At 42.7% G+C, this 129,780-nt stretch overlaps 2 protein-coding genes and 1 pseudogene across 2 annotated transcripts; 1 reads left to right on the top strand and 2 right to left on the bottom strand.

Moving 5' to 3' along the window:
* Positions 1 to 10,183: 10,183 nt before the first annotated feature.
* Positions 10,184 to 111,017, bottom strand: SLC9A2 (solute carrier family 9 member A2). Its single transcript, XM_062208797.1, has 12 exons — positions 110,729 to 111,017; positions 74,483 to 74,946; positions 64,031 to 64,281; positions 45,619 to 45,836; positions 44,837 to 45,039; positions 31,915 to 32,004; positions 31,315 to 31,385; positions 24,779 to 24,940; positions 18,761 to 18,857; positions 16,183 to 16,314; positions 11,850 to 11,940; positions 10,184 to 10,545 (listed from the first exon to the last, which is right to left on the bottom strand). The coding sequence occupies exons 1-12, from the start codon at positions 111,015 to 111,017 to the stop codon at positions 10,184 to 10,186; spliced, it is 2,430 nt and encodes an 809-aa protein (XP_062064781.1).
* Positions 96,197 to 97,804, bottom strand: LOC133772265 (vacuole membrane protein 1-like). The gene is given in 3 exon segments (XM_062208796.1): positions 96,197 to 97,364; positions 97,367 to 97,548; positions 97,551 to 97,804. Coding segments are annotated over 3 exon segments (1,218 nt in total). The 5' UTR covers positions 97,729 to 97,804; the 3' UTR covers positions 96,197 to 96,506.
* A 5,354-nt stretch (positions 111,018 to 116,371) lies between the features above and the next one.
* On the top strand, positions 116,372 to 116,583 carry LOC133773114 (U2 spliceosomal RNA; annotated as a pseudogene).
* The last annotated feature ends 13,197 nt before the right edge of the window (positions 116,584 to 129,780 follow it).

Here is a 129,780-nt window from a genome sequence, read left to right as displayed (position 1 = left end):
AGCAGAGAAATGTTTCTAGTTTTAGAAGTCCTACGTGAAGTAAACACAAATATTTATGAAAACCACTAGGAGATAAGTTTTTGTTTGAAGATCGCCCTTTTATCCTATCTGGCAGCATGAGCAATACGAACTTTTCCTTAGGTGTTACAGTTAGGGACTTTTACACAAGCACTGAGCGCTTCTGAGGAGACCAAACTTGGATCCAGTGCAATAGCCTTGCCCTTCGAGAGTGTATTAGATGTCATGGTGATTAGATGCAAAAGGACAACAAATAACCAAGGGCTTATGCAATGGTGTATACTTTCAGAAGAATTCTCCAAAGAATGTCTTTTCCTCACTTTCAGAAATAGGCGCATTGTTTTAAAGCTTTTAAATATAGCCATGTGGTTATTGCTAAAATCACAGCAGTTTTCTTTTTGAAGTTAAAAGAAAGCCTATTAACTTAATGAGGCTTTATAATTGATGAAGATACATGGGAATATTGAAAACCAAAATTTCGTATTAGTATACAGGAAACAATTTTTCCATTTTTCCACTAGTGATTTTTTAATGTGATTTTTGTTTCCAGGAAAATATTTTCTTATGGTTTCTCTTACATAGCCTAAGGTTTGGCTACTCTGTGGTCTATGGCACCGGTGCCGCTTATAAGGCCTCCATCCCATATCAGAGTGTTTGGGTTCAAGTTCCAGCTCTGTTCTCTATTCCAGCTTTCTACTAACATGCACCCTGGAGGCAGTAGTGCTGGCTTGAGCAGTTGGGACCTTGCCGCTCATGTCAGAGACTGGATTGAGTTCCTGGCTCCCAGCTTCTGCCTGGCTGAACCCTAGCATTTGCTGGTATTTGGGGAGTCAACCATCAGATGGGAACTGCCTCTCTTTGTCTCAAACAAGTAGAAAAGTGTGGTCTGTGGACCAGCAGCCTCACCATCAACCAGGAGCTTGTCAGACATGGAGACATCAAACTCCACCCTAGATCTATCAGGGACCATTGCAACAAGGACACCTTGCTGATTCATTTGCACAATGATGTTTGAAAAACCACTGTTCTAATGGTAGTATTTGTATTCTTTATGAGCTCAGGGAAATTAAATTTGCTCAATTAACATTTGTGTTGCTGTAATTGTTTTTTCAAGTTTGCTTGAGTAGCTTCTGTAATGTTTTCCAAACCATAAGGTAACTAGCCTTGAGATCGCTATCGTGAAAAAATATCTTTACACACACACACACACACACACCCCTAGAGTTTTACTTTAGAGGAATTGGACCTTCCTGGAATGTTTATGAGGGAAATAGCACTCTTTCCAACATTATGCCAGCCATACACCAGTAGTGCTCGGGGTCCAGATGACATGGCTTTTTCCATGGAGCACATATCTGTGCTCATGTTGAAGTGTGTCAGCAGGAGTCATGCCTGGAGCCAATGGAGGTTGTCCAGCATCCCTGATCCCCTACGCCGGCTGCGTGCCCTGGACCATGGGAGTGCTGAGGCACCCCAGGTGTTTCTGGCATACCTAGAGTTGAGAATCACTCAGTTGATCAGGAAGGGGCTCATCTGCCGTGCTCAGGGCTTAGAGGAGGGGAACCACAGGGAATTCATGCCAGAGAGTGCTCTGAGGTCATTCATGTTTTAGAAAGTCCCTCTGGCTGCAGCAAGGATTCCTTGGAGACCGAGAGGAACACTCTGGACTCAGGGGCAGTAATCCAGATGAGCCATAAGGGAGAAGTGGTCTCAGTATGGGCAAGCAGGCAGGAAAGAAGGTGGAGACCCTGAGGGTAACTCAAGGAGAGTCTGTGCGTGCTGCCCAGGTGTCTGCTCTAGACCAAGCTCAAGGGGAGGTCAGAAAGGTTGATGCTGAATGTCCCTTCTGGCCTGTCCTGTGCTAACTGGCAGAGAAGCTCGTGTGGGCCTTCACAGGAGCCCTACTCAGCACCAAGGAGAAGCAGGGTACAAAGCGTGTTTGGACTCTTCTGTGAGATACTTAGAAGTCTATCAGGAGTGAGAGTCTAGGCTTCAGAGAACAGCTGTTTCTTCAGAATGTATAGGTGAAGCCATCAAAGTGTTCCTCATTGCCCTGCTCCCCACAGAGCTCACATCACAGCAGCCTTTAAGAAATCTCTGAGGGGGTGAGCAGTTGGCTTAGTAGTTAAGCTGCTGCTTGGGATGCCCACATCCCATATCAGGGGGCCTAGTTCTAGTCCTGGCTCCACTTCCAAGTCACCTCCCATCCTGGGAGGCAGAGGTAATGGCTCAAGTAACTGGGTCCCTGTCACCCACATGGGAGACCTAGATAGATTTCCTGGCTCCTGGCTTCTACCTGGCACATTGTAATGAAGTGTTACTCTAATAAATTGTATTTTGAGAAGTATTGTATTTGTATCCTGATGTGTCTTTAATTCAGGATCCTGAAGTACTTGAAAAATTTAATTCCAGTATGCTGGAACTCAAACAGTTAAAGCTAGCCTTTGGCTTTTAAAATCTTCAAGCCAGGGGCTAGCACTGTGGCACAGCAGGTTAAGCCACTGCCTACAATACAGGCATCCAATATGGGCGCTGGTTTTAGTTCCGGCTGCCCCACTTCAGATTCAGCTGTCTGCTAATGTTCCTGGGAAAGCAGCAGCAGATAGCCCGTGTGTTTAGGTCCCTGCTACCCCCATGGGAGACCAAGATAGTGTTCCAGGATTCTGGTTCCAGCTTAGCCCAGCCCCAGTCATTGCAGCCATTTGGAGAGTGAACCAGCAGATGCAAGATTCTCTCTAACTCTGCCTTTCAAATCTTCAAAAAATGAAAAAGTAATTAACATGCCTATTAGTGGCTATAATTTACAATATGGGTAGGAAATAACCTTCAGGTTTATCAAAGAATTTATTCCATTTAGAATAGTTGAGACTCAGACTCCTATCCAGGCTACAAATTATTTTTTGCTGTTAGAGCTCATCTACCTAAATCTCTCCCAAGTTTGCCTAATGAAATTGAAACCAGGTGAAATATCCAGTATAAAGCTAATGTAATAAATGTATCCTGTTGCTAACTTGGGTGCCTGGTCCTGGTGGGTCTGCATGCACATAACCAGGTGTGTGTTGACCTTGGATAATCTGCTCTGTGTGTTTGAAGCACGAACCTGAGCTTCTGACAGTGCCAGTCGATGATATCACTGACAAGAGTGAATGTTTTCTTTGCATCTCCTTCAAACTACTTTCACTGTGACTTCTCTTTGAAATGAATAGCATACCGGCTGGCACCGTGGCTCAACAGGCTAATCCTCTGCCTTGCGGCGCCGGCACACCAGGTTCTAGTCCCGGTTGGGGCACTGGATTCTGTCCCGGTTGCTCCTTTTCCAGGCCAGCTCTCTGCTATGGCCCGGGAGTGCAGTGGAGGATGGTCCAAGCACTTGGGCCCTGCACCCCATGGGAGACCAGGAGAAGCACCTGGCTCCTGGCTTTGGATCAGTGCGGTGCGCCGGCCACAGCATGCCAACCGCGGCAGCCATTGGAGGGTGAACCAACGGCAAAAGGAAGACCTTTCTCTCTGTCTCTCTCTCTCTCTCACTGTCCACTCTGCCTGTCAAAAAAAAAAAAAAAAAAAAAAAAAAAAGCTATAGCATACCAAAAGTATGCCAAGTTGTAACTGCCATGCAAAATGACTTATCTTCTACAGCTAAGAATCTAAACTGGATGTCCTACTTGAAGTTATAGAAGCAAATATAGTAAATTATTAGTTGGGTCCAAAAGTGATATATTAGTGAAAACCTAAAGTTTGATGATTTGATACCAAGCTCTGCAGAATTTTTAAAAGTAATTTGGCAAGACATTGAGTAGCATTACTTTTGTGGCTGGATTGACTTGGGAAGGAAGGCAGTATTTAATATAAGTACACTTCACAAAGTCCACGGGGAGCAGGCATTTGACCTAGTGGTTAGGACATCAGTTGGGATGCCTCTGTCCCATATCAGAGTGCCTAGGTTCAAGTCCTGATTGTGTTTCCTGAATATAACTTCCTGCTGAAATTGATTTTGCAAGATAGCAGGTGATGGTTCAATTGGTTGGGTTCCTGCTACATGTGTGGGAGACTTGGATTGAGTCCTGGCTCCCAACATTGGTTAGGCCTAACCCTAGCCATTATGGGAACCAAGTGATTGAAACTCATTCTCTCCCCTCTCTCCTCTGTCCTCTCTCTCTCCCCACCCCGCCCCTTCCTCAGTCACTCTGTTTCTTAAATAATTATTTAAAAGTTCATGGAAAATCGAGTTAAAAGATTATTTGGGTGCAAGTATTTTAACATGTATGCATATGAAATCTTCAAAGAGCATTTTTGTGGAGAATATGTCTTATGAAAGAAGTATGAATGAATTTTTGCACTAAATAAACTGATCTCATAACTCTTAATTTTTCCGTGATCTTTTTGAAGCACAATCCTATTTCAGAGCATGTTATCTTTGAACCCTTTACAAAGGTCTATTTGCATGTAGAAAATTAATTAAACAGCTAAAATATTCATTGCTTTGGCTGGCATTGTGTAGAGGATAAAACCATCACCTGATACTGGTATTCCATATGAGCCTGGTTTGTGTTCCAGCTGCTCCATTTCCAATCCAGCTCCCTGCTAATGGCCTGGGAAAAGCAGAAGATGGCTCAAGCCATGTGGGAGACCTGCGTGAAGCTACTGGGTCCTGATTTCAGCCTGGCTCAGCCCTGGCCATTACAGCCACTTGGGGGAGTAAACCAATAGATAGAAGATTCTCTCTCTTGGCCGGCGCCGTGCCTTAACAGGCTAATCCTCCGCCTTGCGGCGCCGGCACACCGGGTTCTAGTCCCGGTCGGGGCACCGATCCTGTCCCGGTTGCCCCTCTTCCAGGCCAGCTCTCTGCTGTGGCCAGGGAGTGCAGTGGAGGATGAACCAAGTTCTTGGGCCCTGCACCCCATGGGAGACCAGGATAAGCACCTGGCTCCTGCCATTGGAACAGCGCGGTGCGCCGGCCATTGGAGGGTGAACCAACGGCAAAAAGGAAGACCTTTCTCTCTATCTCCCTCTACTGTCCACTCTGCCTGTCAAAAATTAAAAAAAAAAAAAAAAAAAAAAAAAAAAAGATTCTCTCTCTCTCTCTCTCTGCAATTCTGACTTTCGAATAACGAAATCTTTAAAAAGTTGAAAAATTTAAAAAGCAAGATGTTCATTGATTCAATCACATTCTGTTAGGATAATATTGTTAGTATATATATATTAGAAACTAATAGAATTGAAATTCTTTCCTGTCATGCAATTCCAGCTATTATGATTCCATCTAATACAAATGAGACTGATTTGGTACACAAATGTGAAACTTGGGATTTCTGGGACTGCTCTGCATTGTTTTCTCCATGAGTGACTAGTACTTACATGTGATTTAATATGCCTGCTTTAGTATGACTTTTTCAGAAACAAAGGAAAATGTCCCTTGTCAATGTCCTTATTCAGAGTTTCTGTTTGGTGAGCAGAGTTCCCATAACTGGATGCAAAGAGCCTCATTTAGATGAGAAACTTACGAGTCATGCTTATGATGCAGCAATAGCCAGTGAAATAAACAAGGAGAAAAACACTGGAATGTATAATTCAGGGTACTGTTTACAGATGTGAAGAATCAGAAAAATTGCCACACTGTGTCCAGTGTTGTGTCTATGGATAGCTCATGTAGTGTCATTTCTACACCCTATAAAACCTCTGTGATACACTGGAACATCTTGAGGTAGGTTTAGAGCCATTGAAAATAACCCATATGCTGTGTGGATTGGGAATTGCTTAATCCATCTACCATGGATCAATGAAATCTACACCCAGAAAAGTTCATCCTTGACCTCTCAGGTAAGAGAACTGACCCACAGTTTATACTTAGAGGTAGTAAAATAGCATTTTATTTGCAAAATTGCAAAACCTAGAAAAGAAAGTGACTAGAAAATGATAGGCCAGTGCAACATTGACGAAGCTGTTGGAAAATGAAACACCTGAGTGATTCACCTGCACATCCCTGTGATGGCCCATCCCACCTGAGGGCATCAGCTGGATGCAGAGGGGATGAACTGGAGGTATTCTGAAGGAAAATAGCATCTCTCAGGGACAAGAGCTTTGGTTTGCCATTCAATCAGTACCCAAACAGGGCTCCTGCTTTCCTTGGAAGAGGTTTTAAAAAGTAGGATATCAGGTAAGACTGAGCTACACACTTTGCTCAAAAAGTGAAGAAAATAAAAACCCAGATCACCAGTCTATTCTGAATCATGAACTTCCTTGTTCAGGTTAATGAGACAAACAGCATACAGTTGGCTGCCTGTATCCATGGATTCAACCAACCAAGGATCAAAAGTATTCAGGAACAACATACCGTGTCTGTTCTGAAATCTACAGATTTTTTTCTTGTTATCACAAAACAATAGAGCATAATAATTATTTACATAGCATTTACATTGCATGAGGTGTTACAAATAGTGTGTATATGAGTTCATGTATGAGGGAATGATAAGTACAATGTGATTCTTAGGGACTTGAGCACCTGCTGATTTTATTATTCCTGGAAGTACTAGATCCCACAACCATATAGTATTCAGGCCTGAGCTGATAATACCAACAGCTACTTCATCTGGACAAAGTAATATTTTCAATCACTCATTATTGTTTATTTAAACTTATGTTTCTTTTTAAAAGTTCATTCATTGATGTACTTATTTTATCTAAAACTCAGAGTCCCAAGGAGACATACACAGAGAGAGATCTCCCACTGCTGTTGGACTTCTCAAATGGCTCCCAACAACTGAGGCTAGGCCAAGCTGACACTAGAAGCCATGAACTGAGTCCAGGTCTCCTACACAGGTGGCAAGAACTCAACCACTTGAGCCATCATCTGCTACCTACCAAGGTGCACATTAGCAGAAAACTAAAATTGGGAACAAAGCCAGGACTTGAACCCAGGTATGCTGATATAGGAGGCAGGTGTCCCAAGTGACATTTTAACCACTACACCAATCACCCACCCTTTCAACCACTCTTTAAAGTCCAGAGTACACTGAACTAATGACAGTATTGTCATTCTCATAACTGATTAAGATGAAACTCTGGTTTTCATGTAAATGTGATTTGCAGGTGGTAAAACAAATGCAAAATTTACTGAGACTTGTCTGTGTTTCTTTATGATTTTCACATCACTACCTGGCTCTCCAGGTAACATATTAAACCCCTCTCCACAAAACTCAGCAAAAGCTGAAATAAATTTCATGCCAAACAGTTTGGGGCATCTCTATATAAAACACATACTTTTAAATTAGCAGGTTTGGGGGCTAGTTTCTAAGTATTTGCAAATCAGCATAACTGTTCCCAGTGGCTCTTAGCATTATATATAAAGCAGTAATTCCGGCCGGCGCTGTGGCTTAACAGGTTAATCCTCCGCCTTGCGGCACCGGCACACCAGGTTCTAGTCCCGGTCGGGCGCCGGATTCTATCCCGGTGGCCCCTCTTCCAGGCCAGCTCTCTGCTGTGGCCCGGGAAGGCAGTGGAGGATGGCCCAAGTCCTTGGGCCCTGCACCAGCATGGGAGACCAGGAGAAGCACCTGGCTCCTGCCTTCGGATCAGCGCAATGCGCCGGCCGCAGCGGCCATTGGAGGGTGAACCAACGGCAAAAAGGAAGACCTTTCTCTCTGTCTCTCTCTCTCTCACTATCCACTCTGCCTGTCAAAAAAAAAAGCAGTAATTCCTGGCTTTTCACATATAGTGCAGCTAAAATCAAGTTTTGTTAAAACAAACAGCAAAGACTTGTCAACATTTTAGAACCACTTTGAGTCTTGGGTTGGATCAAGCATTATTTTAAATAGCAGAGTCATTTTCAAAGGACTGGGGCTTTTCCTATGCTGTTGATATTTAGACTGTGACCATATTTAATTACAGGGTTTCAGCTCCATACCCTCTGCTCTAGAGTAACTAGAATTTAATGCTTAGAGAAAAAATTATAGAAAAGAAGTTCAAGAAGGTCAAATTTATTTTTATTGCCTTTGTTATTCCACAAATAAAAAATTTAAACAGTAATTAAGATAAAATGAATTAATTATTCCATTTTGGAAATTTATACAATGTCATCCAAATTCTTGATGTAACTTATTTAGTGACAGCTTAATCTGATCTACCTAATGAAAATGCTATAAAAATTTCTATCTTGTCTCCTTTTATTGCAGAAAATTAAAATCTTTATAGTATTTATTCACATAGGGAGTCAGGAAAAATTAGGAAATTTATTTTTTAAGGTGATTTTCAATTTCTGCCTTTGTTTTCAGATTCCATAAACCCTATTCTGAAAAATGTGTTCTTAGCATGCTTAAAACGACACATTACATCTTGTCATGAATTCCTATAATAAAATTTCACATCACTTTTAATTTCTTTTCAGCATAAGAAACATATATGTAATATAAATATTTTTATTTTAAGTAGAAATTTTTTGGCACAGTCTTAGCTTATAGTTTTCAAATTGCATTCTACACTGTTTTGTACCAATCAATTTTGGAGAGTCTGGGAAAGAAATGGTTCCCCTACAAATGTATACCTTGTCCATCTATCCTTCTCCCTGTCTCACCCAACAGCCTAGCAACACTTGCAGATTTTAGAACACGAGAATAAAGGGTAGAAGATGTACTTCTTCACATTGCTGGGGTTGGAGCAAAAGTTGGAGAACAACTGGTGAGGACTGTGGATTGCTGTCTCTTCATGTTCTTTCTGCAATATTACCATACACACTTGTATCCTTTTCTGTATCTCTGATGTGAAACCTAGGGATTACATAAGTGACTTCATTTAATATCTAAATCCAGAAATGTAGAGTCTTGTTCTGGTCAAGTTTAAAGAGGAATTATTCAGAAGAAAAAAAAATGACAGACCAATGAAATTTACAGTTTAAGTGAGATTCAAAGGCCAATCTTTAATGATCATGTTCTACTTCTTTTCTTTTTGGTGTACTTTAAAAAAGTGCTCCCACGAGTAAAATCTAATTTTATTTCAAGAATGTGAGTCACTACATTATTGAACAAGAAGTGGCAAATAACAGTCAAGTGCAAAAAAAAAAAAAAAAAAAAAAAAGACTTGCACATTCTCCAAAGTGCTTCCTGAATTAAAGCCAAAAACTTGAAACCTCACCCATCTGTTAAGAATTGGAATATTGTTTATATAAACTCCCAACTTTGCTTTGAGCCTCTTATGGGGACTCAAAGGTCTAGAATGTTCTATGGAAAATTTCGGTTAAAGCTGGTGTTCATGGATGGACATGTTAGGAATCGCCTGTCTCCTCCCAGTGTTGCACCACATAAAACCCATCAAGAAGTGGTAAGCAGATGCACCACCTCTCTTTCCCCTCTCCTCTCACAAGGAGGCCCTCAAGGTGAGGGGGAAACCTCACCAAAAGCTGCCACCAAGTCTGAGTGGAACACCCCCAAGTTGGTTTTGCCTGGGCAGCTTTTCTCTTTGCACCATTTAAATAAGAAGGGGAGATAGGACTTAGAGCCACCCCCAAACACATGGTAGACAGTGGAACAAATTAAAAACCAGCCGACTGTCATGATTTCATAGGCACACAGGCACTTGTTATCTGTGCTCTGGAAGCCAGGCCACTCCATCTGCCTGGACATCTGACCCCTGAGACACCTGTGTGTGGGGGGCTGTGCTCTTCCATAATTACCAACTTCTCCATCAGCTCAGGACCAGGGAAGGCCCCAGCCCCTGCACTGGGGACCAACCCCTCCCGCCCGGGAAAGTCCTTTACCCCTTGGAAAGAAATTCAGTACATTTAGTGCCATTCACATAAAAACTACTACAGATAGACGTATTTTTTTCATAAATAAAATTTGAGACATATATATGTAATATATTAAAATTTTCACCAACAAAGTTGTCTTAAAAATTTCAAGTTCCATCGTTCGAGTTCAAAAAAGGCACACATTTGTTTTGTCTTCTGCAGGCCTGCAGAGAATTCGATTGCAACACATCACAAAAGACATTTCGTGGGACTTTTTTTGCTTCGATTTTCCTCCTCTGGGGATAAGCATTCGTTCCATTAATCAGCACAAGCAAGCATTTAGATGCACAGCGAGTTGTGAATGGATTTCATGGTTGCTTCAGGTTTGGGAGTGACACACACAGCCGTGCTGCGCAGGCCACCCCAGGTCTGCTTTGGCCGCTTCCATTAAGGCTTGTCACTCCCCAACCTCGACTTCCGGTTCCCAGGTTCCGACGCCCTCCGGACCAGCCGCGGAGGCGGCTTGGGTCTGCCACCTTCAGTCAAACTGTCCTCCCTCCCCTGGTCTTTGGAGAGAAGGGGCTGCCGTAGGACAGCCGGCGTCTGCGTGCCCCCCTCCTTGCTGCGGGGTGCAGCGGGCGGGCTGGGCTGCCCTTGGCCAGAGCCCACGTCCACCTCGTTCTTCCATTCCATTTTATAGGCCTGGGAAGCTTTCTTGGAGAATGGTTCTGGCAGGAAGCGTCTGGCTCGGGGCTGCAAATTGAGCACGGTGGTTCCAGCATCAGCATCAGAGTCACTGCTGTCACCATCTACCACAGGGCGAAGGAAGCACAGTGTGGGTGAAGGTGGCAGAGAACAAGGCTCTTTAGAAGTGACTTCAGTACTTTAGCGGGTCAGGCTGTCCCTGTGCCCTGGGTCTCTAGGGAGAAGGCAGGTGTGAGGCCGCTAACTCCAAGGGAGTGACCCCGGACAATCTGCACCAGCTCTGCGAGCCTTCCTGTCCGAAAGTGTGTATGCATGCTAACTGTGCAGAGATTACCGTGTCACTGCCCCAAGCACTATGGGTGCATTAAAATCACCCATTTTACAGATGGGGTAAGTACTGGAAGCGGTGGAGCTGGCATGCAAACAGAGGCCCTGTGGCAGCAGTGGCTGTGTCCTCACCTGCCCCATAAGAATGACCCGGGGAGGGCTCATCTCCAGGTCTGGCACACAGAAAGCAGCCTGCTCACTGCCTGTTGCTGGGAAGATTCTTGCCTGGATCTTACAGGGGTGGGGGCTGTGTAAATCCTGTGAAATGACTGGGTCTGGTCCCGCCAAGGCAATTTTAGGAGGGACTCGAAAATCCATAAATCTATGTAACAGGCCATTTTTTAAGTGGATAATTTTGTATGGCCTGCAAGTGATGTTTTAATACTTGCCCAGGACTTGAGACCCTTAAGAGCTGAGAGCAGTTTTTGCTGGACACGCGGGGTAACACAGTTCACTTTCTAGTACTCAGCGCTGCCTGGGCTCCCCAGTCTCACCCTGCCACCAACATCACCTGCCATCCTTAGATTTGCCTCTTTGGGGCTAATTAAATAAATTATCAAACCAAAAAAAAAAAAAAAAAAGAGGGAAAGTGATCCTTGTTACATTTCACATTTTCATGGAATCCTAACAGTTCATTTGGGGCTCACAGAAAGTGGCTTGAGCAGCTACATAGAGATTACCATCAAATAAAGAGAAATTAGGTGTTAGGACAAATTACACGCAGAAGTAAAATGTATGGTTGCCTATAAGAAAATATATTCGAATTATAATAAAAATGTAAACACACGTTTGCAGACCTAGAACTTTCTGTTTACTTGCTCCGTAGCTCCATGGTGACAATATTTGCTTTTGCTATATCAAAAAAATCATTCTGGAAAATGTCTGATTAGATTATTTATGGAGCTGCACAGAATGTCATTTAGCAAGGCTGCAATGCTAATAAAAGGTCACCCTGCTTTTATTTTAGATTTTCAAGCCACTGAACTTGTCCTTCATGAAGAAAAATAATAGGCAAACTTCTCTATTTTATAAGCCTCAGTAAATACATCGAAAGCTCTCCTGCTCCAAGTATATCCATTACCTGCATTAGAAATATTCTTTCTCTTCTGTAGCTTTTCTGGAAGCTTCGTATTTTTAGGTAATGATAAATATCGGGAGGTTGAAGTAGAAGCCTGTAAAGAAAATATAAAATCTTATTTAGACTACAGAAAGGGCATTTACTGTACAGTAAAAGTTGAACATTTTATCACAAACCTTGTTACAATTCAAACTTCAGTTCTTAAAAAATTTTTTTTTTCTTTTGACAGGCAGAGTGGACAGTGAGAGAGAGAGAGACAGAGAGAAAGGTCTTCCTTTTGCCATTGGTTCACCCTCCAATGGCTGCCGCGGCCAGCGTGCTGCGGCTAGCGCGCTGCGGCTAGCGCACCGCACTGATCCGATGGCAGGAGCCAGGTGCTTCTCCTGGTCTCCCATGGGGTGCAGGGCCCAAGCACTTGGGCCATCCTCCACTGCACTCCCAGGCCACAGCAGAGAGCTGGCCTGGAAAAGGAGCAACCGGGACAGAATCCGGCGCCCCGACCGGGACTAGAACCCGGTGTGCCGGCGCCGCAAGGCGAAGGATTAGCCTAGTGAGCTGCGGCGCCAGCTCAGTTCTTAAAATTTTTAAAAATTTATTTCATTTATTTGAAAGGTGGGGGAGAGAAAGAGAGACAGAAAAATACAGAGAGCTCTCATCTGCTGATTTAGGGCTGAGCCAGGCCAAAGCCAGGAGCCCAGAAATCAATCTGGGTTTATCACATGGGTGTCAAGGGTCTACATACTTGAGCCATCATGTGCTGCCCACCAGAATACACATTAGCAGGAAGCTGGAATAGGGAGCAGAGCCAGGACTTGAACTCAAGGCTGTGATATGGGATATGGGTGTCCCAAGTGAAACCTTAAATGCAGTACCAAATGGTTGCCCCGGAACTTTAGCTCTCAATTCCAAATATGGGGCTGATATTTGACCTGGTGTTTAAGCCACCATTTAGCATATCTTTATCCCACATCACACAGCCCGAGTTTCTGGCTCCACCACCAATTCCAGCTTCCTGCTAATAAAAACCCTGAGAGGCAGTGATAGCTCCTATGATTGGGTCCTTGCCATCCACATGGCACACCTAGATTGAGTTCCTGGCTCCTGGCTTCAGCCTGGCCCAGTCCAGGCAGTTAAGGAAATTTGGGGATTGAACCAGTAGATGGGAGCTCTGCTTGTCTCTCTAGCTCTAGTTCTATGCCTGTCAAGTCAATGAAAATATATTAAAAAAAAAATTAGGTCGGCGCCGTGGCTCAATAGGCTAATCTTCCGCCTAGTGGCGCCGGCACACTGGGTTCTAGTCCCGGTCGGGGCGCCGGATTCTGTCCCGGTTGCCCCTCTTCCAGGCCAGCTCTCTGCTATGGCCCGGGAGTGCAGTGGAGGATGGCCCAAGTCCTTGGGCCCTGCACCTGCATGGGAGACCGGGAGAAGCACCTGGCTCCTGGCTTCAGATCAGCGCCGTGTACCGGCCACGGCGGCCATTGGAGGGTGAATCAACGGCAAAGGAAGACCTTTCTCTCTGTCTCTCTCTCTCTCTCACTGTCCACTCTGCCTGTAAAAAAAAAAAAAAAAAAAAAATTAAAAACTACTCTGTGAAGGGTTTGTAGCTATTGTATTTGAAATAACTAAATATTTTCTAAAATCTATCAACTATCTATACTAAAGAAAATAGCACTAATTTGGACTGGTTGGGGCCAGTGCTGTGGAGTAGCAGGTAAAGTCATCGCCTGCAGTGCCGGCATCCCATATGGGCACCGGTTCATGTCCCGACTGCTCCATTTCCCATCCAGCTCCTTGACTAATGTGCCTGGGAAAGCAGCAGAAGATGACCCAAGTCCTTGGGAACCCTGTACCCGCGTGGGAGACCCGGAAGAAGGTCCTGGCTCCTGGCTTCAGATCAGCCCAGCTCCGGCCATTGCAGCTACATGGGGAGTGAACCAGCAGATGGAAGACCTCTCTGTCTTTTTGCCTCTGCCTCTCTAACTCTTTCAAATAAATAAATAAATCTTAAAATAAAATAATAAAGAAGTAGACAAGTAGTGAGTGAGTGACAAGGAGCTGAGAGATCGCCAGCAGCCTCTATGCCACAGCCTGGCACTGCCTAAAACCCCACCCCTTTCTGTGCCAATCCAACATGGCCACAGGCTCCACACACCCACTTCCACCCACTGTCAGCCTCGCTTTCCATCATGCACGAGTTGCCATGATGACCATGTGTATGCTGCAGCCCACACGGAGACACCATGAAGCTTTGGAAATTCCCAAAAAAGGGAATATAGAAGTCAGAGGTACTGAAGCCCCACCCAAACTCTGCCTCATTTGAATATTCGATGAGGGCACCACCCCCTGCCCTACAAGGGCCAACCCCCTCCTTTAGTAGGAGTGGCAGCTCTTCCTTTCTCATGTAGAGAGGTTGCCTGCATTCACATCTGAATATGTACTATCCCTTTAAAAAAAATTCCCCTTCTTCCTCTACATCTCTGCTTTGAATTCTTCTCTCACTTGGAGACAAGAACTTAGAATAACATCAGTCAGGAACCCCATTCCCCACCAACAGGACCATTAGAAGCAAGATGTGATAACCACTGGGTCTTCCTAAAGCAAAACACTAAAAGTCTTGCTCTAAAGAAAGACTTCGAACCTACAGGAATGAGGAAAATGATGCAGCATATTTATACTTTGTTACTTTCATCTTAAAAATGACAGAACAATGAAGTGTTACTCTAGCTAATGTACCAACATTCAAATGCCACAATCTCCAGTCTCTTTATTTTTTAAAAAATATTTATTTATTTAAAGGCAGAGTTACAGAGAGACAAAAGCAGAGGCAGAGAGAGAGAGAGAGAGAGAGAGAGGTCTTCCATCTTCTGGTTCACTCCCCAGATGGCTGCAACAGCCAGAGCTGGGCCATTCCAAAGCCAGGAGCCAGGAGTTTCTTCCGGGTCTCCCATGCGGGTGCAGGAGCCCAAGGACTTGGGCCATCTTCTACTGCTTTCAGTTGAGAGCTGAATTTAGAAGTGAACAGCTGGGACTTGAACAGGCACCCATATGGAATGCTGGTACTGCAGGCAGTGGCTTAACTTGCTACACCACAGCGCCAGCCCCAGTCTCTATTTTCTTTCATTTGTCTCTGACTCTGCTACATTTTGCATGTGAAAAACATAGTCTTGGTCACACATAATCATTTTGGTCTCTGATGACTGAAAACAGAATATTAGTAAAAATAAGATGCCATGCCTGCTATGGAAAATCAAGAAATCCTGATATCCTTTTAAATGGCTTTCCTTATCTGCTGGCAACACTCACCACCCCAGCATTTCCCCACTTAGGCCTTCCTGCACTTCCCCAGAGCACATGCTGGCTTAACCACCTTCTGGTCTTTGCCCCGGCTACAGACTCTCCTTGGAGAGCCCAGATATGGCCATGTGTCATTTCAGTCAACAACAGACTGTGTATCCAGTGGGGATCCCAATAAGATTATACAACTGCTCTGTTTGGCTAAGTACACTCTATCATGTTCGCCCAATCACCAATTTGCCCAATAATGCATTTCTGAGAATGCATCATTACAGGACACAAGGTTGTTTTACTTTTTTTTTTAAGGATTTATTTATTTTACTTGAAAGTCAGAGATACACAGAGAGAGAAGAGGCAGAGAGAGAGAGAGAGAGAGAGAGAGAGAGGTCTTCCATCTGCTGGTTCACTCTCCGATTGGCCACAACGGCTGGAGCTGCACCAATCCAAAGCCAGGAGCCAGGGCTTGGGCCATCTTCTGCTGCTTTCCCAGGCCATAGCAGAGAGCAGGATTGGAAGTAGAGCAGCTGGGACTCGAACCGGCACCCATATGGGATGCCGGCACTGCAGGTGGCAGCTTTATCCACTATGCCACAGAGCAAGCCCTGGTTGTTTTACTTTCTAAATGAAGCCTTCCCATACCATTCTGCTGGGAACATGACAGTCTCTTCCTTGTGGTCTCAGCCCTCTTCAGATTTATGTGGAGCTCTCATTGTCTTCAAACTTAACTTACAGTTTACTGACTCTGTATATGGCTGAGAGCCTTCGCCACCACTAGAACAGGAACCCTACAAATAGGTATAGAGATGTTCATCAACCTTGTTCACTAATGTATTCCAGTGCCTAGAACTAGCGGGCATTCAAGAAACATTGGAAAAGACTTTATAAATGACTGCACCCGAGAATGCCTGTTCATTGAGCCTCAGCAGCCATTGGATCAGCAAAGCAGGTGGTTCCATCAGCTGAGCTGATCCACACCAAAGCTCTCGGCCCGGCGGTAAGCAGCCTTCTGAGACCCAAACCCAGAGACCCAAACCCCAGTTACCCTGTGCTCCCGATTCAAGCTGTTGTCCTTTCTGATGCTTTCGCGCAAACTGTGCCGACGGCGGATCAGGATCTCCTTGGCTTGCCTCTCACTCGTGTCGGCTGTCAGATTGTGTCTGTTGTATGACAAAGTCTGGAACGAAAGCACGTTAAGTGGCATTTTAGACAAAATCTCAATTCACTCTACAATCACAGGCTAAACGCACCACTAGCCATAATGTTCAACAAGTACAAAGTAGGAAGACCACAGTTCCACAGGGGTATAAACAAAGGCTAAAAACAAACTTTGTGCCTGCAGAAATTAAAGGGAGAAAAGAAAGGAAAGAAGGAAGAAGAGAGGGAAGTATAATTATTTTCTTATAACTGTACCTATAAAATACATGAAATCTATTCTCTTTATATTAATAAAATTTTTTAAAAATTAAATAAGTGGCATTTTACAAAAAAACCAAAAAACAAAAAACCCTGACCATTTCCAGAGAAATTGCAAACCTTTGTCACATTTCTTTGGATTTGCCCCTCAACTAAGCAATGACAATTTCTGTGCAAAGAAAAAAGTAAAACTTTAAAAGTATTAAAGTTAATGCTTGGAAATTTTGAAATATTTCATCTTTTAATAAAAATCAATGAATAGGTTTTTTTCACTAAGATGTGTGATCTTTATGTAAATGAGGAAAACAATTGAATTTATCAGCTGCCTTTGTCTACCTTGAAATACCTTGTGTATATTTAGCATTATTAATAGCTGGGGGGGGGGAGACAAGTCATACTCATACATTTTCTATTGAATCCGAATTATTGATATGAAAACAAACCGCTTTGAGCCACTTGGTGGTGCCCTGTCCTTTTGTTTAACTTCTTCAGAGGTTCTCCTTTTTCAGCTGAACTGTCACATTGGAATGCTACTCCCACCAGCAAGGACCATACCCTGCTATTTGAATTGTAAGCTAAGTCTGTCCATTTTTAGTTTTATAAGCTACGCAGATACTTCCTAAAATAAATCATAATTAGTTGTTAAGTTCATTTTCTGATAGAACTGGCCCGGCACTTCTTGAAAGTATCCCTGTATCTAGAATGGTATGCATAAGGTTTGTAGAGAGATGCAATGATCACACAGAAGATTCTTGCCTTGAAGAAACAGTTCATTAACTAGTTGGTCATCTAAGGCTAGCCAAACAATATGGTCATGAAATTAAGTGCTGAAATCATGGGATACCATATAAGCCCCAAATGCTATCCCATTTAAGAGTAGGGCTGGGAATAATCTGGTGACCTTAGGGAAAGCATAGAAGCTGAATATATGGACTAGCAGGCATGCTTCCAGTGGCGAGAGAGGCATGGAGTGGTGAATAAAGACTGGGCCCATCCCTCCATAGGTGCCTGGGGTAGGTAGGGGAGGCAGATGTGGAAAAAAGGTTGGGTGCAATACAGCTTAGAAAAAGAGACCCTGGATTTGGGAAGAGTGGCTTATCCTGGAAGCCATAAATACTGTTTTGCTTCATTCTAAATAGGATAGTACTGCCATTAAAAAGGTGCTTTGGGGTGGGAGTTATGGTGCATTGAACTTAGCTGCCACTTTGGACTTCCGTATCCCATATGGGAGTCCCAGTTTGAATCTTGGCTGTTTTGCTTCTCGTCCAATTTCCTGCTAATACATCCTGCCAGGCACCAAATCATGGCTCAAGTGCTTGGATCTCTGACACCCATGTAGGAGAGCCAGATGGAGTTCTGGGCTCCTGGTTCTGGCCTAGCTCAGTCTTGGCTGTTGTAAGCATTTGGGGACTGAAAAAAACCAATAGGAGCTCTCTGTATGTGTCTGTTTCCCTCTCTCAGTCTCTCAACTAAATTTAAAAACAACATATAACTTTTTTTATGATATTTGAGAGAAAATGGTAGAGTAAGAGTAATATGAATGGAATGGGGATGGCCTGTGGTGAGAGCAGTTAAGAAGCTACAGAAATGGCCCCCATATGAGAGGCTAAGGTCCCTGTGGAACTTGTGTGCCACTTAACCTCCCTGTGCCTCGGTCCCTACACCTGTAAAATGGGACAACACTTGGAACAGTAAACAAGTTAATATATGCAATGCACCAAAATGGACCTCGCCATCCAGTACACATCTTCTAAAGGCACAGTGTATTATGAGCAAACTGAATGAATGTTAACAGTGGAAACGCAGTGGAAGAAGTGACTCAGAAGAGAGATTAAAGGAAGACACTGTAGCACTTTGTGGATAACATGGAGAATTAGAGATGTTTAAAAGGTCTAAGCTATAAAGTTATTTCCATTTAAAAAACTGTAATCAATTCATTTCTTCACCATTAGTCAACATGTATTTTATCTCCCCACCCCAAGAGTGGAACTTCTAGGGGACTCCACGGCTTTGGCCATAGCACCCACTAGGAGAGTGAGACCCTGACAAGTAGGAAACAAGGAAATAGGGTCTGAGAGATGAAGGTAGGTTCCCACTGAGGCTGGCATGAGGGTGGACATCCAAAAAGGGATGAGGGTAGACATCACAAAGCCAGAAAGCATAGCTTTAGCCAAAGGCAGATATTTTGCTAAATAAACGATTCTCACTCGTTGACGTATTTGGTAGAGATTTCTTGATAATATTTCTCGAATTTCATCCATTTCACCAGGAGTAAGCTTCCTTATTTTTTCTTCACGACAATCACTGTGAAAGTTTGCAAGAAGAATATTTTACTTTTTAACAAATACTAGAAACATCAATGTTCTTTGTTAGAAGTACAATATAGTTATTTAAGAAAAGAGAGCTTTAGTTTTAAAACAGCATTTCACAATGATTCAATATTTTCAGTAGTTTAACATAAAAGTTCTAAAACTTGGTGTTAAAATCATTATTGACAAGTTTAATCATGAAAACAATTTCAAATAATCTATTTATGCAATTATCTTTTTAAGGAAGAAAAACTATAATGGCTTACAATGCTATCACACTCTTAATGCTCCATAAATAAAATGACAAAGTTTTTTTTTTTTTTTTTTTTCCAACAGAAGCTTAATTAGCTATATGGAGCAGGAATCTTCAAAAAGTTCATAGAAACTGCATGTGATGATAAAACTATGCATGGGATTTCAAAAATTGTCACACCAAAGTAAGCATGTCTTTTAATTCGTTTTTCCATGGGTTTTTTTGAAGGCCCCTGGTATTTTTCAGTTAACGTTTTGTCTTTCCAATACCCATTAAGAGTAGTTGCAAACAATTTTTAGCATGTATGTATGTGCAGTCCGTCCTCTTTATTTGCAGATGCTGAATCTGTGAATTCACCTACTCGCTACAATTTGTCAGCCCAGTGCCAACACTTGTTTCACTTTTGCAGTCATTCACAGGCATGCACAGAGTGGAAACAGCCATTTCCAGATGGTGTGGAACCGGTGACACTCTGCTGTCTTGTTCCAGCTCTGGCACTATAACTAATATCCTTTTCACAGTCTAGTTGATGATGCACTTTTTACACTGTTGTAGGTGATCTCACTGTTTAAAATCATCTTTAGCATAGTGCTTAAGTGCTGTGCAGTGTCCTACCCATGAGAAGGCTGTGCTGTACCCTCCAGAACAATTTATATATTAGATAAGCTTTATTCACATCCAAGCTACCATGCAGTTGACCATGGGTTCAATGCCAAAGTACAAACATTACGTATTAAGTAACTTGTCTTCAACAAGGCTAGGTATTGATCAGCTGGTGACAATTCTGTGACCTGAGGCTCAGAGAAACCTAACCTTGTATGTATGTCCCCTTGGAGTGATGCTTTATAATGTGAAAATCAGCGTTAGAGGCTACTCTATAGAGAACTTCATTACCGCAAGTAACAAGAATTGGCTGTGTTTAATATATAACTATATATAGAGTTTCACTGTCCTCCTTCCTTTGTGATGAGTCTCTCTCCAGATTTAGGCGGCCCATTTTGGCTCCAATCCACCTTGGAGAAGCAGCACCTCCCTACATGGAGGCTGGTGTTTAGACACGCGCCCAGCTCTCTAGCCAGGTATCTTTGCAAAGGTAATTCACAGAATTTTAGAATTGGAAGGGACATAAAAGTTCATCAAGTAACAACTTTTTTTGATATCTGATTTTCTTGTATAATGCTCCCATCACCTTCTTGCCATCATCCATTTGAATACCTTTAGTGACGAGTGCACAATGCCCATCCCTCTCTTATTTTTACTTAAATCATTTTTATGGAATATAATATAAAGGAGAAAGGTACTTGAATCTTTGTTGGAGCACTCAATGAATTATCACAAAGTGGGCACACTTATATAACCACCACTTCGGTCAAGAAATGGCATACTGGGGCCAGTGTTCTGGTATAATGGGAAAAGTTAACGCCTGCAATGCCAGCATCCTACATGGGCACCAGTTCGAGTCCCAGCTGCTCCACTTCTGATCCAGCTCTCTGCTAATGGCCTAAGAAAGCACCAGAAGAGGCCCAAGTGTTTGGGTCCCTGACACCCACGTTGGCGACCTAGAAGATGCTCCTGGCTCCTGGCTCCTGGCTCCTGGCTTTGGTTTGGTCCAGCCCTGCCATTGCGGCCACCTGGGAAGTGAACCAGGGGATGAAGATCTCTCTCTCTCTCTCTCTCTCTCCCTCTCTTTCTGTGACTCTGACTTTCAAATAAATAAATAAACCTTAAAAAAAAAGTGGAACATTAACGATAAACCAGAAAATATTTCATGCCCCCAACATCAATCACTAACTCCTTCTCTCTTTATAAAAAAGGCAGTAATTGTCCTGACTTCTAGTAATATAGATGAATTGTGCCTGAATTTGAATGCTATTTAAAAGGAATAATACAGAATGTCGTATTTTACATTTTGTTTCTTTTGCTTAGTGTTATAGTTGAGATCCATCTCAATGAAATTGCATATGTAACTGCTGTTTGTTCATTTTCAGCCCTGTATATTTCATTATTAGAATGTACTGCAATTTATACAATTTGTTGTTGATGAATATTTGGCTTATTTCTAATTGTTGGATATTATAAATAATGCTTTGAGCACATATAATTATGGGTCATTTGGAAATATACTTTGTAAAGTATTTTACTGAGTCTTTTTTCAAGCTTCCTTTTTTTTTTTTTTTTTTTTTCTTTTTGACAGGCAGAGTTAGACAGTGAGAGAGAGAGAGACAGAGAAAAAGGTCTTCCTATTCCGTTGGTTCACCCCCCAAATGGCTGCTACGGCCGGTGCGCTGCGGCCAGCGCACTGCGCCAATCCAAAGCCAGGAGCCAGGTGCTTCCTCCTGGTCTCCCATGCGGGTGCAGGGACCCAAGCACTTGGGCCATCCTCCACTGCCTTCCCGGGCCATAGCAGAGAGCTGGCCTGGAAGAGGGGCAACAGGGACAGAATCCGGCGCCCCAACCGGGACTAGAACCCGGTGTTCCGGCGCCACAGGCAGAGGATCAGCCTAGTGAGCCGTGGCACCAGCCAAAGTTTTCCTTTTTTAAAAACTATCTTGGTTGATTTTGATCCTTTTCATTTCCACACACACAAACAGGGATTTGAATGGTATGATTTTTAGTCTACAGATCATATTGTGGAAAATTAAGAATTTTACATTATTGGATCTTTCTTATTAATATCACCTTTATTGGTTTTTCCCTCAATGCATAACTTTTTAAATGGAGATTTTGCACATTTTTCTAAATTTGATGTTAATACTTGATGTTGATGCATAATTTTTTCATGATACTATTATAAATAAAATATTTTGTAAAAAAAACCTTTTCATCTCCCATGTGTTAAAACTTACGTACACACCACTGAGTTTTTAGGTTTTATATTCAGAAACTTGGATAAATTTAGTTATTGTGTCTATTTATCTGGAGGTTCATTTGTATTTTCTATATAAATAATCGGATTCTAAGTAATGACAGTTTTATCTCTTCCTTGTTTATTCTTACTTTTTAATTTCTTTTTCTTGCTTAGTACTGGTAAATATTAAATAGAGGTGGTAATAATATGTATCTTTTTTTTTCTAGAATCTTAGGCTAAATCTTTGAGCATTTCAACATTAAAAATATTTTCCATAGGCTTTTTGTGCATCTATTTTTTGAGCTTAAAAAGGGACTCACCTATTTCTAGTTTGTTTAGATGTTTTACAATAAGAAATAGATATTGTGTTTCATCAAATAAATTTTCTAATCCTGTTGCAGGTAGATGACAATCTATTAATTTTTTCTTTCCTTTCATTGTTAAAATGATGAATAACTTTGATTCATTTTTGACTGTGAAACCAATCTTGTACACCTATTCCTGGAATAAGCCCCAAATGATTTTGATGAATATCTTTTAATATATGCCCCTAGATTTTGTTTGTTAATATTTTATTTGACATTTTTATGGAAGTACTATTACTGCAATTCATCTGTAAATTTTCTCTCTTGTAAATATCATTGTCAGATTTAGTATTGACTATTAAGGAAGTTTTCTTAGTATCTGTAAGAGTTCACATAAAATTGACCATATTTCTTTCTTAAATACTTGGTGGAATTTGCAAATGAAGTTCCATGATTTTGAGATGGGTTTCTATTAGATTTGTTTACTTAATACTTATGGGATTATCCAAAATGGTCCCAAATACCTTATCCATCTTATCTAGCCCCTTGGCCAAGTAATTCCTGCTTGCAGGGGTACTCTCCAGTTTTCATGAAGATTTTTAAAAAAACATTTTGTCCTTTTTTTTCTAATTGTCAGAAGATGGTTTGCTCTATATACTAAATCTGTTAATGCCATAAGTCCAATTTCTTATTACCTTCCTATTGCTTTTATTTTTCTCTAGAGAAAACATTTAAGGAGAGGTAGAATGGTCAATATTGCACCCAATTATCCAACTACACAGGTGGCCATTAATTTTGCTACCTACTTCTTCTATGCTAAACCTTCAGGTTTGCTCTGATTAATGTCAGCTTCAGGCAGAACTATAGAGAGTAAAATTGATAATTCGCTTATCTGGGATCACAAAGACAATGACTCTCCTGTGAGAAGCTGAACACTTGAGTTATCCACTGCTCCAGGTACAAACAAAATAGTTCATAACAAAGATCAGAAAATTTTAAAGCTAGGGGAAAGCATAAATATCAAGTCTAGCCCTATTCCCTAGTTGAAGAAACTCAAGCTCAGGGCAACAGATGAATCAGCTGAAGGTCACAGAGCAAAGCAGTTACAAAGCTGGGGCCATAAATCAGTCACTGTTCAACCCACTGCTGTTCCCAGTGAAATATAATGCCCTTACTTCTGAGCCACCCTGACCACTCCTTTTTATTCTGGACTGTGAAAACTCATGTGAGTTTTATAGGGGACTTAGAGTCCTAGTAAAAATCAAAGTTTATATGGTTGGGTATAATGTGGAGTTCCCTTCTCTCACTTCAACCTTCTCAAATGGCTAACATTTTAATTAGGTGACAATTAGTTTAAATAAGTTTCAGTTTCATCAGTGGAAGGAGAAATCAATGGGAACCTGTTAATGTCTGTTGCATTTGTAATAGAGAAGGAAGAATGCTTGCAAAATGAAATGCCCTCACTCACTAAGTGCTAACTGTATTCATGTTTCTGCTAGGGACTTGTTGAAATACTTTGGGTAACTCACTTCAACATTTTGAGTCTTCATTTCCTTATTTTATATTTTCAAAAATTTATTTTTAAGTTTTGCTTGTTTACTTGAGGAGAGAGAGAAAGAGAGAGAGAAGCACTCCTATCCATTGATTCACTCCCCAAATGCCCACAACAGGTGGAGTGTGAAAGCCAGCAGTCAGGATCTGGGAACTCAATCCAGGTCTCCCGTGTTGGTGGCATGGGCCCAATTACTTGAGCCATCACTGCTGCCTCCCAGGATTAGCATTTTCAGGAAGCTGGAGTCAGGGGCCATAGCTGAGTATCAGACTCATGCGAAACTCAGCATCTTAATTCTAGGATAACATCCACCCTCCTCATTTTAAAATTGAGAGGTAGACTAGGACAGTTTATTTCAATCCTGGCAGCATGTTGGAAATATTTGAAGAATTTTTAAATATACCTTAGCCTGGGCCTGAAAACACAGACATTCTTATTTAATTGGTCTAGGGTGGGGCCCAGGCCTCTATATTATTTAAATTTTCCCATGGTGTTTCCAATATGCAACAGGCTGGACTAAGAACCATTGCTGTAGATAATCACAACTGTTCCTTCCAAGCCTTCAGCTATGACTCTGTAGGTAATCTATGGGCAAAGAGTTGTCCAGTTACATGCATATTTACAGCAGCAAATTTAACACACCTTAGAATGGTCCACGTCACAGTGTTTGCTGAAGTCTTTAATTTACTTTCAATAAGCATCAAATTTCTCAGAGTAACTATAATAAAGGCATAATCAACTGAAATATGATAGTCTTTTCTGACTTGCCAATTCTAAAAAGAAAATAATATAATGTGATATGCACATTTCTGGACTTGCACCTTTCACTAGAATCTTACTCCACTGTGAGATCTTCGTTCATCACTCTAGGACATGAGCCCAGTGTCTTACTATTCCTGATTTCAAAAACTATCAATGCTTTATCCCATAATACTTTCATTTGTCATCATGTACTCACTTTAGAGATGCAAATGAAGGAACAGTACTTATCATCCCAGTCTCCGCCATCTCAATGGCATGTTTTATTTCAAGTTTTTTATACAAGGACACAATGCTTGACTTGGGTTGATTTTCCCGAATTAAAAGCTTCCGCAGGTATTTGTCATCAAACTTCTTGAACCTGTAAATAAAATTAAATTTTCAACCAATACTTCACTAAGAAAAAAAAGGTGATTTTTAAACAAATAAAAATTTTTCTATTGCTCCGAGTAATTTACTTAGTAGCAGCATTTAGCTAGCCTGATAATTATGTGCATTTTTCAATGTGCACATTTGTTTATATGTATGTATAATAGCTACACACCATATATATGTGTATATATAGCTATACATTTATATATGAGTACAAATATCCTTTCAAATATTCATGTAAATATATATACAGTTTTATATATAACCATAACACATATTCATTAATTATAGTCTAAAATACATGTATTTCTCCCTTTATCTTTTCTCTACTCTCTTTCTTCACAATTACTCAACGTGTTGTGAATACTTGCTGTCTCCAATTCCTCCCTGATTCTTTCTTGAATGTTCATTTGCCTCCAAATCTCCACTAAAGCTACTCTCATCGGTCATCAGTAAACCCATGATATAAACCCTACTGCCGATCATTAATCCTCATTTACTCTGACTTTGTCTTAATTCATTGTCTTCATTTGGCATTCAAGACACAGCACTCCTGTGGGGTCCCTCCTCCTACCTCTTTCTGGGCCACTTTTGTTGGTACTTTTTCTACTTTGTGACCTTTTAATGTAGGAGTTTCCTTGGTTCATACCTTGGTCTTTTCTACCTCCACTCACATCCAGGGCCATCTTGCCCACTCTCACAGCCTATAATAGTAACTTGAATGCCACTGACCCCAGATTTACATTTTCAGCTCCAACCTCTCTCCCAAATCCCAGTCACAAACATTAAGCTGCCTTCTCAGCATCTCTAGCCGTGTATTGGTAATCACATCAAACTGGACACATTCAAACTGAACTGATTTTTTCCTTCAGTCAACATTACAGCTAATAGTAGCTCTACCAGGAATCAACTCTATGGACTCTTTTTTTTAGAATTTTTTAAAGAGACTTATTTGATTTATTTGAAACACACAGGTACAGAGAGAGAGGGGAAGAGGGAGAGGGAGAGGGAGAGGGAGAGGGAGAGAGAGAGGGAGAGACAGAGAGAAAGGGATCTTCCATCTACTGGGGTACTCCCCAAATGTCCTCAGTGGCTAGGGCTGGACCAGACTGAAGCCAGGAGCCAGGAGCTTCTTCCAGATCTCCCATGTGGGTACAGGGGCCCAAGCACTTGGGTTATCTTCCACTGCTTTCCCAGGTGCATTAGCTGGGAGCTAGATCAGAAGCAGAGCAGCCAGGACTGTAACTGGCGTCCATATGGGATGCCAGTGTCCCAGGTGGCGGCTTTACCCACTACACCACAATGCTAGCCCCTCTGCTGACACCTTGATCTCTGACTTCTAGCACCCAGAACTGTAAGAAAATGTATTTCTGTTGAATAAGTTACCTAATCTGTAATACTTTAATAGAGTGGCCCTAATAAACTAATATTCCATATCTACTCCCACAGCAATTTCTGTAGGTTCCACCATCAATTACACATATAAAATCCAACCATCTCTCACCACCGCTAATTCTATCATTCCAGACCAAAACATCATCATCTCTCATTGGATTCTTGAAATCAGTACTTAATTGGTGTCCCTGCTCCACCATTGTGTTTCTACATCCTACTCTCAACACAGAAGCCAGAACGTTCCTGTGAAAATATCAGTCAAATGACAGACTGTTCTACATTTCACTTGAATAAAAGTACAATAACCCATGGGGCCCTACACAGCCTAAGTCTGTCCCACCTAGCAGTGTGCCTCTCTTTCTCAGGGGCAGCCTCACTGCAGTCCACTTGCCAACCGTGCTCTGGGCTTTATTCTTACTTTTCCTTCTACTAGGAATGCTTTTGCACCTGGTACCTACAAGGCTCATTCATACACTTCCTTTAAATCTTTCCATGACAGCCACTTTCCCATAAGATCCTACCCCTCCCATAATACTTCCTATCTTACTTCCCATATGCTTATCTGTTACACTATTTTTGTGGCTATCACTTTCTAATGTGATACATTATTAGCTCATTTATCTTCTTCCCTGTCTCCTAGAACTGGGAGTAAAAGACCTGTATGGGCAGGGATTTTTTTTTTTTTTTTTTACAGTGTTTGCCACACTGTAAGCATGCACAGTAGAATGGAGTTTTGGACCCAGTTCCCCCTCATACCTATACTCTCTACCATCATATTGGCAATGTATTTGCACCATGGTCTGGGTGGAGGGGTACAGCCACTGGCTTTGATACATGGCCATTAGCAGACATGATAATAGAAGCAGAGGCTTAAAATGTATTCGCATCGGTCGGCGCCGCGGCTCACTAGGCTAATCCTCTGCCTTGCGGCGCCGGCACACCGGGTTCTAGTCCCGGTTGGGGCACCGATCCTGTCCTGGTTGCCCCTCTTCCAGGCCAGCTCTCTGCTGTGGCCAGGGAGTGCAGTGGAGGATGGCTCAAGTCCTTGGGCCCTGCACCCCATGGGAGACCAGGATAAGCACCTGGCTCCTGCCATCGGAACAGCGCGGTGCGCCGGCCGCAGCGCACCTACCACGGCGGCCATTGGAGGGTGAACCAACGGCAAAGGAAGACCTTTCTCTCTGTCTCTCTCTCACTGTCCACTCTGCCTGTCAAAAAAAAAAAAAAAAAATGTATTGGCATCGCTTCTCGGCCTTTTGGCTAAGATCGAGTGTAAAATGCATTGGCAGTCTTAAGCTTCCATCTGTGCTTCCACAAGAAGTATAGGCCTAGAGTGACTCCTTAGTCCTAGGCACAAAGGTGAATGTCAACTCACCCCAATTACATCAGGATAGGCCACCCAGGATTTGCTGACAACCAATCCATTGCATGGCACAAGCAGCTCAGCCCAGCCCAGCCCAGCTGACTCACAGACTCTTGACTCACGTGCCTTAATAATAAGTGACTGCTGTACCGAGCGGCTGAGTTCTGGGATGTTTTAATGTAACATTAGTATGCCAATATATATAAGTGAAATGCCATGCAAAAATGTTTATTCAAAAGCAAGTAAGTGTATTACAATGATCGCCATAAACCCAAGGAGTTTACTGGCACACCTGTGCCATGGAAGCAATCAGTGCCAACGCACATATCTGGTGCTAGTTCTTTGTTCTAAATACCATGAGCTCTGAAGAATTAAAGAGCCATCGTGAATGCTCTCTCCTATTGACTGGTCGCTACCCTAAATACTGGGCCTACTGTTTTCTACTTCTGTTTTGAATTTCATGTTACACCCATTGAGCCCACACTCTTGACAGCCACACTACATCTTTCTGAAAGTCTTTTATCAGGATTATTATTTTAGCTTTTCACTAGAGATAAACAAGAGGAAGAACAAACATTAAGGACAATGTCAGGTAATCTATTTCATGTAGGGACTATGTGTTTTCTTTGTTTGCTTTGTTTCTACACCTTTCATTTCTCTGCCAAACTACACACAGGCGCTCTCTTTCACCATCAGTAGACTTCTTTTGCCAAGTCTGAGAGATGTCCCAACAGTAGTAGCCTTTCATTTCATTCTCAAATGACCCAAGGCCTCTTGAGATGGCTCTGGCAGGACTGCTGGAAACCCACAGATAAGGCCTCTGGAAGAAAGGGGTGCCTAACATGCCTAAAAGCATCACTTCTTTGTATGCCATTTGGAGTTATGTCAACAGTCATGTCCACACAGTACATCTTATCTGAGCAGAATTAGTTTTTGAAATGGCCAATTTCAGCACAACATCCCTCCATACTGAATTTCCTGCTCTACCTGTGATGCAGAGTGCATGTGACAATCCAGGAAATTATTTGGAATTTGCTTAGAAGACATATGTATGGATCTGTAAATGCTTATGAAGTGAATCGAAAAATAAAAAAAAACAAAAAAAAATGTATCGATGAAACATGACATTGCAGAGAAAACTGTTAGCTGTGGAACAATGCCGTCTTCAGGCACAACCTAAAGTGGGCTGTGCCACGTTAGGCACTGACAGTCCACTGGCCCTGCCGCCTTGAGTCTGCCTGGAATAGACTGATTGGCACCAGAGGCTGTGTCTCTGCCTAGAAGACAGGATGAGCCAGACTGTCTGGGACATTCCTTCACCTCGGTCCCAGCCCAAGCCCACAAGATCACAGTGTCCACTTCTGCCCCCTCCCAGTATTGCCCCAGGCCCTGCTGACCTGATTCCTACACCTACGCATGTCTGGTTTTGCCCTCGCTGGGGAGACAGAGGAGCAGTAGAAGCATGGCACCCACCTTTCATTCTGAAAGGCAACAATCAAGTTTGGGTAAGGCCTTTCATGTTAGGAAAGCATGGACAGGATGCTACAGAGAGGGTGAAATGTGCTTTGGTTGAAAGGGAGAAGGGAGGTAGAAAATACATCTGGCTACAAAACTGTGGGGAAAGAAGGGGAATAAACTGAATTTCACTGGCTTGGCACAGACCAGGCCCCATCTATGTAGAACGGCCTCAGTATGTGAACTAGCATAGAGCAGCAAGTCTTAAGGCAGGTGCATAGGATTCTCTGGTCTACCTCCTGCCTCCAATAGAAATGGACATTTTTCAAAAACACATTTTTATACGGGAATTTTTAGTTTGCTTAATGTTACTACCAATGCTCCCCTGAGGCCAACTGTGCTCCCTCTGCCTACATCTAACATATTCCTCCTTCAATCATTAAGTAAGACTAAGTCTAAGAGGGTTTTGTAGGCACAAAACAGTATTATAAAACACGTGAAGGTCGTTTTCTCACTTAAATCCTTGGCAATTCATTGTGCTACTTAATGATCTCCCTGAGAAAACACACATATAAATGCATACACACACCTGCCTGCTCTGTGACTGTTGCTTCGGTTATGTTGCAAAATTTGAGGCCAGAGCCTATGACTTATATTTCTTTTTTTATTTTGAGAGGCAGAGTGGACAGTGAGAGAGAGAGACAGGGAGAAAGGTCTTCCTTTTCTGTTGGTTCACCCGCCAATGGCCACTGCAGCCAGAGTGCTGTGGCCGGCGCACTGCGCTGATCCGAAGCCAGGAGCTTCTCCTGGTCTCCCATGCAGGTGCAGGGCCCAAGCACTTGGGCCATCCTCCACCGCCCTCCCGGGCCACAGCAGAGAGCTGGACTGGAAGAGGAGCAACTGGGACTAGAACCTGGCGCCCATATGGGATGCCGGCACCACAGGCGGAGGATTAGCCAAGTGCCGGCCCCAGAATAAATATTTTTTTAAAAAGCAGGGAAACATAATCCAACCATGGTGTTCAGAGGTAGAGCTTTGCAGGGGGGTGATCGGGATTAGAAAAAATAATGGGGATGGGGCCAGCTTTGTGGCATAATGGGTTAAGATGTCACCTACAATGCCACAATCCCATATGGGCATTGGTTCAAGTCCTGGCTGCTCCACTTCTCATCCTGCTCCGTGCAGTGTACCTGGGAAAGCAGCAAAGAATGGGCCAAATCCTTGGGCCCCTGCAACCAGATGGGAGACTCGGATGAAGCTCCTGGCTTCTGGCTACAGCCTGGCCTAGCCCTGGCAGTTGTGATCTTTTGGGAAATGAAACAACAGATGGAAAATCTCACTTGCTTTTTCTCCCTCTCTGTCTCTTTAACTCTGCCTTTCGAATAAATTTTTTAAAAATCTTAAAAAAAGAAAAAAGAAAAAGTAATGATGGTGATAGGCCTGTAACTGAATTTTGGTGGCTTTATGAAAACAGATCAGAGGACACACATGAGTGCTCCCTGTTTCTTGCCATGTGATCCCATATGTCATTAAGCCCTCATCAGAGACCAAACCAATGGCCCTGCCAGCTCCTGAAACTGTAAATTAAATAAAACTCTTTGTTCTAAAAGTAGCCTGCTTAGGCATTGCATTACAGTAGCCTACATTCTGCAGATAGACTGCATTCTGCAGCCACCTTTGCAGGGGGAAATGACCATAGGATGGAGTCCTAGCTCCTGTGAGATAAGAGGAGAAACTGTATGGCAGCTTCTGATAACACTGCTAAGGAGGGAGCCTCCACAGCCTTCCTCTCTATTATCTTTCTTCCTTCGCGCAGCCCAAAATGGCTGCTACTGGAGGAACCATTTTGTTCTAAGAGGCCAGCGTGGTGATGGAGGCCACTCTAAGTGAACAGAAGGGTCTTAGGCTCCTGAGGAGTCTGGGGTAGAACTCATCAATCAAATCTAACTTGCATATCTCTGGCCAACGAGAGAGCAATACATTTCTACCTTGTCTAGACTACTATTCCATGTCTCTGACATAGCTGAACTTCATCTTAAAGGACATGGTATGACACAACATAGGCAAGATTTGCAGCTCTGACAAATAACACAAGGCACTGTGTCTTGCTTCCCAGGGATCCAGAACACAACAGCACATGGCATTCTTACTTGTCTCGCCAGAAATTGTGACCCCAATGTCCACAGACATCTTCAATCCCAGTCTTCACGTGATCAAAAAACTAAAACAGAAAAAAGCATGCCAAGTTATTCATTTTTACCTGTCATCAGTCATTTCCACTTCTACATGCATCATGCTAAACTCCAAAGACCCTGATAATTTTTCCTTTGTGCATTTTATTGAAAGTATTAAAACATTTTTTCTTCCAACAGATTGAGATTTTTGTTATATCACTAGTAGGCAACTGTTAGACTATTTTGCTCATCCTAAGAGTTAGCTCATAATTTTGGAAAGTATGAAAAATGGTACTTGTTTTCCAGAATAAATTTTTTCAAGCTGTAAGAAAGTAAAAAAGAGAGGATTTCTGTCGCTCTTGCAATGAAGTTTAGCAAGCTGACATAGAGGAGCTGCCATGGGACTTCATTGATTCTGTGGTCCCAGGACACAGGTCTCTCCCAGGTCTCCCTCCCTCCCACCCTCTGCCATTTCTCTCTTCTTTAGGAAATGAATCCCTGAAGTCAAGCTGTGTCACTCATTCAGATGTTTTCATGATTTATCAGTTAAATTGTTTACACTCTGTCAGCACCTACCCGACAATGGATTTCTTCACTGACAGCTTGCTGTTTCTTATTGGACCTCTTAACATCAAGAAATTCCACTAATGGTCGGATAGTTATGCCCTGGACAGACAAAGAAGTTAGGTGATAAAGTTACATATAATTAAAAATAAAATGAAAATTCAATAATAAGATCATTAAGAGGTTAAAATAAAATTGCTAGAATAATTTCTTTTCTCCTAAGCTCTGATAACCAACAAAAAAGGTAGTCTTACTCCCATGATATAAGCCAGTAAATGTGACATTTGTCCATATGTTTTCTTCCTTTCAACAGCTGGTTTATTTTTGGAGGCCTATATCCCAACACAAAGCAATGGAAAGCACTAAGAAAAAAATTAAGAATCATTAACTTGTACTGAACCATTGAAAACTTTTCAATGATTCTCTCCCATTCATTCAGTTATTAAAATAACTTTAACTGAGCTTGTACTGCATACAGGTCAAGGGCTTGGGCATTTGGGACACAGACATGAATAGTTAAGGACCACAGTACTAGAACTTTGCAGTTTAACACAAAATCAGATGTATCCAAAAGAGTCACAAAGTGTGGACAGGGGAGGTGTGTGTCAAGTATAGCTTCCTGAAAAAAAAAAAAAAAAAAAAGCAAACGAACAAACAAAAAAACACCAAACAGGAGTCTTAAATGTTGGAAGCATTTGCCAGCAGAGACTATAAGGATCAGCCCTGGGAAAGGCACGGAGTGAGTTTGCCTATGTTCATGGGTGAAATTGGGACCTGGAGAGAATCATAGCTATGCAACAAACACGGAAGAAGAAGAAATTCCTCTGTGTGCTGGAACATGTTCACCAGAAATCTATCGTGAACATCTAACTTTCTAAGGAAACACTGAACGCACTTCCATTAGAGCCAGGAAAACACAAGGATGTTCCCCCTCTGCCGCTGGCACCACTCTGCATGTGCCCGTTAGCTAAGTAAGGGCACAGATGAAGTACATCGGCAGGAAGCAACATGGATTGCATTGCTCATGGGTGATCTACAGTTTTTACTAAAAAAAATCTAAAATAATCCTTTCTCTTTTAAAAATCATAAAAAAGTTTAGTAAAGTGATTAAAGTAAAAACAACATGCACAAGCCATCCCACATACTAAAATGTAACAGAATGAATACATACATGATAGCAATGAAAAAAATATAAAGAGTGGGTATATGATATGTATGGTAGATAGTAGTATATTATATATGTGGTTAGTGTGCTATACAGATACTAAATATGTAATAGTATATGTATTTTCTCTTTTGGTATATAAAACCATATGACAGATACTTTGAACTTTCATGAAGAGAACTATAAAACTAAACTTACATAGGCTGTTAAAAAGATTTGATTTTTATGGGGCAGATGGTTGGCCTAGTTGTTAAAACATTGGTTAAGATACTCATATTCTACTTTGAAGTGCCTGGGTTCATTGTCTGTCTCCAGCTCCTGAATCCAGCCCCTGCTAATGCAGACCCCCGGGAGGTAGCAGTAATGACTCAAGTCCTCCAGTTCCTACCACTCATGTGAGAGACCCAGATTTAGTTTCTGGGCTTCCTGGCTTTAACCCTTTCCAGTTCTGGCCACTTCAGGCATTTGGGGAGTGAATCAGTGGATATGAGCGCTCTCTCTCTCTCTCTCTCTCTCTCTCAAATCAAATTTAAAACCAACAAAACACTGAAAATTTAAGTTTTAAAAGAGCTCATACAATTCCTAGATGGACTAATGACAATATTATGGTGATAACTTTGTTCTTAGCTAACATGTATATGCAATGTAGCTCCAATAACACATTCCTAAGGGCTTTTATGAGAACTTGAGAGGTTGATTTTAAATAGTTAATCCAGAAGAGTAATGTAACTAAAAAAATTTAGAAAAAGGAGAATGAGGGGGCATTTATCAAAAACAATCACCTAATACACTGAGAAGTATGTAATAGTGGCACCAAAATAGGAAAGATGAAAATGGGTGACAGCATAGAGGAAAAATCCCTAAGTTTCTTACTTGGTGGGTACATGACCAGCACTAGCCAGAATGAACCACATATGAGTAGGAAGGGCTGCTGTTTCTTTGGGGCAGTGGGAAGTGATGGATATATATTCAGGTAGGTTCTCTGCCATGCACTTGACTTGCACCTCACCTCTCCCCATATGATTATGTCTTTAAGAATGCTTTTAATAATAAAAACTGTAACATACACACACACAGTCTTTCAAAATAAAGTCATTGGTTTTGTTCCATCAATCCATCCTTGGCCATTTTTCAGTTTAACTTTCATTTAACTCTCTTTTTCTAAAAAAGATTTACTTATTTATTTGAAAGGCAGAGTTGCAGAGAGGGAGAAACAAAGGCAGAGAGAGAGAGAGAGAGAGAGAATGAGAGAGAGAGAGAGAGAGAATATCATCCATCCATTGGTACACTCCTCAAATGTCTGCAAAGGCCAGGGCTGGGCCAGGTTGAAGCCAGGAACTTCATCCAGGTGTCCCACATGGGTGCAGTGGCCCGAGTACTTGGACCATCTTCCGCTGCTCTCTCAGATACATTAGCAGGGAGCTGGATCAGAAGTGGAGCAGCCATATGGAATGCCAGCACTGCAGGTGATGGTTTTACCTGCTATGCCACAGAGCTGGCCCTTCATTTAATTATCTAAAGTGAACTAATTTTGACCAAATGCCATGACACATCCTGCATCCTGTTTGTATTTCATTTTGTCACTTTGAAATTGCATACGAGGTAATAACAGTTTTTCAATCAACATATGTTCTGTAATTTTTAACTTTTATAAATGAAAATGGGTGTTAACATACGTGTTTTAGAAAAAGCTGATTTCACTGAGTTCCAAATTCTTTTTTTTTTTTTTTGACAGGCAGAGTGGATAGTGAGAGAGAGAGAGACAGAGAGAAACTGAGTTCCAAATTCTAAGAAGCCCATGGCTTAATAATAGCTTAAGGAAAAGTCAACAAAATGGGATGCTGGTATTGCAAGCCAAGCCAAGGCTTAACCCACTGCACCACTATGCTGGACCCCCCACTGTTTGCATTTGTTAGAAAATATCACTGTCATTGTGATGCTATCTTTAATAAGGCCTTCTGATATTACATAATCCACAGACCTGGTTTTACAAACCCTATTTATCTCTAAGAATGGGATAAATTGAATGAGCACCATAAAGGTGTTCAAGTAGGTGTTCCTGGTCCTCATCTGTTTGCCTTGCTCTTGGCACTGACTGCTGTGCACAGTCGTTCATTGTTACAGGTCTGTCTCCTCCCCTAAGTGTGTCTAGTCTTTACTGTGTCATCAATGTCTCCCTCTTCACTGTGTCATCACTACACAAACATGCTGCTATGGCTCCCAGGTGTTTTACATTTTTTATTTGTTTATTTGTGAAGCAGAGAGACAGAGAGAGACAGCTCCATCCATTGGTTCACCCTCGGATGCCTGCAATGTGCAAGGCTTCTCCAGGGCTGAAGCCTGAAGCTGGGAATTCAATTCAAGTGTCTCCCATGTGGGTGGCAAGAACCCAACTACTTGAGCCATCATCTTGGAAAGGGGAAACAGAAGCTGTCCTTTGAGAGATATTCTCCTCTGGCCACAGTGCCATTTCTCACCACGACTGCCCCAGAGTTGCCTCTGTCTTCTGTCTCTCATTTTTTTCTTACTCTCTCTCGAATCCAATCACTCAGGGTCTCCTAGCCCCACCACGGCCCACAGAGCTCCTGTAAAGAGGGCTACTCATCAGCATATCACTACGTCCTGGGAACAGGTCTCCATGGACACCCTGCCTGACCTTGCAGCTGTATGTGACAAGGTTGCCAGTTCCTCCCCACTTGAACACTTTCCTCACTTGACTTCTGAGTAGCCTCCTTGTGAGGCTTCTCCTCCCTTCCTGTGCCCCCTTCTCCACTTGGAGGTCAAATAAGCAAATGTGCATGTGCAAAATGTACCCATTGAAGACCAAACATTTGACTTCTCACCCTTCAAACCCATATTCCTATGGTTTGCCCCACTAAATTAACTGTCACCTTCTTTTACCTGGTTGCTCAAAAATAACTTGGAATTATCTTTTATTGCTTTCCTACATTTTTCCACCTTAGAAAGCCACATCGTCTCAAAACAAATTATTCTGAATTCTATGGAATTCTATCAAGTAATGATAAATATTAATCAAATACAGGTAGAGTGTTATTATTAAACTATATGTATTTAGCCATTTATTCAACAATTAGATGCATATTTGAGGGCCCTGAAAAAATCTATGGTCATCATCATCTCAGGTTATGAGGCCAAATGAGTGAAGGTTTATTCAGTTGTGGAGAAGGTCATCACAGGACTCTGAGTGCCCTCCATGTTCTTGCAGTGGGTGCCAAGAGTTCAAGGCTCTCACTATTTTTTACTTGGGCCATTTCTCAGAGTTGCAAGCAATGAGCCACCTTGAGATGACTCATGTGCATGTCCATCAAGGGTCCTGTGTCTTCCCTCATGGGACTAGAGGGCATTGAAGATGGACACAGACCAGCATGGAGCTCTAATCACTGCCTTTTTTTTTTTTTTTTTACCACGAGTAACAAAGCCCTTTGTCCCTGACTCAGGGTCTTCTGTGGGTGTCCATTAACAGGCCACCTTATTAGCTTGCAAGTGGAGTAAAGTCCCAGATGGTTCACAACGCTGCACAGTGGTTTGCAATAAACGCATCCCTAATCCTTGATGGAGGCAGAAAGGGAGTGCCATCTCCTGAATTCCTTCAGTCCTGCCACTTGATGGACTTGTACATAGACACTGAATGGATTTAAAGATGTCTGGGGATCTGCTACGCAATTCCAGGGATTTGCTAAATAATAGTTATTGTGCTCTAATCATCTTTTTGTCTTTTAAAGAAGAGGATATTGAAAGAAGCTAAACTTTTCTTTCTTCTGTCACCATTTTACTGAATGCCGTGTATTAAAACATAACAAAGCATCAGGTTAAAATGCTATACTTTACATCCCTAGCCCTCCGCACTGCCTGCAACAGAGGGATCCTCACCTAAAGCCAACTAAATGGAGGCCTACAGCAGCTATAAGGAACAGGGCTGGCATATCCCATCAGAACAGCCCTACTCAAAGCTTTATGCTTTGGGCCGGCGCCAGGGCTTACTAGTCTAATCTTCTGTCTGTAGCGCCGGTACTCTGGGTTCTAGTCCCGGTTGGGGCGCCGGATTCTGTCCTGGTTGCTCCTCTTCCAGTCTAGCTCTCTGCTGTGGCCTGGGAAGGCAGTGGAGGATGGCCCAAGTGCTTGGGAGACCAGGAGGAAGCACCTGGCTCCTAACTTAGGATCGGCACACTGGCCGTAGCGGCCATTTGGAGGGTGAACCAATGGAAAGAAGACCTTTCTCTCTGTCTTTCTCACTGTCTAACTCTTCCTGTCAAAAAAAAAAAAAAAAAAAAAGCTTTATGCTTTGTATTACTACACTTATCTCCCTTGAATATAATTTTAAAATCTGAAAAACAAACTATATTTTATATGAATCATATAATTTATCTTTTTGAAAAGAAAAGGTGTGTAAAGCCCAAGAAATAAGAGCTGTTTGGTTGTACAATACCCCACAAGAAAGACTGCGCTTTGAAAACACAATGTGCTTCATAAAGAGGTTAATTTCTTTAACTACCATTATAATGCAGGCAAGGTTAAAATTCTCATTGTGCTATCAAAAAATAAATAGTATGTCGCAAGAAATTCTATTTTTAGAGATAGTGCTCACTCAATAAAATCAGGTTCAGAGGCTGGCGCTGTGGCTCAATAGGCTAATCCTCCACCTGCGGTGCCGGCACCCCGGGTTCTAGTCCCGGTCGGGGCGCCAGATTCTGTCCCGGTTGCCCCTCTTCCAGACCAGCTCTCTGCTGTGGCCTGGGAGTGCAGTGGAGGATGGCCCAGGTCCTTGGGCCCTGCACCCGCATGGGAGACCAGGAGAAGCATCTGGCTCCTGGCTTCGGATCAGCGCAGTGCGCCGGCGGCAGCGCTACAGCCGCAGTGGCCATTGGAAGGTGAACCAACAGAAAAGGAAGACCTTTCTCTCTGTCTCTCTCTCTCACTGTCCACTTTTCTATCAAAAAAAAAAAAAAAGAAAAAAAGAAAAAAAATCAGGTTCAGAGAGTTTGTCCTATAGGTAATGTGGAAATGAGGGGAGGGAACATATCTTAAAGTATAATAATAAATACATGGGCATAAAAATTGTCACTTCAACAATAATGCATCATTTTTAGCTGAAGGACAAACTTGTATGCATGTATTTATAATTAGTCATTCCTACTATATTTGCAGATCATTAAGTATTCCCCTCTAGGCTTTTTGACTGAGTTCCTTAACTTTTTATTTATCCTGGGATTAAGATCCTTTCTGAAGGGAATACATGTATTTGTATGTGTGTGTATGCATGTGTGCTTGCACCCATGTGCATGTGTGTATTCATAGCTCTTTAAGAGCCGCGGTGGGGAGAAGAATGAGAGGGTGAAACAGAGAGTATAGGCAAAGAACCAAGCATTATGCACATGCCATAGTACACAAAAAAGGGTGAGACAGACAGTAGAAACGGGAAGAGACGAGCAGCTGTGGAACCCAGCAATTTCTGGTCCCCAGGTGTGTGACAGGGAGCTTGGTTGGGCTACCCTCAAACTTACCAGAGGAAAGACTGACATTGGTACACTTGCCACCTCCAGATATTATCTCCACTCCTGGAGGATTAGCTAGGCAGGTTCACAGTATCAAATATATCCAATACATTTCAACTGCTGTCTTTGTTTCCATACTCTTTCTCCTTTTCCATCAGCATTTCTACCCACCTTCTCCTCTTTCCTCCCCTCTAATCTCTTCTCTCATTCTCATGCAGAGAAAGTCATGCACCTACCTCCCTGGGAACAGGTGGCTCATTGCACATGAATTTCCCAGCTTCTGGACTTGACACTGCCCTATCTCCCATAAGCTCCCTGACTTTGCAAATCACATGGAATTTAAGTTACCCTTAGTTATTTGTTGTCTCACTTCTCACACTGAGTCTTGCTGCCCAGTCCTCAAAAAAAAAAAAAAAAAAAAAAAAAAGGCAAGGGAGGCTTGTGTCCACTATTTTCATCTTTGTGGCTATTACCCAAAGCCACATCACTATCATTACTGGTCTGACCTGCAGTGGGAGCACCCAAATTGGCCAAGTTACTTCTTTTTTTGTCTCCTATAATCAATTCTCTCGCCTCGCAGTTAAGAGAGATCTTTTTAAAACACACCACTCTCCTGATTAAAACCCTCTCATCACCCTTCAATTCAATTAAAACCACACTCTTGACCTCAGCCTCCAAAGCTCTACAATGTGTGGCTTCCTCTATATTTTTATTTCCACTCTCTCCTTACCCACTTGGCTTCTTATTTCTGTTCCATATGCTTCTCATCTTAGGATTTTACATCAGTTTTTCTTTCTAGCTAGAATGCTCTTGGCTGGCTGACTTCAAGTCTTTCATATCTCAGATTAAATATCACCTCTGCAGTGAGACCTTTGCCAACATAATCTACAGTGGCCGATACTTTTTCCCTTGGGTGTAGGACTTACGCATTTTCTCTTGGATTGTTGTGTGTTCATGGGTCATAAAGTCTTGACCAGTGCTACTCAAAGTATGATCTGTTCATTGAAGTTGCTCTAAACTGAGCAACTGCTAATTACTAGTTGGCAATGAGATAAATATGGAAGCACCACTAACAAGGGACAAAGCAAGTTAATACGTTACATTAAAATGTTAAATTCTGATATACATGGCTTGTAGACATTAATACAGACAATATTTCACTGATGTCTTTTGGTTGCATCTCAATTACAAAGAACCAAAAAGTTTTAAGTATAAAAATAATACTAAGAGGGGCCAGCGCTGTCAAGTGTCGGGTAAAGCTGCTGCCTGCAGTGCCGACATTCCATATAGGCGCCGGTTCAAGACCTGGCTGCTCCACTTCCAATCTAGCTCTCTGCTATGGCCTGGGAAAGCAATAGAAGATGGCCCAAGTCCTTGGGCCCCTGTGCCCACATGGGAGACCCGGAAGAAGCTCCTGGTTCCTGGCTTTAGATTGGTATAGCTCCAGCTGTTGTGTCCAATTGGGGAGTGAACCAGGCCATGGAGGATCTCTCTCTCTCTCTCTCTCTCTCTCTCTCTCTCTCTCCATCTCCCTCTGTGTTACTCTGACTTTCAAATAAACAAATAAATCTTTAAAAAAGTACTATGCATGAATCCTACACACATATTCTATGAAATATCATGTATTTCTGCAATATTTTTTATTATGAAAATGGAAGTTTAAGTCTGAGGAACCTAATAAAAATGTTGAGCTTGCATTTTGCATGTCTTTTCTTGAGTTACATTGCTCTCTGAAGTCACTTTCATTGGAATTTACAAACGCATATGTCCCTGATGTTAAGGGTCAGGGCCTGGCTTTGCACTGCAGATAATTGAGAAGCACGTGTACAGACAATAACGGCTAATAGCATCGTCTGCACGTGGTTTGGTTCCCAGTCCCATTAGAATGAGATGGTTCTGGTTTTGCCTTTGATGCTCACACTCCACAGGTGTCATTCTGAGAGCGTGGAGAGGAGTCTGGAAGCACTGAACAACCATGACAGGACTCACTGACGGTGGCAAAGACAAGAGTGGTCAGAGTGGGCAGAGGGGATGTATCGCTGCCTCACTTCTTGCTGGTCTTCTGTTCCAAGCTGGGAAAGACTAAAATATCCAAGGCTAAATGAATTCACTTCAGAATTTAGTCTCAAGCAAGATGTAAGAGTAGCAAAAAGGATGATTTATTACAAGGACTGCGTAAATACTGATGTTAAATGACGGAGACAAGACGAAGACAAATCTGCTTCCCCTCTACATTCAGAAGGCTCCAGGCTATCTCCGGAGTTCAAGGAGGGGATTTGAACTAACATGGGCTATTTGAATAAAAGTTAGTATAACTGGGCGTGCATTTGGTCTAGTGGTTGAGACACCACTTGGGACACCCACATCCCACATCATAATGCTTGGGTTGGAACCCTAGCTCTGCTCCAGATTCCATTGTCCTGAACAATGCTAACACAAAGCAGCAGGTGATGGCTCAAGCGGTTGTCACCACTGCAAGGACTCCCATTGACTTCCAGGCCTGGCCCAGCCTCAGCTGCTTGTGGGCATTTGGGGAGTGAACCAATGGATGAGAGAATTCTCCATGTTGGTGTGTATGTGTCTAATATATGAACAGCTATAACTGAAATTGCACTCATGTGTCTTACAAGGACATTTCAGTGAATGACGGATTGTCTATACAATAGTGGTCCCATACGATTATAACATCATGGTCATTATAAGGCCATAGGTCAATACATTACTCTTGTGTTTGTGGTTATGCTGTTATAAACAAAGCTACTTCGCTGCCAGTCATACACAATAATGTTGCTGCCAGTACAGCACAATAATGTTCAGCAATAATATTTGATAACGATCATGAAGGACTATTACCGGTTTATGCATACATTATACTTTTATTGCTATTTTAAAATGCATTGTTAGTGGTTTATGCATATATGATGCAATACTATACTTTTATTATTATTATTTTAGAGTGTACTCCTCCTGTTTATTAAAGAAAAATGGACTGTCTGGGCCATGTTGTGGCATAGCAAGTTAAGCTGCCACCTGCAACATCGGCATCCCCTATGGGCACTATCCCAAGACCTGGCAGCTCCACTTCTGATCCAGCTCCCTGTTAGTGCATCTGAGAAAGCAGCAGGAGATCACCCAAGTCCTTGGGCCTCTGAATCCATGTAGGGGATTCAGAAGAATCTCCAGGATCTTGGCTTCAGTCTAGCCCAGCCCTGGCTATTGCAGCCATTTGAGGAGTGAAACAGCGAATGGAAGATCTCCCCTTGCCCTCTCTGTCTCTTCTTCTCTCTCTCTCTCTCTCTGTAACTCTTTCAAGTAAATAAATAAATCTTTAAATAAAAATGCCTATAAAACAGACTCAGGCAGGTCCTTCAGGAGGTGTCCAGAAAAAAGGCATATTTGGGGCCTATGCTGTGGCCTAGTAGGTTACACTTCTGTCTGCAGTGCCAGCATCCCATAAGGGCACAGTTCGAGTCCCAGCTGCTCCACTTCTGACCCAGCTCTCTGTTATGGCCTAAAGTTTAAAAACTAAAAAGTTAAAATTTTAAAGCTAAGCTATGTTATATAGCCCAGTGTGTAGCAGGTTAAACCATCTAGGTTTGTGTATGCTCTGTGAAGTTTGAACAATGACAAAATCACCCAAGGACACATTTCTCAGAGTATGTCCCCATCATCCAGCAACATGTGACTGTATTACTGGTCATAATAAATAATATTTTCTTTAAGCAAAGGCATTGCTACCAGATAGTGAAGACCTCCATTTATACAACAGCCACATTCACAAATGTGTGCCATCGGATTAATCTGTTTCTTAAAGTCTCAGTTTGTTTAACTGAGAACAATACTGGTTTCTATTTCAAAGGTTTGTCTTGAGAATTAAAACGAGGTGATGCAAATAGGAAAGCCCATGTCTCAGAGCCCAACACACTGTGCTATCCACGGTCACTGAAGAGGACAGGCACTGTAAAGGCATTGACAGTAAACAGAAGAATGGAAAGCATCCATCTTCTTAACTCAGGAAGGGATCTCCCAAGGTATTGCTCTCCAGGATTCCAGATGACCCTACTGTCCCCAATGCTGAACTGTCTTTTTCAGAACTTACTGGAAGGAAGGTAGGAAGGGAACCAAGACACGTTACACAGTAGGCTCTCCACTGGGCACTCATTTAGGTTAAGAATGAATTGGTTTCGACTGCCTTCTCTGTCTGTCACTAGCTGTAAAAATGTGGTAAAATTATCTAATCTCAGTTTCAGCGCCTTGCTTTCCTTGTCTCCAAAATACGGGTCACAAATAGGAACTCTTCTATTCATGTGCCATGGGATTGTTGTGAGAGCTGTAAGAGTTCCTAAGTAAGGTGTTTATTTTGGAAGTTCTCATTTCCGTGATAATCACATTCAGTTTCAAGCCTCCAAGTATCAGCTATCTGCTACTGATGACCTCTTTCTCGACCTCCAAACTGTCAACATCGGCCCACTCAACAGCTCCCCTTGTAGGTCTGGCAGACGCACTTGACCCAGCACACCCATCACTGAACTACCAGTTTCCCTGCTTCAACCTCCCTCATGCATAGACTTCCCCTTGTCACTGGAGGTCAAGTTCATCCCTCTCACTAGTCAGGCCAAAGCCTCTGGGTTGTTTGTCACTACTCTTTCCCCCACACATTGTCTAATCCATCAGGGAGTCCTGTGACGTCCACATTCAGAATGTACTATAGGATCCCAACCAACTCACCAACTTACCTGCCACCACCCTGGGCCTCAGGACTGCCTTGGCCTCTACACCAGATTTGCACTTCTACCTTCTCCTCTGAACAGTATATTCTCTACACAGGGGCCACAGGGATCCTTTCCTTTCATTTCCAGAGGGAGAGAGAGACAGAGATCTTCCATCTGCTGGTTTACTCCCCAAATAGCCATAACAGCTGGGGTTGGGATTGGGCCAGACCTAAGCCAGAACCTGGAACTCCATCTGGGGCTCCCACATGGATGACATGGGCCAAAGTACACCATCCACTGCTTCCCCAGGTGCATTTTCAGGGAGCTGGATCAGAAGCAGAGTAGCCTGTATGCAAACTGGCACTCTGATATGAGATGCTGGTGTCATAGGTGGTGGCTGAACCCACTGTGCTACAATGCCAGCCTCCAGAGGAATCCTTTTACAGTGTAGATTAGAACACAGCATGCATCTCCAAAATCTTCCAATGGATTCCACTGACTCAGAAAAGAGCCAAACTCCTTACCCTGGCCTGCAGGGCCATATACGATCCAGACTCCAGAATCCCCCACCTCATTCTCCTGCTACTCCACTCCACACTCCATTCCAGCCACACTGGCTGGGAAAACACTGCTCTCAGAGCTTTACCCTTCAGTCCATGTGCCGGGAATGTTCTTTGGTTTCACTAATTCCTCCACCCCCTGCATGCCTTCAGTCAAATGTCATTTTTCTTACTGCCACCTTCCATGACAAGTATATTTAGAAATGTATCACCTCTGTTAATTCACCCTTACTATTATTATCCCCTACTTTTACTTTATTACGTTTCATTTTCCAGCTTCCTTCAAGCATATGCTTACATTTGCTTTCTTTTTATTTTTCTTGTCAACTATCTGTCCCCTCCACCACCTCTGATGATGCAAACTCTGCAGGGACAGCAAACTCCTTATGTTTTGCTCCTGGCACACAGCAGGAGTCCAGTATATTTTTAATAAATGAATATGTACAAAATATAATCTCCTAAGACCTCGCATACTAACTTAAAGAGATTACTAACATGCAGAATCAAGATGTGGGCCCAGTTTCACCACACTGTCTTCCCAATATTGAATTTGTACTCTGCTCATTGCTCTGTTTCAGGGAGGCACTGTTGAACAATCTGCTGATGTCAATTTGCAGTTGGAAGTCATCACACACAACTGGCATTTAAGAAGAACTTTACTAGGTCAGAGAGCAGGACAGATGACAAGGCTTAGCAAGTGCAGTTTGTAAGTTTCCAGTAGTAAGCTTAGATCACTTAGCTGAGTTTCCTTAAATAACAACTCCTCTGTGTAGGCCAAGTGACCAAATTGGCCTCTCGCAGGTCCCTGGGCAGTACATGAACCCGGACAGGAAATATCATTTTCCCTAATAGCTTAATGACCAACGCTTGCACACACCTTTGTAACTTTGCATCCTGTCAGCGGAATTCATGACAACAGTCTGAAAGCTCTCATTTCCTCCTGGTAGAAGGAGAGAGAGTTCTGCCAGAAAGAACTCTACTCACCAGGATGAAGACAGTAAAGAATATGACGACGATGGCAGCCGTAATGAACAGCTTTTTCCGAGGAAACACAGCAGCAGGAAGGAGAAAGACCAGGGCAAAACAGATGGCACCTCGGAGGCCTCCATAGGCAATGATGAATTGATCTTTGAAGGTCAGGGGAATGGTCCGGAACCAATTAATGACCTGAGTCAGGACAAAGACACCTGCAAATAAAGACAGACCCAAAGGAAAGTATGTTCTATGTGAGTCCAGAACATGCAAATGTCGAGACTTGTTTTCTGTGCTTAAGGACAGGGCAAAGTGTTTCAGAATTAGCCCCAACGTCATTCTATTCTCTCTATTGTGCTAGTACTGTGGGGCTCCTGAGCCTTTGCTACAGTTGATCAGGATAATACATGGATACGTGGGGTCAGAGAAGCCAAGTGAGAGCAATTGGTCTTGTAATAAAGGCCTGAAGATACTCGGGGAAGAAAGGATCTATGTAGAAGGAAGGAGGAGAGGAGGAAGATGAAGAAGGAGCTGGGGAAAGAGGAGAAAGGGAGGAGGAGGAGGAGACAGAGAGGAGGAAGATGAAGAAGCAGAGGAAGAAAGAGGAGGAAGGGGAGGGGGAGAGGAAAGAGAAGAGGGAAGGAAGGAGGAGGAAGAAGAAGGAAAGGAGGGAAGGACTAGATGATGAAGAAGAACAAAGATGAAAGGCAGCCCTGGCAGAAAGGGGAGGGCGGGGAGAAAGCTCCACTCTGCTGTGTCACTAGCCCTCCCTTGAGCAAACAAGTGCTCATTACCCAGCGCCCGCCAGATCAGACAAAAGGCCAGCGTGAAGCAGACAAAGGCCCAGTTCCACTCGTGGTTCTTCCCAACGGTGGACACTCCCATGAAGATGAAGATGAGGGTCTCGCTGACGCTGCTCAGCATCTTCATGAAATACTTGATGGTCGTGTAGGATTTCTGAGACACGTTCTCTTCCACATACTTGTTCATAGTCATGGCACAAGCAGTGATTCTGAAAGAGAAGATATGGTTTTTATTTAAACATGTCAATGAGCCTAATCAGAGTACCAGGCAACCCCAAAGGGCCTAAGTTATGGCTCTATTCATCTGTCTGTGATTATGTTATCAATTTTTTTAAAAAAAAGCGATTTATTTGAAAGAGTTACAGAGAGCAAGGGAGAGACAGACAGACAGAGTGATCCTCCATCTGGTGGCCTACTCCCCAAATGAACACATGGCCAGAGCTGAGCCAGGTGAAAGCCAGGGGCTTCATCCGGTTTGCCTACATGGGTATCAGGGCCCAAACACTCGGACCATCTTCTGTTGCTTTCTCCAGGCCATTAGCAGGGAGCTGGATTGTAAGTAGAGCAACCGGAATATACACCAGAGACCATGTGGAGTGCTGGTGTCCCAGGGGGCGGCTTTGACAGCTATGCCACAAAATTGGCCCTCAACTGGCTCCACCCTCTCAAAGGTCTCTGAGCATCAGCACCATCAGTTTTCCATCCAGTATTACAAAATAAATTTGGCACCCATCATCTTCCTATAAACTGATTTCTTATCCTATAAATACTTTACTCCTCCATTGTCTAAAACGTTGTGGCACTGTCCGTTAAGCTGTCTCTTGTGACTCACATCCCCTATAGGAGCACCAGTTCTAGTCCCAGCAGCTCTGATTCCCATCCAGCTCCCTGTTAATGCACCTGGGAAGGCAGTGGATTATGGCACAAGTATTTGGGCCCCTGTCACCCACTTAGGAGACCTGAATAGAGTTCGAGGCTCCCAGCTTTTGTGGCCATTTGGGGGAGTGAATCAGGGGTTAAAAGATCTCTCTCTCTCTCTCTGGCTTTCCTTTTCAAATAAATAAGTCTTCATTAATATTTAAAAATTTCTAAGTTATTGCAACAAATTTTAAACCTGACACTGGGACCACACTGGGCTTCCCTCTGCTGTCATAGCCTTTCAGTGTTCCCTGTCCCATAGGGTTAGCAACCATTTCCAGTTTTTCATCCTGATTACCTCTTGTACTCATTCACTCCTCTTTACCTTAATGCCTTGGTTCTTGGCCTATTTTCTATTTATCTGTTATGACCACTTCTTTTTATTTATTTATTTATTTTTTTTGATAGGCAGAGTGGACAGTGAGAGAGAGAGAGACAGAGAGAAAGGTCTTCCTTTGCCGTTGGTTCACCCTCCAATGGCCGCCACGGCCAGTGCACTGCGCTGATCCGAAGCCAGGAGCCAGGTGCTTCTCCTGGTCTCCCATGGGGTACAGGGCCTAAGAACTTGGGCCATCCTCCACTGCACTCCTGGGCCACAGCAGAGAGCTGGTCTGGAAGAGGAGCAACCGGGACAGAATCTGGCGCCCCAACCAGGTCTAGAACCCAGTGTGCCGGCGCCACTAGGCAGAGGATTACCCTGTTGAGCCACGGCGCAGGCATTATTATGACCACTTCTGAAAATACAAACCACAATAATGGGCTCTGAGAACTCCTGAGGGAAAGAAACTCTTGTGCTTGTTTTTTGCACATTTCCAAAACTTTGGGAGCACAGAGCCCTTTCTTCCAGTGGTCATCTTATCTACTTTAATATGACAACTTTGCACACCCTGGGAAAGGAAGGCTTAGGATGGAGGCCACAGTAATGAGGACATGGGAAGCTCTTCACACACTTCCTTCCATGGAGAATTTCAGCTCTACATCTCCCTCTCCCCACCCCCACACACACCTTATGCTTTGGCTGTCCCAATTTCCAAATATGCCTTCAGTTTTTACTGTTTTCCTACTGCAACACACAGAGGGTTCCACTCTGTCCAGAATGCCACCCCCAGTCAACTCATTTGCCACCCACAGAAGGAAATGTAGAGGGTGACCACTCATAACTAGGTCCTTTCCCAAGAAATATATAAAGTGCCTGGACTACAGCATACCCAGAGCACATCTTTAGCAGAAGGGACTATAGAATTAAACTAGAAGGATGGAAATAAAATGATTTGCCTCGCCTTCTACTGAGTGATAACCATGCTATAAATCAACTTCAATCATGATCTGTGAAGTTTCTCACTTTCTCATACACCTGGAGCTACAATGACCCTATGTGCACTTCCCTGTTCAGCCCCCACCATGGAGTTTTCCTTATCTTGGAAAGACTTCTGCTGTCTTAGGGGAGTCTCCCTAGAGTGCACATGGGGATAGGAAGAGGAATGCAAACCTAAGGATCCTCTGAGTTAAGACTGAAACAGAAACATGAGCCATCTGTCATTGCAAGCTCCATGCTTGTTCTTCACACAGAGAATTTATATATTTATTTTTGTGCCCCATATGAAAACAAACTGAAGATTCTATTGAGTAAGGACCATGAAATTTGTTACTACATCACTGTGTTCAGAATGAGCAGGTATTTCTTTTGGCTTTATCTGAGTGAGGAATGCATACTTGTGGTTTCCCCAAAGAAAGAATGGCCTTATTAACTATAATAAGAAAACTCAGCAGTTGCAAACACATGGAGAAACCTTTGAATAGCTGAGGGCTTCTATAACAATCAATGTTTATGGCATCATTACTTTGTGCCTGGTACTATGCAAACACTTTGTGTGAATTATGTCAGTCTTCATCACAAGTTTATGAGACAAGCAGTATTATCATTCCTACTTTTATGGAAGGGAGAACAAAGGCAGACAGAGGTTCAGTTACTCAAGATTTCACTGCCAATAAATGGTGGTGCCAGGGTGTTAACCCAGGCAGCCCTTCAAAGCAACACTACTGAGGATTTAACCATGGTTCTTCCTAAATTCTCCAGGAGCTTGGTGATCTCTGATGGGAAAGGGATCCCTCTCCCTGTCCAGTCCTTCCTCATCCATTCTCAAGCACAAGCTTGTCTGTGTTCATTTCCTACAGTTGCCAGATAATGACCGGAAATGAAGGGATTTCAAATGATATTCATTTGTCATTTTATACATCCACAGGTCAAAAATCCAAAATCGTTTTCATTAGACTAAAATCAAGGTGTTGAGAGGGCTGTGTTACATCTGGAGGCTGTCATGGAGAATTCAATCCTTGCCTTTGCCTGTTTCTAGAGGCTGTGATACCCCTTGGCCCATGGCTGCATCACCCACCCCAATTCCCTACCCACAGTTCCCCTGACAACAACCCTCCCACTTGCCCCTGGTGTAAGAATCTTTGTGATGGCATCAAACCCACTTGGATGAACCAATGTGACCTCAGAAGCCTTGAGTAATCCATCCAGAAGATCCCTTTTCCCTGTAAGGCAACATATTTGGAGGTTCCAAGCAATAGGACATAGATATCCTTAGAGGACACTGGTTCATTGCATTTCTGAAAGCCTTCATCATTGATATTTGGGCTTTTTCTTTAAGCAGACTTTTAAAAAGGAAAATGTTCCAATACAAAATAATAAGGGCCAAAGCTAGATTCAGCTGATGATGAATCTGAATATTTTTTAAGATTTATGTATTTATTTGAAAGTGAGAGTTACACAGAGAGAGGAGAGGCAGAGAGAAAAAGAGAGAGAGAGAGAGAGAGAGGTCTTCCATCCACTGGTTCACTCCCCCAATTGGCCGCAATGGCTGGATCTGCGCCAATCCGAAACCAGGAGCCAGGAGCTTCTTCTGGGTCTCCCACGCGGGTACAGGGGCCCAAGTACTTGGGCCATCTTCTACTGCTTTCCCAGGCCACAGCAGAGAACTGTATGGGAAGTGGAGCAGCCGGGTCTCGAACTCCCGCCCATATGGGATGCCGGTGCTTCAGCCCAGAGTATCAACCCGCTGCGCCACAGCGCTGGCCCCACAAATCTGAATATTAACATGTTCTATGAAGAAAACACACACACACACACACAGTAACAAATGAAGGAGCCTTCCCAAGTGTTGTCAAGTGGAAAATTTGTAACAAAAATAATTTCGAACAATCACATTACCCAATTTCCATGCAAAAGAAGATTCAATAGTTTTGTTATGAAACATTTGTAGACAAACATGAACAATGAGCACTGAAGTATCTACTACCTATCATTTTCTAATCACTTTTATTTTTAAAAAAATATATCAACTATGGATTAACTTCTCCTTGGTTGCCCACGATGATGCCATTCCTATCTCTTTGGCTTAAGTTTGAATTTCTTTTGTCACTTAAAATTTTTTTACTAGGCTAGAGAACAGTGTTTCCTTGACTATGGGAGACACTTCCCTCTAAAATCATGTTCCCATTGTTCATTACACAGAAACATAAACCATACAGAGAGCAGGTGTTTGGCCTAGCAGTTAAGATGCTGCTTGTGGTATCCATGTGAGAGTGCCTTGGGTCAAGTCCCAGCTCCACTTCAGATGCCAGCTTCCTGCTAATGTATACCTTAGGAAGCAGGAGGTAATGGCTCAGATAGTTTGGGTCCTTGCCACCCATGTGAGAGACCTGGACTCAGATCCCAGCTGACTTCAGTTTGGCCCAGCACTGGCTGTTGTGGGAATTTGGGTATTGAATCAGTGGCTAGGAGATACTTCCTTCCCTCCCCTCCTCTTTCCTTTCCTTTCCTTCTCGCGCATCTCTCTCTCTCTCTCTCTCTCCTCTCTCTCTCTCTCTCCTCCTTCCAAGCAAATCAACAAATACTTTTAAAAGGTAAACCACACAGGCAAAAAGTACTCTTCAATACATGAGCAAGTTAACAAACACTGCAATTCAGAAATGGTTAAACAGGTAGCTTGGGTGCAGGAAGTGAGAAATGAATTAATTTTACATGAATATCCTCAGGATCATTTCTCTTTGTTTTCTATCTTTAACCTGATACCTGGAGCGATGCTCATGTCTGCCAGACATCGTTCTGTAACTTAATGCAGTTTTCTATCAGCATCACTGAGCCATTTAGCAGGGAAGAGCACCTGGGGCAGGTACTGGAAGTTCAGGTGGTGTGTGCGTGCACAGCAGGGGCTGGAGGTATGCTCCAAATGTTCCCGTTCTGGTCTGTCATGCACCACTTGATGTGTGTGGCTACTCAAGCAAAAGCCTACAGGGGTTTTCATCACTAAGGATTTTTTGTTATCGTATTAAACTCTAACCTGAAGTATAATCCCTTTACCTTCAGAATATCATAAGTACACAAAACCGGGGCTGGCACTGTGGCACAGCAGGTTAATGCCCTGGCCTGAAGGGCTGGCATCCCATATGGGCGCCGGTTCTAGTCCTGGCTGCTCCTCTTCCAATCCAGCTCTCTGCTATGGCCTGGGAAATCAGTAGAAGATGGCCCAAGTCCTTGAGCCCCTGCACTTGTGTGGGCGACCCAGAAGAAGTACCTGGCTCCTGACTTCGGATTGGCGCAGCTCCAGCCATTGGCTGTCAATTGGGGAGTGAACCATCGGATGGAAGACCTCTCTCTCTCTCTCTCTCTCTCTCTGTGTGTGTGTGTGTGTGTGTAACTCTGACTTTGAAATAAATAAATAAATAAATCTTTTAAAAAAATAAGTACACAAAACTGCAAAAAACTCCCTCCCTTGAAAGATACAGGTAAAACATTCCCCCAGGGATAGAAAGAACAAAATCTCTGCCCCCTCCAGTGGGTCATCTTCTAGAGTTAATAGTCCTCCACGTCATACTAAACTTGAGTCCATATTGTTTTTCTAAAAGACTCACAAGAAAGCTACAGACATGGCAAATGGCATAGGCTGGTGCCTAACTGTCCTCAGCCTCACTGGGTTTGGAGTATGAGCCAGGAGTTTCCTTGGGTATAAGATCATGTCACATCACAGCAGAGAGGTAAGATTTCTCCATCTATTCTTACGTGAGAACACAAAGTTATCAAGTCTGAAATTCACAGCTTCTCACCCTCATTCTATAATATCAATGTCCAAAACAATAGCCAATACCCACTCTTTACATTCTAGAAAATTCCAGCTACATTTCTTAGCCCTAAAGCTTCCTTCAAAATTAAAATATCATCCCTTAATATTCCAATATGAGTTTACTTTCATTGACTCCTGTCATTGTGTCATCTTTTCCCCCTTTCTATGCACAACTCTATGTCCTAATCTCCATATTAGTTAGTATGACTTTGAATAGCAGTATAGTTCCAATTGAGGCTTTCTGAGCATATAGGAAGATAAAGGCAACTAACACATAATTTCTACCTTCAAAAGTTTGCAGTCTAAGGGATGACATACTCATGAGGAGACCATTGTTACACTGCAGGTGTTAGAGATGGGGAATGGGAGGGGAATTGTGGAAATGCAGGGAAGGAAAAGGCTACTTCTGCCTCAAAGAGGGGACATCTGGACAAAATCTTCCTGGATGAGTGAGAGCTCACCACGCCAGAAAAAGAAGAGAAATTAATTCTTTGGTCTCATCAAGGATTGCTTGCAGGATCTGCTTGGGTAGCAAAATCTGTGGATGCTCAAGTCCCTTTAAAGAGTGTAATATTTGCACCTAATCTATGCACTTCCTTCCATAGGCTTTTTTAGGAAAAGATTTATTTACTTATTTGAAAGCCAGAGTTATAGAGAGAGAAAGGAGAGACACACAGAGAGAAATCTTTCATCCATTGGTTCACTCCCCAAATGGCTGCAACAGTCAGGACTGGGCCAGGCTGAAGCCAGGAGCCAGGAACTTTTTCCAGATCTCCCACATGGGTGCAGGGGCCCAAGGACTTGGGCCATCTTCTGCTGATTTCCACATTAACAGGGAGCTGGATCAGATGCGGAGCAGCTGGGACTCAAACTGGCACCCATATGGGATGCCAGCACTGCAGACAGTGGCTTGACCCACCATGCCACAGTGCTAGTCCCCTTCCATAGAGTTTAAATCATCTCTTGATTAGTTAAAATACCTAACACAATGTAAATTGTATGAGAATAGTTGTTCTGTACTGTTTAGAGGGAAAAGGAAACACATTCTGTTCAGAACCAACCTAATTTTTCTTTGTAAATATTTTCAATTCACAGTTGGATGAACCTGTGCATATTAAGAACAAATAGTAAATGAAAAAACATCAGCATGTTCAAATGCATGAAAGAAATGGACATGTCGGCTTATTAGGGAACTGCCAAATGACTCTGTTAACTGTTGGAGAGGGAGATGATTATGTTAAGAGTCGAGGATAAAAGAAGTTAGAGGCCACTAATGGCATTGTTAGAAATAATGCTTAGGAGCTTCACTCTGATTCTACAAACAGAAGGAGAAAATGAGAAATTATATTTTGGATCATTTCATTAATGTCTCTCTCCAAACACAATTGGAAGCTCCATAAGGAAAAAGAAATGTATCACTGATACATAGCATGGGATCTGGCATGCCATCACGTATTGTGAATCAGTGACCACACGAATGATTTTTTAACAGGAATACTGGTTGAACTGCTTTTTAGTTTAGAATGAGAATTCTGAAGGACATGTGGAGTGTGGATTTGGGAAGGGTACAAACCTGAGATTGGAAATGATTTATTGCAGTCATTTATCATTTCATTTTCAAAATCCAGTGCACAGTCCAGCCTGTATAACATTCTGAAAAATGCTCATGTTTTGACAGGTGTTAGTGTCCATGCCATAGGACCACATGGAGGTGAAGAATATAGAAGTCACTGGTGCATTCTGCTTTGTTATTATCTTGCCTTTAACGTAAATGTATGGTGATCATCACCAATTTAGAGACTGAAAAGCTGAAGCTCTATAATTAGTGGGTTTTACATTCACCAGCAATTGAGTTTTTTTTCTCTTCCCTGTATCATTCAAAATAGAAGAGAGCAAAATTCAGGGTGGCTCATCCTACCTCAACAGAGTTTTCAGAGGTAAACAACTTTTCTATTCATATGATGTGTTATTTGACTAATTTCTGAATAGAAAATTGCAACAAATACTTTTTTTCTATATTACTGTATGACTTCATTATAGCATTCAATGGTGTATGTCTTCTATAGATTTTTATTTCCTTTCACCAGAATGTGTGCTTTGAGAGAGTGTGGATTAGTGCTTATCTCTGCTGAGCAGGGTTGCATGCCCAGGGTGGTACAAAGTACATGTTCTATCAATGCTTACTGAGTCTAGTTTCCTGATGATCCACAGTGCTTCTTCTAGATGGTCCTGGTACTTAGACACAAAGGGACCAGGCATCAGTTTTGAATTTGAGCAGTGAAGGCAGATTTCTTGTGTGAAGATAAAAAATATAGACCATGTCTGTGTTTACATGCATAGGGTAAAAAAAGTGTGCCTCAGTTATTTCTTTTTTTTTTCAATTTCTTTTACAAGGTGATTAAATCTCTAGTTTCTATTCCCACATTATGAGACTATGTCTATAATCTCAACTGCTTAGAATCAGAGATAAGCTGATAGACTATGGCAAAGTGCTTTTGTTCCTACTACACCTCTGCATGTACTCTTAAAAAGTATGGATTCAATTGCAGGAAAATAGAGCCAAATAATATCTGTGTGTTCCCAAGATTCTGCCAGATACGAAGGTGTACTTCACCACTCACACCAGCAGTGAAGAAGACCAATTAAAAAGCCTTCTTTGTGTTGATTAAAGTCAGATCTTGTGGTGACTCAGGGTACACTGCATGTTCACAGAATAAAGTACTCATTCATGTGAGGTAAATGAATTATTCCAGGGCATGAATTTACTATACAGTGGGTTGCCTTTTCCAGGAAACCTGACAACCAAGAGAAAGTGAGTTTGACATATGAGAAAATGCAAACAAAAATTGTTTTTCAAAGGAGGATCCAAGCATAAAAATTGAGTAATCTTTCTTAAAATATCAAAAATTTAAAAAGTAAATTCACACTATCACAAATGCTTGATGACTCATGTACCATTATCCATTTCATAGACTCTCTGAATCTTTTACATTTCTCCTTTATAAAAGCATTCAATTCAATTTAACTCATAGCTATAGATTACTTATTGGCACCTAAAGAACCCATGGCTTTGTGAAAAAGAGAATAGATGAAGGATTATAACTCATTGTCCAAAGTGTAATGAAACACAAGGCATCACAGGACCCATGGAGTCTACTGGTTGCAGTAGGGGAGTGTTGAGAAAGGTGGCAGGGAGAGGCAGGGAGATATGACCAATATCTTGAATATCGAATTAAATTAACTTATGGTGTGTTTTTAGGTAGGCTGCCCATGGGACCTGGGTGTGAGCAGTCACCAGGCACTAACCCTATACCAGCTGTATACACAGAATATTTCCAGGGTTCCACAAACCCTGGGGACATCAGTAGGAATTACTGAATTCTGAGAGGTATTATGGCTCCTATTACATACCAGGGCACTTTTACAAGGACATGAAAAATGAAATTAAATTTTTAAAAAAAGTTTTTAGAGATTTTATTAATTTATTTGAGAAGCAGAGTTACAGACAGAGAGAAGGAAAGAGAGAGAAAGGTCTTCCATCCACTGGTTCACTCCCCAAATGGCCACAATGACCAGAGCTGGGCCGATCCAAAGCCAGGAGCCAGGAGCTTCCTCCAGGTCTCCCAAATGGGTGCAGGGGCCCAAGGACTTGGACCATCCTCCATTTCCCTCCCAGGTTAAGGCAGAGAGCTGGATTGGAAGAGGAGCAGCTAAGACATGAACCAGAGCACATATGGGATGCCAACACTGCAGGTGGAGGCCTAGCCTACTATACCATAAAGCCAGCCCCTGGAAAATGAAATTAAAAGCTTAACACACACACAAACACACACACACAAAATTAAAATCCATAAATTTGAAGGATCTCCAAAGAATTCATAGAAAATGTATATTATAGAAAGATTGCATATGGATTTCAAAGTTTTACCACTGAAATGAACCTATTGTTTAATTCCATTTCCCCATGAACACTGGGAAATACCCTCATACATCAGGGAACTATGATCTGAGGACCATATAATCCCTGGAACTCCTTGAAGAAACACAATTCCCTAGCCCCCATCTAAGACCTGCAGAGAAATAGAATCAATAGCTGAAGTCTGGGATTCTGAATATGTAATGATCTTTGTGGGTGATTTCCAATACATCAAATTTTGAGGAAAGGCAGTAGGAGGATAAGCAGAGGACTAGAGTGAGGAAGGAGGAACGAGAAGGAGCTGAAACTGAGTTATTTTCTTTAAAAGTTTATTGGAGGGTAAACAGAAGGACTGACATAGGATTTGAGGACTACTATGGATTCAATGACACTTTACCAATTAGTCTCTCTTCCATTGTCCCAGTTTTTGTGACTTGGTTCCAGGCATAGGTTCCCATCTTCCCTTACCTGCATGAGAGAGTGTGCAGGTATCTCCACATATTTTTTTTTTCTTTCCTGACTCTCTTCTAGGCTCCTTCCACCTTGAGTCTCCAGAGGAACTTCCTGAGGTTCCTCCCGACAATGATTTCTCACTGCTAGTGGCAGCCAGCAAGTCTCTCCTTTTTACTTCAAAGTATCAACAAAGTACTCTCAGTTCTATGCATGATGGTGTATATATAAAAAAAAGTTTTGGAAGCACCCTAGTCATTATTCAGCAAAGATATCTATACTTCTGTCACTCATGTCCTGCAAGATTCCAAAGGTTCCTGACTGCCTATTGAAGAAAACAGGTCAAAAACAGGTGCTCATCTTTCTCAGCACCCTGGGGTTCAGTTTCTTGGATGGAGCACAGCATTTCGCACTGGAGCTTTCCATCATACTCTTCCACCAGAATTCCCTTGTCTTTATTATTGAGGTTCAAACCCAAGCGTCACCAGCTCAAACCCCTGCTAGACTTACTGTAAAGGGTTGAGCTGGGAATGCATAGCCCAGGTTGGGATGATAGTTGTACTACAAGTGTGTTTAACGTCAATGCCTTGTTCTGGTAACTGACACCACTTTTCATAACACAGGCTGGACACATGACACTGTCTGAGCCAATCATTGGTTTCCAAACCCCTGGGTAGTCACAGCCCTCCCTTGGAATATTTTCTAATAGGACCTGGCAGGGTAGATCTCACTTTACTCTCCAGTAACAAGGTGGCAAAGATAGAAAGCCCAATTTTATTGATGACCTTGTTTTCATGCTTTGGAGATGGCTGATCTATGAGAAGGAAGCCAGCACACAATAAAAGGCAATGATGACAGAGAGATAGGTCAGGGTACAAGGGAATTCTGGGTATCATTACCCCAAGGCCAAACCCATACCTGTCCTTGTCAAGAATTTACTAACAGGAGCCAGTAAAGCTGCCCTTTTGGGTTTCATGTGGTTTAATCTGGTTTTCCCTCACTTACTCAGAGCCTCCCTCTACTACTGGAGGTATACTCCTGGCTGCAGTGATTCAAGTTACTTCAAGTAGCTGGGGATTAACTGTGAGGTCACGCATGGAAAGACCGCCATCTGGCCACATCCTCTGGGAACACTGAAAAATGCAGGCCCAATGTTTGATTGACATAAAAAGAAGAGAGCAGCAAAAAGAGAGGGAAAAGCTACATCAGTATTTGCTACTCACAGCCTCTTCCCAACAAGAAAACTAACAGCCAGCGCCACGGCTCACTAGGCTAATCCTCCGCCTTGCGGCGCCAGTACACCGGGTTCTAGTCCCGGTCGGGGCACCGATCCTGTCCCGGTTGCCCCTCTTCCAGAAAAGCTCTCTGCTGTGGCCCAGGAATGCAGTGGAGGATGGCCCAAGTGCTTGGGCCCTGCACCCCATGGGAGACCAGGAGAAGCACCTGGCTCCTGCCATCAGATCAGCGTGGTGCGCCGACTGCAGCGCGCCTACCGCGGCGGCCATTGGAGGGTGAACCAACGGCAAAGGAAGACCTTTCTCTCTGTCTCTCTCTCACTGTCCACTCTGCCTGTCAAAAAAAAAAAAAAGAAAAGAAAAGAAAAGAAAACTAACAAAGGAAAGCTCTGGACTCACACTAGGTCAGCTTTCTTCCCTGTGCAGAGAATTGCAGGTGGGTGAGCTGACTTTTGTTAAATGAAAATGAAGGAATCTCTGGTTATCCTTAGGCTGTCAGTCATATCACTGGAAGAGCAAACCATGACTCTGTAGCAAGCAGAGTCAAAAACCTTGCCTTTACTTTAAGTTCCTCAAGCAGTGGCTGGAAAATTGATTTAAATTGTGTGTTTATGCACACCATATTCAGAGTACCAGCTGTGAGATGACTAAACAATTCATTTCATTATCAATTTTTTAAAAAAAAGTTTTCATTAAGATAAGATAATTAGTTCTCACAATTACATAATAATTTACATTTCTGAATTATTATCTTGCTTTGCATTTTGATCTACCTATTACTAGGAAGTAGTGTTATTTTCTACAATATTCTTGAACCATGAATCAGTAGTGATGATCACCATTTTTAAAAATGGTCATAAACAATAATCAAGAAACTGTCCCCAAAAGCAAAAAGGTGGCAGTGTCAGCTAGTTACGAAAGCATCTCCATTCTTCAAACAGAATCAGATCCAAATGCAGGAGGAGCAAATTGTTCAGTTTCATGGAACTTAAATTTAGCAGGCAAACAGCACGTTTTTCCTGTCTGAAAGCATCCTCTATTATGTACTCTAGAGAAGAACAGTGGTGTGATTACTTTCAACAGCTACTCTATCTGTTCAGCCAAATGTCACTCTGAACGATTGCTTTCAAAACTAGTCAAATACAAGGGTTCTTCAAAAAAAAATGTTCATGGAAAGTGCAGATTAAAAGAAAACAACCCATGGATACCAAAATTATTGGCTCCAAAATAGATGTATCTCTTATTCCATTTTTCCATGAACTTTTTGAAGTATTCTTGTATATGTATTGGATTTATTTTGCACTGTATCAATTTCTTCTAGAAAATTAACGTCTCAATTTGTGTTTCTCTTAAACTAAAAGTATTACTCCTCCAGTTCATCCTACCTAACCAACAGAAGAGATCACGATAAGAGATGGGAAGAGACTAAGTAGCTTTAAATTCTATCGCAGATAATCTTCAATAATGGAATATGTACGTTTATTTAGTATTTTTTGTTTTGGTTTTTATTTCCACCAAAATCCAAGTATCTTCTCTGAGACTACCTAGAATAAAGAATTAGAGACCTCAATATATGGACTCTATTGATCTTTGTTTTGCAGAGTAGATAGAGACAAAAACGAAGGTAAAAATGATGTTTCTGATGTTATTTTACCTCTGAGAAGATAAGGCAAGAAAACACAGTATTTCGAATATTGAATATTATAAATATTTTCAGTTTTGGTTCACAAAAAGTATAAAACACTCCAACCCCATGAATCTAATTTAATGTACTTTGCTCATTCCTGTAGGACTCACAGCTTGCCCTGAAGGAGAATCTCACTCCTCAGCCCAGTTCTAAAGATGTTTGTAGCAAAGCCCTTGGTGTGGACCCTGGGTAGCTTTTGTTTATTTTCTCAAGACAGCTTTACTTTGACATCTTAATTAGCACAAGCCACCTCTGAAAAACCTCCCATCTTTCTTCTATTTCTCCTTCCTTGTTTTCTTTAACCTTGCCCATTCCCAAAGATGATTTTATCTGGAGCACCCTCTCCATTTCTCCCTTATTTTCTCTATGTTTTCATGTCATGACCTTTTTTTTTTTTTTTCTGCTTTATTAAGGGGAACAAAACATAGAGCAGTCTTCAAGTATCCCAGAGCAAAATCGAATGGAGAGCACTACACTTCCCTGTTGCAATGCTGTCTCATGAAAATATCATAGAAACTCTTTGTGCAATTTCCAACTTCCTAGGGGTCATAGGTAACAATGTAAAAAGAAACTGGTGAATTCAATTTTACAGTATATTTACTTAACCTAATATATCCATGTATTGTTTTTTCAGCATAAATCAGTATAAAAATTGCTAATGAGATAGTCTCCAAATTTTTTTTTTTGCTTTCAATCTTAAAAATTGGTTGTATATTTTTATCTTGAGTCCAACTCAATTCAGATTGATCACATTTAAAATGTTGTAGCTACATGTGCCTGTTGGCCACCATACTGAACAGAGCTAAGGAAAAAAAGAATTTTTAAAATCAATATTTTTTATTTATTTTTTATTTTTTTTTTTTGACAGGCAGAGTTAGTGAGAGAGACAGAGAGAAAGGTCTTCCTTTTTCCGCTGGTTCACCCCCCAAGTGGCAGCTACGGCCGGTGCGCTGTGCTGATCCGAAGGCAGGAGCCAGGTGCTTCCTCCTGGTCTCCCACGGGGTGCAGGGCCCAAGCACTTGGGCCATCCTCCACTGCACTCCCGGGCCACAGCAGAGAGCTGGACTGGAAGAGGAGCAACCAGGACAGAATCCGATGCCCCAACCAGGACTAGAAACCAGGGTGCTGGCGCCGCAGGCGGAGGATTAGCCTAGTGATCCACGGCGTCGGCCTAAAATCAATATTTTTAATCACCACTAAATGACCTACTACAAGCACAGTGTTTTGGCACCCCAAGGTGAAATTTCTTGTTTAGAAAATCATAAAAACTTTCTCTTACCTTTAGTTCTAGCACTGTGGAGACACTCTGACACACACACAAATTTTCCCCAGTTGCACAATTTCTTACAGTATAGAAATGAGCAAAAAGTAGGTGGGTCTTTAGCCTAGTGGTTAAGATGTCCACATCCCATAGCAGATTGCCTGAGTCTGGCTCCTGCACCCACTCCTGACTCCAGCTTCCTGCTAATGCATATCTTGGGAGCAGCAGAGATGGCTCAAGTAGTTGGATCCCTGACACCCATATGGGAGGTCTGGGTTGAATTTCTGTCTTTGACTTCAGCCCAGGCCCAGCCATTGAAGGCATTTGGGGAATGAAGAGACAGGAGTTCTCTCTATTTGCCTGTATCTCCCTCTGCTTCTCTGCTTATCTAATCAATAACTAACCAATAAACAGTTTTAAAAGAAGTGACAATAAAAATATTAGAGGACAGGGAATTTCATCTATATTCTTAGTACTTAATCTAAAACCCTTCTGAACACACAGCAGAGCATGGATATAAGTAAATCCTTAAAGTTAAATTAGGTTGGAAACACATATTAGAGGACACCACAAAAGGCAAACCATATCTAAGAAGGCCCTGAAGTCATCTCCCCAAATAGCTTGTAAGATAGAGGAGGGCCTGCGCTGCAGCTCACTAGGCTAATCCTCCGCCTGCAGCGCCGGCACACCGGGTTCTAGTCCCGGTCAGGGCGCCAGATTCTGTCCTAGTTGCTCCTCTTCCAGTCCAGCTCTCAGCTGTGGCCCGGGAGGGCAGTGGAGGATGGCCCAAATCCTTGGGCCTTGCACCCCATGGGAGATCAGGAGAAGCACCTGGCTCCTGGCTTCGGATGGCGCGGTGCGCTAGCCATTGGAGGGTGAACCAACGGTAAAGGAGGACCTTTCTCTCTCTGTCTCTCTCTCTCTCATTGTCCACTCTGCCTGTCAAAAAAAAAAAAAGACAGAGGAGGAGAACACAGCATGAATCTACCTCGTATTACATACTTGCAGTGAGTGAAAAGCATATAAAACCACAGGTAATTCTCTGTTGTGTGTGGGTGGGGTGGATGTTTATTTTCATGACAAAAATAAACAACAGCAACAACAGGCTTTGTGCATATCCCAGGTGCACTGCTTCCAACACCTCCTCAAAGAAATAAAGATGCTGGAATCCTGCCTAGCACCTCCCTACCTAAAAGATTGGCACAGGAAGATGTCTCTTTTTGATCAGACTGCTTTAGGAACTACCTGCTGGTTTCACGTGATCTCATTCTAGAACAGGCTGTCCAAGAGCCTGCTTAAGACAAAGCTGGCATACATGGTTCCACCATCTGAAAGGCAACAAGAAGAGGAAGGAAGGGAAGAAGGATGGGAGAAGGTTGGGGAAGAAGAAAGAACAAAGGAAGGCTGTGGGCAAAACTCGGATGGACCAAGTTTCACAGCTATTTTCCAAACCCTCAGCGAGGTGGCTTAACCCTTCTCTCAGCTCACCTGTTTTTCTTTCTCTGTGGCTGCCTGTTTCTCTGAAACAAACAAGGGAGACTACTGAGCATGCTCAGAACCCCCCCCCCCATGCCTTTACTCCCATTAACCTTAAAATTTTGTTTTTAAATCACACACAGAAAAAATCAATTAGCATACAGTAGGAAAGGAATTAGCACACAATTTAAGCCCAGAAAAGAGGTGCGCTGGATGTGCAATTTTAATGGCATCATTATACCGCTTGCCCTGGACCGATATCCCAAGGTAGAAACAGTGATTACAATGTGGAAACACATCAGTGCACTTCAAACGCACAACTGTGATCTCCACCATACAGAAACACCACACACGCCCAGCTCTGACTAGCCTACTAATTACCTTCCCTTAGAAAACAGGGCATCACTTCCGAGAACAAACACACCCCAGGGCCCACCAGGTTCTTCCTTTGCTAGCACAGGACAATGCGTGGGCATGGCAATTCTAGATACAAAAATGGTTACATCCCCATTTTACTTAAGGGTCCATTGTTATTTTGGTACACTGTAGTCCATGACAATAAATGTAATAAGAGAATTTTTGTTACACTAAGCTGTAAAATGAATGTTCACTTTGAAGTTGAAAACAAGCAATGTTTTTCATCCACCTGCAAACTGAAGCAGAGAATTACCTGTGCTATTTTTCAAGAATATGTGGCACTATTCGTGTCTGATTTCAGAATTCTCAGAGCAAGTAATCCAGTGATCCCATCCTCACAAGACACCAGTGACCTGATGTAGCACAGGCCTTCCCACCCCGATGGACTCTGGGTCTCACTGACATTTATGATGCACCAGGATTGCAACCCCATCCAGCTCTTCAACTCTCCCTCTCCACTCTGGATCTTCAAAGACTCCCAGTTCTGGATCTCAACATCAGACAAACTGACTCATGAAGATAGCTACCTTGTGGGTGTTGTACAACCTTTCTCTATGCACATGATCGGGAGTTCTTAATACCTCAGACACACAATGCAATTCAAGATTCTCGCACAACTGTTGCTAGAACAACACTGCTGCAAAACCAGATGCTAAGTCCCACTCCTACACTCTTGGTAGAGACCTTGGAACTAGCTGATCACACATTTTCAATGACACCCGTCAAAGAACAGTAAGGAAACTGGAAGGCATACAGATGATATGAATAGCAACCAGGAAGACAGGGAACATTTCATGACTGGGTCAAACTGGATTAATAGGTTGCTTTATTTAGGTGCTCTATGAAACAAAAAACCAGCCAACCTTTAACTCATGGCTTTCGTGACAAAGGGTTCCACTCTCCTTGCACAGGGGCCTTTGATTTCCTCAACCACACACCTAATCGCTCTTGATACACAAGTGCTGATATGGGGTGAAAAACAAAATAGGCCTCAATCAAAGCAACCCTTCAATCAGGTTGGGAGGGAATTTCAGGGAGAACTAGGCCTATGCTTATAATAGCAACACCCTAAATAGATACAGCAAGTTCTTATGTATTGAGCTGCAAACAAATATTTGTCAACAAAAATGTAGTGGCTTTCTATTACTAAGTATTTTTCACTCACCATATACAGAGTGTGAGCATAACATAAGAGGCTTATTCAAGGAAGTAGCATAAACATCCACATCCAATGAGAATTCTCCTTCAAAGTAACCATCTAAAGACCAAAATAGGGCTCAAACATTCCCATTGTTCAGCCCACGTGCATACCTTTCTGAGAATGTCCCCCAATCAGGTGATGAATCATACACTGAATCCTTAATACAACATGTCTTCCTTTACACATTTCAGGCTTTAGAATAATACCTCTTTATTTTTAAAGCTAAACTGAAATTACTTGATCATATTATTACTCATTGTATTTCACTTTGAGTGACTTTCAGCTGTTTTCTCAAGTAGAATTCATCATATAAAATATTTCTACCACTAAGATTATTCAAATGAACATACATCAGCAAACCCAAAACTCCAACATTAATTTGGGTGACACAACCTTGTTGGACAACACTGAATGGGCATCAAACCCAGAATATTCTTAACTAAGATCAACCTCAACAGGTCTTCTTTAACCTCAAAGGAGAGCCAAGAAATAACTTTTAGGCAGTTTTCCTTCTTAACATCAGATAATGTTAATATAAATATGGTTGATATATGATTTCCTCTTATTTAAAAAAAGGTAATAAAAGCCCATCTTTAATTCTTCTTAACATAATTTAAAAATCCACTCTTTCATATAACTTAATCAATTTAATAGCTTAGAACACATGAATCCAACGAAACGTAGTGCTCAAGTGTTTGTAGCAAAGAAATACTTACGCCATGATGCCGGAGAGGTGGAACATCTCAGCTGTTATGTAGGACAAATAGCTGTACAGGAAAACAAACAGTGGCTCAATCACTCGGATATTGTGTGTGAAGCGAGTGGTGAATGCCGCTATAAAACCCAGGAAGATGCCGATCAACACCCCACCGATTCCCACGACAAAGAAGTTAGCAATTCCAGCAAACACATCGATGGTCTCAATGGTTTTCATCTGGCAGAAGGACTTGAACAAGTTATACAGGACCTGTGGGAGAAGGAGACACGTGGTCAAGATACCATCAGTTTCTCCAGCAGCACTCCTCACTCAGAAAAGCCTACCTGGTGTTCTAGGAAGGACATTTCTTCTGTGTACCCAAAGTGGATGGTATGAGGCAACCAGGGTGCATTTGTTTGTCTAGGATTTTAATGTTGTGACTTCCAAACCAAAACACTTCAATGAAAGTCTGATGTCAGTGAAAGTATTTCTAAAAGTTAGAAAGAGGAGACTTCAAGTTTATGACATAACTTATCCATAAAACATGAGATTCTTCAGATAGCATCTGAAAGATCGTTTAGATTTGCTATCCAGCCCACTTCACCCATATCATCAGTGCTTAGGAAGTCGCATGTCAGAGAGAAGGCTTATCAGTGCTGCTGGGAATGCCTTTACCATAGCCAATCTATGGTGGAGTCACACCATTGAAGGGATCCACTACCAACCCAGGTACCCAACCTGAGGAAGTCCTCCTCCCAGGTCACCAGAGTCCTCACTCCATACCCCACCTCCTTGTCCTACCCAGACATCCATGGCAGGTTTAATGAAATGTGAAGGAATTTTCTCAAAGCTAAAGGGCAACAAAATGTATGAGAAGGAGAAAGAGAGAGAATGTTTGCACTGGCTGTCCCTTACGCATTTTGTACCTGCTGTACCTTGGGCATTTCATGCTTCTCAGTTAATAAGACTACACTACTCTTTGGTTTCTTTCCATAACCTTGGTTTAATTAAGGTTTCAAAATGCAGGGCATTTCCTGCCTGCTGGGCCAGTGTGCTCTCAACCATGAGTCCAGTGCCACAGAGCCAACTGGAAGAGGAAGTGAGGGCTGAAGTCCCACGACTTTTTCCACATGGGAGCAGGTTTTGGGCTCCTTGTCACTGTGGTATTTACAACTCCAGAAGCACAAGGGATCTCCCGGAGAGCCATGGGACAAGGACGCTGGAGATGAAGGCTGCACGAAATTCTCTTATGGGTTCTGAGAAAGTCAAAATCGACCCAATTTGTCCCCAGGCAATGGCATTAAATGTCAAGGCGATGTTAGAATGCAGGTCCCCTGACCTTGTGGGTAGGTTGTTCAAGGTTGTCACGGGCTGATGAGTAAGTCCTCTCCAGCTCACCAGCCTGGGTCCTGCAAAGGCCCTCTCACCCTTTTTTGCATTTCACTGTGGTCATTAATACAGCCTACCACTTTTCAAGTTTGGCATACTTTCTCCCTTTTCTACCAGATTATAAACTCCTTGGAATTAGCAACATCTTACTGTAATTCAGGACTATGACTTCCATGTTGCCAAAAAGATGACAGCAGGCCCTAACACCGGGGCACAGTGGGTTCAGCTACCTACCGCCTGTGCTCCACCATCCCGTATCAGAACGACAGTTCAAGTCCTGCTGCTCGCTGCCAATCCAGCTCCCTGCTAACATACCTGGGAAAGCAACACAAGATGGCCCAAGTGCTTGGGCTTCTGCAACCTCAGTGGGAGACCCAGGTGGAGCTCTTGGCTCAGCCAAGGGGCAGGGGTGGGAGAGAAGATGCATTATAGCCATTTGAGGAATGAACAAGCAAATGGAAGATGCCTCTCTCTCTCTCTCTCTCCCCCTCTCCCTCTCCCTCTCCCTCTCCTGTGTGTGTCTTTCACATAAATAAACAAATCTCTTATGTTTTTCAAAAACAGATCACAACAAATGCCTGCTGCTTTTGAAAAAATCGTGGATTCTTCCTTGGAAAGCAGTGGGCTGTTCCTTCCTTCTAACTGTTGGTGTCACACTCAACAGCATTTGCACCAAGAGAACTGAACAGACCGAAGGCAACAAAAGAGAGTCACGCCCAGAGGAAGAAAAGGTTTTGAAGGCATCATCATTTGGCAGACCGAGAAGCAGCAGGCTCCACGTGGCACCCATCTCCTCTTTTCAACCAGAGGCTTGCTGCCTACACGCCATCAGCATATATATGTGCATATATATATATAGACATCTATATATGTGTGCATATGTAGATATATATCTATGTATATATCTCTCTATGTATATATATATGTCTCTATATATGTGTATATATAGGTATATATACGTCTATATATGTTTGTGTATATACATATATATGTGTGTGTGTGTATACATATATAAACATACATATATATATATATGTATTCCCTTGCCTCTGAACAGCCAAAGGCGATGGTCGCCAGTGTCCTAGAAGGGACAGAATGGTTTCCCAGTCCTCTGTTTCTGCAGTGACAGCCTAGCCTCCCTTGCCAGCCACTCAGGCACCCCAGTTCTGGCACCAGACTCCAGAATTTCTGCTCCCTCTACCCCCAGCTTTCCCCAGGCAGTCACATCCTTCCCTTGCCCCATCCCCCAGCCCCTACAGCCACAAGATTTCCTTCCTTACAACACAATGCTGCCATTCCATTTTCCACTCCCAAGACAAACATCTTGGATGGCCTGACTCGGACAAGGCCCAGTAGCCTCAGCCCACCTGCCACACTCAGGTTTTTTGCTTTTTTCTGCTTTCTAACCCCTTTCCTTCTGGGCAAGGATTTCATCACCTCTCCACAAAATGTAGCATTGTTCACCCATTCTTGCCCCTGGTTTCCCCTCCGGTGGTTTCTCTCGGCAGAGGCTCAGCCCCAACCCTAGGGAAACTTCATCTCTCTTCCAGCACACAGCTGAAACTGCTGCTTCTCCTGAGAGCCCTCCTAGACTCTGCCTCTCCGCAAGGCCCGTTCCTTGGGCCTCCTGTAGCACACACGAGCTCCCATCCTTCTGTGTTATTGGTGCTGCCTCTTGAGTGAGGGCCTCATTTCCCTCCAAAAATCAGAAGTTCCAGAGGTGGGCATTGTGGCGCTGCCAAGTTAAGACTCCAACTGGGATGCCCGCACTCCATATCACAGTGCCAGGGCATGAGTCCTGTGTGTGCTTCCCATTCCAACTTCCTACTAAAGTATATCCTGGAAGGCAGCAGGAGATGGCTCCAGGACATGAGTCTCTACACCCACGTAGGAGACCCTGGTTAAGTTCTGGGCTCTGGGCTTTGGCCTGGCCATGCCCTAGCAATGTGGGCATTTGTTGAGTAAATCAGCTCCCTCTCTTCCTTTTTAAAAAAACTTTATTTTATTTATTTGAAAAGAAGTAAAGAAGTGCAAGAGAGAGAGAGAGAGAGAGAGATCTTCTATCTGCTGATTCACCCTCCAAATTGCTGCAATGGCCAGTGCTGGGCCAGGATGAAGCCAGGAGCCCAGAACTCCATCTGGGTCTCCCACAAGTGTGGCAGGAGCCCATGTTCTCGGACCATCTTCCATTTCCTTCCCAAGTGCATTAGCAGGAAGTTGGATCAGAAGTGGAGCAGCAGGGACTCAACATTGCATCAGAATGCTAGTCCCATCTCTCTCTCCTGCTGTGTCTTCCAAATAAATATAAATAAGCTCTTTTTAAAAATGAGCAATTACTTTTGCAAAAGACAATCTCCTTCTCCTGTCCCTCTCAACTCCCTGCCCTGCCCCACCTGGCACACTGATGAGGCCTCCAAGGGAAGCCCCAGAGCTCATGGTCATAGAAGAACTGGCGTCAGCAGAAGGCCATACACTCCTAAACCTTCCAAAACCACCTTCCTGGCAACTCAATCCACCCCATCCATCAAAAGTCCATTCCGTGGAAATATCCCTGTAGACAGTGAAAGGGCAAAGCTCAGTTGTGGGTACTTGACCGTCAGCACATGGCCTAGGTCCACTCCGATGAGGCCACTGCCTGTGATGCTACATCACCTTGACAACCAGAAAGCTTCCCATAACCACCACCTGCTCGACTTGAACCCTGATACCTAGTGGTGATGGGCATGAGGTAAAATTCTTTTCTTTTAATCACAATAGAACCATAACCCTTCAGTTAGCTCATACCAGTTCAATCCTTTCATTTTATCTCCCGGGAGCCTATGGAGAAAAGTACTTTGGACTTTTTATTTACCTACCTATCTGTGTTAGTTATAAGGAAGCAAGCTGAGTATCATGCTTACGACCACATGGTTTTTGAAGTCTTTGTTTTTTAAATTTTAGAATATTTGTATATACATAATGAGATATCTAAACATGAAATTTTTATGTTTCATATACATCTTTTTTTAAAGGTTTGTTTATTTGAAAGGCAGAATTATAGAAAGAGACAGAGACAGGACAGAGACAGAGGAACAGAGAGCAATCTTTCATCTGCTGGCTCACTCCCCAGATGGCTACAACAGCTGAAGCTGGGCCAGGCAGAAGCCAGGAACCAGGAGCTTCATCCAGGTCTCCTACAAGGGGCATAGGGGCCCAAGCACTTGGGCCATCTTCCACTGCATTCCCAGGCCATTAGCAGGGAGCTGGATCAGATGTGGAGCAGCTGGGACTCAAACCAGCACCCGTATGGGATGCTGGCATTGCAGATGGTGGTTTTACCCACTATACCACAATGCATAGCCCAAAGGTAATTTTATACAATATTGCATCTATGTTTTAGTTGCCACCCATCACACAAGGTCAGGCTTGGAATTTTTCACTTGGGGATGCCACATCAGTGCTCACAAAAGTTTCATATTTGGGGGTATTTTATATTTAGGTTTTTGGATTAGGGATACATCTCTGTGAGTCTGCTAAGTTGACCTCTTCTTAACATTTATATTTTTAAGAAGTTAAAATGCTAGTGATGCCTATTTACTACCTTTTGTAATGGGCTGATTTGACAGCTGAGTGCTTTTAAATCTTTCTCATGATAAAAGATCTTTATTATGTTTATTATGAGTATTTTTAAAATGCCAGTACTGCACATAGCAGGTGAAGCTGCTACCTGCAGTGCTAGCACCCTTTATGGGCACTGGTTTGAGTCCTGGCTTTTCCACTTCCGATCCAGATCCCTGCTATGGCCTGGGAAAGCAGTAGAAGTTGGCTCAAGTGCTTGGGCCTCTGAACCCACATGGGAGACCCGGAAGAAGCTCCTGGTTGGTGTCGGTGCTGTGTTGTAGCAGGTAAAGCTGCCGCCTACAGTGCCGGCATCACATATGGGCACTGGCTCGAGTCCCAGCTGCTCCATATCCGATCCAGCTCTCTGTTATGGCCTGGGAAAGAGTAGAAGATGGCCCAAGTGCTTGGGCCCCTGCACGCCTGTGGGAGACCTGGAAGAAGCTCCTGACTCCTGGCTTCGGATCGGCACAGTTCCAGCCGTTGTGGCTAATTGGGGAGTGAACCAGCAGATGGAAGATCTCTCTCTCTGCCTCTGCCTCTCTGTAACTCTGCCTTTCAAACAAATAAATAAATATTTTAAAAATGCATAAGTATATTAAAGTGAGGAATTACATATTTTGAACCATCATTTACAACATGTACTAAATCAGGAAAATCAGGTAAAGCAGCAATAGGAACTCTGCAGATACAGTGGAGCTTTGTGTCCCCAAAATAGGTCACTTTCTCTTATAGGGAGCACTAGGAATAATCATTTATTCATGAAGTGTTTTATATCTACCCTGCTATTTGCAAAACCAGAATGAAGGTCAGAATGCTCACTGATTAATCTCCATTTTCTTAAAGTTAAATTCCACTCCACAGCCCAAAAGGAACAGCCATGGAGGTAAAGTACTAGTTTCTTTCTACTAAGCCAGCTCTGCTTAAACAGCCCCAGGTAAGGATAAATAGCTAGAAACTCTTGTGGGGAAACTCTTTAAATCTTCTTGGGAAATGTCTCTGAATATGCCACAGTTGCACTAACATGTCCTTGGCAACTCATGACAAGAGCCTAGGGTGATTACTGACACCATAAACAAGAGTGCCAATTTATTAAGTCAACAACAGGAGTCACTGTGCACTTGCTCCTCATGTAGGATCTCTGTCTTAAATGTTCTGTACATTGTGATTTAACGCTATAACTAGTACTCAAACAGTATTTTACACTTTGTGTTTCTGTGTGGGTGCAAACCGTTGAAAGTTTTACTTAATATATGCTAAATTGATCTTCTGTATATAAAGATAATTGATAATGAATCTTGATGTGAATGGAAGGGGAGAGGGAACAGGAGAGGGGAGGGTTGTGGGTGGGAGGGAAGTTATGGGGGGTGGAGCCATTGTAATCCATAGCTGTACTTTGGAAATTTATAGTCATTAAATAAAAGTTAAAAAAAAAAAAGAATGACACTGGAAATTCCCATGAGAACATAAATCATTTGGCTAGGGACTACAGTGGAAACAGCAGGGTTTCTTGGAGACTTGAGTACCTGAACAAGCTTTGGATTTTAAAAAACCTTTCATAAAATGTCTTTTACAAGCAAAAATACAAAAATATACTTAAATATTACATGCTGGCTTCTTTCAATTGTTTGCCATTTCCACAGTAAATTTTTTTAAATTTTATATTTGTTTGGGATGCAGATACACACACATACAGAGAGGGGGAGAGAGAGAGAGAGAGAGAGAGAGAGAGAGAGAGAGAGAGAAAATCTCCCATCCACTGGTTCACATCCCAAATGTCTACAAAGAATGGGCTAGGTTAGACCAAATCCAAGGAGCTATGACCTCAATCCAGGACTCCCAGGAGGGTGGCAAGGACCCAGCTACTTGAGCCATCACTGCTGGTTCCTAGAGTGTGCATTAGTGGGGCACTGGAATCTGGAGTGGAGCCAGGACCAGAACCCAAGCAGCCTCATATGGAAGATGAGCTTCTTACCCAGCATTGTAACTGCTATGTCAAAGACCCATCAGTTGATTCTCAGCTATTGTAGCCCTGGACAATAGAATGGAGAGTTTCATCTATAATTTATATATTGCCAATTTATCTTGCTTTGAGACATTTTTGTGCCAGGTTTTCTCCCTTTGGCTTTTCTACCTCAGTATTGAATTTATTATGATTCTCTAACCTATGATTCCACTCATTCTCTAGATTATACTGTTGACATGAATTTTCTAAGATTAACCTTTGTCCTTGTGTCCTAGTGACTCATCATTTTTGCAATGTGCATCCTGGTCTGTATATTTAGAACCTTTCCTTGTGCCCTGAGTCCCAGAAAACTCTGATATCAGGATGTGGCATGTCCCAAATGTTCACGCACTGCAATCTGGGCCCCCAGTGTGATCCTGTTGAAGAGAGAAGCCTAGTGGGAGATAACTGGGTCACGGGACTAACGGGCTCAAGGAGTGAGCTAGCTCTCCCTGGAGGGAGGGGGCTGTTACCAAGCAAAGTCACCCTGACACGGTTGACCCCTCTGCATGTGGTGGTCCCCTTCCCATTCCTCCGCAGTGTTCTGACATTGACAAGGGAGCCCTCACCAAGGCCAAGAGTTGGGGACATCCTATCCCAGACTGATAACCTCTGAAACACTGAGAACAATAAACTTCTTTTCTTTAAAATGTGCCCATCTCAGGCAGTGGACCTTGCGCCACGGTTAAGACATCTGTGTCCCACATCAGAGTTCCTGTGTTCCATTTCTGACTACATTTCCTAACTTCTACTTCCTGCTAATGCATCTTGGGAGGCAGTGGTGATGGCAAGCAGTTGGGTTCCTCCCACACACATGAGAGACCTGGACCGAGTTCTTGGCTCCTGGCTTCTTCAAACCAGTGAGTTATGAGTTCTGCTCCTCTATCTCTCTCTCTCTTTCTCCCTTTCAAATAACTAAAAAAAAGTTTAAAAAGTGTCCAGTTTCACATATTCTGTTACAGCAACAGTGAATGGACTAACGTACGCTCCTAAGGATCAGACTAGATGAATGAATTAAAGAATCTTCCACAAAACATTCCACACATCTGTTCATTGAGGGTACAAATCCTTTTCTGCAACATTTTTCTAATTATTTGTAACAAATGTCCTGTTCAACACACTTTTCAAGTAGTTGAGCAAGAGAAACATCTCATTCTTTGGCATTAGGTAAGCACACCCTTGGTCATACCCAGATATTCTGTGGGTCTAGCGTGAAGGTCCCTGGGTTTTTAGCCCAGGGTGTATGGCTCACTGAGAAAGGCTCCTTCATATGAAACCCTGAGAATGGTTCTGTTACACAGGCTCTGGACATGTGCTTTCTCTGTCCTACTGGCATGGCAGGCTCTAGTTTGACCCGCTGTGTTCTTGTTTCTTTGTAAAGGTCCCTGTGTGTGCAATCAATTCACTCTAAGAATGCCGTGTGCAAGTGGTTACAATCTCCCTCAACAAGGGGAAAATTTACACATCAAACCTAAGTCACATTGGAGAACTTGATGTCTCTGGAATCAGTTATAAAATGCCTTTACTACTACGGCAGTTTTCCAGTTACAATTTAATAATGGCGAGTGAATGGCTGATCACTGTGAATGACTAATGGAGAATATGAAGCACGTTTTGTTATTGAAGTGAGGTATCTTGGCTTTCTTAAAACAGTAGTCTTAGCGGCTGTTCTAAAAATTGTGATGCTATCAGCGTATTATTTTCTACCTAATGACATCCACTTGGAGTTAATGGGCTAATATTTTATTCAGTTCAGGGATCTGCTTTCATAGTGGAATATAGGCTAACAATAATGTTAGTGGCTAAGGAACTTTCACGGGAGTCAGGAATAACATTTTAATGATATGAGCTAATGGAGAGGGTATTAAAAATTAACTTACTTAAGTACACTTTATGGGCCTGGTGTTGTGGTGTAACTGGTAAAGCCACAAGCTACAATGCCAGCATCACATATGGGCCCCAGTTTGTGTTCCATCTATTCCACTTCTGATCCAGCTCCCTGCTGATGACTTGGGAAAAGCAAAGGAAGATGGTACAAGTACTTGGGACCCTGCCACCCATGTGGGAGACCCGGATAAAACTCCAGGTTCCTGGCTTCAGCCTGGCCCAGCCCAGGCTCATTTGGGGAATGAACCAGCAGATGAAATACCTCTCTCTGTGTGTCTGACTCTCCTTCCCACTCTGTAACTCTGCCTTTCATATAAATTTTTTTTAAAAAGTCCGCTTGACTTAACTTTCTCAATTTTTTTTATCTATAAAATGGGAAGAATCGGTGCTGCACAGGTTGTTTTACAGACCTGAGCACAAAGGGACACTTTCACAAAAGGTAAATGCTTGTCATTATGATCACCTTTACAACGGCAGTGGCTAACATAACACAAGATCACCAAAGCTAACAAATTGGTTTATCAATCCTGGATCACTTGAGTGTCTAACTGGAGCAGGTAGAGGTCTTTACAGGTGTGTGTGTGGGTGGGTGGGGGGATCCTTCCTCATCCTTTCTCTCCACAGTAAACTCTGCCTAGATTAAGACCATAACAGCCTCTGACTTGAGTTACGCTGCAATTTAAAGAGAATTAAATAATCTGTGTTGGCCAAATAAAAACCCACTTATGGGAAAATAATTAAGCCTAGAATTGTGCTGTTGAGTAGTCATAGAAAGTGAGTAAGTGATGAAAATTTTCGCCAATATCTTTAACAAAAGGAGGCTAGTGTTGTGATGCAGAGGGTTAAGGCACCGCCTGCCATGCCATGATTCCCTATGAAGCACTAGGTCGAGTCCAGGCTGCTCCACTTCCAACACAGCTCTCTGCTACTGTGCCTGGGAAAGCAGCAGAAGGTGGCCCATGTACTTGGGCCCCTGTCACCCACGTGGGAGACCTGGATGGAGTCCCAGACTCCTGACTTCCACCTGGCCCAGACCTGGCCCTTGTAGCCATTTGGGGAGTGAACCAGGGGATGGGAAACTCTCTCCCTCACTCCCTCATTGTGACTCTGCCTTTCAAATCGTGTTATTTTTTTAAAAAAATAAGGGCTATAACATAATAAATAGTGCAACCCCATCTGAGAAGGGCACTCTTAGTAGGTATTGCCATTTTCTTGTGCATCATACACATGGACAGCATTATTTCTCATGAATAACTCTGGGTTCTTTTCCGCTATGATCAAATGTCATCCTTTGAAACTTCCAAAACAATAAATCATCACAGGTGCAAAGGCCACAATCACTGTTACCGACCTCTGGCACAATCAAGGCCTTGTAAGAAGGGACCAACTACATTACCCTGTGTGGCCCAGTGCAAAACGAGAACAAGAGGCCAGTTGTGTAACAGTAAGTGAGAAATTAAAATGAACAAAAATATGCCTTCGGAATTTCAAGTCAGTACCACCAGAGCATCAAACCCAGGGGGGACCCTCCAAGTAAGCAGGCTGCTGGTCCCCACACCTCGCCACGATGCTGCGTGGATTCCTCCCACTCACCACTGTGACTGCGTCGTTCAGCAGGGACTCGCCGAAGACCAGGATGTAGAGCTGTTCGTTGACGTGAATGTTCTCGAAGACGGCGAGCACGGCCACCGGGTCCACGGCTGAGATCAGGCTGCCGAAGAGCAGGTTCTGCAGCAGAGTGATGTCAGTGAGGCCAAACGCTTCGATCTGGCAGATGCCAAACAGCGACACGCCGATGCCGATGGAGTTCCACAGGGTCCCCACCACCGCGTACCAGAAGATGGTGCCGAGGTTCTCGAAGAAGGGGCGCGTGGGCATGAAGTAGCCGGCGTCGAGCACGATGGGAGGCAGGAGGTACAAGAAAAACACGTCGGTCTTCATGGCCGGGGGAGACTTCTCATCGACGCCAAAGATAATTCCGCCGAGCAGAAGTCCGACCATGATGAGGAGGCAGCTCTCGGGCACGATGGTGGGCAGCTTGTGGTAGAGATGGAAGCCTGTTAGGGCGCAGGCAAAGGCACGAGATGTGGGTGATGCAGGGCTGAGGGGGGGAGAAGAGAAACTGCTTCCCGGGGAAGTGATGGCTCCTACTTCGGAATCTCCCAGGCCAGAATAATTGGCTATGGACTGGCTCTCTAGATAACAATGCAAATCAGATGATTCCTTTAATTATTCACAAAGTAGACTTAGGCAGAAATTTAAACCAGAACTAGAATGCTACAGGTATACGTTATCCATATAGCACAGTTTTCCTTCCTCTAAACTCCTGTTAAGTTTTTCTTAACTATTGGAGCTCTGGAAATGCAGTCAGACAATGCTATTTTATATTTTTAGCAACTTAGTGATTGCCAAAACATTTTCAGATTTACCGATTCATTTTATCCTCCTAAAAACACCAAGGAGAAGAAAGGCAGTCATTTTCATATTTTAAAAAATTTAAGTGGAAGCTGAGGTTCAAAGACACACAGGGTCTTATCCAGAAGGTTGGGTCACAAGTCAGTTTCAGATTACACCTTCTGTACAAAACCAGCCATAGACAACAATGAAAAGAACTACTGTGGCTGTGTTCCAGTGGAACTCATGGACAGAGAAACTAGAATGTCTTGAAATTTTATATGTCACGAAATATCCTACTGATTTGGTTTTAACCATTTGAAAATGTAAAGCCAGTCTTACATCACGGGTCATCCAAAGCCAGGCTATAGGTTGCAGTGTGCCTGTACCTAGTTTGGTCTATTCTTTGTGCAATGGTACTTCAGAAAGCTCATGGAAATTGCATAGACAAAATATGGATCTGCCTATATGACGCCAGCCTCAGCCATATAGTCTCAATGATTGTCAAGGAAGCACATTCCATTCTTACCATCAAATTGCCCTTATGCACCAAAATAAACCTATCATTTAATCCCATTTTTCTACAAGCTTTATAATGTGCTCTCATATTTCCAGAATTTAAAGAGTTATTTATTTATTTATTTAAAAGTCAGAGTTACAGAGGAAGGGGGAGAAAGAAGGAGAAGGAGAGAGAGAAAGAGAATATCTTCCATCCACTTGCTGACGACAGAGATATGTTCCATTCCCAGATGGCCACAATGGCCAGGACTCAGCCAGGCCAAAGCCAGGAACCAGGAGCTTGATCTGGGCCTCCCATGTGGGTAGCAGGGTCCCAAATATTTGGGCCATCTTCTGCTGCTTTTTCCCAGGCCATTAGCAGGAAGCTGGATTGGAAGTGGAACAGCTGGGATACAAACCAGCATCCAAATGGGATGCCATTTTACCTACTACATCACAACACCAGCCCTATGCCCTCATATTTTCTGTAAACTTCTGCTAATGGTGTTTGGAGCATTATACCCATGTTATTAAATTTTTATTAATAGTGTATAAAGTTTTGTGAGAATGCATGCTTAAAAATAAATTTATTATTTTATTCTAATTGCCATCAAAATGTACTTACTAGGAAAGGGAACAGAATTGGAGGAATTATATAAGAGAGTGAAGACATTCCTCTGTTAAACTAGAACCTATTTTAATTTCTCTCTGTATAGAAGTGCTTAAATTAAGATGAAAAACTAAACATCTATGTATAACCAAGTGCAGTACAATTAATTCACTACATTTTCTCATTATAGCTAACATAACCTATTTGTCAAACTGTGGGAAGACAGCAAAGTGATAAACAACACAGGAAGCTTCTAGATAGCAGAATCCACAAAGGAGCAACATTGTAAAAATCTGAATCAGAGAACAGCACCAACAAATACATCCAGTATGAGATTGTAAAACAACAGCAATAATCCAATACCAACCATTCAGTTCCCACTAGGATACACAAAAGGGAAGGGGGAAATGGGAAGAGGGGAGTAGAGACAAAGCCCTCAGGAGAGAAGGCACATTCTCTAGGCAAAGACAAATACACACAGTAGAACAAATGATCTACTTAAGGGATCTTCAAAAATATTAATAGAAAAGTTGTGTTATAAATATAGCAAGCTTAAATTTCAAAACATTTTGCACCAAAAAACTGCTTTCCACAAACTTAAAGAAAAAAATGATGGCATCTTTTGGATCAACAGATATTTGCAAAATCTGTTTAATGTATGGACCAGGTGGGGCCGGCGCCGTGGCTCACTTGGTTAATCCTCCACCTGCGGAACCAGCATCCCATGTGGGCGGCGGGTTCTAGTCCCAGTTGCTCCTCTTCCAGTCCAGCTCTCTGCTGTGGCCTGGGAAGACAGTGGAGGATGGCCCAGGTGCTTGGACCTCTGCACCCGTGTGGGAGACCAGGAAGAAGCACCTGGCTCATGGTTTCGGATCGGCACAGCGCCAGCTGCAGTGGCCATTTTGGGGGTGAACCAACAGAAGAAAGACCTTTCTCTCTGTCTCTCTCTCTCTCACTGTCTGTAACTCTACTTGTCAAATAAAAAAAAAATTAGTATGTAACAGGTACCCATGGACACCAAGAGTGCACCAAGCTGCAAAGACCCAGCACTAAGTTCTAGGACTGGTTATGTTAAAGCACACCCTGGAAAACACTGAATATAAACTCAAGAATGGTCCAAAGTAAGTCACACCTTTCTGGTTAAGAGAAAAAAAAAGGAGTAATATTTCTGAAATGTATTAAACTTGTTTTAGGTATTGAAAGAAATAAATTCATTGAAACCTAGACATTTTGATTCTATGTGTCTCAATTCACATAGCAGCCAAATATAAATTTTACAAAATGGGACCGCAGTAAGCAATAGGTAGTCTGATGAAAGTGTCGAATCAGATGGATGTGGTGAGCCATCACTGAAAATAATGAGCAAGTTGGGTGGGCGTTTAGCACAGTGGTCAAGATGCTGTTTGCGATGCCCACATCCCATACTGGAGTGCTGGTCTGAGTCTGATTCAGCTTCCAATCCAGCTTCCTGCAAGGCAGCAGAGGATGGTTCAAGTACATGGGCCCCTGTGACCTCTGTGGGAGTCCCTGGCTCCTGACTTCTGACTTTGGATTGGCCCAGCATAGGCTTTTGTGGGCATCTGGGGAATGAATCAGTGAGTGGAAGGTATCTCTCCTTCTCTCTCTTTCAAATAAAATGAAAATAAATAAATAAATAAATAAAGTTAAAAAATATGTAAGTTGTCTGAATACATGTGACTAAACACTTTAAGAACAGCCTGAACTGCAGAAGAATCTGTACATAACCCCATAAAGAACAGTGTGTAAAGAGTCACTTAGCACACAGGGGTTAATGTCAGAATGCAACTACTTAGCAATGAAAGCGGACACCAACATAGAACAAAATGAGAAATGGCATTCTTGGCAGATGGCATGCTTATAGGATGAGAAAACTCAAGAAAAGCGTCACACACCAAGAATATTTATTGTGGTCTTACATAGGATATGGGGAAACCGAAGGCAGTAAAAATGGCCGACATCATCAATCATTTTTTTCAAGCAGTGTTCATTCATTGGGAGCCTGCAATGTGCTGGGAACTACATCAGGCACTAGGGATACAGCTATCAATTAAACAAAGCCTCTGCACTGGAGGCCTGCAGTTTGGTGGTGGGAAACAACAATTAAATCAACCAATAAATGCACAGTGGCAAGTGGTGGTGAGTCCTCAGTGAAAAGCAGAGAAGGGTGGGAGAATCCCGTGATTGATATTTTGCATCCATGTGGTCAGGGAAAGCCTCTTTGATGGGTGAAATTGGAACAAACCCTGGATGAAAGAGTGATACATGGTGAAGAACTCTCCTGAAGAGGAAAGAAGAGATCAAGAGTGGAGGTCCTTGTGGATGGGAGCCCTGGGGCATTTGGTGGAGTCCCTAAACTCAGGTGCTATAAGCTCCCCAGCTCTGCCCAGAGATGCAAATCACCTACCTAGGATAACCTGTTGGATGACAGAAGACTCTCCCTGAGCCAATATTGCAGTTCCAAGTAATGCTTCTTGGATTGTAGTCCATATTGCAATGGATAGCCTCTGGCTGTCCTGCTCGCTGCTCCCTTGCAAGCATATGGCAACAGTCACCCTAACTAAGAAGGGACTAGCCTTACAAACATACTTCTCAGATTACAGTCCTTGTTGTAGCAGTAGTCAGTCCCTAACTCTGCTGCTCGCGCAGTGCTTTCCTGCAGTGTGCTCAACGAATCTAGCTGTGCTCACTCTATCTGCTCTGGTGAATTTTTCTGCCATCTGTGAGATTGGCCTCAATAGGTTGCTTCCTGTGACATTGTGGTGACCCATATGGAGACTTCCTCTGTGGTCACAGGGGGCCACCTTACAACATAAGGCACCATAGGTAGTGGCAGCTCATCTGTGAGCCACACACACCTTTGGCTGCCTGATCAGTCTTAGCCTTCCTTACCTGTCTCTGGTCTGCAAAGAACAGCTTGCTAGTGCAGTGGCAATTTAAAAGACTCCTGTTCTGAAATGCTTAGTACCTGTTGCCCTAAGGGGTTGAGGACTCCACTTTCCTGTGTTCTATTTCTGGTCCTGGGAGAATGGCTTACACCTGTGTGACAGCAACTGATGATTCCTGGCGGGGGTGACTCCCAGGTGGAATCAGAAGGTCTAGTTCTTGGAGATATATATTTTTTTTTGACAGGCAGAGTGGACAGTGAGAGAGAGACAGAGAGAAAGGTCTTCCTTTTGCCATTGGTTCACCCTCCAATGGCCGCCGCGGTAGGCGCGCTGCGGCCGGCGCACCGCGCTGTTCCGATGGCAGGAGCCAGGTGCTTCTCCTGGTCTCCCATGGGGTGCAGGGCCCAAGGACTTGGGCCATCCTCCACAGCAGAGAGCTGGCCTGGAAGAGGAGCAACCGGGACAGGATTGGTGCCCCGACCGGGACTAGAACCCGGTGTGCCGGTGCCGCAAGGCGGAGGATTAGCCTTAGTTCTTGGAAATTTAGCATCCTTTGCCTTTCGTGGAGAGGATCCCCTCCATTCTGTCTTGCTGGGCTCCCTCTGTCCTCCACAAAGGTTGAAAGGCTTCTGCTTCCCTTCCTTGTATGGCTAGCCGCCCCATCCAGAACCATCCTGGGCTAGAGACTTGGCATTTCAAGGGTGAGTAGAATTCTTTGCCCCTTTCTTCTAGACCTGGATCTGCTACCCAGAATAAGAAGAATTAAGCCTTCTTTAAACCAAAGAAGTACTGGTAGTTCTCGCTCAGTGAGCAGACGATGCTCATTGAAATAGGTAACTGCTCCCCAGGCCTCTTGGTTGGGCTGTGGCAAAGAATGGGACAATCACCTGAATTGGCATCGGTTTTAATCTCAGATCTAAGAAAAAGAAGCATCTCATTTTCCTTTATCATGCCCCAATGTAAACTCTCAGAACAGGAGGCCTCGCCCCTTGAAAGACGCTACAATACTGTTCTCCAGCTCGATTTCCCTGTCACAATCTTTAAGGTAATCTCGTGTTCTCTGCTGTTTTTGTTAAAGTTCTGAGTGCTTGGAAGACTGAGTCGTAAAATATCCATCATTATCTCAGAGTGCCAGGCCAGCATTATCTTGGGGAATTGTACTTCCATATCACAAAGCTAAAAAACGAAAATGTGTAACAAAACCAACAAGATCAAAGTTAGCAAGCCTAAAAACAATGGACAGATGTACTTCAGTTTGTTGGTTGACACTCTTCACTGAGTATAATAATGAATGTTGATCTACCATATAATAATCTCAGGTTTGGAAAATTCTCGAAGTTAAAAAACCAATCCAAGGCAGACTGTGATCTTCTGGTTTTAACTATACTGCCTGAAGTTTTGACGTTTCAGGGCCCACCAAGAAATGACAACTTTATTTGCTCACTGCAAGGCCAGGAATGCTTAAAGCCAGGTATGCATTGTATAGCTTTTAGATATGCCAATATGTTCAGTTGCATCCTGCTATGAGTAGGACAGATTCTTAAGAACTCAGATAAATAATTACACTGCCAAGAAAAAAACAAAAAACAAAAAACAGAGTATGTGACCCTCTTGTCTCCTAAGAACTTGATTTTTTGTTACCTCTCACACCCAAGAGGATCTGAGGCCCACTCATGGAGTTGGGAAATAATGGGAGCTCACCTCTGGGCTCTTTTTGAAATATCAGCCTACAAACTACTCCTTCTAATACCTCTTTGCTGCTCAAATGTGGCTGCCAGAGTTTCTGAAACTGACTCCTCGTGAACTGGATCAACAATCAGGTCAAATCTATCCTGGCAATGAGGGACAAACAGAACCCAGCTACAGGATGGCTGATGTGCAGTGTGTTCAGAAAAAGACCTTGATCACAAGGAGAGAATAAATTTCAAGACAGAGAGTCACTGGTGTCAACCCTAAATCAAATCAGAGGAAGCCAAGAGGTTTCAAAGGAAAGGTTCTTATGCATGATTACTTGACAGTGACTTTGCACTTAAACTTCTAGAGAGCATGTTCATTCTCACCCTGAATTCTAGAACCTTGTCAGTCGGGCTGGCTGATGTGTGTAAGAACAACCACTTGTGATGCACTGCAGCAGTGGGGGATCCCACCACAATGGAATCAGTTTACTGTGTGTGCCCAGTTCTTCCCAGAAAACCACCCTTGTTAAATAAACATAGGAGTTTTCCTATTATGGAACACAGTTCTCAAAAATGGGATGTCCCTGCAGATGCCCAAGGGAAAGCTTCTGCCCTCATTAAAATATAATACTGTGTATACCCCGTTAATAGTTCTGGATGTACATTGTGCCTAAAATTTCTGGTCAAGAAATGTTATACCTAAGAACAAGTAATTTAGAATTCAAAAAATGTAAATTCTGTGTTCCCTCTTTCCCTTAGTGATTCAGCTAATATTTCTCCTCTTTGCCCTAACTCCTGGGGCCTCCTCTTTCGAACAAACTCATTCAGTTTATCTCCTCCAGGATGCAGCAACTCCTTCAACATCAGAGTCTTCCAGAGGAGACCACCTACATCCTCTGGGTAATGTGGACAGACATTTAAAAAATGAATCATCCTTTTCTCCTGAGGCTCTACCACCTGTTGGATCTGTGTAGCTAGGACCTCAGGGCACCCCAAGCCCCTGGCAAACTGAAGATCTTAGGTGGGGTCAATGTGTCACCCCTGCCCATCATGAAGCAGTTACAGAAGATGAGACCTTTGTTCAAGTGTCAAAGATTTTTCATTGTCATCTCTGGTGGGGGTAGGGGTGAAGAATGTGGAGGGTGGCCCCAGGACATTTGGTGGAGTTCCTGACCTAAAGGTGCTATAAGAGTCCCAGCTTCTCCCAGAGGTGCAAATCACCTCTTTGGGACAACTTGTTGGATGATAAAAAACTCACCCTAAGAGAAAACATTGCAGCACAAGTATGCTTCTTGCATTGTAGTCTGTATCGCAATGGACAGCCTCTGGCTGTCCTGCCAGCTATTCCCTTGCAAGCTAAGGCCACAGTCCCCCTACTTAGAAGGGACTACTGCTACAGGTACTCCCCTCAGGTTATAGTGCAGGTTGTCCCAGGAGTCAGCCCCTGCCTGTCTTGCTTGTCTGTTACTTCCTTGCAGAACTCCAGCTCTGCTCACACTATCTGCTCTGGTGAATGTATTTTAGCACCTCGGATGTTGGGCTCTGTCAGTCACTTCCCATGACAGTCCTGAGTTAGGAGCACAGTGAGCAAAGAAGCTACTCTGGCTGGAACTCATGGAATGAAGGAGAACCTAGTAGGAAATAGAGATAGAGGGGGAGGAAGTTACGAGTGCACACAGAGCCCACAGCAATGGGAGACTCTGGGGATGTTCTGAGAGCCATGAGGAGCCACGGGAGGCTTCTGAGCAGAGGAGTATCATGGCCACATTCACACTTTGAAGGGGCATCTGGATGCTGTTGAAGAATGCAAACAGGCAGAGAGAAGTCTTTATTCTGTAGTCCGGCTGAGAGTGATGGTGGCTTTCCCTGAAGTGCTGTTGACCACAAGAAGAGGCCTCAGATGAGGGACATATTGTGTCCCTGGCAGGACTGATAGGTGTGAGATAGATGATCAAGGCTAGATCCATAGTTTGAGGCTCAGAAAACTGGGAGAAGAGGTAAAGAACAATTAGAAGACAGACATTTTCAGGGGAGAAATACAAGATGACAAATGCCAATCAGAATCTCTTTGAAAAATACCATGGAGCTTAATACATTGATTGCTAGATCTAGCTAGAAGAATTGGCAGTTTCTATAGAGCATAACAAATGCTCTATATGACATAAGAAATGTCACTTCTTAAAGGTTGTGACTTACCCTGCATCACTGCCAAAGCACCCTGTTATGTTTTATCACAGAAGGAAGAAATAGAAAATCTAAATGTTGGTGGGTAGGGGCACAAGAGTGTCATAAAAGTTAAAAGTGATACAACAATAGGGAAAGAAAGCATACTATAACCATTATTATTGGATCAGATAAAGAGAAATAAACAACATGCTCATACAAGTTTTTCTTGTATTTTACCAGCTGGAAAATTCCATGAAGGTCGGAAAGTTGAAGATTTTAAAAAATCTACAAAAACAAGAGGTAATCCTATGCTGTAACTATCTCATGTACTAAGAAGTGACAGATTAAGATCAGTGACAAAAGTAAAGAATATGAAGATAGAAGTGAGATGTGCCTGAATTCACCTTTTGAAAGTCTGTGTAGTTTTAAAAAAGAAAATAAAAATTAAAAAAAGAACAGACATCCACTTCCATCCTACCCAGTACAGCTAAAAAAGCCAAGAGATCAATGCGAAACAAACACAGATGACTCAGGTGCAGAAAAAAAGGCAGGCTGGTGACTTATGTGCAGTGAGTTTTCTAGGCATCCTGTGGCCTCTAATATCTCAGACTGGGAGCTGATGAAGCAGCAGCCCAGAAATGCAAAGGGGCACAGACAACAAATGTCCCAACAGTGGCCTGCTTTATCTTGCAAATGACTAGGAAAGAATCTTCCTGGTAAGACAAAACAGTCTCAGACAACAACTGCTCTGCTCCAGACAATACCACAGTGAAACTATGAACCCCGAAGTCCGAATGAGGCATTTAGATTGCACCCCTGCTTGGGTGTCTGGAGTACCCCAATCCCCCTATTGGGCTGGTGTTAGATGAGGAAAAGGATGGTGGTGGGATTTTCTTCTCCTATGGCTGATAATGAGTATTCCCTCCATATGGTGCAAGGAAGACTACAAGGAGAACATGGACTCCCACTATCCTGCAGCAGCAAGGCAGCCCAACCCTCCTCCCAGCTGACAAATGCAGAGAAGACAAATCTTCAACATTGGAACTGAATTGGGGTGACACTACAAACCCCGAAGGATTCATGATGGTATACTATACACAGCTCCACATACACACACACACACGCACACACATCTGCAGTCTTAGTTGAAATAGACCAATTCTTCAAATAATGCAAAATCACCACAACTCACTCACTATGGATGAAATAATTTGAATTGGCTTGTATCTAACAAAACAAATGAAACTGTAATTTTAAAACTCCCCTACAAAGAAACCTCCAGGATCACAGGTTTTCACTAGTGAATTCTACAAAATAATACCAATTCTACACTGCCTCTTCTGAAAAAATACAAAAGGAGACAACACTTCTCAAGTCATTCTATGAAGCTAGTATTCTTCTGATACCAGATGTACAAAAGAGAAAGCAATTCTTTAGCAGGATAGCAACACAAAAAATAAACAAGACCAAGTAAGGTGTATTCCAGAGATGCAAGGTTGGCTCAATATTTAGCAATGTGATCCATCATATCAACAGGGCAAAGAAGAAAAATCACAAGATTATATCAATTGGTGCAGAAAAAGCATTTGATAAAATTCAACTTCCATTCATGATACCAAAAAAAAAAAAAAAAAAAAAAAAGAAATCTCAGCAAACTAGGGAGGAATTGCCTAAACTTGAAAAAAGATCATCTACAAAGCACCTGACTCATTCCAAATGCCAGATTTTAACCGTCACATGGAAAAGCAGCCTGTTCATCTTCAAAACTCTAAGAAGTGGTGTTTAGCAGAGTAGTCAAGCACTCACGTCCCACATTGGAGTACCTGGTCCAATTCTTGGCTCTAGATCCTGACTCCAGCTTTCTACTCATGCAGACCCTTGGAGGCAGCAGTAATGGCTCAAGTGGTCAGGTCCCTTTAACCCACATTGGAAACCTGTATTGAGTTTCCAACTCCCAGCTTCAGCTCTGCCACTGAGGTCACTTGGGAGTGAATCGGCAGATGGGAGTTTTCTGTATCTCTGTCTCTGTCTCTGTCTCTGAATCTCTCCTCTCTCTCTACCTCTCAATTAAATAACTAATTTTTAAAAATCTACAAGTAGAAAGTTCAGCGACCCATCAGATCGTCTCATACACACTAGAATATGTTTACCCACTTTTACACTCCTACTGTCTCCCATAGTGTTTTGTAGATTGTGGCACAAAGCTCCTAAAACCTTTATAACCTCCTGAGCCATAAGGGTGATAGGAATGCTCTTTGTTATAATATTTGGTCTTAGGACCTCACAGAAGAGTTTCCAAGGCCCTTGGAATCCATGAAATGATGATTTTTCTTTGGTATGCCAATAGGATGATTGGTGGTTGGGGGCCCTGTGTAGCTTCAGGATGGAGGCTGGTTATTAGGAAGACAAAAGCATGAATAGAGAATTGGGACTTTCATCCCCACTCTCCAAACCCTGAGCAGGGAAGAGGGGCCGAGGATGAGGTCAATCACCCATGGCCAATGATTTAACCAGTCACCTAGAACCTATGAAATGTCCAAAAAACACCAAATGATGAAGTAAAAAGAGCTCCTTGAATGGAGAATGCCTGGAGGTGCTGAGAGGATGTTGCACCCATAGTGGGCATGGATGCCTTGTGCCCTTCCTTCATTCCTTGGCCTATGTGTCTCTTCACTGGGCTGTTTTTCTGTATCCTTTACCACAAGCCAGTTAACTTCTGTGTCTCCCTGAGCACCGTGAGCTCATACAGCAAGTGATGGAACCTAAGGAAGACGTATAGAACTGGTTGGTTGGGGGATTGGGAGGCCCAGGTTTTGAGACTGGCATCTAAGCTGGGGACACTGAGCACTCCACTTGTGGTGTCCACACTTATCCAGGTAGTTAATGTCAGAATTACACTGTACAGTACCCAGCTGGCTTCCAACAGCACTGGGGAATGGGCTAGCCAAAAGGACAATGGAAAAAAAGGGTACTCATCCGTCCTTTGATCTTGTGGGTCTCCTTCAGGGATTACACCCCACACTGAAGGAGGAAACACACAGAGCAAACACCATGGGTGAGCTTGTTGTAACTGGAGGCGCCAACAGCAGAAACTTAACCGCCAAGATCTCATCTTTTATCACAACTCTCCCATTCCTAGTTCTGTTCTCTTTCATCTTTAATTTTGTGGATTTTTCTTTGTTTCTCAGTGGAATGTGCAGTCAACTGGTTTATATCTGATTACACTGAAGGTTTATACTTTATCACTGCTGGCCCTTTACATCTTTGTCTCAATTTCATTACAGTTTCAAGAGCTATGGTGCTGTTCCTTAAAACCTCTTCTTTTATCAAACACAAGAGAACAATTACTGTATGGTACCCTAGACACGATCTACCAATTCACAGGATGGAAAGTAGGGAGGTTGCCAGGGGTTGGAGGTATGAGGCAATGGGAGTTGGTGTTTGATGGACACACAAGGTCAGTTTGGGAAGATGGGCGTCCTGGAGAGAGATGGTGGAGATGACTGTGAAGCACTGGCAAAGTACTTAGTAAGTACTCTAAGTTGTAGACTTTAGAACAATGAAAATGGTACACTTGGTTGTGTATATTTCAACATAATGAACCAAACTACTTTACTGTCATCTTTCTCTTTCCTATTCACTGCTATAAAGTAAGAATGGCAAAGCAAAATGAACTATTGACCTCACTGCATAAACATTGATAAACATATGACAGAAAAGCCACTGCTATTAAAGCAGTCCCCATGGTGGCACAATCACCACGTGGTACAATTCAAAACACCCACTGATGGGCTGGTACACAGAGGCTGAACTGGGTCTTTGAGACAAAACTCTATGGGTGTTGATATCAAATGTGCAACACAGAAGCTGTTTGAAAATAAGAAGCAGAACATCACAATATTTGGAAGTGCAAAGGAGAAAGCAAGTAACTTATTAAAAACACTCATAGCAGGGTTGGCTCCATGGCTCACTTGGTTAATCTACGGCCTGCAGCACCGGCATCGCATATGGGCACCGGTTCTAGTCCCTGTTGCTCCTCTTCCAGTAAAGCTCTCTGCTGTGGCCCGGGAAGGCAGTGGGGGATGGCCCAAGTGCTTGGGCCCCTGCACCTGCATGGGAAACTAGGAAGAAGTACCTGGCTCCTGGCTTCAGATCAGCGTAGCTCCAGCCATAGTGGCCATTTGGGGGGTGAACCAACGGAAGGAAGACCTTTCTCTCTGTCTCTCTCTCTCACTGTCTAACTCTGTCAAATTAAAAAAAAAATGCTCATAGCAAGGCTGATATTGCTGCAACTTAGGATGCCAGCATCCCCCTTGAGAATGCTAGTTCAAGCATCAGCTACTATGTTTTTTACCAATTTCCTGCTAATGTGCCTAGGAAAGCAGCAGCATGTCTGCTCATTCATGTGAGAGACCAGGATTGAGTTCCTGGCTCCTGGCTTTGCCTTGGACTAGATCTGTCTGTGTCAGCCACTTGAAAGTGAACCAGAGGATGGAAGAACTATCCCCTCCCTCAACCCCACAGGTCTACCTTTGAAAGAAAGAAAAAGAAAGGAAGGAAGAATGGAAGACAGAAAGGAAGAGGAAGGAAGGAAAGAAGGAAAGGAGGGAAGGAGGAAAGGCGGGAGGGAAGGAGGGAAGGAAGAAAGAAGGAACGTTTTAAAAACTATTCACTTGTTTATTTGAAAAGCAGAATTACAGAGAGGCGGAGGCAGAGAGAGAGAGGTCTTCCATTTGTTGGTTCACTCCCCAAATGGCTGCAACAGCTGAAGCTGAGCCAATCTGAAGCCAGGATCCAGGAGCTTCTTCCGGGTCTCCCATGTGGGTGCAGGGGTCCAAGATGTGGGCCATCTTCTACTGCTTTCCCAGGCCACAGCAGAGAGCTGGATCAGAAGTGGAGCCACTGGGTCTTGAACTAGCACCCATATGGGATGCAGGCACTGCAGACAGCAGCTTTATCAGTTAAGCCACAGTGTAGGCCCCAGAAACCTTTTCAAAAAACTGAAAAAAAAATTAATATGCTCATAGCAAAAAATCAAAGAATAAGGAAATGGTGGAGCAAATTTCATGTACACCTGCCGTGAGAATCTACCAGAGCATGCACGTTTATTATATGAATTCTTTTATGGGTTTACTTCAAATAATGTTCAGTGAAAAAAAACAAGGATAGTTATGTTATTTGCTCTTTATTTTCTTTAGAAATGTTAAATTAATTTATTTTATTCAAAGATATATTTTTAAAGGAAAGTGCCTGTCTTTAATGAGAGAACACTTTCATTAGGGTATCAGTAATTTCCAGGATGGCAACTGATTTATCCATAGACTCTACGTTTCATAGATGGTGAAAAAGTTGCATAACTTAATTCAGTGAAATCCTGAGTGCTATTCCAGCTTATCTTCTTTGTTACCCATGTCCTTAATCAAGGGAGAAAATAAGAATGAATTGTTTTAGATATCGCAACAGTCTTCTCATCTTTATTAAGTGTTATCTATCATCATCATTATTATTATAATTTATTTCTAACATAGTCACTTTCTGCTCAATTTTATCAGTGTGAACTTGACTATAACAAATTCAAGTTGATCCTGAGTATATAAGTGATCCATACAATAGGCTCAGCGCCCTTAAATACAGTGAGGCAAAACATTTCCGGAGCATGCAAAAGCCACCTCAGCCTGCAAGCCTACATTGTTTTTCTATCTACTGTTTTCAGTTATTGAGCTTGATTGAGAAATTGAGAGCCCCATATATAAATTCTGATTGAACTTGAAAAATTAGCAGAATTGGGCCCTCTGTCACCCACCCCATGCCAATTCCTGCAAGGGGGCAATCGGCCAGAGATGAGCACAAGGCCGCATTGGTCAGCAGAAGAGTTGGTTCCCCAGCTTGCTTGTCCCCATTCCCCCACCAAGCCCATCTTGCAGAGTGTGCAAAGGCAGGACAAGGTCCACCTTGGTTGCTGCTGGCTTAGATCCCAAGTCCAAACAGCAAACCCAAGTGTCAGACACTGCTAAGGCTACAGTGGAGACTGGGGCAAGACAAATCCTCCTATCCTACTTCTCTCCACCATTTGTTTTAGTCTCCTGACTTCAAATCTCACCCACTGAAAAGAAAACACAACCCAGTAACTGAGACTCCATCAATAACAGGACAGGGCTTCTGATCTCTTAAGCAAGTAAGTGAGGTCTCAGCTGCGCAGGGGTCAGGGAGTGCTTCCCTGGCCTTGTTGGGGCCCCTCAGCTGGCCACTGTCCAAAGGGAAAAATACAGGGCAGCATTGTTAGTTGGTGACATTCACTTCAGCAGGCTAATGGAATTTGTAGGTGAACTACCCACCTGGCACCTCCTCTCCATTGGAAGCAGCGAATCCTGATCTGATCACCAGGCCAAGACTGGGAACAGAAGTTGATTCATGCCCAAGCCTCATTAGTGCCAGCATGAAATCCTATTTTTAATCTCAGATTCATTGTTTACACTCCATGGCCATCCACAAGATAAGATCGATTCTCAGTATTATGGGCCCGACAAATGAGTCTATATCCAATGAGTCGGAAAAGTATTTTTGCTAAGCAGATTCTTCCAACGTCTATAACCAGAAATTTTGTATTTAGTTTTTAAATAGCAAGCTTGTGACTACTCCTGATAGACTTGAAAGTGGCTGTGTATGTTCGTGTGTGCATACGTGTGTGTACAGATGTATGCAGCCCATGCAGTAAGCACACACACACATACACACACCATCATCATCAACCCTTCTGGGCCATGTTGCTTCATGGAAGACACTGAATCCAACACTGTCACACAAAAGGACACATCCAGTGGGAACAAAGGCAGAACTGGCCAGAGATTCTGCCCTCAGTATTTGATTTAACATAAAAAGATTCTATCAGTCTCGATGTCAAGGAAAGTCACAAATTGAAAAACACAGAAAATTATCACTTCAGCTGACAGACAATTCTTTTGGCCCACACATCTTGAAAGGTGTTCTGGAGGAGCCGCACTCTGAGCAGGAACAGGGGAGATGATCCTGAAACTGAATCCTGGGCTCACAGAGATCTCATGGGGCAGCAAACAGGGCCAGGGTCTCTCCAGGCTTCTGCTTCCCCCAGAGTCGTGGGTGGGTCAGTCATGCATAAAGTTCTCCTGGCTGCTTGGGAGTTGAGCCACCGGGGCAAACCCACAAAGCACATTGTCTAAAGAACTTCTCTAACTTATGGCATTTCTATAGCCCTCCAATATCTTTCTAGCATTCATTCCAACCAAGTGACAATCATGGGCCCTAGCCTCTAGACAGCTGGTAACTTTTATTGTTCAAAACTTCTGGCTGGCGCCGCGGCTCAATAGGCTAATCCTCCGCCTTGCGGCGCCAGCACACCAGATTCTAGTCCCGGTCGAGGCACCGGATTCTGTCCCGGTTGCCCCTCTTCCAGGCCAGCTCTCTGCTGTGGCCCAGGTATGCAGTGGAGGATGGCCCAAGTGCTTGGGCCCTGTACCCCATGGGAGACCAGGAAGCACCTGGCTCCTGCCTTCGGATCAGCACAAGGCGCCGGCCGCAGCTCACCGGCCGTGGCGGCCACTGGAGGGTGAACCAACAGCAAAGGAAGACCTTTCTCTCTGTCTCTCTCTCTCACTGTCCACTCTGCCTGTCAAAAAAAACAAAAAACAAACAAACAAAAAAACAAAAAACAAAAAAACCTCCCTGTGTAGAGTCTTCAATGTTATGCACATGCACATATGCAAGGCTTCCATCTATTTTTGCAACCAAAACTTCTGAAGTGCCCTTGTATTTTCTGCAAAAATGCTGCAAAGGAGGTTGACATTCAAGAGACTGGCTAGTCAGCGTCTATGGAAAGTACAAGTGTCGAATTCTTTTGCAGATGGATCTTGTAAAAAGCAAATCAAGAGAAGTTAAGATTACCATTCGGGATGCCTGCATCCCATATCATACTCTCTGGGTTTAATTCCTAGCTGCACTTTTAATTATGGCCTGTTGCTAAAGTACATCCTGAGAGGCAGACGTGATGACTCAAGAAGATGGATCTCTGCTACCCATGTGGAAGACCTGGATTGAGTTCCTGGCTCCTACCTTCTGCCTGGTCCAGCCCCACATGTTGCAGGCATTTGGGGGAATGAATCAATGCAAGGAAGATCTGTTTCTCTCTCTCTCTCTCTCTCTCTCTCTCTCTCTCTCTTGGTCTCTCTGTTCCAGTCTCTTTTTCAAACAAATAAATAAATTTTTAGGGGGCCGGCGCTGTGGCATAGCGGGTAAAGCCGCAGCCTGCAGTGCTGGCATCCTATATGGGTACCGGTTCAAATCCCGGCTGCTCAACTTCCGATCCAGCTCTCTGCTATGGCCTGGGAAAGTAGTAGAAGATGGCCCAAGCCCTTGGGCCCCACCCATGTGGGAGACCTGGAAGAAGCTCCTGGCTCCTGGCTTCAGATCGTCACAGTTCCAGCTGTTGTATCCAATTGGGGAGTGAACCAGCGGCTGGGGGACCTCTCTCTCTGTGCCTCTCATTCTCTGTGTAACTCTGACTTTCAAGTAAAATAAATAAATCTTAAAGAAAATTATAAAAAGAAAATCAATTTTTTCCTTTCTAAGGTAAAAAAGGAGCTGAACTTATAGTTTTAGGAATGACAGTAAAGAACTAGCAAATAAACACTGAACTTTTCTGTAAGTGGTAATTCTCACTTGTCATTTAGGGTTATTCATGGTTTAGATTGTTCTGTCACTAACTGGCTTTCCAAAAACTGAAACCAATTCTGTACTTGACTGCCTTGGCTGCTTCCTGCTAAAGGAGATCATCTTAGATTACCCTTTCCTTTTGAAGCTAGAAGTGGGATAGGCCAGGGGGACAGAGGTAACAGTCTCTCTCTGCTTCCAACAATGTTTACTTTTGGCCATCAGCATGCTCGGATTCCCTGGCATTCCAGGGAAGAACAATGCTAGGTTTGTGTCACATGAATTCTGCAGTGGGCTCCATCATCCCAGGGTAAAGAAGACAAAACCACACATGTGGCACCCTCCAGACAGCCCAGAAATTACAATTAGTGTAATGCACCCACACTGCAACTCTGCCCCCCCAGGGAATACTAACAATGCCACTGGACAGTTTTCAAAGGATTTCTACGTGTATCATCTCTGGGCGTGAAATGTGTGCCTCCTCAAGTGAAGAAAAGTAATCCGCAGTCACAGGGAGAATGTCCAACATACCCAGGTGGGAAACAAGATCCTTGCTGTTAAGACGCTGGGAGCTACACCCAGCGTCTTCTTAGTTGAAAACTCCCAGACTCACATTTCATGGGAGGCACGATCCAGAACCGCCTGTGAACTTGTTCTGAATCAGTTAGGACTGCAGGTTTCTGGTTTGAAGCAGACTCCGGAGCCCTTCTATGATCCCAAACAGCTTTCACTTAATTGAGTTTCATTGCTTCATAGCTCTAGGCACCCCACTTGTCATGTTCTGCCCTCTCACCCCCATTTTAAAAACACCATGTGATAAATGGATTTGACCAGGAAAGGTTTTGACTGCAGGAGATCATTCTGGGGATACAGGCATTACATAGGGGGAATTACAGAGTCCAGGCAGCAATTAAGTTCCGGTAACTATTTCTGAACAGGCTGTTTGCACAGTTCAGCCCAGAGAAGGAGCACTTTGCTGGGCCCGTGGTGATAAGGACTCTGGTGTACTGTAACCTAGATTCCAAACGTTCCCTGCCAGCTAACAGCTGAAAGCAATTTTCATTCTGTTGCCCTCGGCTATATGTTAAATCCTAGGATTTGTCATTCTTTCAACACATGGGTAAATGATTCGTGCCACTTCTGGTTCAGTTATTTATGCATTGCTATCATTAAGTTGCACAAGGCTTTCCAGGGTATCTACCCCACCCACCTCACCACCTTGTGTGGGAGCCTTATTTTCTGTTTGGTTTGTGTTCCTTCAAGAGCTTGCCTACTAAACAAATTTACCACTTGCTTAAAATAAATAGATCAAAGTATACGAAAGGAACCCACAATTGCCAGTAATTACTACCTAATTCCATTTTTCAATTAAGTGGCTGCTGTCACTGTAGTCACCAGTTATTTACATAGTAGGGGAGATATTTGTGCGCTGGTGGTCCAGGCTAAAGTAGGAAAGTACCTTATTTGGTAAATTACACTATTCTGTAAACTACCTGGAATCACATCCTATCATTCCCTTTGCCTCTCCTCTGGTTTCTGATTACCAATTTGGTGGACTCGCATATCCGTGTGCCTCTCCATTCCATTGCAGAGACCAAAGAGGGTTTGATGAGTGTCAGGATGAGTGCATCTCAAGGACACATGGCTCCTGGCTTCAGAAAGGTGCAGCTCCGGCTGTTGTGGCCAACTGGGGAGTGAACCAGCGGATGGAAGACTTCTCTCTCTCTGCCTCTCCTCTCTCTCTTTGTAACCCTTTCAAATAAATAATTTTTTTTTAAAAAAAAGAATGCCGGGGCCAGTGTTGTGGCTCAATGGGTTGAACCACCATCTACAGTGCTGGCATCCCATATGGGTGCTGGTTCGAGTTCTACCTACTTAACTTCCCATCCAGTACCCTGCTAATGCGCCTGGAAAAGCAGTGGAGGATGCCCTCAACACACACACACACACACACACAGAGGAGACCCAGAGACTCCTGGCTTCTGGCATTGGCTTGGCCCAGCCACTGCCATTATGGCTATTTGGGAGTGAATCTCTCTCTCTCTCTGTCTTTCAAATAAATAAAGGCTTTAAAAAAAGAATGTGAGTGCACAATGAATGAATGTCAGTATAACATAAAACAGAGTCAAATAAAGTCTCTTAAGAGGATTAAAGTAGATGATATGTGTGAAAACAGAGAAATGTCATTGGGAACGTATGTATCATTAGTTCCATCTCTGCATGTTGTAAACAGACAAAAAGACACAGGCTTGCGACACTAAGCCTCTACTGAGGATGGATGGACAACAAGGAAAGAGTCAATTAACAAATAATAATCAATCACATGTCACATAGTGGATCAGCCTGAGCACCAGGCTGCAGAGATTGGGGCTGGAGCTGTGTTTTTCCGATCTCCCTTAAAAAACACAAGCTTCTCAGGCTGGAGTCAGAATCTTCCATCTCCTTCCAGACACTGCCCAAGAGAAGGAGGAAGAACGATGCTGTTCTCCTAACCTGCAGCCCAGGCGTGGTTGACACTAACAACGTATGCTTCCCAACCCTGCAGAGCAGAAGCTTCAATCCCATAGAAAAGGAGGGACTGCCAGTTCTCGCTATCCCTTCTCTCCACCATTCTAGTGTCTTGTCAGAGAAAATACAGTCATCCAGTTTGTGACTCTGCCTAGACCACTGGTGACGAAGAGCACTAGATGCCAATGCTTTAGAAGCAATAATTATTTTAGGTGGCATTTCGTTTTACAATTCTTTCCTTTGTATGTTCCTAAAGAAATCCTGTTTGTACAAAAATACACAAGGGAATTTTGGAAAACATCTAAAGGAAAAAGTATTTGTGTTGTATGGACCCTGAGAATGCTCAGGAGATCCGGCAGCTCAGCCTTTCCAGGAAGTCAGCAGGAGCATTCAGGGGAGAACCTGCTCCCGTGGGGAGGGCTGCACCTGACCCTGAGCCCAGTGAGCTGAGCAGCTCTTCGCCCTCCATCTACACTGCTTGACTGCTCACCTTTCAGTTGCCAAGGCAGGAACTGGGATTACGCAAAGGGTGTGCATTGCTTTTCTTTTCCATTGCAAACTAACTTAGCAAAAGCAGAAAGATAATTTTTTTTTTACTTATGCAACATTGGAAACCAAAATAGGTATAATTTGGAAAGAAATCTATTCATAACACCAACAGCAGGAGACCAGAACATCTAAACAATCTAATAACTTGCTATGGAACAAATGAACAAAGTAAACTTTCATGGGATAATGCTATTATTCTTTGCAGAAGGAAGCAAGACATCTGGGCTCATCCAAGGCTATCCAAATTTTCAAGGACTATAAGATAGCAAGCTTTTTGTTTAAGTGTGTTAACAACTTACTGAGGGAACTGATATACCATTTTACAGATGAAATAACAAAGGTTAGAGAAGTTCATTAACTCACCCAAAATCCACAGCTGGTAAATGGAATGGCTTAAGTTATCATTCAATGTCCAATAATAGCACATGCATGAAAAGTAGAGTGACCAAATAAATAATCATCCAAACTAGGTATCTGAGAGGGAAAGGGCATAGTACTAAGGTATGTGCAAGGATAACAAACGTAAATTACGGACTTTGTGGGCAAACCAGGATGTGCGGCGACCTTACTTGCCATCATATTTTTTTTTTTTTTGGAATGATCAAAGATGTCTTTATAAAGTGTTTTCATGACTTCATTCTAAATATACAGAATAAAAAATGGTGTCAGTTCATTCTTGAGACACCAACCAGATTTTCCTTATACTGTCTTAAAATTTAAAGACCAGTTTCCCCAGAGGGTGTGCAATGCATCATAAAATGGCCTTGTTTTGAGGGTGGGAGAGGAAGGGTTGGGCAAGATGGCATATTAAATTGTACCATGATAAGGCCGGCGCCGTGGCTTAACAGGCTAATCCTCCGCCTTGCGGCGCCGGCACACCGGGTTCTAGTCCCGGTCGGGGCACCGGATTCTATCTCGGTTGCCCCTCTTCCAGGCCAGCTCTCTGCTATGGCCCGGGAAGGCAGTGGAGGATGGCCCAAGTGCTTGGGCCCTGCACTCGCATGGGAGACCGGGAGAAGCACCTGGCTCCTGGCTTCGGATCAGCCGATGCGCCGGCCGCAGCGGCCATTGGAGGGTGAACCAACGGCAAAAAGGAAGACCTTTCTCTCTGTCTCTCTCTCTCACTGTCCACTCTGCCTGTCAAAATAAATAAATAAATAAAAATAAATTGTACCATGATAGACATGCAAGACTGTTATCCAATCTAGACAATTTATATTCATTTTGATGACTTAGAAAAACAAAGCAATCATTTGTGGCAAGCCTAAAAAGCTTGGCATATTTAACAGACTTAGGAACTTTTTTGTATGTGGTGGGAATTCTCTAATTGTCCCACATGAGCCTTTTGAAGGTAAGGAACAGCAGGCCAGTTTCTGTTAAGTTTGTGGCTGAACATCACATTCCACCCAGATAAAACACAACATGGACTGAACTGAGGGTGGCTATCTTACCTTAACAAACAAAGGACAAGTATGCCAGTGCAAAATATGGGCTAAACTGCTTTCAGGAATTAAGTTTTTAAACTGATACAGGTTGGAAAAGGGAATTTTCCTTTCTGGCTTGGATTCTTCCCACTTTAAGGCAGAACCCACCCATTCTAATTTCTGCAGTTAAGAACTTTTTTCTGCTTATTTAGTTTTCTCCTCTGAGTTCAACCATTGCTGAATTCGTTTGGCATAACTTTGTGCCATAGAATCAATGATAGACAGGATGAAGTAACACACCATCACAACGACCAACTTCTCAAACATCCAGGACAACCAGTTTTCTCCCTGTGGTGTGCCCATTTCACTTCTGTGGTGAAGCTTCTGCCGCTGGGCCTCCAGGTATTCCTGGAATGGCTTCTGCAGAGACGGACCTATGCCGGGGACAGCACCAATGAAAGCCACCATCTGTTCCACTATGTGCTTGCTGAATGTTACTATAACAAAAATTTTCTGGATATGCATTTTAATTATCGCTTTCCCAATGAGGGTTGCACCAAAGAAGGTCCAAAAAGGTACAAGAAAATGTCCACATGTTATTCTAGCCAGATCAAATAAAGGATTTGGAATTGAAGCACAGGCCAAAATTCCAAAAAATCCAACTTTCTGTACTAGGTTTTGAACTGCGAGTTTAGCCCGAGAGGCAAAGTCTTGTGCAGTCTCTGCATGTTCCAGCATCTTTTCAAATTCCTGATACTCTTCATCATCTGGTTCAGAACCTGAAAGGCGAGCTGCCCTAGCCATGAAATATGGAGGCAACTCTCCGATAGCTGTGCCGATACCCCATATGCAGGCCTCAATCCTAACTTTTGAGATGATACTCCACAAAGAAATGGTTCCTTCAATGTTCTCTTCATCTGGACAAATAATTTGATCAGGATAGAGTGGCTCAGGGAAATTAACTGAGTTGCATTCATAAGCAGCTAACGTAACTGAAGCTATATGTGGACCCAGATAAAGCAGAAAGGTGTGCAGCCCTGTTCCAAGCCCAACAGAAGACAAAAAATCCCCAAGCCTATCCAGTAGGCATACAAGAGAAACTGTTTCTCTATACGTTGCACACACTGTTGATGTGCTCCTTCAACATAATACGTAGCTATAAGTACAGCAAGCAGCAGTAAAAAAGACACCACGATGCTTTGACGATGCCATAATTTTGAGGTCCACTCCTTCAAGATTACAAGGATTTGAGAGAAAAATACTGCAAGGTAATAAGTGGCTGTCTCCAAAGGACAATATTTTGCCTTTCTTCCCGATCCCTCCTCTTCTTTTCATTCACTGAAGAGGGGTCTGTGAAATTTCCATTATGTTGTTCTTTGTTCATTGCTACACATCTCTGGTCACAATTTTTTCCATTCTCTGCCATTTCACAGATCAGTCTTGAGGAGCCGCCCTGACCCCAGCTTCTCCGGATCCTGGAAGCGGCTCCTGACCGACTCTCACACTCGCCGCTGGGCTCCCTACTTGCCATCATATTAAAGTACTGTAGAACAGAAAGTGCTTCTAAATATTACTTATTTGTGTACTTGGTGACTATTTATTAAACAATTATTTTGTGTCTGGCACTTTTCCTGACAACTAATCAAATAGACACAATCCCATGTTTCATGGAGTTTACATACCCTAATGAATGTCACTTATGCGAACATACGTGTCTACGCATGTGTACATGCTGTTCAACATGTGTGCATTTTGGGTGACAATTAAGCCTATTTAACATCTTTTTCTCCTATAAATCTGTTGGGATGAACTTTGGTCTGTTAAAATTTACACAGTAGCCGAAGTGATATGGGCTGAACCTTTATTTAACCCAAGAATTTTAGCTCATAAAATACGTATTTCAAAAGCATTTCAATTGCACATTCTCTAAACCATGGAAAGTATAAAGGGCTGAACCAAGATTCAGAAATTCTAGATTCATGTTGCTTCTCTGGTATTACTGACAGTTTCTACCACCTTGTCTTTTAATTAGCTCTTTCTGTCCTACCCAACTTACAGAGTCATTGTGCGGTAACACTTATCCTAGAGTTGGGGTCACAATGTCATTTCATATATGACTTCAGTGGTCATGACCACCCTGCGGGAGGCAGGGAGATATCATCATTATCATTGGATGTTACAGTGACAATCTGAGATGGCCAAATGGGGTAACAAGCTGCAGCATGAGATTGAAATACATACAGACCTCAGTCTCAGGTTAAGGGTGGGTAAGATTTGGCATCTCAAGTGCTCTGGAGACCATGGATGGAAGTATGGTACAGTCCTCTCTCAGCAACCAAAGGGGCTTGATCTCAGGACCCACACAGACACCCAAATCTGCAAATGATCAAGTCCCTCATGTAAATGGCGCAGCACTTGCATAACACCATGCACATTCTCCTGTATACTTTAAATCACCTCTAGGTTACGTACCCTACCCACTTCAATGTAAAAGCTATGAAAATAGCTGCTGTACTATATTGTTTAGGGGATAATGACAAGGAAAAGGTCTATACATGTTTCAGTACAGATAAGGTGTTTTAATATTTTAGATACGTATGTGACTGGATCCATGGATGCAGAATCCATGGAAGCAAAACCTATGGAAGCAGAGGGCCAAGTATTAACCCTCTTTGCCCTGAGAGGCAGGGTGGCAGTTCAGGACACAGCGGAGTTTCAAGGAGCTGGTAGTGGACCCAATATGACAGCTCGATACCTGCTATGTCATGGACAAGTTACCTAGGCTTCCTAAAACTGGGAGTAACAATGGTGCCTACCTCACAGAGGTACTATGAGGATTAAATACGATAATGAGTGTAAAGCAATTGGCCCACATACAGACAAGGAACAATGCTCCAGTCGTCCTTGTTAACTATTATTACTTTGTGAAAGAAACTGGTAGAGTGATTACCCTATCTCACTCCCCTCCACCCTCCTATGCCATAAGAAAAGACAACACTGGCTGTGTTACACTGCTCAGGTTTCCCTGCCTATAGATCCCCAGGGAGTAAGCCCAGGAACTGGGAGAAGCAGAATTAGCAGGGCAGAGTCATAGAAATATGGCAATGGAGTTGTTTCACCATTCTACTGCTCCCTAAGGAAATTTCCATAGATTAAAAAAGAAAAAGAAATCGAATTTTTATAGAGGGCTTTCCCATGCAGACCCGATTGTGCAATGTCATTTATTTTGCAGTAGAAATTTCTAAATGCATTATTTGAATCTCCTTTTTTTATCCTTCCCATATGAACCTTTGCATGCTGACCCAGTGTAATAATATGAAACTCATTTGTAAAGTATGATTCCATTGCAGTCATGTGGAGGGCTTTCGGAGGAATTGTCCTCCCTTCCTCTGTCTCCAGAATTACTGCAGAGGAAGAGACATACAAGCTATCTTCAGACAAGGGATGAATTTGGCAAATCAAAATTAGAAAGTCTGTGAACAGTGATGAACAATGTACAGGATTGTTGCAGGAAGTACACCAATTATGACTCATGACATGTAAAAGATGTAATTGCAAGAGTAGCCTATAATTGTATATGTATCATTTAGAATGACAATACACCCATGTCTACACATCACTTTAATTTAATAAACACATGCTTCTCTTGGCTTAAGTTTATTTTGCTATAAAAGTAAGAGCTTTCATATAAATTATTTCCTCTCCTGAAGAGAATCTCATATTATCCATATGGAAGTAGTAAACAAATAGGGCAGGTATATACCCCTACTTCTACTAAGTAAATCGGAGAACCAAGTAGCTGAAGATTTGGCAGGGTCATAAAATAGAGTTGATGGTAGAACTAGAATTACAACAGGGTCTTCTCCTTCCAGTCCAGGGGCATTTTTCCAAAACTTAGATCTAATACTCCCTCAACTGCTGACCTATTCCACGTCTGTCACAGTATAAAAATATAGAAAACAAGGCAAAGACAATACAGTCAGACCTCCATTCTGTATATTTAAAAGACCAAGAAAATACACATTAATTCCAATTCACATCAAGGAAAAGCCACTATGATATTCTATGGGCATTGAAATATTCTGTAGAAAGCATTTCTTTAAAATGTGCCACTCAACACTTGATTCATTCAAGAGTAGAACCAAAACAGTCACTGAGTTACCCAACAATAGAGAAACAGATAAAGCTGCCTCTCATTACTACTGAGCCACCAGAAAATAAAGAAAATGTCTAAGAGGGCAAAGACAAGGAGAGAAATCGAAGCGAGAGATATAGGATATCAAGCCACAGTCAATCAGGGAAACTCCAGAAACAGCCACGTACCCATGTGCTAGCACTGAACATTTTAACACCTGGATGAGGACAGGAAATATGACTCCAGACCACTGAAGTGAGGATTTTTGCATAACTTCTTGAGACTCAAAGAGCTACTTTGCCCTAAGTTAATAAATGGAGGGGAAGGGTGACCAGGAAAATGGAAGAAAACGTGTCAACTCTTTATGGCTTTAGGTTGAGAGGAAAACTCACCTCTGTGAAGTGTAAAATGCCAAGTTTATACCACGTACAGCAACAAACTCCAGGTTTATACCCCACACAGGTATAAAGTCTATATTTACAGTACTTGAATCATGTTGGGAAAACCAAGCTAAAAACCAGTCATTGAAACCCATGGTCCCAAAATGAAATACACTCAAAACCGTTTTTATAAGAATGGCTTACAATCTAAGGAAAACATATTCAACCAAAAAAAAAAAAAATCTGTTGAAACTGAGCTCACAATAAAACCAAGAAAAACCATAATCTATAAAAAAAGGAAAAGTCATTTGACGTAAATATAATAATTAGCTCCCCAATCACTAGAAATAACAGGACAAGCTGAGAGACTACAAAATGAATATATCTCTTAAATGCATGAAGGAATGAAATAGGTATAAAAACTAAGTAGTAGAACACCACCAACAGAACACAGATTTGAAGATTTAAAAAAAAAAAGCCTAAGTTAAAATAAAAAAAAAAACTAAAAATATAATGAGTAACCATAGATTAGAGACACACTAAGAATAATATAAGATGGGAAAAATACCTGATGAATTACCAAGAAATAAAAGAGAAAAGAAAATAGATGAAAAACATGCATGGTAGTTAAGGAACATGGAAGCATAACAAGTTCCAATCCAGAAAAATAAAGTGAATCCATACATAGACATGAGGATGACAATACAGAACATCATAAATAGCCAACACAAATAACATCATAACTAACCAAACAAAAATATTAAATACAGCCAAAGACAAAAGTCAAAAGAGTAATAAGGGCGACTATATAATTCTGCTTAGCAACAAAAGAGAGCAGAAAATAAGAAGATTATATCCCTCAAGTGGTAAGTGATACTAACTCCAAACCCTGTCTATATTCATTTATTTTTGCTCAAGAGAATAATCAAAATAAAAACATTTTCAGCAAACACAAAGGCCTTCTCTGAAGTATCTACTAAAGTACATGCTTCAGTAAGATGAAATTAATCTAATAGGAAGAGATAGAAGCAACAATGACAAAAAACTGGCAAACATCTTTGCAAATCCACACAAACACTGTCTATTAAAAAAAACTGATTTGGAGGAAGTTTAATACAGGTCTAAATTTGAAGACAAATAATTAAAGAGTTCAAATGTTATTCAGAAAGAAGATAACCATAAAAATAGCAAATGCTATGTTCTAGAAAATTATTTTAACCATTTATGCAAACCAATTAACAATTCAGACAATAGCTTATACATTGGTTCTCTTATTGTTTCCGTTTTATCACTAGGGCAACTGAGTCCCAAGGGTTTAAGTTATACAACACAAATGATATAACTATTGCATACAAGGAAAACACACCTGAAATGTAAACCAACCACTCATGCCTGGCTCCTGTTAATTCAGATCATCACATTAAAATTGAGTAACAACAAATAGAATCAAAGTAGAGCAGGTAACAATGCATAAAAAATTTGAAAAGCTGAATAAGCCAAAAGGAAAATGATGCCATCAAGTAAAAGCACAGTGAATAGAATAAAGTAAGTCCAAATATATCATTACTCACAATGATCATGATTACATTTCTTTTTAAATTACATGGAGATTTGAAATTTTAAAGCTAAAAAATCCAGTTTTATGTAATTTACATCCAAATGAAAATGACAAGTTGATTTGAAGGTATAGGTATAAGAAAACAGATATTTAAGAAACACTGACATGGGGTAGGTGCTGTGGTTAAGCCACTGCAGGTTAAGCCACTGCCTGCAATGCTGGCATCCCATATGGGTAAAAACCAGTTCAGGTCCCAGCTGCTCTACTTCATATTTAGCTCCCTGATGGTGGCCTGAGAAGGCAGTGGAAGATGGCCCAAGTATTTGGGCCTCTGAACCCATATGGGAGACCTGGATGAAGCTCCCGGCTCAGCCCTCACTGTTGTGGCCATCTGGGGCATGAACCAGCAGATGGAAGATCTCTCTCTCTCTCTCTCTGTGTCTTTCACTCTTTCTCTGTAACTTTCACTTTCAAATGAATAAATAAATCTTTATTCCTAAAGTTGTGCTTATGAAATTTGTACACATTACATAAAAGTTTCTTTGAACAAAAAAAGAAAATGATGAGGTGGAAAACACAGATATAGAAAAAAATACATGTGCAAAGTCCAGTTTTATTTGAGTGTCAATAATATTTGGAAACAAAGAATTAAATAACTTAAAAATTAAAGGCAGAACTCACTTAGAGGATATAACAATATTGAACCAATATGTACCTAATAACATAGCATTAAAATAAATAAAATTGACAAGATTTTAAATACTAACTGTTACCACAATCTTGGAGGTGGATTTTATGTATGCCAGAAAGTAGCCACAAAATGAGTAATACTTTTAAAGATTTTAACACTATAATTAGAAACTTGATCTAGTTCCTTGTGTATGTGTCTGTATATGTTCACGCATATGTGTGTAAAATCCTATACTCAAAAATATATCTTCTCTTTCAAGCATACATGGAAAACTTATTAAAATTAAACATAACCATGTATTAAGCCACAAAGATCATCCTAACCAATACTGATAATCTGAATCATGCTGCTGTAATCAAAATATAATAAAATATGAATAAAATTCTTAAAAACTACAAATTTCTATATACTTAGGTCAAAAATAAAATTCTAAAAATTATTGAGTTATAATAAAATATTGCAAGGTAATCTGAAAATACTGAGCAGAGAACAAGAGTGAAAGCTACCTACCAAAACTATGCCATGCAGAGGCAAGCATTTGGCTGAGACTTAAGAGTCAGGATGACTGTGTCCCATATCAGAAGGTCTGGGTTCAATAGTTGGCTCTGGCTTCTAGTGCCAGCTTCTTGCTAATGCAGATCCTGGGAGGCAGAAGGTGATGGCTCAGCTAACTGGGGGTCCCTGTCACCCACAAGGGAGATATGGACTAAGTCCACTTTCGAGCTGTGGCCCAGCCAGCTCCTGCAAGTGGGGGCATCTGGGCAGTGAATCATTAGATGAGAGCTCTGTCTGCTTTTCTCTCTCTTCTCTCTTCTCTATCTCCCCCACTTCTCTATCTTCCCCTCATATCCCCCACCAAATAAATTTAATTAAATTTAGTTTAAAAAAAAAAAAAACTAGGACAGAAACATGTATTTCCACCCTTAAATACATCTAATGTCATCCTCCCAAAGTATACCTACTTGAAAATTGGGAATTTGTTTTTAAGAAGAATTTTATTTAATAAAACTATTTTGGTTCACAAGGCGATTATTTGACATCATGAGGACCAAATTGATTTTATAGACTTGAATTTGGTGGGAGAACCCCTGAGATGAGATGCATCCAGCAGTCATCTTTCCAGGTTTATCAGTGGTGTGTTGTGTAAAGACCTGCTTTCAGATCATCCACAGTTTATCTCTTATTTCTACTAATGGTCTGAAGCAACTTATTTAGAAATTGTAATTTCATTTGCATTGTTCTCCTAAAATCTTTCATGTTTATCATCCTTTTTATTTTTATTTGCAATAAATGTGAATTCACATCAACTGAGTTTCTATTTTATTTGCGATGGTGTTAAATGTACAGTGTATCATAACTTTGCATTTAATGAGCACAAGTAAATACGGATATTGTGGATAAATAAATGAGTGGAAAATGGCATATTAGGAATTCAACAACTAAAGAAACTATTGAAATAGTTTGGGCCATTAATAAGACTGATGCCATTTTAGCATAATAGCAACTTTGGAGTTCAGAGTGGTAACTGACATATTAAAAATAAGTAAATTCAATAATTAATGAACTAAGTTTTCAATTACAGAACTAAACAAATAAATTCAAAAAAAGTAGGAGCAAATAAATCATAAAGGTAAGAACAGAAACTGATGAATCAGAAGCCAAACAAAAAACAATTTGTTTCAAGATGTACTAAATAGACGAACTTATGAGAATTTTGATCAAAGCAGAGAAAGACAAAAAAAAAAAATACTAGAAATAGAATGGAGACCACAAACACAGACAAAGCATATTTTTAAATTATGAAATAGCTTTGTTGCAATAAAGTTAAAAATTCAGACAAAAGAGTGATTTTTGATAAAGTATAAATAATTAAAAGTGATCCACAAACACACAGGTAAACCAAATACAACAATAAATATTAAAGTAATTGAATCATTAGTCAAGATTGGCTCATACAGCCAAAGCATCAAATTCACTTGGTTTTACAGTCCAACAAGAATGAATACTTTTACACAAAATTTCTTTATATACTTCTTAGGGTTTCAAGATGCCTGAAAGAATTCTGTCAGAAACAAAGCATTCCATTAATATTATTGTTGTCCTTGGGAACATCAATACAGAATAACATTTTTAGTTGGTGAAACATTATCTATTATTTTAAACGTTACAAAAACACTTCCGAAGTAAAGTGGCATTGATAACATTCAAAAAGACAACTGAATTTCTCTTTAGAAAACACAAGAAACCTATGGAGTCATTCTTCAGGCAGAAAGCAGAAAATACATGGGTAGCCTTGAATGGGAATAGTTGGAAACTCAGAGACAAAGAAATCAGATCTCTTATAGCTTAATTAGGAACCATCATATACTACCAGATACACCTGATCTTAGAAGTGTGTTCAAAATAAGATTTGGTTCCATAATGAAGATCTTGAGCCTCATCCACTGACTACTCAGTTGGTGAATATGCTTCAGATAAATTAAACAGGACGAAGAAAAACAGACCAAGTGGTGGGATAAGGCTTTTCAGAAATCAAAAACTCTATTTAGGCATGTATGAAACTCTGGGGTTTCACATTTAAAATTCAGCAGAGGGGCCAGCACTGTAGCGTGCTAGGCTAAGCCTCCACCTGTGGCATGGACATCCCATATGGGTGCTGGTTCTAGTCCCAGCTGTTCCTTTCTCAATCCAGCTCTCTGCTATGGCCTGGGAAAGCAATGGAAGATGGCCCAAGTGCTTGGGTTCCTGCACTCATGTGGAAGACGCGGAAGAAGCTCCTGACTCCTAGCTTCTGAATGTCTCATCTCTGGCGTTTGTGGCCATCTGGGGAGTGAACCAGCGATGGAAGACCTCTCTCTTCGTTTGTAACTCTACCTCTCAAATGAATAAATAAACTCTTTAAAATTCAGGAGCACCTGGAGCCCAAGTTCATGGACTAAACTGATATCTGCCTTTCCCTTCAAGTAACTATAGAAGTTATTTAACCTCCAAATGGAAGGGTGAAGGGAAGGCTAAAAATTGTGCATTGTAACCCCAAGTTTAGGGGTGAAGGAAATGAAAGGGACACCTGGGAGCCGAGGCAAAAAGATCAACCCTTCAAGACCCCAGAAGACAGGCAGGCACTTGGCACAGTGGTGAAGACATCATTTGAGATGCCAACATCCCATCCTGGAGTACCTGGGTTCAAGTCCCAGCTCTGCTCCAGACTCTAGCTTTCTGCTAATGTACACTTGGGGATGCAGCAGGTGATGGCTTGAGCACTTGGGTCCCTACCACCCAACTAGGAAACCCTGGTTGAATTCTTTGCTCCTGGCTTCCAACTGGCCCAGTCTAGGCTGTCATAAGCATTTGAGGAGTGAATCAGTGGATGGAAGATCTCTCTCTCTCCCTCTCTTTCCCCCTCTCTCTATCAAAAAGGGGAAAAAAAGACCCCAACACAGAGAGATTGGTATTTGAGAACCCTAGGAAAAAGAAGATAGCTCTGATACTTTAGACAGCTCTACCCTCAAGTCTTGAGCAAAGATGGAATGCATTCCCAAGTTCACTCATATTAGCACAGATCCCACAGACACACTTCATGGGCAAGAAAATAAGAGGTGACAATCTTAAAACACACCAGAGCATTTTTCCCTTCTTACTTATTTGGCTACCTATTGTTACAGACTGTAAAACATCAGCCTTATGTACAGAATTTACCAAGCAAAGAGCGTGTTTATAACTATAAAAATAATCAATTGTTGTTCAAAATATAAATATTCAAGTGAAAAAATAAGAGTGCATGTGAAGAGGACTAAGTAAACAAATTAGGAAACGTGGAGTATGCATTTGGCACAGAGATTAAGATGTGGATTGGAACAAGAGCAACCCATATTGGAATGTCTGGGATCAAGTTCCAGCTCTGTTCCTGACTCCAGTTTCCTGCTGGTGAACATCCGGGGAGGCAACAGGTGACAGCTCAAGTACCTGGGTCCCTTTCACCCATTTGGGAGACCTAGACCGAGTTCTCAGCTTCTTGCCTTCAGCCTGACTCAGACCCTACCATTGGGGGCATTTAAGGAGTCAGTGGATAGAAGATCTCTCTCTCTCTTTCTCTCTCTCTCTTCCCTCTGCCTTTGAAATAAATAAAACCAAATACTTTTATTAAAAAAATTAAGAAATGACTCTTGCCAAAATATGTAAAGTTTTCCAAGGTGTACTAAATTTGCCAGGTTCCTTTATTTGCTTTTTTTAAAAACCTATTTCATATGAGCATACACATATAAACACATTATCATTTTAGGAAAATTTATAACTACAGAATTACTTTTCATTTAACTAAACGATTACAAAGTTGGTTTTCCCTGGTAACCAAGTAAAACAACGAAAGGTTAATCAGAGTCATTCAAGACTTTGCCAGACAAATATTCTATCACTTCCGACTGGAATATTTCTAAGCACATTGTGCTGTAGTCTGGAAACATTTTTTTTCTGAATTGCCCACCAAGCATTATTTAAGCTGCCTACAAATGGTATTAGGAGCCTCTCCTTTGGGTCATCCGAGATCCTTGACTAGAGAAATCTCTAGTAGTGTTTCTCCATGCTCTCTAGGGGCAGCTGAGTTGAAACACATGAGGGACCATGGCTTAAGAGTTCCCCAAATGGAAATCACAGTATTTCACGTGCATCAGCATTTGTGTTACCGCGCAGCCACACATCCCCCTGCAAAGATCAACTCACCACCCTTTCCCAATATGAGCAATTTAAGTCATGTGACTTATACCAAAGTAGCAAATTTTCCAGGCCAAAGTTAAAATTGCAAATTTTAAAGACTTGATGACACTTTAAGGTGATGTAAAAATGTCTTGTGGCGCCAGCACAATCTTGCCCAGAGCCCTACAGAAGATCCAGGGCCCTGGACCAGGCAGGAGATGGGGTTGAGGATTTCCGGGCACTTCCAGGCTTCTTTGTGAACAAAGCTGAAGCTGCAGGTCAGGGATGAGCTGTGCAAGAAGAAATTAACCAAATGCCCCAAGTGCCAGATTTTTGGATCCCCAAACTCCCATTTTCTGCCCTGAGAACTCTGGCCTTCACCTCACCCATGGCAGTGAGGGTGTAACTGGCTACTGAGACCATCTCTGGATTGGCAGCATGGACATCTGTGTTGTCATATCTTCATTGCCCCGAGACACAAAGGAAAGGTAAAGTAGTAGCTGCAGTAGGCATTCGGAATTCGGAGAGGCAGAGGGGTAGGACGCACTCAGGGCCAGGTGTGATAATCTCCAGAGTGAAACAACACACGAGAGGGCAAGCAGAAGAGAAGTGCCAGGCAACACAATCGCATGTGGGCCAAGAACGCTGCTAACAGGCATAGTGTTACACCTGCAAGCTCTGACACAAGCAAGCATGAACGGCGTTTGAGAAAATAGCACACAATTAACGTGATAAGGTCAAACAAAATGTATGAAACACGACAGTCAGACAGCAAGGACAAAAAAGACAAGCCGCAGAGTAAGAACACTTGAACAGGGCTGAGGCTAAGACAAGAGATCCAGGGGCGGCATCCCAGGACAGCGGAAAAGGAGCTGAAGTGCCAGAAAGAGCAGCATTACCACTGCCGCTGGTGGACACTGCCACGGTCACTGCTACTTCCGATGGCCACACTGACGAAACGCCTACTCCTTGCTCAGCACTGCTCCAAGAATGATGGACACAGCCCTTCTCAATTAATCCTCCCAATGAAACAGACCCCAAAACGAGCGTCAGACAGACCTGGTTGGCATTCTGCCTTCCCACCCGCAGGCAAATCAACCTGCTCACTTCTCAGTCACTTCCTATATGAAACAAGGTAATCACATCTACCTGTGATGGTGGTTGTGCAAATGAGAGATAATGAACTTAAGTGCCTACTAGCAGCTGTCATTAGTGAGATTAATCCGATTAAAATAAGCAGGAGTGAATAACAGAGGAAGGAGATGGAACAGAATGGGTGACAGAGAAGCAGTCATGTAAACAGGGCACCGAAGCAGCCCTCCGGGGATAGAGGCTGCAGGCTCAGAGCGAGGGAGAGAGCAGAACACTGCCTTCGGCCCCCCACTTGACGAATCCCTGGGTGTAAACTCTGTGCTTCTGTTTCTACCTCTCCCAAGCGGAGTATCAATGCATGCGCTCCCTCCCCCACAGGGCTGTTGCAAAGACTGCCGGAAGAGATGGCATCTCCCTTTATTATTAGAGACCACAAAATTATCTACATCTGCATATCTGCTTGATAGATGGGGAAGTCCACTTCCCTTATAGCATTGCTCGGGTAGAATTAAAACGCTCAACTAGTAGGACCATGTCCAAGCCGGTGATTACAGACTGCAAAGTCATTACATAGTATGTGGCTCCTTTGGTCACCAAATGGCATCTCATTGGTTTAATGTTATCTCATTGGTTTAATCTGACATGCAAGGTGTGCTTCAGGCTGACTTCCCACAACTTCACCCTCTTGTAATCCATCCCTTCTACATGCTTTGCACGTCCCTGTTCATATTCCCTGTATAACCACCTCACCCACCCACCCCCCCCCCCCATCTCTTCTCTGGAATGTTTTCCCAATCATCTCCAATGAATGGGATCCTGGCCACCCTTGAAAATCCAGTGTAAATCCTTCCCCCCTTGCCTCCTTGCACTTCCGTATTATCTTTCCTGTGTGTCTCCCTCTATTCAGCACTTTCCTGTGCTATAATCCCTGTAGTGGATGTCTCTGTCACTCTCCACCCATCAGTACGTTCCCTCGGAGGACAAGCAGTGTGTCTATCTTTTATGAAAAACTGCCTCACCTGTCAGCCAGGGCAACCACAGAAAACATGTAAGGCACACAATGATTACCCCTCAAAGTTTCTTTTTCTTAAACATTAACAACAGCAGTTATTGGATGTGAAGATTTTTTAAAAAGTCTTTAAAATCTAAAGTAAACAGAAAGTACCATGATCATAACAGGTTTTTTTTTTTTTTTGAGGGAGTGGAAGAGTAATGGAGATGAGAAAAATAAATTCCGAAGTTTCTGCTTTTTAAATAAGAGTTGAGGATGGCGTGAGAAGTTGGTCCATTGGTTCCAAGTATCTCCCTTCTCTGGCCTCCGTCAACTTCTCAAGCTAACGCTTCCTGGCGAGTGACAGCGGCAGCCCCAGCCCCAAAGAGGGAGGAGACAGGGCGTTCCTGTAGCAGCTTCAAGCGCTCAGGTGTCCCTGGTCCCCTTCCACGCACCTCATTAGTCAGGTGCGCGGCTGGTCTGTGTTACTGCTGAGACGCGCCTGTCCCCAGCATCCAGTTCTTTACCCATTTTTAGCATCGGTGCTCGCCTGCAACTCTCCCTGTGGATGACACGGACACCCTCAGCCTGCTGGCTAACCTCGCCTTGAACAGGTCTCCCTGGGCTCTGGCAGAGGGGCCGTCCAACCTGGCATTTTACGCAGAAGAAAGCAGCAAATCACAAGTGTGTATGAGCCAGTACAGTACCCATTCAAGAACCAAAACATGCAAGCGATCCTTGCCAGGGCCCTCCGCAGCCAGCACAGGGGCCTCTACCTGCGTCCACCGGGAGATGGCCACGAGCGAGAGGTCGTGTCGCCCACTCCGTCACCCTCCGGGGGTGCCCCTTTGGCTCGTCCTTGCCCCCACCCGAGGGTCCAGCTCGCTCACCAATCTTGGCCAGGGACGCCAGCAGGATCCAGAGGGTGATCTCGAAGGGGATCTGCACGTGGGGGTAATCCAGGGTGAACACGGGCAGTCGACTTTCCTCGAATGCTGTCGTTCCCGGAGCCACCACGCTCGCGGGGCTGAGCGGGCTGGAGCTGGTGCCCATGGCTTTCGGCGCATTCAGCAGGGTCTCCGCCAGGGCGCCCGCGGGCCCCGCCACCTGCAGGAGCAGCAGCAGCAGCAGCCGAGGCGGCGGCGTCGGCAGGCTCCGCCCGGTGCCCGCGGACTCCATGGGGGTCCTCTCCGGGGGCAGCCCGCAAGCCGGACGTCTGGGGCTCTGAGCGCTCAGCGCATCGCGCCGGGATAGCGTACCCCTTCTCGGCCCCTCGGGAAGCGGCGAAGTCAGAGCCACCCACCGCCGCGGAGGGGCCGGGAGTCTGCAGCCGGCGGCCTGAGTCCCCGGCGCGAACAGGCGCACAGGCCGGCGGGCGCGCACGGCCACAGGAGGCCACGGCAGGGTCGCTCAGCCACCCTCAGCCGCCTTCCGCCGCCCTCCGCTGCGGCTGCCGTCCCATGCCCGGTCCGCGGCTCGCCGGCTGCAGCGGCTGGCCCTGCCCCGGGCGGCCCGCGGGCGGGGGCAGGGGCGGGGCGGGCGCGGCGCCCGGGCCTCGAGGCGGGAGGACGCGAGGCCGCGGCTGGCGCACCGCGCACCTGCCCGAGCCCGCGGGCGACGCGGGGCCCCAGGGGCCGCAGGGGCGATGGCTGCGCTCCCTTGTTGCCGGCACAGCGTGCCAAACCCCTCCGCCCCCGGAGCCGGCGAGCAGTGTGGGTGGAATCGCCGCGCAGGGCGCACGGTGGCCAGAGCTGTCCCCGCCCCGGAGGTAGCGTCGGGCGTCCATCCAAGGAAGGGACCGACGCGACCCACGCGTCGCGCCCTTTCCCCCCGCAGGCTCCTGTAAGGGGACACCCCGGTGCGCTGGGCGCGCAAGGAGGCGACAGGGGCACAGTGTGGGGCCGAAGCCCCGCGGGTGGAGTAGGGGTGTCCTCCGCGCAGGCGGGACGCAGCGGAGCGCTCTGGATGTACAGAAAGTTTAGGAAAGCCTGGTTTTGTTCCCTTTCCGGGAGTTATCACCGCGGGTACACGGCATTCTCTCTGCGCACCGAAATGCCGGGTGCGGAGCCTCCTGTTCTCACGCCCCCACGGAATCCGGTTCTTTCCCTCTTTGTAGTGGTCTCACTCCTGGTAACACTGTCGCTTCCACTTTTCTTCTCCCTCCCCCAGCTCATGAAAAAGAAAAAAAAAAAAAAAGGCTTTTTCTGTTTTTAGGCCGAGAGGTGTCGTACAAGTCCCAGAGCATCAACGATATAATCATTTCATGGAAAACCAGTGATTTGCCTAGCTCGGATGGACTTGCTCCGCTAATTACAGGACGGGCTGTGGTTTGGAAAGGCAAGGACGAGGCAGCGCGATTCGACTGGAGCTAAAAGGGCTGCGTCTTCCAGCGCCAAGCGCTCGCTGCCGCCTCAGGGCGCAGCCTCCTGGGAAAGGGCGCCTTGTGCTCCGCGAGCTGTGCTCCTGCCATCTCTAGCATCAGAAACCGAAATGAACACAAAAGCAGCCAGCTGCCTCTCTAGTCACTGAAACCGTGTTCTCTTCGGTATTTATGAAATAAAACCTTTTGGAAGTATATCTGTACACACACATTACCACACACACATCATATATTCACCCGAGCAGGTGCAACTTAAGAACAGTTATCTGTGAACCTGAGAGGGAATGCAGGACAAGATCCCCAGGACTGGGAAGGATTCTCAGAGAAGACACAGGGCAGTTAATATTTTATTGAGATTTGTTTTTCCGAAGTGCAATAGAATTGGATCTAGACACGGTCTGCCTTCTTCAGAAGAATCACCAATACTTCCAAAACTCAGCTTCCTCTTCCCTTTTCACCAGAAAATTTTAATGAAAATATGTACCTCTCGTATCCTTGGGAGAGAGGAAGAGGGGAAAATAAGAGCTGTTCTTTTTAGTGTGCTTTAAACTGGGTACTCGTAAGCAGAAAGTTCTGAGCAAGGCACTTCTACCTTTTGTGAATCATCACAACATCCAAGGAGAGCAGCAGATATTCTTGTACCCATTCTATTCCTGGTGAAGAAACACAGATACAGAAATGTTTTAAAGCAGACAGGCAGACCCATTCAAATTTACAAATCAAATAAATAAGGCTCTTGGAAGGAATTCACCCTCAGACCTGCCCATGCTAAGCCTGGGTTCACCCCACCCTCCACCCTGTGAGTAGTTGCCTTTAAACTGCTGGCTATTTTCTCAGGTGCTTGCAAATACAGACTCTTATAGCCACTGTTTTTAGAAAGTCAAAGCAGAATGAAGTTTTAATTGTAGTAAGCAACTGTAGCCAGTTCTGTGAGCTTAGTGAAGTCAGAGGGCAAGTCCACATTCAGACAGTAATTCAGACATGTCTAGGAGTTTGAGTCACACAAACGCTGTTAAGAATGATTGTGCATCATAAACAGGAAAATGAATGATGGATCTAAATTTCTGGAACCTTCCTGCCCATAGTACCAGCAGAGATTACAGACTCCAGTGTATATTTAACTTTATAAATCTATGCTACTGCAGCTAAAAGTGATTCATTTTTCCTTACAGTTGGAAAAAAATATATCCCCTTACTTAGTCTTGTAAATGGAAGATGACTTTATTTGGAAAACAATCTTTTTTCATTTCCCGAAAGCAGGTAAAATTATATGGTGCCCTTATGCTGACACTGCGCTTCAGGCTCAGCCCCAGTGGTGATAACACTGCAGCCCATGACTATTGCCATGGAATGACTCAAAGCCAGGATAAGCGTGTCTTCCAACTTAATCTGTTAGTGCTTTCTCAGGCCATTTGGAAACACCAAAATCCCACAATGACTTAGTTGATTTGACCTCTGTCTTTCTCTCCCGCTACTGCCCTTATAAGCCGACCAATATTCCAGCTTCCCTCACACCTCAGGACCTTTGTACACCCTGCTCCCTCGCACATCCTGTAGCCTTGTCACTTCCCTTCAGTTGCTAACTCCTCTGAGAGCCTCCCCGCAAAGGTAAGAAACCTGAGGAAGTCTTACCTGACGCTTGCTCTCTGGACTCTTCTTGGAGTCTTTTTGAAAGCTCTTTGATGTCTCCCATACTTTCCTTCTCAGCACTTAATCATTTCATTTTTCAGCCACTGAGAGGTTCCATGCAGGTAGGCAGAATCCATTGGTCTGTTCGATTTATTCTTTTATCTTTAGCTTCTAGAACAACGTTTGGAATACAGCAAGTACGCACTGAACGTGTGTTGATGGACAAAATGTGTGATTTGACTGAAAATTAATAGCTGTTGTGCCTTAGGGACCTGGGCTGCAGGCCTTTTTCATGGTCAGCTTAGTTGTGGAATAGATATGAACTCGCCCTAGTTTCATGTGAACTCTTTCCCTCCACTACCCTGGTTCATCTTTAGGGATCTCCCATGTCTATATTTTCCCTCCTTCTACCCAAATACTGTGAGAATCCAGTGATACCATAAGGTTTCCAAATATTTTCAGAAAAAAATAATTACCTAATTTAAGATTGACCTTATTGTAGCATCAATGCATTTGCAAGGAATTTATTCATTCTCTTAGGTAAAGCCATGAATCCTTTGTCTGTCCTTTGATCTAAAGTGGTCTATTACAATAATATATGCTTTTAATGGAGTCATTAAATTCCTTTAACTGGAAGCAGCAGCCAGCAAGCAGGAGAGCATCTTCTACAACTCTGGGACTCACTTTGGAATTGTCTCTGATTGTAAGTGAAAGAAACCATGGAAATAAAGCTGAGTTAGCCTAAGAGGACATGCACCTTAAAAGCATAAATGTGTTCGCTATGCAGAAGAGATGAAGATCCTCACTTAATGCAAGACTGATCTTAAATCCTAACTCTCCCTACACTGGAAGTCTCTGGGGAACCCGAGGCTTAACTTTCTGTCTCTTGCCACAAAGAACTTGTAGTGAAGTGAAGAGTTGCTGAATATGGAAACTCCAGAAATTTCTGTACAAAGGAGCAGGCAGATGTCTCTTCACACTGGATTTTTCCCAGTGCCAGAGGTTTAATGTGTTATCCCTAAGATGCAGAGTGTAATCTGATAGGGAGGAAGCAATGACTCTCCTACACCACAGCGGGGTGCCAGCACTCTCTCCACAGGGTTCACATACCTCCCTCAGTTCCTGTGTACAAGTAGTGTGTGCCAGATCAATGGACAGGGACAAGAAAATGGCTCCAGCCTTAGATACCACAGATTGAATGTACCAGGTCCAAATTACTTGGGACCAGAAGGATTTCAGATTTCATAGCTTTTCACATTTTTGAATATCTAACCCTGTTACATCATTCTTTGTATATTTTCATAATAATCATTTTAAGTTTGTTTATTTATTTTTATTTATGTGAAAGACAGAGTAGTTGAGAGAGAAAAAAAGGAGAGAGAGAGAGAGAGAAAGAGAGACAGAGAACAAAGATCTTTTCCATCCTCTGGTTCACTCCTCAAAAGCCTGCAACAGCCAGCGCTGAGTCAGGCTATAGCCAGGAGCTTAGAACTCAATACAATTCTCCCAGGTGGGTTCAGGGGCCCAAATACTTGAGGCATCACCTGTTGTCTCCCAAGTGGCATATTAACAAGAAGCTGGGTGGGAAGGCAAACTTGGGACTTGTTCCCAGTTACATGGGGTAAGGGGGTCGCAAGCTGCAGTTTTACCCCCTGTGCTGCGATTTCCATCCTGCTGTTCGTGTTTTAAATATTCCAAATATTCCTTTCTTGGTACTCTGCCTTGTACAACCACTAATCCTTTATTGAGCAATAATATTTCAATTTTGAATCTTTGACTACGAAGAGTTGGTCCTTGTTGTTTTTTTTTTTTTTTAAGAATTTTTTATTTGAAAGAGTTACAGAGAGAGAGAGAGAGAGAGAGATGTTCCATCCACTGGTTCACTCCTCAAGTGGCTGCACTGGCCAGGGCTTAGCCGGGCCAAAGCCAGGAGCCAGGAGCTTCATCAGGAACCACCACAGCTAAGAGCCCAAGCACTTAGGTCATCTTTTGTAGCTTTCCCAGGCACATTAGCAGGGAGCTGGAATGGAAATGGAGTAGCCAGGTCATGAACCAGTGCCCACATGGGATGCCGGTGTTGTAGGTGGTGGCTTAACCACTATGCGGAGGCACCAGTCCTGGTCCGCCCTGTGATCCTCCACCCCACCCCAGTACTGTTGACTTGGTGACTTGATGATTATCTTTCAAGTTCTTAAAGTCTAAGCTAGCTTCATTTTTATATTCAAAGAATCTGGGCTTCTTCTTAGAGAGCAGCCTTGTCCAGGGTCATGCAGTGGGGTGAATGTCTTACTGACATCCATTAATTAAATGCTTTTCTCTTTTGTTTTCTTTTTGACCAGAAATCATTGTTTTGTTTCAGCAGAGAAGTGCTTTGCTTCATGAAAAGGTATTTTGTGCAAATTAAAATTTATAAACAAGGATGGTATTTTGAATACTAAGTTTTCCTGGTACTTTATTTATATTTAAGCTGAGATTCTACTAAGTTTTGATTTCTTTAATTTTCCTCCATATAACAAAAGGCTTACTTGCTTCTTGGCCTTTTGGGGAAGATCAAGTGTAGTATTTGTTCTTATCAGTTTAACAAGGGACTTAGAACAAGAAATTGAATGTTTCTTTATAAAGGCTTTAAGAATCTAGGGTTTGAATGCAACACACTTGCACAAAAGGGATACACACTGATCCTCCCTCATTCTGCCCTAGATACTGCTATGTCACATGTGGAAGGAGAGACTCCCAGTCCTTTAAGCGATGTGTTGTCTGAACTCTGACCTGCCGTGCAGTCAGAACATCAAAAGACATGAATAGAATCCCATCATTGCACAAAGGTACACTCATTTATTAACTCAACAAATATTTAGAGTCTCTACAGTTGCTGAATTCCTGCAACTAAAAGTCACTTCAGAACTGTGGGGATCCAATCCTTGAGAATCCTGCCAAAGATGTTTCCACAATCATGGGTGAGAAATAAGGAGTACCAGGGCTGACACTGTGGCAAAGCAGGAGCCACATCCCATTGGGCAGTGCTGGCATCCCATATGGGCACCAGTTTGAGATCCGGCTGCCTCAGTTCTGATCCAGCTCTCTGCTATGGCCTGGGAAAGCAGTAGAAAATGGTCCAAGTCCTTGGGCCCCTGCACCTGCGTGGGAGACCCGGAAGAAGCTCCTGGTTCCCGGCTTTGGATCAGTACAGCTCCAACCATTGCGGCCAATTGGGGAGTGAATCAGCTGATGGAAGACCTCTCTCTCTCTCTCTCTGTCTGCATCTCCTTCTCTCTCTGTTGCTGACTTTCAAATAAATAAATAAATCTTAAAAAAATAAGAAATAAGGTGCCTCTTTGCTAATGAGTATTTTATTTACTACCCTAGAATTAAACAACGGCTACCACACTGGAAATGGACATAAATCTGACTGCTGTGGTTTGAATGTGTCCCTATAAAATTCATGTGACAGAAACTTGATCCCTAATGTAGCAGTGTGGTGAGGTGGGAACTTTGGGAGATAATTGGGTCATGAGGGCTCTGTCCCGTAAATGGATTAATCCAGCCATGTGGTAGTGGGTTTTTATGGGGATGATTTGTTACAACACTGAGTTCTCTCTGGCATACTTGCTCTGTCTTGACCATGGAATGCTGTCCGCTATGTTGTGATGCAGGCAGAAGGCTCTCACCAGATGCCTGCACCTTGATACAGACCTTCCAGCCCTCCCCACTGTGTGCTAAGTAAACGTCCATGCTTTATAAATTGCCCAGGCTGCGGCACTCAGTAATAGCAGCAGAAAATTGGGTAAGACACTGACCAATCCAATCCTGGAAACAGAGCAAGCAGACTCAAAAATACCGTTCTTCACTTTCATCTACTTCCCCCATATGCTTTGATCTTAAATAAGTTTTGCAGCTTTTTGAGTTTCCATTTGTCTCCCTAACGTTCACTCTAAGCATTATGTTTATGAAGACCTTATTTAGTAAGAGTTCACCTCTGACAAAAATCTCATCAGATGCTTCCAGCATGAATAAAGTGCAGATTGTTTGCAGAGGACTGTTTCTGTGGTTTCTTATCAGTTCCCCAACGGAGAGGAGGAAAATATAGAGAATGTCCCTCTGAATCTCCTTGGACTCTTTATATCAGCCTTAAAGCTTGAATCATCTAATACAGAAGATACTACTTTACTTTATTTTATTTTTTGACAGGCAGAGTTAGACAGAGAGAGAGAGAGAGACAGAGAGAAAGGTCTTCCTTCCATTGGTTCACCCCCCAAAATGGCCGCTACGGCCAGCGTGCTGCGCCAATCTGAAGCCTGGAGCCAGGTGCTTCCTTCCCGTCTCCCATGCAGGTGCAGGGCCCAAGGACTTGGGCCATCCTCCACTGCCTTCCTGGGCCACAGCAAAGAACTGGACTGGAAGAGGAGCAACCGGGACAGAATCCAGCACCCCAACTGGGACTAGAACCTGGAGTGCTGGTGCCACAGGCAGAGGATTAGCCAAGTGGGCCAAGGCACAGGCAGAGAATATTATTTTAAAACTTAGGGTGTTCTATAGTATGCCTTGCCCATTTTCCCCAAGTTTTTCATCCATCTCTCCATCCATACATTTACTTATTCATACAATCCCAATTAAGGATTTATTTAGGTTTTTTAGATATTTACTTATTTATTTATTTATTTTACAGGCAGAGTGGATAGTGAGAGAGAGAGACAGGGAGAAAGGTCTTCCTTTTTGCCGTTGGTTCACCCTCCAATGGCTGCTGCGGCCGGTGCACCATGCCGATCCGAAGCCAGGAGCCAGGTGCTTCTCCTGGTCTCCCATGCGGGTGCAGGGCCCAAGGACTTGGGCCATCCTCCACTGCCTTCCCGGGCCATAGCAGAGAGCTGGCCTGGAAGAGGGGCAACCGGGATAGAATCCGGCGCCCCAACCGGGACTAGAACCAGGTGTGCTGGCGCCGCAAGGCGGAGGATTAGCCTGTTAAGCCACGGCGCCGACCTTAGTTTTTTTAAGACTCTATCATGTGCTAGGCATGCATTCCTGAAGTAGATGTAAAAATAGATTTTGCAGATCTTTCCCTCAAGAAAGATAGAGCATGACAGCTCACATTTAGCTAACATTTACTGAGTGCACACAACGGGATAGAATGTTTCCCAAACACTAGATCTCCCATTTTATTAAATACTCATTGTACCTTAAAATTATAGATGTCACTACACTAGATCTACCATCTCATTAAACATTCAATATACCTTAAAATTATAGATGTTATTAGTACACTTATTTCACAAATGAGCAAGCTAAAGCTTTCAAGATTTGAATGTAGGTCCTCTATGCTATTGAAGGGTGATGCTTATAATGACAATAATGTTGTAATGGTGATGATTATGGTGATTATGATGGTGGTAATGGTGTGATGATGATGATGATGAAGGTAATGGTTTGGATGGCCATAATTGGGATGTTGACTTAATTTTGATATTGACATGACCCTACAGTTTCCCATGTGTGATTTTTTTCACCTAATAGCAACCCACAGTCTTATCTAATGAATATTATTTCCTTAGCTTAGGAAAAAAGAAATGTGAGACTCAGGAAAGTTAAGAAAGTTGATCAAAGGTTATTCAGTTTTTGTTTTTTGTTTTTTGTGGGTTTTTTTTTTTTTGACAGGCAGAGTTAGACAGTGAGAGAGAGAGACAGAGAGAGAGTTATAGACAGTGAGAGAGAGACAGAGAGAAAGGTCTTCCTTCCGATGGTTCAATCCCCTAATGGCCACTACGGCTGGCGCGCTGTGCTGGTCCGAAGCCAGGAGACGGGTGCTTCCTCCTGGTCTCCTATGCGGGTGCAGGAACCCAAGCACTTGGGCCATCCTCCGCTGCCCTCCCAGGCCACAGCAGAGAGCTGGACTGGAAGAGAAGCAACCACGACTAGTACCCAGAACCCCAACCGGGACTAGAACCCGGAAGGCTGGCACCGCAGGCAGAAGATTAGCCTAGTGAGCCATGGCGCCAGCCTGGTTATTCAGTTTATAAGTGATGGAGCTGATACTAAAACAGAAGTCTCTTTTTACTTTTTAGGCTGTGCATATATAGCCATTAGAGCATTTAAAATGTGGTAGACACCACAAAATAAATAAATATAAAATGTTGTGAGAATTAGAGAGCAAATATGGGCCTTAGTGTTTAGAGCTCTGGGAGTTCCAACAAGAACATTGGCATTTATACCAAGGGGAGAAATCTTTGAAAGGCTTGAGCAAAATCAAATGAGATTATCTCGCTTATTTTAATAGGATGTTTCCAGTTGTTTCATTGAGGATGAAATAGTAAGGGAGCAAGGGCAAAAGCAGAGATGCAAGTTAGAAGCCTTTTGTAATAACCCAGGGAGGAGACGAAGCTAGTTGGACTCAATGTGGTGGTAGTAGGGGATTGTTAAGTAGTGGCTGGATTCTGGAGATGCTTGAACTCTGGATATATTTTGAAGATGGAGCTGACATCATTATGTGAAAGGTTAGATTTGGAGGACAAGAGAAGACAGAACTCTTTTAGATGAACTAGAAGCTATTTAGTTCTGAGACACTGAAATAATGGATTTGCCTTGAACAAGGAGGGAAAGTTAGAAGACACTGGTTTGGGAATCTGTTTATCAGGAACTTTTGGAGATGATATATTTAAGGTGCTTACTAGACCTCCTAGTCTAAAGGAGAAAGACACAGAAGGGATAATACATAAATCTCTAGTCATCATCCAATAGATTGGCATACTCATTACAAAAATAATGGTGCTATTACAGAAAAAGCACAGCCCCTAAGCAACAGCATCAAACTCAAACCCGAGATGAACAGAAACATCTCACTGCTTTAAAGTTCAATCCACAGTGGCAAATTGGGGTATGTTTGGGGCAGGGGTTCAACTCTACACAGTCTTTCAGGATCCTAGGCCAATAGAGGCTTGCCAGTTGGAATCTTTGTCCCACTGGTATTTTTTTTTTTAAAGAATTGATACACATAGAAAGATTTTGGAGAATACAAATTGCTTCCATTCATATTCCACTGGCAAGAAATATACTCATGGTCAAAATTCAATGTGAGAAGGACTCAGAAACATGGTCTCTGGCTAAGCAGTTTTTCCAACCAACAGCTATATACTAGAGAAAGGGACTACAGAACTTTGGCAGTTACTTGGCCACCTCTTCAATAGGTTACACTGAGATCATCTATGTAGTGAAAGTAGAAGAAGAGAAGTCCAAGGACTGAGGCATTGAGTGTACCTACATTTGGAGGTCAAGAATCTGATGGAGAACCAGTGTAAGAGATTGAGAAATTAAGAAGATTGTTGGAAGAGTGCTATGTTCTGGAAGTCCAGCAAAGACAGAATTTCATAGACAGGAGTGTCAGGAACAGCGTTAAATGCCACTGATTGGTCAAGAAAGATGATGCCTAAAGTATGGATTTTTATTTTAAAATATTGAAGTTTGAGGACCTTGAAAAGAACATTTTTTGTGGAGGAGTAGATACGAAATCCTGATGGGAGAGGGTTCAAGAGGGAGATAGAGAAGAGTCGTTGGAGATAACCAATGTCGATATCTATTTCAAAGGCTTTTCCTGTACTGGGAAAAAGAAGTAGAATAGTAGATGGATGGAAACCCAAAGTGTAAGAAAGAAAAACTTGTAAAAATTTGAGCAATAACAGCATATCTACACAATGAAAGGAGTGATATAATGAAAAGGGGAAAATGAATGCCTTAAAAGAGAAAGAGAAAAGCAATATTTTATTAGGTGGGAGAGATGGTATCTAGTATGCTGCGAGAAGAGTTGGGCTTGTCTAGAAGCAAGATCAGCCAAAGCAACAAGGAAGGAAAGGCACAGAGTTTGGTGGGCAGATGTGATGGGGAGAACTTGATAAATTCTGATTTCATTGCTTCCAGTTTTCACTCATTCAAACCTTGGCCTGATACACTATGAGCTGCATTCTACCCAAGCCCAAAGACTCAGTCCTGGGCTCCTCTCTTTAGGATTGTGAGCTGTAGATGAGAGCACACATATCAAGGGGTAGGGACAGTCATGTATGTGTGTCAAGAATTAATACAGGGGGCAGTGTTGTGAAGCACTGAGCTAAGCCACCACTGTGATGTTATCCATATATGCTATCCCATATCAGAGATGCTGTATCAGCCCTGGCCTCCCTGCTTCCAAGCCAGCTACCTGCTAATGTGCCTGGGAAAGCTTCAGAAGATGGCCTAAGTACTTGGGATCCTACACCTACATGGGAGACTAGTATGGAGTTCCTGGCACCTGACTTCAGCCTGGCCGAGACCTGGTTCTTATGGCCATTTGGAGAGCTAGTGCACCCACATGTAGAAGGCATCTTCCCCAACCCCAGCATGTGTGTGTGTGTGTTTGTGTGTGCTTGCCCATGTACGTGTGTTACTCTGTCTTCCAAATAAATAATTACATATTTAAAGAATGGAGGACATTCATGGATTATCTTATAAGTAATTAATTAAGATCTAGATAAAGCCAATGGCAAGAATGTGCCTTATTGTGATATCCCTCAGTATTCCAGAGTTGACAGAACTACCCCCTCCTTTAAGCAATGTCTATGACCTACATGGAAATAACTTTCTAGAACAAGTTTAGAGTTTGTTGGTCAGACATAGATTCTATACTATTGAGCTATCATGAAAATACAATTGGCCTTCTATATCTGTGGATTCCATGTTTGTGGGTTCAATCAAACCCAGAAGAAAAATAATTTTTAAAAATACACTTTTACTATATATGTATAGACTATTTTTTCTTGCATTTTCCCCTAAATATTGTAGCATAAGAGTAGTCTCCACCTGATGTGAGGCCAGTCACCACAATGAAATTGATGCTTCTTCCAGAATCTCTCTCTTTTATTCTTTATTGCAGTTTTGTGCATTATCTAAAGCGGGTCCTTTAAAGCAACATTTCTCGGTGTGTTGTTACGTTTGCTGATAATCCTCATCTAGCATCAGGCAAATGAGAAGTCACCTCCAATAAGGCTGAAGATGCACCACATGTATCCGGAGTCATGCCAGTCCTGATTCTCTGAATATACCCATTCGGATCCCAGAGCCAGTGGCCCAGCAGTGCTGCTCCACTACAGCCAAAGGGGAGGTCCTCTCTGCTCTCTTCCCATCCCTAGGAAAGGTGACTTGACAGCTTAGGGTTAAGACATCAATTGACCAAATTAAAAAGAAATGAAATGATCAGTTGGTGTGAAAATCTCAATGGACAGTGTGGCAGAAACATACACAACTATTCAGGTGAATATCAACATCATTACTCCTCTTGCATCACCCATCACTGCAAAACTTCTTTGTTCAAAGTAAAACCATTCCCATTCTTCTAAAACTGAGCTTTAGTTACAATCAGCTATATATGGGCTACCTGGTTTCTGGGACTGTGCTCTGTTTATCTCAATGAGCAAGACAGGGTTTATGTCAGGGCCCCACCAAATGTTTGCAGGTGAACAGAAGCCTTGCAATTTAAGTCACAAATATATTACAATCACAGCTCAAATGTGTTCTGACAATGGAAGATGCAAAATGCATGAACCTGGTCATTACTAAGTTAAAATGATTGGAACTCAGGTCAAATACATTTTTTATCGTTTCACCTAAGAGTTTTCTTTCATAAGAAAAATTACAAGTTAGTGCATAACAATGCTATATGTTATTTTCAATTCAGTAAATATGTTGTTTACACTTTCAATTTTTAGAGTTTCACAAAATACTATATGTTTCCTGATTATGACACAATCCCAATGAGAGAATGTTTTGGTCATTTTGGACTTAGAGATTTAAGATAATTCACATAAGTGGTTTGGAAAGATGCCTCATGTGGCTTCCACACAAATTATGCTTCAAATATGAGGAAAGTTTTATTCCCTAAGGCTAATTTTGAATATTGTGGGTCTTCACAATAACATATGAACACATTTATACAGTTTCTCAGACTTTAATTTCTTTTTTATTTATGAAATCAAATAATACTGTCTACTTTACACAGCTGCTGTCAGGATTGATTTAGGTCTCTAGCATATGTATGTACGTGGAACACACTAAGTAAAGATTAACAGCCCTCCCTATATGGACTTGGTAAGCTTTTGTATCACTTGATACAGAGAATGCCTGGAGGCCGGCAGAATAGGTCAATAACAATTGGTAACTTCATGAATACCAGGTATTCATGAGAATAGATTTTTAGGTTGGACCTCTCCATTCCCTTCCACAGGTGGTTCTGGTCAGAATGGCTGGAAATGTAACTTTGACAAGGGACTTAATTTTTCAATGATTCATGACTAACTTGTGGTCTTACTTTTATAATTTCCTGTAGACAGGTACAAAGATGATCAGAAGGATATGAAGATTAGAGGATGTGGGGTAATGGTTCAGAATACCTGTGTGCACCAAGTACTTAACCCATCCTCTTCCTTTGGACCTATAGATAACCTTGGACACCAAGAATGGCTACATCCTATTGGGTATGTAAACAAGAAACTAACTTCAGTTCTACAAGACTTAATTTCAGGTCCACCCAGGTTTTTCTTTTAAAAAGCTTTTATTTCTTTTCATTTTATTTGAGAGTGAGAGAGAGAGAGAGATTATTGATTGATTTTTCTGCCACTGGTTTGCTCTGCAAAGGCCCACAACAGCCAGGGGTAGGTCAGGCCACAGCCAAGAACCCAGAACTTGATTTCCTATGTGGGCGGCAGGAAGCCATGAACTTGAGCAGACACCTGCTGCTTTTCAGGGTGAAGCTATATCACAGATGGAGGAGCCATGATTTGAACATGCATCCCAAGCAGCGACTTAACCACTACACTGAAAGCTACCCCTACTCTGCTTTAAATTCAGGCCTGTTCAGGTTTACATTCTAGACTGCATTCATTCCCGCTCAGATTCATTTCCAGCTGCTCAGGATCTTCAACATAGTTGCTAAGCTCAGGAGTTAATGGCTCAGGTCGCCAGGAATTCTGAGCTGTCCTTGAAGTTGCAGGTCAGCAGAAAGGACTTCCAACAGCACTTTAATAGGAGCACACACACTACAAGCATCAAAGTGGCCTCCTGTGAGAAGCTACACCAGACACTGTTTTCCCAGATGTTCCTGTTTAGTAGTTACATCACAGGTGCGAACCAGGGGAATCCAGGCTTAGAAACAGGAGCCCGAGGAATAACTGAAATGGAAAAGGCCTCAGAAGTTTTTTCAGTAGTACTCTATGAGGGGGGAGGTGCCAGCCTCCACAGTACTAAATAGTAGCATTAAACAAGAAAGTGCAAGATCCACACCCCATTAATAACAAGTAGCACCTTCCACCCTTCTCCTTTCATAAATAAAACTTGGGTATCTGACTGGAGAAGGAAAAATGACTGCCTGTTGTGGGGAAAGATTATTCACATATGTATGTGTACACGTGTGGAGACATGCACACTTCCACACATGCCAACACACTCTCCAGTCTTTTCCATCCCAATACTTGCATTTACAGCAAAGAAAGAGCAGTCCTAAAAATGCACCAGATTTCTCCAAGATCAGTGCCAACTTCAATAAAGAATCTGACCTCCTGATACCTCGTGTGGTTTCTTCACATTTGGCTTAATGACCATGGTAGTCTGATGGCTTAGGCAGCTTAATGTACCTTAAAACCTTTCTTTATATCTATCTTGGATTGACTGGGACATTTTCCAGGTGAGTAGGTAGTCTAAATGAAATGCACACATGAGTAAGACATAACCACAGATGTTGGTCAGACACGGTCCAGTCAACACAACTGGATTGTCATGAAATACAGTGAGCTTTCTGTATCTGTAGGTTCTGTGTTTGTGAATTCAACCAAACTCACATGGAAAATATTTTTTTTAAAGTGCCTCCACACTAAACATGTATAGACTATCTTTTCTTATCATTGTGCCCTAAATAGTGTGGGATAGCACAAATAACCTAGTGTTTACAATGTACTAGGTGTTTTAAGTAGTCTAGAGATGACTTATAGTACACAGGAGGGAGAATGTGCATAGATTATGTGCAAAAACTATGTCATATTATGGTAAGGAACTTAAACATCCATGGATTATGGTAACTGCAGGGGATCGCAGAACAAATCTCCCATAGACATGGAGAGATAACTACACAATATCAGAATGAGTGAGATTTAGGGGAAAAGAGTTAGCCAAAAACAGAAGAGAAACTCCAACCACTTTTCTGATCCCAAAGAAGGCAGAAATATCATTGTCTATTCCTGGACTCCCAGTAAAGAAAAAAAAATACATGTTTTACAAAATCTTGTCCAATTTGCATGAAAATACATGTTCAATCATCAGCTGAGATCAAATCTGGCTGAACACACACATTTGCGTGCGCGCACACACACACACACGTGCGCATTGCCCAGGCTCAGCATGGCCTGGATTCTCAGCAGAGAAGCCAAGAATGGGCTTTACTGACACCAGCACCTGCTGCCTTTCATGCCCTGTTTTCTAGATGCCCACACCCTGCCTGCCCCTGTGAGGAGAGACAGCTGCAGCAAGGAGGCTACCGTGACTAAGCGGAAAAGCAGATGAAACGCATTTCTTTGGGGAAAATCCAGCAAAGGTTACCTGTGTTAAGAATCTCCATGGTTGAATAAGAAGGAAAAGAAATTCCAACACGTTTTCTTCTCAGTTCTATATTTACTTTCTTAACCATGTCCTTACTAATTTTTCAACTTCAGGTACCTGTCTAGTGACAAGCAAAAAAATTATTTGCAGAAATGACGTAAAAGGAACAAAATGGCTATGTCAATTGTCACTCTTTTTTTTTCTGTTACTTGTAAATGTGTTCATTTTTCCATTTAATGTCTCTGATAGAGACCAGATCTCAGTAGAAGAGCAAAGGAGGCAATCATTTTCCTAGTCTTAAATAATCTAAGTTCTGTTCGAGAAGTCCGTATCATTAGTTGAATGTAAGGATGTAATAAAACTTTATAAATTTGCTTCTTTTCTCATCAATTCCATATGTTTGTGTTTTATTTTCCCTTTTATACAAGGGTACTTCCAATAGTTCATGAAAAAATGGAATGGAATTAAAAGATATGTTTATTTTAGTGTAAAATTTTTTGGAATCCATGCATAGTATTTTACTACACGCATTTTCTGTGAACTTTTTGAAGACCTCATATATGCATGTGCTTAAAAAGTTTTGCACTAAAATAAATTTATCTCTATTTATTCAAAAGACATACTGACACAGAGAGAGGGAGAGACAGAGAAGAGATCTTCTACCTGTTGGTTCACTCCCCAGATAGCTGCTATTGCAGGGACTGGGCCAGGCCAAAACCAGAAGACTGGAACTCCATCAGGGTCTCCCACATGAGTGTCAGGGACCCAAGTACTTGGACCATCTTCCGCTGCTTTCCCAGGCATATTAGGAGGAAGCTGGAATGGAAGTGGAGCAGCCAGGACTTGAATTGATGCTATATTACAGGATGCCACTGTTACAGGCAATGGCTTAACACATTGAACCAGAGTGGCACACAAATTTACCTTTTAATTCTATTTTCCACAAACTTTTTGAATTTTTGCAAAAGAGGAAAAAGAAGCTAAAATTACCCCTTAAGGCAAGCAGAAATTGTGCCATGTGCTTTCCATAGGTTTTCCCAATGGTGTGTCTATCTCTTCTCCTCTTCCTTCTTTCTCTTCTTTCTTTTTTTTTCTCTCTTTCCTTTTACATACACACATTCATACACATCTTCAGCTTGAAATCATAAACTGGAAAATGATGTTTTTGTATATGCTTCTAGCTGATGTTAGTATGTCTCCAACTTTATCCCTCTTAGATATAGACGTGAATATTTACATCCTCAAAACTTTTCCACATCTAAGCAAAGAGGCATGCTTTCTTTTCTTTATAATCCAATCCAAATCTAATCCAGGGTTTACTGTATTTTTACGTAGTCTGAAATGTGATCTGATTACTCTGAAATTTCTCATATCATAAACATCATTTGCTGTCAGTCTAAAGGAAATATTTTAGAAGAGGTTAGGCTTAAAGCAATAACAGAAAAATTTTGAATTTAGACTATAAAGGAAGAGAGGAAATATCCATTTACCAAAAAATAATGGTTAGACTATGTTCAAAGTATAGTCTATATTAAAATTACTTCAATAACTGTGTGGCTCACTTCCTAACTTTATCATAGTTGGACTGATTGTGAAGACAACTAAAATATGTCAACTATGTTGGTTCACTCACCTTGTAGATTTCCAACTCGAAGTAAGAACTTACTTTCAAAAGACTTATCCACAGTACTATCCAGTTCTTACTGTTTAAGAACCAGTTCTTAAAACCTGTTGCTTAATTTACTGACATCAAACAAAGCTGTAAAACCAGTTCCTCTTTTAGGCTCTAACAAGAAAACACAAGAGCACTTCCATAATCTTTTTATTAGATTATATAATTGTCTTGGTAACTAGATCTACATTCTTCCACCAGTACCTGGGTTTCACCTTTTGTACCTAAGGTGTCCCGATATCAACAGCCCATGATGTACTGGTTACAAGATGCTACATCATAATTCATGAATCCAAAAGCATTCTCTAGTTTTCCACCAGTATTTCAGTGTTTTTCTATCCCAAGATATATTTACTCTGACTTTATCTTGATCCAAAAAGCTATGCTTGAAATGATTCCTGTTAAAGATTATATTCCTAGTTAGAGAATAATGTAAAATGTTGAACTCTACAAATTTCTCAAAGTATTGAAAATTCAAGGTAAATTAACAAATTATATAGGGGTGTTCCTAGGTATTTGGACATAGGGAATAAGACAGCTCATCATATTCATTGTGTCCAATAAAGTCACCTGAAAACAAACACACACAAGAATGTCAACGAGACTGAACGATGAAGCATGCACTGTTATGGGAAAATCAATTTTTCATGTCTTTAACATTCACTAAAAGAGGTGATTATTTTTGCAAAACATCAAAAATACCTAAGTTTTGAATTTCTTGATGAATGCTAGGGGATGCTAAAGTTGCAGGATAAGCTGGGTTTGAGCAAAATAAACCCAATATGCTCAAATCCCTTACTCCATCGACCTTCTAACACTGTGCTTGCCAAAGTGCTTACCTGAGGGAGCCAAAGATCTGCTTTCCCCCACATGCACACAAACATTCCTGGGAATAAACATGGAAACTCATTAAGATTTGGCCTGAGATAAATGTCTTACCACCCCTGGCCCCTCAATGTTACCAAGAAAACAGCTAGGTTTTCTTAGTTTCCTCTCTCAAGTTTTGTTGGTTTATTTCCAAAGATACTCTAGTTTCCTTAAACATAAAACTCACTTCTTACCTCATAACATCCTATTCTCTTTTTTGAAGAAAAGAGAAACAAGAATTCTCTCCCATTTAACCAATGAACCATGTATTAGCTGCCATACTTCCCATCCCCTTTTTTTCATTTTCCCTACTACTGCACAGAAGGAGTACTTCAATTTCTTTTTTTTTTTTTTTTTTTTGGAGCTGGATGACATGCATGTTTTAATCAAGTGGCTAAATACTCCCATAGCTATTTTTAATAAAAATGTTATTTACATTAAAAAATAAATTTAAAAAAATTTTGAGTACTTCAGTTTCTATCTACATTGGATAGGAATTTGTTTCTTTAATGTGCACTCCAAATCTCATCCTCTTGGGTCCTGTGGGGAACCTCACTATAATGATTATTCCCTTGTTTTTTGCTTTGCAGTGTCTCCATTCCTACCAGCACCCACACTTCCCTCCACGGTATTCCTGGATAGGAATTTGGCTTGATTGTACCTCCTCAGCATCCATGGCAAGGTACCCTCATCCGTTCACCATTCAACTACAGAGCTGTTGGTTTATAATCCTTATCACTCTATCATTCTCCATGAGCATCTTTGTCTTCTTCCCTGATGCTCAGTTGTGATAA

The sequence above is a fragment of the Lepus europaeus genome, chromosome 13 (genome assembly GCF_033115175.1).
Source record: "Lepus europaeus isolate LE1 chromosome 13, mLepTim1.pri, whole genome shotgun sequence".
Lineage (NCBI taxonomy): Eukaryota > Metazoa > Chordata > Mammalia > Lagomorpha > Leporidae > Lepus > Lepus europaeus.
The sequence above is the reverse complement of the archived record's forward strand: the minus strand, read 5'-3'. Positions and strand labels throughout refer to the sequence as shown.

What these genes read in the sequence shown, in the direction of transcription:
- SLC9A2 (XM_062208797.1), bottom strand. Translation starts at nt 111,017, where the DNA reads ATGGAGTCCGCGGGCACCGGGCGGAGCCTGCCGACGCCGCCGCCTCGG. An exon ending in TGAACGACGCAGTCACAGTG is followed by an intron (nt 64,282 to 74,482) that starts GTGAGTGGGAGG and finishes CTTCTCCCACAG; the next exon opens with GTCCTGTATAACTTGTTCAA. An exon ending in CACAATTTCTGGCGAGACAA is followed by an intron (nt 24,941 to 31,314) that starts GTAAGAATGCCA and finishes TTTTATTTACAG; the next exon opens with GTTCAAGAAGTTTGATGACA.